This window comes from Vulpes lagopus, chromosome 5, assembly GCF_018345385.1.
Source record: "Vulpes lagopus strain Blue_001 chromosome 5, ASM1834538v1, whole genome shotgun sequence".
NCBI classification, from domain to species: Eukaryota; Metazoa; Chordata; class Mammalia; order Carnivora; family Canidae; genus Vulpes; species Vulpes lagopus.
In genome coordinates, this window is record NC_054828.1 from 16,319,813 (window position 1) to 16,442,745 (window position 122,933).

A 122,933-nucleotide genomic window follows, 5' to 3' on the forward strand; every position below is an offset into this window, starting at 1 on the left:
GAGGGCTGGTGACACTTCTGGTCATTTCAGAGGCACAGGAGGGCTCCCACAGGCCTTTCCTAAGCTCAAGGTGTCAAGGTAGCCTGGTGATAAAGCAGAGCTGGCTCAGAGCTCCATGATGGCCACAGGAGGTCTCAGGGAGGGGTCTTCACAAAGGCAGTGGAGGCCCCCTTCCTGGTGTGGTTTCAGGGGAAACAAGGAGAGCCCTGACCTCCAAATATATTCACAACTGCCTCCCCCACCTTTGGCTCTGCCTTTTCACCTGTGGCTTGGCATTTCTTTGACAACAGGAAGAATACTAAAGATATTTTAAAGTTGTGAATATCATAGAAAATCTAGAAATGCATTAACAAAAGACAAAAACAATCACCTATAATCCTCCTGCCCAGAGAAAGCCAGTGTGAGCATTTTGACTGTGTTCTCCCAGTATTTGAGGGTGTGTGTGTGTACTCATGCGCGTATGTATGTGTGTGTGCACCTGCATATGTGTGTACTTATGTTTATGCACACACGTACATACACACATGTGTACGTGTGTATTGTGTGTGCATGTGTATTGTGTATGCACACACGTGTACATGTGCATATATGCATGTGCATTGCATATGTACACATGTGTGTGCATGTGCACAAGTGTGTATATGTATAGGTGTGTGTGCATGTGTACATGTGTGTGTGTGCACATGTTTGTAGGGGCCAATGATACAGCACCCTTCCCCATCTGCTCTCTGAACCTCTTGAGAGAGTCTGTAGAGCTGGCAGGGATGATCTAAAAGAAGAGAAGAGAACTTCACAAGAGAACTTCACCTCAAGGCAGAGGTGAGGACCAAGTATGCGTGTGTGGCCCTCGAGGTGAGCAACAGCTGGAGGATGAGGGCCCCTAAGGATGCTGGGAAAACAGAAGGATTCGATCTGGAGAAGCTATAGCCATGGAGGGGACCACAGAGCAGGATCCATGGCCATAGAAGGTTGGAGAAACTGCCAGCAATAGGGCACCCCCTGGCCCCCTGTGGTCCTTCCATTGCCTGGGGCCTCTGAAAGCTGGAGGTCAAGGGCACCCTGTGATACAGCCTACAGGGGTCAGCCCAGGGGTTTTCTTTCCCAGAGAAAGAGCACAATGGATCAGATGGTGGGTTGTGCAAACAAACACAACAAGAGCTTCCTTTCCGGGGGAGGGGCTGGTGAGGAGCTGGAGGAGGCTGATTTCCATGGTGGAGCTACTCTTTTAAGTAGAAGTCAGCGATGGAGAAGAAGCCTCTTCCCTGCCTTCCCCAGCTCCTTGTCTGTCTATCTACCCATCTACCTACCCATGTATATCTGTCTCTAAATTCTCTTAGGAGACAACTGCAGGCAGTACGAAGTAGAGACTAAATGCAGGTTTTGGACCAGAGCTCGTGAGCTGGAGAGCTGCCTGCAGCACTTCACCATTCTGGGAGTTGGAGCTGGTTGGTCCACCTCTCTGAGGCTCAGTTTCCCCATCTCTCAATGGGCCCAGTGGTGGTTGGGAGACTTAGATGAGCAAATCTGTGTTAGGTGCTTAGAACAGTGCCAGGTACACTGTAGTTGCTCAGTTCACAGCTATGCCAACAATTCGTTGTATTACGACCTAGGGAGTAGTTGGGTCATATCTTCTTGTGGGAAAAGAAGGGTCAGGTGCTAGTTTATGGGGTCATAAACTAGCAGGAGTCAGCTTATCCCCCCTTCTCTGGTTGGGTCATCCCAGGTTAGATTCCACTTTCCTAGTCAGGTGTCCTCAAGGGTGACTCTCCAGAAGATCTTTCGGGGGCACTTTTCTTCTAATTTATGCCTTTGAAAATGAAAATCCTCCTGGGAGGGGAGCTATTCTCACTGAGGTGCTAAGCATTTCTCAGCTCTTGGCTGGCAGGCAGGAGACATTCAGTGGCTCCGAATCAGGGAGGAGAGGCTAAAGAAAGAAAGGAAGTAAGGGGAGGAGGGAAGTGTGACAAAGGAGTACAGGGAGTGTGTGAAACACAAAGACCAGCTCTCCCAGGGCCAGGTGGGCACTAGGCCCCTGCCCCTGCCTTCCCATAGGTCTCTGCTGCTGCACTGCCAGAAACACAGTATGGCTCAGTGAGGTCAGCCAGGCTTCCTCACATTGCTTTCTGCCACTTTGTAGGTTGTAGGTCTTAAGAGAGCCTGTTTCTTCACCTGGAAAATGGGAATAATATTCCCAAATTTGCTTATAGTGAGGCTAAATGCAATATAATACTATACCTGTGGAGCTTGCTAGAATGCCTGACTCAAAACATATGGTCACAAAAGTTGTAGCATATAGTCACAAAAAATAAAGCCAAGGGCCCTGAATAGACATTTCTCCAAAGAAATACAAATAAAAGGCCAATAAGCATGTGAGAGGATGCTCAACATCACTCATCATTGGAAAGATGCCTGCACATCAAAACCACAATGAGACATCACCTCACACCCAGTAGTAGGACGACTGTCATTTAAAAAAAAAAACCCAAAGCCCCCAAATCAGTATTGGTGAGGATGTGGAGACAAGGGAACCCTTGTGCAATGCTGATGGGCATGGACAGTGATGCACTCACTGTGGCTCCTCAAAAAATTCAACACAGAATTACCATGTGATCCAGCCATTCCATTTCTGAGTGCGTGTCCCAAAGAAATGAAAGTAGAAACACGAGACACAGGGTAGCCTTATTCACAGTAGCCCAAAGTAGAAGCAACCGAGTGTCCACTGATGGATGAATGGTTGAACAAAATGTGTTAGATGTGCATGATGGACTATTACTCAGCCTTAGAAAGGAGTGGAATTCTGACAGGAGCTAGAACACGGATGACCCTTGAAGACATCATGCTAAGTGAAAGAAGCCAGTAGCAAAAGGACATATTGTTTGGTTCCCTGTTTATGAGGTTCCTAGAGGATTCAAATCCATGGAGGCAGAGAGCAGAATGGTGGATGCCAAGGGCCAGTGGAGGGGTGGAGAGTAGGGGCGGGGATGGGAATGGGGAATTCATATTTGATGGGAACAGAATTTCAGGTGAGGAAAATGAAAAAGTTCTGGCGATGATGATTGCACAGCAACATGAATGTACTTCATGCTACTGAACAGTACGCTTAGAAGTGACTAAAAAGGGGGGGGGGTACCTGGGTGGCTAGTTAGTTAAGTGTCCATTTCTTGGTTTCATCTCAAATCATGATTTCAGGATTGCTGGCATGAAGCCCCAAGTCAGCTTTGTGCTCAGTGGGGAGTCTGCTTGGGATTCTCTCCTTCTGCCCTTCCCCTTCTTGTGTGTGCATGCGCTCTCTCTCTCAAATAAATAAATAAATAAATCTTTAAAAAATGATTAAAATGGTAAATTTATCTTATGTATATTTTGTTATAAAAAATTAACAAAACCAAACCAAGGAAGTTATAATAATTATGGACCACACTCACTATTCATTTTATTTTATATCCTCAATACTCTCGTCCTCCTTAACCAGCACAATAATGTTGGGCTCTTAATACATGAAGGCCTCAAACAAACAAACCAAAAACACTGACTGAAGAAACAAAGAACATGGTAGTTATAGGAGCTTCACTCCCTTTCTGCCTTCCTTCTCCATCTCCTTTTTCTGGAAGGCAGGTCCTGTGTCTTTTTACCAGTTGTCTCCCAGGGCCTCCCATGGTGCCAGCATACTAGGATTTTTTTCAATGAATGAGAAACAAAGTCTATTTGTAGGAAAGGTTTGTCTCTGTCCTACTGCTTACACTCCTAGAAATGCATCTTCAAGCGACTGGTGGTTTCCATAAATGCAGCAGAGCAATTGAGGAGCTAATAAACAAGACAGCTCCACTCTCTCAGAGGGGTCTAAGTTTCTTGAGATAGAGCCCAGTAGGTGAAAAATCAAAAGCTTTGGAGCAGAGGAGCCAGGACTTTATGAGAGAACAGCAAAGTTCTCATTCCTTTCTACAAAGTGCTGAGTCCTTCATCACTAACCAGAAAAACAGATAAGTGTCCTCTCCAAGATCCGAGTCACTTCCAGGGGGACTGGCTTCGTTCCCTTTGAATTACATAAGAGGCTTTCCTGGCACTTTGGTTTTATTCATTGAACATTCCTTTGAGATGTTCTAATTCTGGGATACACAATAATCACTTCTTGGTAGAGCAGGGTTCCTCATAGAGTTTGAGAGCTGGTGCATTAAAATCCTGGGAGGCTGGAACGAAAGACCTGTTTTCCTGTGGGGCTTCTTTCTCACAGACCATTGGGAACCCCGGTGGTCCTTTCTCATCTTGCAGACAGACCCTGTGACTGTCTTTGGAGTGAGAGGAAAGTGGGAGAGGCAGAGCTGGGGTCTCTGACCTAACTGACAAGGGCAGCAAGTGGTCTGGTCATTGCCCCACTTTATCCTCAACAGGGTCTGTGTGCAGTGACCACACCTTTCACTATTCATCCTGTGCACACCAGTGGCCAGTTTATTTGTGTAACAATGACTCTGAAACTTAGTGGCTAAAATAATGGCCATTTATTTAGCTAATGAGACTATGCATGACTGACTGGTGGTTTCCACTTCCTTGGCAGGTGGGACTTCAGGCCGTTGGCTTACCTGTCTGTGGTCAGCTCCAAGATGGCCTGAGGGCTGACTGGTCCAAAATGGCATCAGTTGGGTTGGCTCATGTCTGCTCCACATGACCTCCAATCCTCCAAGAGGCTGGCTCAGCCCAGGCTTGCTCTTGTGGCAATTGCCCAAGGCCTCAAGAGAATAAAAGTAGACAGGACCCCTTGCAGTCCAACCTTGGGACAAGTGGCCATTCCCAAGGTCAATTGCATTTTATTGGCCAAAGCAAATTTTAAGGTCAGCCCAGATGTAAGGAGGGGGATGATTGTAGGCATTTTTTTTTTTTTTTGTAAACAATCTACCATTCTAACTATTTGCTACTTAGAGTTTGCTATCATCTGGGCTACCATATGAATGGGAGAAATAGCACTCAGCACAGTGCTTGCCATTAGTCATGCTCAGGAAATGTTGAATAAATACACAGAAGCATCTTATTAGGTGAAGAATATAGAAGTGAGAGTAAGATATCATTCTTGCCCTCGAGAACCTCAGAGCCAAGAGAGAAGTCAGACTCATAACAGGTCATTCTAATACAACATGGTCAGTGTGATGATAGAAGTTCGTGTGGGGTGTTGCAAACACCAATAAGAAAGGCTCCCCTCATCCAGCCTGGGAGTGAGTGGGGGTGTAGTGGGGCTGGAGGCAGTAAAGTGGAGTGGTGAAGGTCATGGTTTCCAGCCATTTGCCCAAGTTGAAATCCAGTGCTGATCTAGCTGTGTGACTTTGGGTAAGTCACTTAACCTCTCTATGCCTCAGTTCCCTCATCTTTAATATGTGGATGTTAAAAGTAGTGCCTATCTCATAGCGTTTGCATGAGTTCTAAATGACTAATGTTTGAAAAGCACTTGTAACAGTGACAAGCACATAATAAGCATTATATGAATATGAGCTATGAATATTAACTATTTTTCATAATTAGTAGGTGTTAGTCACATGGGGGCCTGGGAGAAGTAGGAGCATTCCCGGTGTTGGGGACTTGCTGAGTGCCTGCTCAATTCTCCCCCTTGCATCATGCACCAACCGAGAGTGAACCCAGCAATCAGATGGAGAGGAGATGAATTTCACAGCAGGGAAGCTGTTCAGACTCCCTGCTAAGCAAGGAGTCCAATGCATGGTTCAATCCCAGGACCCTGAGATCATGACCTGAACTGAAACCAGAAGTCAGAACTGGAAACCTCAGCTTGGACTCGAGGCTGGTGTGGTGGTCCTGCTCCTTTGCTCCACTAGTAGACGGGCTTACTCACCTTTTGTAGGCGTTAAGTTCCACCCTGGGGAGTGTATCACAGTGGTATCTTTATCAATCAGATATTCACTGTCCCTCTACTTCTCCATGGGAGGAGCCTACACTCCTGCCTCATGGATGTTTGCTCCCGGTGTGACTTGCCCTGGCCAACAGAATGGAGCAGGGTGGTGTCTATCACAGCTGATCTGAGGCTTGAAACGTGCTCCTGTTTGGCTTAGCCTCCTGAGCATCTGCTTCTGTCCTGAGACCAATGTCCCCCTTGTACGTCTTCAGCCTGGGTCCTCTGATGAGAAGCCACGTGGGACAGACTTGCACCTGGCCTGTGGCCTGGGGTTGAGCTCAGTGGGTCCCAGGAGAGTCACAGAAGACAGGTAAGCCCAGACATGAGAAATAAACGTCTTGTTGTAAGAACCTGAAATTTTGGGGGTTCTTTGTTACTGCGGGAAAAGCTGATTACTAAAAGTACGTAATTGGCCAATGTCCCTCCATCACTAAATAGGAAGAAGAACATGAGCAGGGATAAGAAGCCGAGGAGTCCAGGAATGCTGGAGCAACACAATAGGATTCAAGGCTGGAAGAGCAGGCAAGGGGCAGCCCAAGGAGGATAGGCCTCAGCAGTCAAGGTCTTTGGGGTTAGACTGCAGGAAATGGGAGTTATTGAAGGATTATTTAGGACAGCGATGTGAGTAGAATTTGAGCTTTAATTCATCTGTCTGAATAATTACAAAAGGTCCTAAAATGCATTTGAGCCTCTGAAAACAGGGAGAGGGCTGAGACCTAGCTCCTACTTTAAGTAGTGGGGGAACTTGGGTGGGGGGCATGTCCAGATCAGAACTTACCCTGTCTTACCTGGATGTGTCCATTAGAAAAGAAAAGGGAGAGGTGAAAGCAGATTTCCAAGTCATGCTATGAAATAGATTTGCTGTGGGAAGACCACTGGACACAGAGTTAGAGAAGGTAAGTGTGACTCTCTGGTCTACCATTTGCTTAATGTTACTGGTCTCATGGCATTCTTTCTTTTTTTAGGATTTATTTATTTGTTTATTTATTTATTTATTTATTTATTTATTTGAGAGAGAGAAGGAAAGCACAAACTACCAGAGGGGCAGAGGAAGAGGGAGAGAGAGAAAATCCTCAAGCAGACTCCCTGCTGAGTGCAGTGCCTGACGTGGGACTTGATCCCAGGGCCCTGAGATCATGACTTGAGCCACAATCAATAGTCAGATGCTTAACTGACAGAGCCACCCAGGTGCCCCAGTTCTCATGGCATTTTTTAGAATTCTGTTGGCGAGTGGGACGCCTGAGTGGCTCAGTGGTTGAAGTGTCTGCCTTTGGCTCAGAGCATGATCCTGGAGCCCTGGGATTGAGTCCCATATCGGGCTCCCTGCATGGAACCTGCTTTTCTGCCTATGTCTCTGACTCTCTCTCTCTGTCTCTCATGAATAAATAAAATCTTAAAAAAAAAAGAATTCTGTTGGCAAGTAACAAAAACCCATTTGAACTATGGAAGCAAAAGAAGGGATTATTGTAAGGATCTAGAGATGCTTTATAGAACTTGAGAAAGAAATAGAGCTGGGCCTTAGGAGGAGATTAGGACTAGGAGTGTGGAATTCATCTGGGACCATACAGCTTATTTCTGTCCATCTGCTTCATTCGTTTTCTACAGACTGATTTTTTGTGTTTTGGTCCATTTAACATGTGGAAGAGGGATACCCTATAGCTCTTGAGTTTACCTCTTCTGTATTCAAGTAATCAGTCCAGGCTGATCTAGAATAACTTAGCACTCATTTCAGCTAACTAGAAGAGAGACTTTGATTGGCCTGTCTTGGGTTTATTGTCCACTCCTATGGCCATGAAATCAGGGTCATTGAGCATAAACACAATTAGGGAGATCATACTTTTGGGTGAAGTGGGAGGTCAAGCACATTGCTCTAAGCAAGATAGTTATATCAAAATTCATCTAGGGAATATTTCAGAACACACATTCACTTGTTTCAGAGACCTCAATAGCAGTGCTTAAAAGAAATAGAAAGAAGATAGATATTTCTCATGCAACAGTTCAATGCTAAGCAGTACAGGGCAGAGAGATCACAGCTGCAGTATTAGTTGGCTGGGCTGCTGTGATTTGGTGTCTACCTCCTATAGAGTTTCACCCTCCATGTGGTCATTATGGCTTATCATCAGATTCACCTTCAAGATGGTGGAAGGAGTAAGATTCCATTCTCTCTGAAAGCATGACCTCAAAGCTACCCCTTGCTCTTTTGCTCACAACACATTCTCTGGAACTTACATGGCCTACTGGGCTGCAGAGAAGACTAGAAAATACTGTCTTTATTCTGGAGTGCCATGTACCCAGTTCCACCACTACAAAGAAAGAGGAGTAGAATGGTGTGGAGCAACTAAACATCTTCCCACACTGTAATATTTCTTACTTTGACAAGTTGTTCCGAGGATCAAATGACCTGGTCTGTAGGAAAGGTCTGTAAACTGTAAAGTATAATGTAACAATACGAACCATGACAGGAAAACCTTCTTATGAGTTATTTGTAGTCCACTGTTGAGATGAGGAGGCTTAACTTCTGAGTCAGGAATTCATCATTAATTTTTTGTGTGACTTATACAATCACACAAATTGTGATTAATTTGTGAGTAATTTAAACTTTCTGGGCCTCAGTTTTGTCAAAGATAAAAATGCGGTTAATACTAGTGGCCTCAAGGTCACTCAAGGGTGTTAAGAAGATCAGATAATGTACACCAAGTCCTTAATACTAAGCTGCTCTGTACTACTACACTACTATAGTGTTCAAGTGGTTATTAGAATTTATAGTCCCTCCTTAAAGTTAACCATCTGATTCCTTGGGTTGAACTCCAACTGAATTTTGATGTCTAAAGGAAATCAAGTCTCTGAGAACCTTTGTTGGTTGCCTCCCTCCAACCATCTCCAACCTCCATTCTCCTTCTCTCCTTCCCAATGAGAGCCTGAATATGGCAGGTATTTGCTTCCCTTGCCCGCTTTGCAGCTAAGTATAAATATGGGGCCAAGTGTTGATTGATGGGTTGTGCTGGGAAATATTTTCATCTCATAAAGGGACAGAAGACATGAAGGGAGCTTCCCCTTTGCCCCAGCTGACTCCTCACCCTACCCCTTCTTACTTCTTTTAAAAGCAGTAGTATGAGAATGTGATGTCTGGACCCATGGCAGACATTGTGGTAAGTAATAATTAAGAAAAGCCAATAGGTAAGAATGGTAAAGAAAAAGAATAGAAACAACCTGTGTTCTTTTTTTTATTTTTAAGTTTTTATTTTGATTCCAGTTAGATAACATAAAGTGTTATGTTAGTTTCAGGTGTACAATATAGTGATTCAACACTTCCACACATCACCCTATAAGGGTCTGTTGGAGGAAGGATGGGCTAGATAGGTGATGTACTTGTTGTGATGAGCACTGGGTGTTGTTATGTAAGTGATAAATCACTGAATTCTACTCCTGAAACCAATATTACACTGCATGTTAACTAACTAGAATTTAAATTAAAAATTTGCAAAACGAAAAAAGACAGAAAGAAAGGTCCTGCCTTTGAAGAGCTCACAGCTAGGGAGAAGAACAAATATAGATAAACAGATAATTCCACAACATGAAAAGGGCAGTGGTGGTATGGGAGTACAAAGGAGGGGAACAAGCCACATGGTCGGGGCAGGGAGAGGGGAGCAAATCAAACCAGGGAAGAGAATACTTATTTAACACCTCCGGGGTGGGAGTGTAGAGTGTACGGGTATATATGCTTTTAATTGGAAGTCCCAGTTCTAGATCCAACGTCATAATGTGAGGGCTGCTTCCTCCCAGCAAGAACCAGTATCTTCCCAGCAGCAGCATCTTAGTGTATCCTCAGGGATATATATATATACAGGACAGAGAGGTGGGGTGGGGGTGGGGGAGAAAGCAGGGCCGGGGAGCACAGCTAATCAACATATTCAAGTTTGCTAATTTGCATATAGCTAATCAGAGCATGAGTGTGGACAGCAACGCCTCAGGGCAACCAATCACAGGAGAGGAGCTCCACACTCACTCCCAGGAACCCAGCATTTCCAGTTAGACTGCACTTGTTGGCCCTGCAGGGACAATGCGGCGCCTCCACACCCCTTCCCCACTGTCTTAGGTAACCCTGAAGGTCTGTGGCCAGGGGTCCGGATCATGCTCTCAAGAGAACTCTTACACTGGGTCCAGCCCCCCAGTGATGGCTGAGGCAGCTGCTGAGGTGTGAGAGGACATCCATTCCTACAGGTGAGCCGCTCTGACAGGTACCATGCTGGACATCAAGGTACTAATTAGGCCCTTTATCGCAAAGGAGTGTATGTATGTAACTTAACAGGAATCCAGGAAGACACCCTCAGAGGACCAGGTCTCCCATGTGCTGGCCATCACTGCCATTTTTCAAGGGGCCGTATTTCTATGGATGATGTGGGCTCCTGGGCCCCACATTGTTCATCTGTAAATTGGACACACTAATGCAATAGCACATCTCTCCTGGATGTTGCCGGAAAGACAGAATGAGGCGTACTACTTTCTTCTTGTTAGTTCATTCATTCACATTTACCAAGTGATTCATTGCAGTCCTGACCTGAGGGACACAGGGCTACCAGGATGCCTCAGGAGAAACTAGGCCACAGCAGTCAAACATGACAATACTCTCCTTGATTGGAGCCCTTATTATGTGCCAGAACATAAGGCACACTTTAATATATTCCTCTTTAAATTACATTTGTTAGGTATTATTTCAACTTTGTAGATACAGAGGAGACTGAGGCTCAGAGAAGTTAAGCAGTTTGCCCAGGGTCACACAGCTAGCAATGGAGGGGCCTGGGATGTGACCCATATCTGACCCTGGGGCTTTCATTCTCAATATACATGACCTCTCCTGTATTGGACTTTCTCTCTGCTTTATTCCCTTCTGCCTTGGCTGGGCCTGTTTGAGACAGATGCAGCTGATGGTAAGGAGCCACAGTCAGATGGAAATCAGAGTCAGCAGGTGGGCCTATGACCCAAGTAATTTGGTGAGAGCTGCTGGGATATTTTAGGTGAAGGTCTTGGGGGCCCAAACTCTGGACGGTTGCTGTATTCTTGCTGGGGCCAGGTGTGGATGGAGTGCACTGGGCACCATCTCCTGCCTCAGCAGATCCTGCTTCCCTTCCCCAACTACCCAGGTGGCTGCCATGGTCTAGTCTGTCCATGTTGGGAACTGGTCTTTTGGGCCAGAGTCCCCTCAGCACCTGCTCTGAGCAGCTGGTACAGCAGCTGATGAGAAAGCCTGCTGGTAGCCCAAGAAGGCCAGAAGCGAGGAGCAGAATGTACAGCTGGAGAGGACTGCAGGGTGGAAACACCACAAGGACACATTAATTTTTCTGAATGCCCTCCCACCATAACAAAGGTGCTGAGAATCTAATCAGCTGCCCTTTCAAAAGAACACTGAGGTGGCTGCTCTTTTGAAAAGGGCAGGAGGCCAAGCTGAGGCCAGGCTGGATTTCCTCACCCTGTCCTTTTCCTGGCTCTTCATTTTGGCTCACAGTACTCTAATCTGGATGCTGAAAAGTCATGGCATTCTGTTTCATTATAAACAGGAGATAGAAGAGACCCTGTGAGAAATAAAATACAAAGAATTTTATGAGTGGCTTTCACAAACATGCTTTTTTTTTTTTCCATTTTGACCATGTCCATACGATGAAAGGTATCATTATGCCCATTTAATAGATGGGGGAAACCAAGGCTCAGAGAGACTATGTGATATAACAAAGAGTGTACAGGACAAGGAGTTGGAAGATCGGGACCATAAACTGGCTCTAATTTCATATACAACAATGGACACAAATGTGGAGCATTTTGCTGTGCAGAGAGTTTTTGCATCTAGCTTTTTAGCTCATGCACACAACAAACCCTAAAGGGACTTTTATTATTAACTTCCATTCTGCAGATCACAACACAGTCAGTGACAGACCTGATCCTCTAAATTAATCTTCTATTTTTTTCCCCCCATCATATCAATTCTCCTTGGGTTCCTCAAGTTCTTTGAATCTCTATCCCAGGAGCTGGTAATTTTTTTAAAGTACCGGGCAATAAATATTTTTAGGCTTTGACAGTCATATGGTCTCTGTCAAAACACTCAGTTCTGTTCTTATAGCTTGGAGCAGCCATAGATGTCCATGGGTAAATGGGCGGGGCTGTGTTCCAATAACTATTTATAGCACTGAAATCTGAATTTCATATAATTTTCAGATATCATAAAATATTGTTCTTATTTGATTTTCCAACTGCTAAAAAATATAAAAACCGTTCTTAGCTTGTGTAAGGCACAAAATCAGGCAGTGGACCATAAGTGTGCTGGCCCAGTTCTATGTTTATCTGTGAACCTGGGTGCAGTAATATCTCTCTCTTAGACTCATATGGATGAAATAAGACCATTCAGGTAATTAACTTTGCACAGAGGACATCATCGCCCTTATGTCACCCTGTAAGAGCATGAACTTCTTTGGGCCTTAGTTTTCCCATCTATAAAAAGGGAATGGTTGGCCACTTGCAGCCATACTGGTCTATGCATTTCTGCCAGATTGCTTCTTGATGAAGAGCTTTGACTGCTTGCCTTCTTCCTGTCGTGAGAGCATCCATGCCTCTTGGATCCCCGCTGAATTTCTCAACGCCGCGCTGGTTTTGCCAAGTTCTTTTTCTCCATCCTAGATATGTTGTGTCAAGACTCTGATGGAGTTTTTCATGGACAGAGAGACTCAGCCACTTGGTGGTGCTGTGGGAAGATTTTTCCCCCCTCATAAAGCTACCTGGATGTTTCTGAGAAAACCTCAGGAATAAAGATACAGACACCAGAAATGGTTCTCTTGGGGGGAAAGAGGTGTGGTTCATACTTGTGCAGCATTTGTCCACACCATGTTAATTTGGGCAGTTGGGGTTCTGAGGTCAGAAGTTTCAGGAATACAGAGTGGGGCACTCGCATCAGAGGAGCAAGGGTCAGACAGAGCTGGTGAGGCTCCCCATCCTCCAAATTCCTGGTGTTCCTTTCTGTCATGCTGGGGAAGGGAGCCGGTCTCTCTCCTCCCCGTGTGTAGCAATTTCTTTTGGGGGCCATTAAATATATAATTAAATGACCTTTATATTTTAGTAGCTTTTTGTGACTCTTATAGAACTGTTGTTTGTGATATGTGATGTTGCTTGGATGCTACCTGTGGTGAAAGCAAAAGACCTGAGTTTGAGTCCTGGCTCCTCGTTTATGAACTGTGAGACCTTGAGCAAGGTACTCCATCTCTTAGTACATCCAGTAAAATGTGTGTGTGTGTATGTGTGTGTGTGTGGGGGGGGGGATAAAAATATCTAATCCCAAGTAAAATATCATTATGAGATTTAAAAGAGACCACCCGTGTGCTAATGTTTGTAAACTGTAAAGCACCACATCAGTGGGGAGTATTAGACACGCCCCGAGGACAGAGGACCATCTTATGTTACCCTTTATCCTCAGCCCAGTCACAAGGACTACATTGTCCTGGATGCTCAAATACCGTGAATGGACAGGTGGATGCAGAGCGTCATGAAGGGAAGGGCAGATTGGAAATGTGCCTGTTAAATTAAGGATTTCAAAGGATGAGGCCAGAGAGGGAGCAGGAGAAGCAGGCACTTGAAAGGAATTTAGGGCTTGTGGCTCCTCTGCCAGGAAGGCAGCTAATGCATCTCTCACCAGCTGGCTGCCTGGGCAGCCTGGCTTCACTGGGGCCCAGCTGCCAGGTTCTGGGCCATCTAAGGCCTGGGTGTCTGTTCCAGAGCAGGTGGGGCAAGAGCTTCTGCCGTCAGAGGCAGTCTAGTGACTCGCGTGGAATGCCCTGCCTCTCGTGCCTGCTTTTAGAGCCTAAGTCCCTGGTGACAGTAAACTGTGGCTGCGGGCCTGACATGGAGCAACCCTGGGTCTTGGCAGGGCAGGGCTGAGGGACCTGTATCCCATGGTTAGCAATATAAATACAAACAGGACAGGTAAATATAGGCAATCGAGTAGGCAATCTAGATCCCAGGACTATTTTTTCCTAACCTAGTTTTTTTTTTTTTTTTTGGACAGAATTACTTGGAAAATTGTAATTGCTTTACACAGTTTGTTATAGATCTGATAGAATGAATCTAATATTATTATTTAAACAGAATAATAACAGCTACATTTTGTAAGTGCCAATGTAGCTACTATGCTAAATGCTTCAGAAACATAATCTTAGTCCTGGAAGATGAGCATTAACTCTGTAGGATCAAATCAGACTAACTCTGTAAGGTAAATATTACGACACAGCTGTTTTACAGATGAAGGAACTATGGTTTAATCTTTAATTACTTACAGAGCTAGCAGATGAAATAACTGGAGCTCAAATCATTCATCTAGCCATTTATTCATTCCATGCATGATTATTGAACACCTATTATTTGCCAGGTACTGGGGATTTATGGGAGAATCACATAGATAAAAATCCCCGCTGTATCCAGAAAAACACAACAAAGAAGCAGATCATGTAATATATTACATTCTGGTAAATGCCATGGTGAAGAATAAAACAGGTAAAGGGGGGTAAGGAGCATTAGTGTTGGGATGGAGGAGGAGAGGATGGGCTGCAATTTTAAACAGGATGGCCAGAAAAGACCTCCCTTTGCTCTGACATCTAAGCAAAGAGTTGAATATGCTGAGTCTGAGCTGCATGGATCAGAGAGTAGAACTTCATGCCTTTAAAGTTTGTTCCATGAGGTAAATTGGAAAAACTGGGCCTAAGGAAGATTTTTATGAATTCACTTTTCCCTTAGGTTCATTCTCTTTTTCCTGGGTTCTGCATTTCCAGAGTAAGAAATAAGAAGGTGAACTAGGGATGGTATTAAGTTAGTAAGATTCAGCCGTCCATCCATCCATCCATCCATCCATCATCCATTCTTTTAGGGTTTATATATCATAATCCACATCTATACTTCTATTAGAATAAAGAATAAGATCTATATCTATACTGTTGGGAACAGCATCCCCTAGTCACATATGGCTATGGGCCCTTGAAATGGAGCTGTGTAATGGGGAACTAAAAATTTAATTTTATGCAATTAACTAAAATTTAAGTTAAAAAACAGGAGCTGTAAAAAAAAACAAGATCTGTGTAAACTATTTATCTGTGAAATACAACTTTACTGTTTTGCTAGGCTATATTTCAGCTAAACCATTGAAAATTTAGCTCTGAATTGAGGTTTACTGTAAGTGTAAGATATGAGAATGGATTTCAAAGATTTCATCCAGAAGGGAGAAAGTAAAATATTTCATCAATGGGCTTTTATATTGATTACATATTGAAATGATCATATTTTGGGCATATTGGGTTAAATAAAATACATTAATAAGATTAATTTCCCTCTCCCTTTTTTAAAACTTCTTTTTAGGGGATCCCTGGGTGGTGCAGCGGTTTGGCGCCTGCCTTTGGCCCAGGGCGCGATCCTGGAGACCTGGGATCGAGTCCCACGTCGGGCTCCCGGTGCATGGAGCCTGCTTCTCCCTCTGCCTGTGTCTCTGCCTCTCTCTCTCTCTCTCTCACTGTGTGCCTATCATAAATAAATAAAATTAAAAAAAAAATAAAACTTCTTTTTAATGTGGCTGCAAGAAAAGTTAAAATGCTATCTGTGGCTCACATTCTATTTCTATTGGACAGTGCTGTCCTAGCCCTGACCATCCTGGAGTTCCCAGGCAACTGGGCAGAGATGAACACATAACGGAATAATTATAATACTATGAGGTAGGTGCTCTGAGAGACTCAGGGACTGAGTGCCCTGGGGACAGAGAACTGAGCCTTTAGTTCTGTCTAGCATGGGATCAGAAGGGAGGTGATGTCTTCAGCTAGGTCTCCAAAATGAGTAGAAGTTTGTTATCTGGAGGACAGGAAAGGAGGCACCTCAGGCATTGGGCACAGCATGTGCAAAGGTGGAGCAGCATGAGACAGAGGTGCCCCTGGACCAAACATGGTGCTTGGTGGGAGGAGGTGGTGCGGATCCAAATAAGGAGAGTACCATTCGGGTCAGACCACATGGGGAAAGGGCAATGAGCATTTGTCAGCAAGATAAAGGGACATTTTATGGGCACCTGTGCACCAGCCACTGTGTCAGATACTCTTTCCTACATTAGCTCATTGGCTGACTCCACCCATATTTGTTGAGTGCCTCCCATGTGCTCGGCATTGCTCTGGGGGTTGAGTATATAGCAAGAAATAAGACAGAGTCCCTGTCCTTGTGGGGCTGACACGCAGGTGATACCATCCAGGACAAGGTGGAAAGAGAACACACTGAGGTCAGAGAGCTCCAGCAACTTAGACACATCACACAGCTGGTGAGCGCTAGGCCAGGATCCTAATCCGGGTCTTTTTGATGCCAAGGCCAATGCTCTCATTACCCTGTGATGCTTCTCTGAGCACCAGGCTAAGGAGTTTGGTCTTCGTCCTGAAGGCTGCAGATCAATAGAATCCTAGGAATCAGTAGAATTTCCTTAGCCTTTTTCAGAGCCCGCTGCCCCCATCACTTCCCTCCCTCTCCAAGTCTATTTTTAATACAATGGCTGGAGGGAGACTTTTCAAATCCAAGTCTGATTATGTCATTGTTCTAATCAGAATCGACCAATGGCTTCCTGCCTGACTCAGTATAAAACCCAGAGTTCTTTCAGCATTCCATAGAGCCTCCAGGATCTGGTCCTGGGGACTCTGGCCTCAATGCCTACTACTCTCCCCTATTTCACTCGGCTCACAATGACCTCCTCACTGTTTCATGAACTGGCCAAGGATATTCCTGCCTCAGAGCCTTTGCCCTCATGAAGCTCTATGCCAGGGAGGCTCTTCCCCCAGATATCCGTATTATCCCTCAGATATCCACATCGTACACACGCTCGCTTCCTTAGGGCTTCTGCTCAAATGTCACCTTGTCAGAAATCTTCTCTTTACCACCCTCATCATTTTCTGCCTCTTTTTCTTGACTTATTCTAGTAGACCTTACCACCACCCAATAGGCAATACATTGATTTGTCCATGGCTCATTGTTTATCTGTAAACGTAATGAAGGCAGAGGCTTTGTTTTTGTTCTACTGTATCCCCAGGACCTAGAATTGTCCTGGGCCCATGGTGGGCACTTAGCTATCATGGGTGAGTGCATTTGCCCATCCAGGGAGAGAAATGTAGAAATGAGCTCTTTATATCCCTTCACTCCTTGCCTGGAACCCCTCATTTAACCTCAAAGAAACCCAATGTCTCTTCCATTGTGGCCAATTAGAGTTATTCTCCCCCCACACCACCCCAGCATGTGACATATTTACTCTCAACATTCCGACATTCCGGCAGCCACCCTTTCCAGGGTGGCAAGGTGTTGCTTCCCCCTTCTGGAGTCCTGCCAGTGCTTCTACTGCGGATGGGGAATTTATCACATTTCAGTTTCTTTTCTCCAGAAGGGAACCTTCCAATGAATCCCCACTGTTTTATCCCCTCAGGGAGAAGGGGTTTTATTTTTCAATGCAATGTTCAGGAGAGAGAAAACGAAGCAAATGGAACTCCCAGCAGTTGTCTGCTTGCTCCATCGTCTGCACACATATGCAAAGGAGGGAGAAGAGGGAATATGCAAGGAGTGTGAAACTGCAATCTTCATTTTTTTAAAAGATTTTATTTATTTATTCATAGAGACAAACACACAGAGAGAGGCAGAGACACAGGCAGAGGGAGAAGCAGGCTCCATGCAGAGAGCCTGACCTGGGACTTGATCCTGGGTCTCCAGGATCACGCCCTGGGCTGCAGGCGGCGCTAAACTGCGAGCTAAACCGCTTCGCCATCGGGGCTGCCCAATTGAGAGTTGTCAGCACCGAGGGTCCTCAGAGGTCATCTCGCCTGGTAATCTCATTCCACAAAGAGATGAAGGCACCTGCCTGAGGTGGCACCCCTGGGGGCAACAGCAGAGGCCGGACAGCCTGTCTTGCCCTGTTGGTTGTCTCCTTATTAAGGTGGATGCCCGCACTGATGTTCTTCCTTTCCAGTGGGGTCCTCTGTCCTCTCAATCACCGAACGGATGAGAAATGTTGCCAGTGAACACTCGGTCTGGATTATTTCAGTGGAACCCTTGTAAGAGTAACTGCTTCTATTTATGATTCTGTGCCTGGCCTTCTCTTGTCCTCTTTTGTGCACGAAATAGAATATAATGTATAATAGGGAAGGTGGCAAATCATATGAACAGCTGACACTTATTGGGTGCTACCACCATCTCATGCTGTCCTTAGTGCTTTTTATTGCATTAACTCAATCAATTCTTAACAAAAACCTTTTGAGCTGGGCATTATTAGTGTCCTCCTCTGAAAGGTTGAGACAACGGAGACACCAAGACCAAGTTGCCCCAGATTACACACCTTGGAAAATGGTAGAGCCAGGATTTGAACCGAGTTTTTTTTTTTTTTTTTTAAGATTTATTTATTTATTTTTGATAAATGTAGAGAGAGAGAGAGAGAGAGAGAGAGGCAGAGACACAGGAGGAGGGGGAAGCAGGCTCCATGCAGGGAGCCTGACGTGGGACCCAATCCTGGGACTCCAGAATCGCGCCCTGGGCCAAAGGCAGGTGCTAAACCGCTGAGCCACCCAGGGATTCCCCCGAGTTGGTTTTGATTCTGGAGATGAAGCTCTTAACCACCCTTCTTACAGTTTCTCTAGCTGCTCAGCAGGGGAAGAAATAGAGCTTTCTGTTTTGACTTGTGAGTCACATTCACATTTCACATTCAAATAGCCTGAGTTCTCCCCACAAGTGTGGTGGCCAGTAGTTGGTTGAGTACAGCTGAACCTGTAAATTGTTTTTGTTACCCACAGGTTGGGAGCTCAGAAAGATGAGATCGTACCTGTCACATCCCGGTGTACCCTCAACCACAGATGCCTGGTGTATAGTAGGAAAATAGGAGATACTGTGGAGTGAGGCAATTTGTCTTACTGTTTTATGGCTGTTGGATATTGCCCTTATTTGATCTCTGGTATATGTAATCCAGGAAAAACTAAAAGAAAAATTCAGTCCCAAAATAATCTGCTTTCTCCTGGAGTAGGCAAGTAGACAGAAAACATAAAAGTGGCATTTTGGGTTTCAACTCTTCAGATGGTTGTTATGGTCTTCCGTTTGGCTTTTGCTGTATGAATACAGACTTAGTGTAAGCGTGTGTATTAGTTAGGGCACGACTACCTGTTGTAACAAATAAACCCTCTAATTTCAGGGACTTAATAGAAGGTTATTTCTCACACATGTATCAGTCCAATGTCCTGCTTTGAGGGTGGCTTTATTCCTTATAGTGATTCAAGGACACAGGCTTCTTTTGTCTAGTGACTCTGCCATCCTCTGGTACTTGGAGTCTTCAGCTCCCAACCAGGCATTTTCTTAACACCTCGGCCTAGGAAGAAGTGAAATCACTTGGCTCATATTCCACTGGAGAGAACTATTCACGTGGCCAGGCTCAGATGCAAGGGAGGCTAGGAGGTATATCCCCAGCTGAACAGCTGTCTCTCAGCTCCCCTGTGGGAGGACACACATGACTGTTTGGTGGTCAGCTAGCAGTCTTCTGCCACAGTGAAGAAGACATACCTTCTCAGGTTGTTCGTTAGTGTATGGTGCCTACCAGACAACATCCTCATGCAGGAAATGTCACAATCCTGGGTGGCTCAGTCGGTTAAGCATCTGACTCTTGGTTTTCAGCTCACGTCATGATCTCAGGGTCATGGGATCAAATCCTGCATCAGGCTCTGTGCTCTGCTAAAGATTCTCTCTCTCTCTCCCGTTCCCCAACCACCACTCGCATGTGTACATGCTCTCTCTCGCTAAAAATAAATAAATAAGTAAAAATAAAAAGTCACACTCTTAGGTAACTTTCCAAAACCTCGTCTAAAAATAGAAGATGAATGCCAACCAAAGCATAGGCATTCATCGATATGAACTGGGATGTTGGGCAGTTTAGAATAGGGGTGGGAGCAAAACCTGAGTCGAAGAACTGGGTTCAAATTCTGACCGGGGCAGGTACTGCCTGGTCATAGGCATCTTAACCTCCTGGAGGCTCCCTGTTCTTCACAGCCAATTGGGGATCATAACGTCCACCTCACAGTTTTATGATGATTAGAGGTAATACATATAAAAGTCCTGGCAGACAGTAGATGGTGGATAAATGATACTGGTATTACTACGTTTTCTGAACAAATATTTCTCAAGAAAGCAAGCACACTTTCTTTTAAATTGCTTTGAAAAAAAAAGTGTAATAAAGAACAAGTAATGAGTCTTATGTAAATATAAGTTGTAGGGCAGTGTGGAAGTCATGCTTCCAACTTCATATGTTATTACCTCTGTCATGTAATGAGAGTGAAGCCAGAAATCAGAGTTTAATCAAGTAAGTAATATGATTAAACTGCTTCTAATTGCCTCAATGCCAGGACGAGTCATGCAAGATGAAGAATAAGTATAATAAAAACAAGTATGATATTAATAGCCATGATTTATTGAGTGCATATATTATACTCCTTAATCCTCACATGAGCCCACATGCATATTATTGCTAGCACCCCAATACCACCTATGTGATGGCCACCACCATTGTGAAGATGAAAGAATGGAGGCATAGAGAGGGAAAAGAGCTGGCCAGATGGTCAGTTACTAGTGGCAGAACAGGGGTTTGAACTCAGGCAGTTTGACTCCAGATCTCAAGCTCTTAATCAGGCAGCCTGGGCTCTTGTTGGAGGAAATGCTTTATCTATGTGAAAACACTTGAGCACAATGCATGATGACATTGTGCTGAAGTGTGGCTCAAATTATGACTGCTATAGGAATTCAGTCTGGAGAGGAACTTCCAGTGCTTGGGTATGACTGTATGCCAGGCATTGTACTGGGTGTTTCCATCTTTCCCATTTAAGGAGAGGTAGCATGGCATATGTAGAAGAGGAAGAGCAAGAGCTTTGGAACTGCACAGGTAGGGTTTAAGTCCTGGCCTTGCTATTTATGACCTGTGCAATCTCAGGCAAATTACTTATTCTTTCGGGTAAAGTGTCCTTAATTAAAAATAAGGAATATAAGAGCCATCCTACAGAGGAGGGTTTACTATCATAAAATAGTATCAGATTATGGTAGGGCTATTCATTCACCAAATACCAATTAAGTCCAGGCATTTGGGAGCAACACTGTTAGCCAGAATAAACTACATTATGCTGTTGTAACAAACAACCTCCAAACCTCACTGGTTTAATACAACACAAGTTTAAAATTTGCTCGCACTAGTTTTCTAAAGCAGGCTAGCTGGGCCTGCTCTGCCATCTATAGAGAGCCACAGTGCCTGGGGTAGGCTCTCTCAGTGCACTTCCATAGTTGTCAATATGAGATTGCCAAGATGGAACTTTTGGGATTGAGAAGACACACAGATTTGCCCATTGGCCCTTAAAAGTTTCTGTGTGAAAACAATGCATATCGCTTCTGGTCTCATTCCATTGGCCTAAGTGAGTCCTATAGGGTGGTGGATGCCTAGCACATCCCTCAGGAGGTTAAGAACCAGGAAATATTTGGTGAACGGTTTCAATTAGCACTACAGATACAGTCTGTTTACCTGTGAAACAGATCCCATATTTTAAGAAGGGGAAACAGAAGCTCTGAGAGGTTAAGTCATTTGACCAGGGTCACACAGCCATCCACTGGGGATCACCCTGCACTTTGCTCACTCTGACTCTTTAACTCACATGCACAATGTCTACAGACTTTGTATAAAACAGAACATACTTTCAGGATGGGGGCAGGGAGGCCCTGCAATTGTGGAGGACAGCACAGGAATTAAAGAGACAGGGCCTTTGTCTTGGTATTATGCAATAACCAGTGGCTCTTGGGGAAGGCAGGAAGGGGCAGAGGGGGCTTATGTCAGCATCCCTAGAGGATAAGTTTGGACACCCACAGACGGCGTGGGCACGGGTATGGTGATGTGTTTGGCCATTTCTCTGGCAGCAGGGAGCGGGCTCCGGGGCAGGACCGGCTGTTGCAGGGGTCCAGGGTAAGGTGATCAGGGGAGACAGGAGTGAAGACAGCAGGAATGCAGAAGGCATAGACCCGAGAGCTGCAGAGGAAGGTCGAGAGGGGTGCACTGGTGAAAAAGTAAAGAACAACTAGGCGATGTGTACAACGTACCATACATTCTTCATACCTCACTCTTCCTATCCGGGTCTGCTGTACGGCACCATTACAAAAAAAATTCCCCAAGGCCTCTTTTTCTCTTGCCTTGCAGCTTGGGGGAGGGGGGCAGCTTCCCCTGTCGGACGCCTTCCTGCCCGACCGTCTACTTGTGGGGCGCAGTCGCTGTTACCATCGCCAGGGTCCGGCCCGTTCAGTTCAAGGAAAACTCTCAAGGCCCAAGGGGCCCGAGAGGCCTCCTTTTGCTCAGGAGGCTCCCGGCCCTCCCCCTCTGAGGTCCCCGGTTCGCCCCCCTCCGAAGGCAGCCGCGGCGGGCCCGGGGCCCCGGCTCCGTCCCAGCACCCACGCGCCCAGCTCCGGCCCGGCCCCGGCTGACCTCCCCTCCCAGGCGGCCGGAGTCCCGGCGGGTGGCGCAGCGCTGAGCGTCCCGCGGCGGGCCCCGGGCGCGGCCTCCGGGCCTCCCTTCCTCCCGCCTCCGCCCCTCCGCGGCCGGGGTCGCGGCGCCCCTCTCGGGGTCCTCCACGGCGCGCGGCCGCCCCTGCCGGCGCAGGGGGCCTCGGGGGCGGGGTGCCGGCCCGGCGGGGCGGGGGGGCGCACTGCGGCGGAGGGGCCGTGACTCACCCTGTAACCCGACACCCCGCCCGCTCCCCTCCCCCCGCTCTCCGCCGTCTCCGGCCTGGCGGCCGCGGCGACACCTGAAACAAAATGAAGGGGCGCGCGGGCCCGTGGCGCCCCCGGCCGGGTCGCGAGCAGGCCCCGGCTGCGTCTGGCTCGGAGCGCGCCCGCTTCCCCCGCCCCGGGGCTCGGCGAGCAGCCGCCGCCGCCCGGGCGCCAGCAGGCAGGGAGGCCGAGCGGCGGGAGCGGGCGCGGGCGCGGGCGCGGGCGCGGGAGCGGGAGCGGGCGGCGGGCCCGCGGTAGCCGCGGCGGGCGAGTCCGGGGAGGGGCGCCCGGGCCTGGAAGCGCCCCGGCGCGGGTCCCGGCCGAGCGAGGACAAAGCCCCCCGGCCGCCGCCGCGGCCTACGCCGCGCCGCACAAAGGGCGAGTCGCCACGCGCCACCTCCCCCCCGGCTCGGGTGGCCCCGGGTCCCGGGTGGCGCGGGGAGGTGGGGAAGCCCCGGCTCGGCCGCCCCCCGCTCCGCTCCGCTCCGCTCCCCTCCCCTCCCCTCCCCTCCCTCGGGACCCGCCGCGCGCGCCGCCCCCGCCCCCGCCCCGTCTGCGCGTCCTCCCGGGGAGGGGTCGGGGGTGCGGCGCCCCACATAACACTCCCCCTCCCGCTCTCGGAGCCACCCCTCTCCCCTCCCTCCTGCAAACCCCGCCGCCTCCCCTGCCACCGCCGCCACCTCGCCCGACGCGCCGCAGCTCGCCGCGGCCGGGGGGCGGTGCGCGGACCGTGCGCGCCCGGGGGCGCCAGATGTGCAGTCGCCGCCGCCGCCAGTGACCGCGCCGCAGCCCGAGCGGGGTCGGGCCGCCTCCCCGATGCTGCGGGGGCGACCTTGAGCGCGCCGGCTTCCTCGGCTGGGATCCCGACCCCGCGGACGCTGTGCCCGGTCCTGCCCTCTCCAGCCCGGCTCGCCCTGCCTTCCGACATGGAGGGGGCCGCTGCTCCCGCGGCCCGGGACGGCCCCGACTTGCGGCCGGGGGCTCCGGGCTCTCCCCCGGAGGGGGTGGCGGGGGCGGCGGCGGCGGCGGCGGCGGCGGCCCCGGAGCCCAGGAAGCCGCACGGGGTGAAGCGGCATCACCACAAGCACAACTTGAAGCACCGCTACGAGCTGCAGGAGACCCTGGGCAAAGGCACCTACGGCAAAGTCAAGAGGGCCACCGAGAGGTTTTCGGGCCGAGTGGTGAGTGGGGGAGCCCCCTCCCCGGGGCGAGGGCCCGCGGCGGCTGCGGACCGAGGGCGCGGGGCGCGGGGCGCGGGGCGCGGGGGGCGGGGCGCGGGGCGCGGGGCGCGGGGGCACTGAGACTCGCCTGCCCGCGAGGGGGCTTCTCTGGAACCCCCAGACAGACGCCTCACTCTCTCCCCAGCTCCCCGTGACTCAGGCGTGTCTCTCTCGAAACACTTGTTACATCCTGTCTGCGCATATTTTGGGGGTTTTTCTCCCAGCAGCAAAGTAGTGTTTATGATTTGCAAACACTTTGCAACGTTGGGACGGTGGAGGTCTCCCTCGCGGGCACGCATTCAGACCGAGCCCTGGAATGCCCTGGAATGCCTTGTTGCTCTGACTCTGAGCAGCCCCACGTCCTGGGCGGAGAGCGGCGCCCCCCGCTCCCCCAGCGGTGCCCTCCAGGCGAAGGCGACCCTCCACCCTCCCACTCCTACTCCCCATCACCCTGGTGCTGCTGTAGCTGCAAGGGAGGGTGGACTCCTGCCCCTTAGGGAGCAAAAGTAAAGGCGGCTGCCTGCCTGAGGGCTCTGACAGTTTGCCTCCCGCTTCTGGGAAGACTGAAACGCCCAGGGCAGGCGTAACCACACAGATGCTGAGTCCCCGCAGACCCCACTGCTTTTCAGGTCCTGGTTTCCCGGCTACTGAATTGCTCCAGGGGACTGGCCGGTCGCCCTGCTCTTTGTGACAGCCGAAGCCCTGCGGGGGTCCCGGCCCCATTTGGAGTGGCTAGCGCCTAGCGCAGGGTCTTTGCCTCGTTCCCAACTTGGCTTGGGGAACAGGCCCTTGAAATCCACACTGCTTGTGGCCAGAGGGTTGGGTTCAAAGTGACTGACTCGCAAAGATTTTGTGTGGTGTGTGGTAGAAAATTAACATGGTTCTTTGATTTGAAGCATATCAGATGTATTTTAATCGATTTGGGGCCAAAGTCAGGAACTCATTATGGTACTCCTCGTGTGCGCTTTTGGGGGTGTTTTGGGGCCCCGGGGTTGCTCATAAACTTAAAGAATGACCAGAGGGGAAAGAAAGCAATACGAACTGTTGAATGAAGTGGTTGGTTGATATTGGTGTTTTTCTTTTCAATCTGTGCAGGGACAGTTCTGTGGGAAAAAAATGAGGAGCCGATCAGAGGGTTTAGCTTCTGAAATTCTCAGATATTTGGATACCTGGAATAACTCCCTCAACCTAAGGTTCATTGTTTGGGTTGCTCCAGCTGTCTTCTATGGCTTAAAAAAAAAAGTCTGTTATAGGTTGATTGGAAATTTGAAACATTGTACATTGTATTTTTAAAGCTGTCTCCAGTAAACAAATCCTATAGGCAGCAAGTAGTTAAGAATTCACTCTGGGCAGGTGCCTTTTTTTTTTTTTTTTTTTTTGTAGGTTGAAAGTTTTAAAGAGGAGATGGTTATTACAGATGTCCTTTGAGGAACACACTTTCAGGTTTGTGGAAGAAGAGGCTGAGAAACGTGCACTTCATTCATGCTTTTCTTCTGAGGTGATATTCCCCAGGCTGGGTGTTGAATAAGCAAGAACTAAGCCTCGCTCCTTGCTCGTGTTGTCTTAATAGCTGTTGAAGAATCGCGCTGGGAAGTTGGAAAGAGGAATAATGAAAAACAGACGCGGCTGGAGCTGCAGGTTGAGGATGTGAGCTTTCGAGGGGTTGAGTGGTTAAGGGTGTGTCTGGGATCTGCGGGGGGCACCGCTGCCTGGAAGCCCGGGCGCTGCCGCCCCTGTTGGAGAGAATGAAGTCGTGTCTTAGGGCAGACCCCTTTCTGAGCTTCACCGGGGCTTCCTGTCCGGTGTTGGTCTCGCGTCTGATCTGCAGACGAGGTTGGAGTGAAAGGGATTGCATCAGTGGACGGGAGCCTGCCTTTCTCTTTCAGTGGGTGTCTTTCCTTTATTTGCAGAAACTCTGAACATTCTGTCGGGATTTAGTCAAACGGCCGCTCGGGGGCGCGCTGAGAATGGGAGAGGCTCATTTCTCAGCCCAGAGACTCCAGTCCTGTTCCTGTTCTGTTGTTGTCCAGCCCTGCTCCTTGGTTTCCCGTTGTGCTATGAATTGCAGCAAAATCTCTTGTTTTTACTCAATGATTATGTAAAGGTTCTGAATCCGGTAGATCCAGGCCCAGACGCTAGTTTTCTCCAGACCACTTTCTAGTTGATAGATAAACTTAGAACCTTTGGCGAATCTTCTGGAGAAAAGCTTGCAGTAACCAGATGGGATGACTGAGGTTTGGTGCTGGGACGTCCTCCTTGGCCTTGAGTCCTCCCCCTGCTGAGCACAGTGCCCACAGATGGTGTCAGAACTTAAGTGAGAAACAGGAACTGTCAGGTGGAAAATTCTGTGTGCCTGGCTGAACAGAAAATAAAACAAACACGCCAAAAAATTGGTCAGCAAATTGTCCTTGCCGGCACAGCACTTTGGTGACTCAGAATCTGTCAAGAGCAGCAAGAAATTGTTATGTGAGGTATGAACTTGGGGTTTCCTTCTGGTTCTAAGGATTCTCCGAATATCTACAACTTACTCTGGGGTGTGGTAGAGGTGAGTAGGGAGAGCACCGCCTCAGGTCTGCCTTTTCAGTGTTCCAGTCGAGTTCCGAAGTGACGTGGTGATTTCACTTGTACCCATGTCTTTTATGGCACCGTCCAAGAGGAGCAGGGCCTTTAAGCCACTTTGCCAGCGCTGCTGGTGGTGTCCCGGGTAGGAGAGGCTGTGGGATCAGCACTCCTTGTGGAAAGCAGCTCAGAGACAGCGAAGTGTTTAAAAATGAAAACGTTGTGGCTTTTAATTGCACATCTGGAAGGGCCCTTTGAATCAAACAGAGCACCACGCAACATCATCTTCTGTGTTCTGTGAAAGCCACTTCCGAAGAATGTTGCAGGATCAGGAGCTTGGAGTGGCCCTCGACCTGGCCTCATCCAGGCAGACTCCCCTCTGAATTCCCAGATGTGGTTTGTGGCCACTGCCTGAGGGTGTCCATGACACAAGGACTCCAAGTGGTTTATTCCAGAGCCTCACACACCCAACAATGAAGCCCTCTTGCAGAAGGGCGCAGAGCCCTGGCTGACATTCAGATCCTGACTTTTCACTGGCTTTGTGAGCTTGTGCAAGCTTGTGCAAGCTATGTCACTTTCTGAAACCCCAGCTTCCTCATCTGTCAAATGGGCTACCAGTAGTACCAGTTGCATGCATTTGTGTAATAATTAAATAAAATAATGGGTGGAAAGCCTCCAGAGGTGAAATTAGCCAATTTAGTTCTTCTTTCAACCGAATTTTTTTCTCATCTCACATGGACTTTTCATTTAGGTTTTAAGACCAGGATGCCTGGGACAAATTAACCTCATATCTCTCAGACAGTGGTAGGGGAAACAATCAACTTTTCAGGTTAATTAATGAATGTGAGGTGAACAGAAAAGTGAGCCCATAAGAAGCCAAGACCATTAGCCAGATTCTGATTACATCTGAATGTGTTTCTAAAGCCTTGAATTTGGGCTTTGTTTCTTGCACAACTTTTGTTTTGATATAGCATTGGGCAGGGCTGTTAAGTGGAGCCCCTGTGGCATAATATGCTGTGCATTTTCTTCGAGCCAAGCTGCTTGGACCTTCAGGCTGCACAAACTATTGTCAAAAAACCCAAACCCAAAACAAACAACATTTTGAGGAGAGGGGTCATGTGATCACCTCACTGTCAAGGGCCAAGTTCAACTTTCCCTCTGTACCAGGTTATCTCTTGTGAGCAGTATGTTGTGTGACAGGAACAGGAGGTGAGGGCTCTGGGAGGGGTCTGCGTGGGAGTCACAGGACCAGTGGGTAGAGCGTACCCCCAGTTTGCCATGGTGTCCCTGGGGACCAAAGCTCTAGCCTGGGTGATGGGGCATCCTCACTCAGCAAAGGCATTGATTTGACCAAAAATGGATCTTTTAAGCACTGGCCCGAAGTTACTCCCAGCCTGGTTCTGGGAAACTGCAAATGAGGGGTGCTATCACATAGCAAGCTGGCCTACTGAGCTGGGGTCATGGGGCCGTCATCTGTGGTGCCTCAGATGCCATGTTGCAGCTAAGGCCCAAACCCAGTTGTGGGGAGTAAGGCACGATGGTGAACATGTGATCCAAACTTCCCATCCTGGAGATGGGAAAAATAAAGCACAGAAGTGTTAAGTGAGCTCTCTGGGGCTGCACAGCAGCTGGTAAGTGACCCAGCTGGGTCTAAGCAACCTGATTCTCAGTTTGGTATTTTTGCATCACTCATTTAATAAATCTTGACTACAGCAAGATAGGATGCTCACTCTTAAAGAGCTCACAGTCTCGTAGTCAAGATAAAACATACTTACAAAGAGCAAACTCGTTCTGTGCAGTCCCACCAAGATTTATTACCATCTCCTGTATGCTGCCCTTCACTTTACATGCTGGGACACAGGTGTGGCTGAGGCCCATGGAGGGACCCATCTGGTGGAAGAGGCAGTAAGCAGTTACTGATCTGAGTGCCTCTGCTATACAGGACAGGATTGTACCAGGTGATTTTCAGGTTGGAATGTCGCTCACTGAAGCGGAGTTCCTTCAGTTGCGTTTGATCCTGGACAAGAATACCTCCCTCCCCATACGGTCACTGCTGCCGTGATTACTACCAGCTGACATTTTTGAAGGGTTGCGGTGTTGTCAAGCTGTGCTAACATTTTCTTTCATTTACCACTCTCAACAACCCTGAGAGGTGTGTACTCAAGTTAGACCCATTTAACAGGTGGGCAGAATGATGCATGGGGGACGTTCAGTAACTTGCCCAGGGTCATACAGCTGGAGAGTGTCAAATGGTCTGTTTTGAAACTCACTGCTGCTGGAGAAGTGGAGAACCTTCCTTATGTTGCACAACAGGTGAACTCTGGATTTGGGCGGGGTACTTTGCTCACAGGGTCCGGAAGACTAGCAATGGGGTAATTCTTTTCCCGGGGGCGGGGGGGGGGCGGTTTCTTTGCACTGTTCAGGAAAGGGATCGAGAGAAGTGGCGGTGGCATTCTGGAGGATTAGGGAGGGCAGATGTTGTTGAAGATGATCCTTGATTTGGGTTTCACGAGACTGAGATACGGCGCATTTCAGGCAAAAGGGGATTCTAGGGTGAGGAGGCCATTTGACTTCGAATGCAGGAGTTGTTCTGGGATGCAGTGGGAGGCAAGATTAATGAGATAGAATGGGGGTAGTAATAATATTTAATAATATTCAATAATAGTAAGAACAGCTAATACTTTTTGAGTGCTTATCACGCGACACAGGCCAGCTGCATCTCTAGGTACGTATTAACTGACTTAATCCTCCTCATGAGCCTGTTATCATCCCATTTTCCGGATGAAAAAGGTCACACGCAGCAGCAGAGCTGGGGTTCGGCCCCAGGCATCGTGAACACAGAGACCTTCCTCTAGGTGGCCTGAGCTGGCTTCTGGTCACAGTGGGGCTCTGAGCCCAGCAGTCTGGGGTGCTGGCTGGGAGCAGGGAGGCCAGCCTGCGGGTTTACGCAAGAGTTGAGGTATGAGAAGATAAGGATCGGAACTGCGTTAATAGGTCTGCTTCTGGCAAACTGTCTGCTCGTTGGGCCATGAGTCTGTTTTAATGAAGCAAGTCAGGGAGCTCTCTGCCTGGACACACACTGACTTTTTTGTTCCTTGAGTAGCCTCAGATTCTGGAATCTCTCGCAGGCCTGGAGAGGTCGGCGGTTCACTTCCCTGGCGCACCCACGCCACGCAGGACATCTCACTTCCTCCTGGGAAGTGGCAGGGGATAAGGTGTCTTGTGTGTCCATCAGTCTGGTCTTCCAGCCTCTCATCAGCACCCAGCATGGTGCCAAGCACGTCGTAGGTCCCCAGCAAAGGCTTCCAGGACGGGAACTGATGGGAATAAACTGAGCGACGTTGATTTTTTTTTTTTTTTTTTTTTTGCGATGTTGATATCTTAGGAGATGGAAAGGCTGTCTGTGTAGGTCATGCATGGCCTCCGACCTCAGGGGCCCTCTGACCTTTTGGGATTGAAAGGCCATGGCTGGAAATGAATGGCGGGTTACACTGCGAAGCCGGCAAAGCCAGGCACAGGGTTCCGGGCGCGGGTTCCCTGTTACGGCGCTCACGCTCTCCTGGGGGGCAGAGCCGTCTGTCTGTCCAGGGCCTGTCGGCTTCCTGGCCGTGGCTTCCTGTCCTCAGTGGCTCTGGAGTCAGACAGCCTAAGTCTCATTTGTGTTTCCCACATGAAAGTCCCGGAGCATCTGTGAGTTATGATTTGTGAAGTATCTGTTTTAAAGCAGAATGCATTTATCATCGCGCTGGCCCAGAGGACACCAAGCAGCCCAGGAATGAGCGGATCCCAGGCCCCAGCATAGGAGAGGCTCAGCCAGATGACCCACCCGTGAGTGGAGTCTGGCTGTATTGATAAAATTCTCTGGAAACGGCCCAGGAGCAGCCAGATGTTGACTTCCCGGTGCGGGGGGATGGGGTGGGGTTGGGGCTCTTGGTAAACTCTTAACCGGCTTTTTAGAATGGGGATGGGCAGTCCCACTCCTAGGCCTGCCCAGGAGCAGGGCAAACTCACGTCCACACAGAAACGGGCCCACAGATGTTCCTAGTGCCATTGTTCCTAAGAGCCCCTAAGTAAGAGCAACCCATATGCCCATCAACTGACGAATGGATAAATAAAATGTGGTATGTTCGTTTTATTTACGGAATATTACATATGATCCTTCCCATATTTTATTTATGGAATATTTATGGGTTATTATTCTGCGGTAAAAAGGAACGCAGAACAGACACGTGCTACGACATGGATGAGTCTTGAAAACATTATGCTAAGTGAATGAAGCCAGTCACAACAGATCATATATTGTATGATCCCATTTCTGTGAAATGTCCAAAATAGGCAAAGCCGTGGAGACAGAAACTGGATGAGTGGTTGCCTAGGGCTCGAATGGGTTGGAAGTAAATGGGGAGTAGCTGCTAATGGGTGTGGGGTTTCTTTTTGGAGTGATGAAAATGTTCTAAAATTGATTGTGGTGATGGTTGCACAACTCTGTGAATATACTGGAAGTCCCTGAATTGTACATTTTTAAATGGGTGAATTTTGTGATACAGAAACTGTATCTCAGTAAAGCTATTAGTTAAAAAAACAAACAAACAAACAAACAAACCCAAAGCAACCCAACAAAACAAGCCGGGGCTCGGGGTACTGGGGAGAATGGGGATGGGAATGTTAGGCTGTATCTGTCAGGCCCTGAAGATTCCAGTCTGTGAGTCTGGAGAACTCTCACACTCCTTTTGTGTCAGAAGTGGAAAGCAGTGTCCTGTGTGCCGTGGTCAGGAAAGCACCCAGAGCCACAAGGCCCGAGTGCATATTCCATCCCACTGCTTGACAATCTTGGGACCTTGGGCTACTTCCTAATCCCCTTTAAACCTGTTTTCTCACCTGGGGCTTGTAATAGTTCTTATCTTCTAGACTGTTGAGAAGATTCAATGAGCCGATGTGATTTGGCTGAGCCTCTAGCCCTGTACCTGAGACACAGTAGATGCATATTCAGTGCTTCTGGGGCTATTGTTGTATAAAAGGTACATTTTCCCTCTAGGTGGATGAATTTGAAAAGGCTCCCCTCCTGGCTGGAAGTAGCCCCCAGACTGGTGGCCTTGGGAGAACTGGTCTCCATTCACTTGTCTCTCCACAGGGTGCCTGTGTGTACATGGTCTGCAGGCCCCTACCTGGCAGCCCTGGCCAGGGCCTTCATCATTCTTTTCAGCTAGCACTCATCACTGCTCTGTGGCTGAATAGTGATATTCAGACACAACATACTAAAAACACACGATAAAGACACAACATATGTTGAGGGTTGGCGTACTTTCTTTTCCTTTTAATCTAGCAGTAAACCAGATGTAGTGAATGAGTGCTTCCTAAGTGCTCAGGACTCTTGGCAATTTCAGAGAATATGACAAGTCCTGCACCAAGATACTGAGAGTTTAGTTGGGACATGTGAATCATACATCTGGAATAATCTGGGAACAATGCAAGGTAGTACCTAAACTAGGTGTAGAGGAAGAAGTCATGGCTGTAGGATCAGAAGGACTTGGGTTCAAATTCATCCCTGCTACTCGGCGGCTAGATGATCCTGGGCAAGCCGCATGTTTTCTTTGAGCTTCTGTTTCCTTATCTAGGAAGTGCGGCTACCAGCCTCCTACCAGGTAGGATTGCCAGGAGAAACAGGATTTGGAAGCTTCTGACACAGAGCCTGGTGACTAGCAGGCTCTTGAAAACCAGGGCTGGTATTCTTATTTATTTTGGTGAGAAGCCCCAGCATAGAGTACTTAGTGGTCTTTTTCTCCCAAATCATGGCTTTCCTTGCTTAAAACCCTGCCATGGGTTGCATGGTAACCAAATTCGGAATTTGCTATGTCCTTCAAGGCCTCTACCAGTGCCTAAACTCCCACTTCCTTATTCCCCTGTCTCAGCCCTTTGTCCGTTTCCTTCAGAACATGTCAACTGTGCAGCTTTGATGCTTTCTCTCTATACCCACCCCTTTCTTCCCCTGTTGGAAGGGAATCAGGGGTGCTGTCCTATCCCTCAGTGCTCTCTGGCCTGTGGCCTGGTGCCTGCCTATAATAGGTGCTCAGTAAGTATGAATGAATGAGTGAATGAATGAATGAGAGAGAAGTGCAGCAGCAATCCTGAGAGGGGGAGCTCTGTGACTAGGGGAGGCTGCAGGAAAGGCCCTTGAGTCCCCACCTCCTTCCCTTTCTGAATACCCCCCACTTCACACCACTGTGTAGATGGTGTGGAGAGCCCAACATTGTTTTTTTTTTTTTTAATTTTTAAAAGATTTCATTCATTTACTTGAGAGAGAGTGAGCAGGAGGGAGAGGGAGAAAGAGAATCCGAAGTAGATCCGTGTCCGTGCCAAGCACTCCCAACGCGGGGCTCACTTCCACAATCGTGGGATCATACCTGAGCTGAACCCAAGACAAGAGTCGGACGCTTCACCAACTGAGCCTCCCAGGTGCCCCGACAGTCCACCACTATTAGCTGCAACTCTGCACCCCTGCCAGAGGGTGGGGGAACTGGTTTCCCACCCTGGGCAGCTGCTCCCGGAGGCCTCCGTGGGCTGTTCCCAGACATCTTCCCTAGTAGACCCCAGCCCCCCATGAAGAAGATGGCCCCCTGGCCATCAGCTCTGCAGTGTAGACAAGCTTTAGATGCAAAGTATGTTTGCAAGATTTTCAAAACATTTTCTCCCTGGGTTGTAAATCAAGTACTTCAAGAATTGTAAACCGGCTGGAGTGCAGAGTTAATGTATGTCTGGAAAAAACAGCATCATGACTTGCCTCTTAAACTCAAGAAGAGAATTCTCATCGCTTACTTTCATTAGAGATACTGAGACAGCGAGAGGTTTCGGAGGAAGGTGTCCCCTTCCCTGGGAGGGGGGGAACGGCAGTGTTCAAGTGGCTCTGGACCAAGGGCAATTTCCCAGCGAACAGGAGGGACTTGCCTCTTTGTCCTAGAATGTCCTAGGGCCTCTTCTCCTCCCCATTCCCTCTGCTTGTGTGAAGCTCCTCATTATTCTTGTGGCTCCAAAGCTGCAAAGACAGCTGATGGCTGCAGGTTAGGTGTCTTCGCTGGCTCTTGTCATGTCATCATGCATTGGGCTCCACTCAGGTAGGATTCACAGGGATCCTCTCACGCCTTTGCAGGATGGTGGAAGGGAAGTGATGATCCAACCTGTGGATCTGAAATGGAGCATGAGGGTGGGTTCTGGGCCTGGCCTCTGTGCCAGGCTCCCTGGGTTTGAGAATGCCCTCGAACCTCCTGTATAAGCTTGAGATGACCAGCCTGACTCAGTTTCTTCATCTGTGAAATAGAAGTGGCTGTGAGGATAAATGAGGTGTGTATCAAGGTCTTAGAGAAGTGTGTGGTCCGCAGCGAATGCTCCTTAAGTGTTATTGTTGGAAGGAGCCCCCCTGGGAAAGGCAGGACAGCAGCATCGCTACACTTATACCACAGGCAGCCTGGGTGCTGGGCATCATATGTCGGGGGAACCCAGTGTCAAGCCCCCTCTCTTCACCTGTAAATCTAGGGGCTGACACAGACTGTTCCTCAAGCTCTGAGAAGAGAATCCTGGGATTCACTGAATGAAATTGGTGAAATGTAGGTTTCATTTCCTGCTGCTTGGTCTTTGGCAGAGGGGCTCTTTCTCTTGTTTAGAGAAATTATCTTCATTTCTCTAAACTCACTTAAACCGCCGGGTGGCTCAGCGGTTCAGTGCCTGCCTTAGGCCCAGGGCGCTATCCTGGAGACCCAGGATCGAGTCCCGTGTCGGGCTCCCTGCATGGAGCCTGCTTCTCCCTCTGCCTGTGTCTCTGCCTCTCTCTCTCTCTCTCTCTCTGTGTCTCTCATGAATAAATAAAAATAAAATATTAAAAAAACATAAACTCATTTTAGATTGTGTTGTGCAGGTTTGACAAGTGTAAGGAGAGTCTCCCAGTGTTTGGAGGGTCAGCGCGCACTGGGGAGGCCTTACCTTCCTGGCTCTCCGGTGCCCTCTGGTCCCCACTCTCCTTTAGCGCAGGGTGGGCAGGGCTTTCTTTAAGCATGTCTGTGAGGTGGATTCTGCCCTAGATTCTGCGTGAGATAGAAAATTCTCACTTTCAAAGAACCTATTGGTTTTCTCATGTGTAAAATGGGATGGCGATACTAGAACGTGTGTCCTGGGTGGTCCTGTGGATTCAGGGATGGTGCTGAGAGCAGCTCCTGATGCATAGCCAACCCTCGATAAATGTTAGCTGCTATCATTTGGGGTTTGGAGGAGGGCAAGATCTCATACTGTTGGGTGGCTTGGAGGAATCATTGCTTCTCCCTATTTAGAGTTTAGTAGGGCTTTTGGTTGGTCCTGGTGAGGCTGGAGCCCGTGGCTGCCTCTGCTCCTGGTTATGCCTGTGGGTTTCCCCAGAGACAACATTTTTTTTTTTTTTTCTCCCTGTGGCTTTGGTAGTGGTGGGAACATTCGTTGTCCAGGGAGGGCTGCTTCATCCTGGTGGGACAGGTGGGGTGGAGGCAGGACTCAAGAGTTGAGGAAAAGACTAAGGAGGCCTTCTTCCCAGGGTAAGAGAGGTCTTCGGCAGCTTCACTTAAAAGGAAGACTTGACTCATGTGTTTACGACTATTTTATCCTTAAAAATGAAGTCAGTTGATCAGTCGATCAATCACACTCCTCTTCATGGAGCACTTTATATCTGCCAGGCCTTGGGGGCCTGCATCGCCTCACTGACGTCCTTGTGGTCCTTAGACCTATTCTATGAGGTGATGCTAAGCTCTTCCTGCTTCACTACAGAGGGAACTGAGGCCCAGGGCCACCTTCTTTATCACATGGGGAAGATGGAAGGAATGAACCTTGTGTCTGTCCCAACTCTCCACTGTGAGCCTAGACAGCTTCCCAAGAAGGACTAGAAATACCTGCTGTCATGTTTTCTTGTGGCAGGTGTTCCTTCTGCCTCTTCCAGTAACAATGAAAACCATTCAGATAGTTGATGAGCTCCTCCTGTGTTCCAGGCACCATGCTAGACACTGGGGAGGAGATAAGGAGAAAGATACAACCTCTGTCCTGAGGGAGCTCAACTACCTCTTGGTTCTAGAACTTACAGTTATTTCAGATCCCGATTTTTTTTAAAAAAGATTTTATTTATTTACTTGAGAGAGGGAGAGACTGAGAACGAGTAGGATGAGGGGCAGAGGGTGAAGCAAGCTCTCCACTGGGCAGGGTGTCTGATGCGAGGCTCAATCCCAGGATTCCTGGATCATGACCCGAGCCGAAGGCAGATGCTTAAGTGACTAAGCCACCTAGGCGCCCCTCGGATCCTGATTTTTGTGGTCCACATTTACCCTTCTTAGCTGGGAGACCAGTCCCCTGCCGTGGTGGGGGGGTGGGGGAGGTGTTGCTTTAATCTCTCAGAATTCCATCCCTTGGCCTTAAGTACATCCATCATGCGGCCTTGACTTTCTCAGCATCACTTTACAAAGATGCCGACAAACTTTAAGGAACTCTCAGTGGTCCCAGATGCCACTTAATTACCTTGTAATGGTTCTTGGTAGATTTGAAAGTGAACTTTTCCTTCAACTAGCAGGAGTAGCGGGAGGGAAGAGGCTCGCCCTCCATGGATCCGGTGGGCTCCAAGCCCAGCATGTGAATGTGTCAGATGCAAAGGCAAGGTGGGATGTGCTCACTCTAGGGAGAACCTTACCTTGCGTCTTCCTCATGGTCAGATGATATCTGTTTCCCAGGCAGAATCAAGTGGGATGTTCAGGGAGGGAACCGGTGTGTGGAGGGGCGTGCGAGCAGCTGGTAGCAGAAATCCTGGAGAGCAGAGGAATTAAGTGGAAATCTCCCCTGAGTCCTGTCCACCTGCTTGCGTGTGTAAGAGGCTCCAGAGCAAATGGAAGGTCCCTTCTCTAACAGTCTTCATGGCAGGAAACATGTATTGAGTGACGAGTGTATGCCCGGTGCTGTACTGAGTACTGCACACACCTTCTCTCCCTCTCTCCTGTATAATTTAGGGCCGGGCTGTCTGACTTCAGGGTCACGGTCATAACCACTGGGTTCCCTAGCCTTTCTTGGATCCGGGACCTTGGAAGCTTCCACAGCCACCTGCTTTGGTTTTCTACCTGCACACTGGATGGTAGATACGCCCCGAACCCTGACTTAAAGCTCAGAGAAGTTGTCTCCAAGCTTGTGACAATGATAATTGGAAGAACTTTGCTCCATAATCTCAGTTATTCTGCATCTTACTCATATGTCCTTCCAGTGCCTAGTTCAGGGCCTGGAACACAATAAGAATACAGTCAATACTTGCTGAATGGCCTTGGGACATTATGTGTTACATAATGGTGTCGGGAAACTTGAGGTCAGTCCCATCATTGCCACTACTTGAGCTGCGTGAACCTGGGGCAAGATCCATCCCTTCTAGAGCTTCACCAAACTCATCTGTAAACGAGAGCTCTGGGACAGACTTTTGTGTCAGGGTTCATTATTCACTCAACAAATATTTGTTGAGGGCCAGCTGTGTGTCAAAAACTGCTCTGCTCTGGGTAAAAGGGGCAAGTGACAGTCAGACGGTGGGCTTCCTGCCCTCCCATAGCCCCTACTCCAGCCTCACCAGAACCTGCATGGGCGAGTCTTCATGTCTTGTCTTCACATTGCTCTGAAGTGCCAGTCACTGAATCTTCCCTTGTTTGTGTCCTTTCACCTGAATGTATGCTTCCACCAGGGCAGGGATTTTCATCAGTTCTGCTTACAGATGCATCCCGAATGCCTAGTCCACTGCCTGGTGAATAAATGCTGGCGACACGCATGCCCGCATGCCTGGACAAATGACTCGGATATCCCTCTTGCTCATGAAGTCTCTGGATGTGAAAGTCCTGGGGCTCAAATCCAAGAAGAAAATGAAGGAGCAAAAGGACAAATTTCCAGGAAAAAAACCGACTTTACAAAAGCAAGATGCAGTCAGGATTGGGTAGGAAGGTTCGTTATCCCCACTAGCTGTGGGATTAGGGAGTCAGGCAAGATTCCTCCAATTTGTCATCTGGTGATGCTTTTTGCAAACCACAGAGAAAACAAAACAAAAACAAAAACTCTCTCCTTCCTCTCCTCCCTCACCCCCCTCCCCTGCTCATGCCTTCTTTATTTCAAGCAGAAAAAGCACTTGCTTCTTAAAAAAGCTCATGAAGGAAAAAATTATAACAAATATCTTGCATTTCTCTGGTGGCGGCACAGTCTGAATTCCTTTCAGCCCCACAATGAGTTCTAATTTTATGAAATGTTTGGATTAGCCACCAATTTTCCAGTGGAATTTAGAAGGCTTGTATTCATACTTATGCTTGAAGCAGAGAAATCTCATAAAATCCGTGCAGTGTCTTGGGCCCAGGGGGACGTTCTAGCCAAGGACAGAATGACCAACCATCCACAGAGTGGCGGGGCTGAAAGAGATCTCCTCAGGCAGCTGTGGGCAGGCTCTGCGAGCAGCAGTGTGTTCCTGAACTGCAGGCTCTGAGGCTTGGCCGGGCTGCATACCTCTTCCAACTGATCATGGGCTATAAAAATTCCAGCCCAAGTACAATGCTTGTACCTGACCTTGTTCTTTCAATTCTTGGAGCCAGAGAACATCAGGGCATCTGGTAATTGGGTGAGAGGCATTTGATAACACATGGTCCTCTAAGCACCCCTACCCCCTGCTCCCGTAGTACATATTGCCTGTGTTATCATTTCCCGTTTACATTTCTTAACTCTGCCTCTAGACCTGCACTGTCTAATAAGGACATGTGCAGCTATTAAAATTAATTACAATTAAAATGAAAACTTCAGTTCCTTGGTTACACTAGCCGCATTTTAAGTGCCTGGTAACTCTTTGTGGCTGGTGGCTACCATTGGACAGTGCCGGAAAGGTCTTTTCCAGCATCATAGCCATGCTAAAGAGTAGTGCCTTTGCTTTGCTTTATTAGCTCCGTATTCGGCACTTGTCACTATCTGTAATTAGCAACACCATCCACCATTGTTTCTGTATCTTGTGTCTAGAATGCTGCCTGGCATGTTGTAAGCACCCAATAAAGGTTTTTAGAATGAATGAATGAAGTCTGATCAGCATTGCTTTGCATATGCCTTATGTACTCTCTAGTGGGCCTTCAACAAATTAAATGAACACTTAAGAGAATTATAACCATTGCATGGATTCACCTGATGTTCATTGAGCACCTGCTGTGTGTCAGGCATGGTGCAAGGCTCTGGAGGATACAGACACAGATCCCCTAGCTTAACCAAGCCAACGGTTCTTAGATTTGTGGGGACCTGTGACTCTCCTGGGTGTGCCTGTCAAAATGCATCATCTTTGGCATATATCCCAGAGTCTGATCCAGCAGGGATGGGGTGGGACTTAGGGGACTTGGGAATCTGCAGCATTTTAACCAAGCAACTCATGTAAATGTAATGGGGTTGGTCCATGGTCTGCACTTTGAAAAACACAGCTCTGGGGCCTCTGGGTGGCAGTCACGTAAGCTTCTGATGCTTATGTCATGAGATAGAGACCTTTGTCAGGCTCCGTGCTCAGTGGGGAGTCTGCTTAAGATTTTCTGTCCCTCTCCATTTGCCCCCTACTTCCATGTGTGCTCTCTTTCTCAAATAAGTAAAAAAACTTAAAAAAAAAAAGAAAAAAAAAAAACAGAGCTCTGGACCATGGGAGGCCAGTTGCTGTACTCTTCTGGGGATATAGCATCCTACTTTCTTCATTCCACACTTTCTCATGTGATAACAAGAGGGGCCTCAGATGTTGGGGTTCTTATAATGGGCCTGACACTTGAGGTCTCTTTGCCTGATACCTTCCCAAGGAGTAATAATGATTGCAAACAATTACATAGCAGTGATTATACCTGGTCATAGGCTAAGCATGTTAAATCAGTGGCCTAAATTGATCATGGTGGTAACCCTAAGAAGTACATACCACAACTATTCCCATCTTAGATAGACTGAAGCACAGAAGATTAAGTCACTTGCCCACATCTGCAGTACTCATAGGTGGAATTCAAACCCTGAAATGTGGTGACACTGCTGCTTATGGTTGCTAGGCTTCGAGTAGCTGCCTCTTGAATGTTGGATGGACCTTTAAGTCTTTTTCTGCCAGTTGCATGGAATCAAAGTTCAGGTGTGTTTATGAAATGCCCGGTTAGGGGATCAACACGGGTGGACATTAGGAGTCCTGGCCTTAGGGAGCATAATTAACTCACTCATTTGGCAGACATACCCTTGGGCCCTGTCTGTGCCAGTCCTGTTCAGGGCCGCCAGGTGAAAGAGGTTTGCACTTGGCCTAATGGGGGCGATGAGGGATGGGCAGGGGCTTCCTGAGAGAGTGTCAAACCCACGATAGGTTTTCTTCTGGACAGAAAAAGCAAAGCAAATCTTAGAAACCAGGCATTCCCTCATTTTGCTGCTTGTGACTATTTTTTACAGTTTACTGTAGAACATGCCCGTTTCACCCAGTAGGGGTTCTGTGTGCATGAGCGTGTGCATGTGCATGCGTGTGTGTGTGTGTGTGTGTGTGAGAGAATGTGAATTTGATACGTGAATGTGAATTTGGTGGGCTCCAACATATGGAAAGACGTGCCTTTCTCCCCACCTTTTTTAACCACTTAGCAGTTCAGGAAACCCCTTAGGGTTGGGAGTGGCTGGGGATTCCCGACCCACTTGCAAGCTTTGAAAGAAGGAGAAAGGTGCACACTTACAGGGGACTCCGAGTGTGCCTTCTGCAAGACACACTTAAGGAGGCAGCTGACTCGTGTCCTCTTATTTCACAGCAGCTTTGTAATGGGGTGACCATTAACCACCACTTTGCAGTTAAAGAAGTTGGCGCTCAGAAAGAGCAGCTGATCTGCCTGCGGGGTCAAGGTCACACTTGCGCTGACTCTGGTCCATCCGTCCATCCGACCCCGCCGAGGGCACTTTCTTACACCACAGGTTCTTGGTTCTGGCTGAGCATTAGAATAACCTTTTAAAAACTCTCTGGGGCTGGGCCCCAGGCAGCAGTGTTGTTAACCAGTCCCCTGTGTCACCTTTGTGCCCTGAGTTGAGAGCCCCTGGCTGGTGGAGTATGCCCTCTTGAATATGCCATTGATGCCTGGCCAGGTGGGGACCTTACCCTTGGGAAGGCCAGCCCCCTCTCCCCCGCCTTGCCCCTGGGATGCTTGCATTCTCCAGGGAAGACTGGTGCGTCCAAAGCTATCCCCCTGGACCTGGGCCGGGACCTTTTGCTCCTGTTGCATCAGAGGCTGCCCGTAAATCGGCAGCTGGCTTGTTTTCTTTTGAGGCCCCAGTTGTAGCGACCTTTGTGTGTCTGTTTATTTCAGGGAAATAATTCCATCCTGCAAAATCAATTCCCTGGGGGCTGCAGAAGTACATTTGGAGGGACTTCTTTTAGTCGGGTGACCTGAAATGTCCTCTCGGAAGAGGCCACAGCTGCTCCCCTGCTCCCAACCCCTTCTTGCTCTGCCCTCTGACACTGTCCTCTCGACCTCTCAAGATTTTGAAGGTCTCATTGGAGTCGTTTTCTTACTTACATGTATCCCTGCATAAGGGCACTTTGTTAAGTATAATCGTAAAAACATTTCGGAGCATTCAGCATTGTCGGGCCTTCTACGGAGTGTTCTTTGCATGTTATCTTACTACATTTTGCCTTTGCTTGGCAGTGAGAGAGTAAAGACAAGTCTGAAAGCTGGGGCTTTTCATCCTTGGGGCGGAAGGGCCTATGATTTGTCACAATTCGCTGGCCATGTTGGAGGATGAGGGATTCCATGGACTGTGGAGGCTGCAATATTGGTGCCGTTCGTTGACTGGCTGGGATGACGATGGCTAGATGGGTAGTTGGCTGATTGAACAAGAAGGGTCTAGGGAAAGCAGAGAGTAGCCGTGCAGCCCCGAGTGTTTAACCTGCCACGAGCTTCAGTCAGAGAAATGGAGAATACTGCTTAATGTGATGCCCTGGGTAAGTGGACCTGCTAAGTTATAACAGAAATTCTAAGTATGTTTTTCCAGGTAATTATAGCTTATCCATTTAAGAGCCAACCTTTTTAAAAAAATGATAGTCATTTATTAGGGAAATATTTTCCAAGTGTACGTATACTTTCTTATAACAAAGTACTTGAAAGTTAGACCTTTTTTTTTTTTTTTAAAAGATTTTATTTATTCATGAGAGACACACAGAGAGAGGCAGAGACACAGGCAGCAGGAGAAGCAGGCTCCCAAGAGGAGCCTGATACAGGACTCGATCCCAGGACCCAAGGATCACAACCTGACCCAAAGGTAGACGCTCAATCAGTGAGCCACTCAGGTGCCCGTTAGACCTTTCCTTGATGCCTTTGGGGGAACTTCTCCTAACTGGTCCTTAGAACTTTATTTTGGGATTCTCATGTCTGCTGCTTGTCTGTTTTCTCCCTCATCAACTTTCATTCCTCTCTGTGATCTTTCAAATGATAGATATTTTTCTTTCCCTATAGCAAAAATAATGCCTGCCCAATACTGAAAACTCACAAGACACAGAAGTTCAAGATGAAAGGTGTCAGTCCTGGTTCTGTCAGTGAGGATCCCTCTGATGGCTTTCTACATCCATTTTTCCATTTCCACAAAGATATGCTGTGACCAAGCTTATTATAAATATTAGTAGGAAAATTGTAGGTTGCCATCTGTGGGGGCTCAGCACATGGATTCAATGACATTTCTTGGGTGGCTTTTCTAAGGGTTTATTTCCCATCCTCGTATAATCCTCACAGCTGAAAGAGCCCTGACAGTGAATCTGGTGAACTTCTGTTTTCTCATGTGACAGGATGAGCCATGTGAGGGGAGGAGGGCTGGTCGGGTCACTCAGGGAGTAGGTGGCCCAGCTGGGTCCAGCACATTTTCCATTTCACTGTCTCTTACCTGGGTTTTAGATTGTGGGTTAAGGGCTAAGTGGCATTGGGACAAAGGGAATATTGCTATATTTGAATAACTAAAACCAGGAAAAACCTACCTTTACCTTAAGTTTGCTCAAATGACAGATTTTTAACCTTCTTTCCGGTGGAAGTAAGAAGGAGGACATGGTCTCCTGTTCCGCATGCCGGGCCCACTCTGTGTTTGAACATCAGTCTTAGATTAGTACGGAGATGGACTGAGAAACACACTTGAAAGGAACTTGCATTATTAGCCATACATAGCTTACATTTTATGACCTGCTTAAAGATGCAGGGAGCATAAATCTTGGGGGAAGACTGTCTTATTTACTTGATCGTCTTTTCTGCAGATGGGATGCTTGCATCAGAGCCGGGCTGGCTTCAGATGTCTGATCCAGGACATTTTAGCTGAACTGTATGAGTCCATTAAACAAATGTAAGGGTTTTTGGGAAAGCAGGGCTGTGTCTCAAACCAAATGTTTTACATAGAGAACATCTGGGGACTATTGGTATTTGTGTGTACAGTACATCAGAAAGCAGCTTGGTGGGGCTCAGCTGGGATGTTTCTGGCCTGTGGTTGCTGGATTTGACAGTTTTGTTGTAAGGGAATGGTTCTTATGAAGTGTTGCCATATAGGCAGGGCTTGATTCAGGAAGGGGTGCCTTTGGTTAGCTGCACACTCAAATTGTTCTGATTAACTCCCCAGCCTGATCGTCCACAGAATTTGAACAGTCTGCTATCTGAGCTGGTCTCCCCCCAGGCCTAACCTCCCAAGAAAGGAAGCATCACGATGCCAGGTCTCAGGGTGTTTCATCTTTTTTACCCTGTGGTTCTGTCGATTTGATGAAATTGTGGGAACAGGTGTGGCCTCGCAGAGGCAACATTGGCCAGAAAAATCCAGGTACCTGGTTGAAACTTGAGTGTAGCCCTTATGACCTGTGACTTGGGGAGTCCCTTCTTGGTTTCACATTTCCTCTCTTGCAAAATGAGAAGCCTGTCTCAGGGGGCAGAAGGGAGAGTATGGTAAAGTGGGGTGGTGTTGTATACATGGTGTGTGGGGGTCATTTACACACCCTGGTCTTGCATCCTGGGGTTTGTGGTCTTACCCACAAGGATAGAAGTGGTGTGGACTAGAGTGGAATCGGATATTATCTGGGTAGGTTGTCTGGCTTTGGCAACTTGCAGTTTACTGGGCCAGGTTGGTGGTTATGAGTGGATGGGTGTTCTCATTCTTATAAAAGTTAAGATGATATTTGTCACGTCTGATTATATTCAACTCAACAAATGTTTATTGAATGTCTGCTATGGTGCTGGTTTTTTCTCAGATATCGAGGGCACAGGGATGAACAAAGTAGTTAGGGTTTCTGTCCTGTAGGCTCTGCTTGCTGTGCTTGGTGTTGACCATGAATGACCCTCCCTTTTATTGGGTTTTATGTTGCCTTTGATTTAGGTACCATTGTCAAGGACTAGTGTATCAGTGTGCTCAGGCTGCCGTAACAGAATTCCACCAAACTGAGTGGCATAAATAACAGAAATTAATTTTCTCACAGGTCTGGAGGCTAGAAGTCCAAGGTCAGGGTGCCAGCAGGGTTCATTTGTAGGAAGGCCTCTGTTCCTAGCTGCAGATGGCCACCTTCTCATTGTGTCCCCACATGCTCTTACATGGGTGAGTGCATGCTCCTGGTGTCTCTGCGTTTCTTATAAGGACACTGGCCCTTTCGGATCAGGGCCCCACCTTCATTTACCCTTAATTACCTCCTAAAGGTTCTGCCTTCAATTATAGTCACATTGGCGGTTAGGGCCTCAATATAAGAATTTAGGGGGATACAATTCACCTGTAACAACTGGTAACTATTATAAAATATTATGAATATTATTTGTCAGAGAATATGGCTAGACTTTCTTCACTTTTGAAGATAGGTCAAAATAATCCTGCTGAACCCCCAATTAGCCAGGAAAAAGGGCAAAACTCCAAACAATTTAGTACAGCTTTATCGTGGTCTGAGGGGAAATTATTGTAAAAATTACATCTGGATGCTTCCTGAAGATTGGCATTTTGACTCACACCAGTCAAGTGAGACATGGCCCATTTTGTGGAGGATGTGACTGAGTGTGGGCATGCAGTATGTGTGAGCAAAGGGGACAGTGGTGATGTGTCCTTTTTAGAGACGGGAAATGAATGGCAAAATGAGACTCAGTTTTGGTCTTATTTAGGAGTGTGAGTGAGAGACAGAGGTAGAAATGGTGTATATGGGGGGAGACACATGGAAGGATTTCTCAGAGGCCCCACCTCTGCACATACACATCAGTTGGCCTGTGATCACACAAAAAGACATGTTGCTGGGAAGGGTCTTACAGTCCTAGAAAAAGCATCATCCTGGCCAGACTCTAGGGTCATGAGGAGGGTGAAGTATCTCAATTGCGCTTCTCCTTGTCTGTGCAAAGCCTGTGTATCTTCTGGTCCAGTGCCCCATCCCACCTCCTCTGAGGAGCCCGCCTTGACTTCTTGAAACCCAAACACAGCAGGTGCTTGCCTGCTTAGTAACCTTGTTCTCCTTTCCTACCCTGACTCATTGGTATCTCCCGGTAGAAGTTAGGGGGTCTTGGTTACTACTGACAGAAATGGACTCCATGATTCATTGAGGAGAAAACAAATTTGTAAGGCCTGGTGTATCCCACAGGACCAGGCTGGGGAAAAGATAAAACCCAAGGAAGCCCCAAGGAACTATATCTTCTTGGATATTATTGTTGGGATGAATGTCCCAGCCATTTTCAGACCACTTAAAATTCAATTCTGGGGAAAGAACATCTTCTTAGCCAAATCCTAGAATCATGGGTCCACCCATTGGCATTGGCAATGGGTCTACCCATTGACTGACAGTCTCTTTAAAACTGCATGTAATGATATCCCCAGAGCAAAGTCAGGGTGTTTCTATCAGTTGAAGGGTGAATGGGTGCAGGCAGGGAGGAACCCCTATGTCCACTGTCCTTTCCAGTAGGATTGTAAGCAACTTAAAGGGAATGTCTGGATCATGTTCTGCAAGACCTGGATCTCTGCCTTATCCAGAGCAGATTTGCCAAAATTGAGTGCTGGCGAATTGACTCATGATTGCATCATTTTTAGGGACACACCCCCCAGATTCCCCCCACCCCCTCCAATTCTGCCTTTTGTCCAACTGCATTGGCTGGCCTCACAGAGAAAAGCAAGGAATACCAATGGATTTGCTTTTGAAGATGGAAGCAGTTTAAATACTAACTAAGAACAAGACTTAGGGTGGGGACAGAGCAGTGTCTTCAGAGATTGCTTCAGCTCAGATTTATCAGATACCTGCTATGTGCCAGGTGCCATGGCACTTGCCTTGTGGGTGTGGTACAGAGCTTATGAGTACAGGTACTGGGTTCTGTGAGACCCATCTGTTCTATTTATTAATTGTGTGCCCTAGGGCAAGTTACTTCACCTCCCTGAGACTCAGTTTATATTCACTGAGAAAGTAGAAATAATAATGTTTCTGCAAGAATTTAATGAGTGAAAGGTTGAGCAATAGGATGGTGCCCAGTGCCTGGCTCATTGTCAGGGCTTGATAGCTGGTAATTATTAGGCTTACTGTTAGCTATTGTTGGGAATGATCTCTCAGCCCTTCTGGAGTGGGCACTATAATTATCTCCATTTTCTTTCTTTATTAGCTTATAAATAATGGAAATTTATTTTTTAAAGTTTCGAAGCGTGGAAGTCCAAGATCAGGTGCCTGGAGATTCTGTGTCTGGCTATGGCCCCCTTCCTGGTTCATCGACGACCATGTCCTCACTTGGCAGAAGGTACAAGGGAGCTCTCTGGGGTCTCTTCACTAAGGGCACTGATCCCATTCATGAGGGCTCCAGTCTCAGGACCTAATCAACCCCTTAAGGTCCTGTTTCTAAATACCATCATATTATCTCCAATTTAGGGGTGAGCAAGTTCAGGCTCAGTGGTTTCCCTCAGTGGAATCCCTCAGAACAAGTAGGGATTCAACATTTGAGAGACAAGTAAGTAAAATAAGACTGCATGGCAGGTGGCTGTAGAATGATAACATGTCTTGCTTTGGTTTTGTTTTTTTAAGGGTCCTTCCCCCTAGCTTTATTGCGATATTATTGATATAACATATGTAAGTTTAAGGTGTACAGTGTGATGATTTGATACACGTACATGTTGCAAAATGATTACCACTATGAAGTTAATTAACACTTCTTGTCCTCTCACGTAATCATCGTGTGTGTGTGTGTGTGTGTGTGTGTGTGTGTGTGCATGGTGATAACATTTCAGATCCACTCTTTTAACAACTTGCAAGTACATAAGACAGTATTGTTTACTATAGTCACTGTGCTGCCCATCAGATCCTCAGAACTTATTCAGCTTATAGCTGGAGGTTTGTGCCCTTTGTTTTTTTTTTTTTTTTAAGTTTGTGCCCTTTAACCAACATCTTCTATTTCCCTCCTATCCCTTGGGCCCTGGCACCCACCAGCGTACTCTCTATTCCTATGAGGTTGGGTTTATTAGATTCCATGTATAAGTGAGATTACACAGTATTTGCCTCTCCCTGTCAGATTTATCACTTAGCAAAATGTTAAGGTTCCATTTTAATGCGTGGAGACCATATGAGCCACAGCTTTTTGGCATATACTATATGCCAGGCCCCGGGGAGGCACTGAAGCTACAGTGAATAACATAGGAATGGTCTCTGTGTGAATGGGGACTGAGGTTAGGGAAGTGGACTTCTAGGTGCATTATGGGGGCTCATCTTTGGGGGAGGGCATGGAGGGAGGAGCTGGTCAACTGAAGACAGTAGTTGAGATGATCGGTGTGGAGGGGTCTTGGAGCACGGATGGCCAGGAGCATCACATTCTCCGTCCAGCCTGTTCTTTGGATCCCTGTAAGAGCCACAGACCTCCACCCCATCTCCCTGAGGGTAGGAACTGAGTGTTGGGTGTTGGGTGAAGCTTACAGAGCTCTCCTGCCTGACGGGTGGCAGGAAATGCCCGAGGGGAACTGAGCGTGCTCCTGGGGGGTCAGGCTGGCATCGCCTGGGGCTGTGTGCATGTAGCCGGAGGCGCTGCCGTGATGAACTTCCCTGGCAGGTTTGTGGGGGGTTATTAGGGGGCTGATAAGCATGGGGGGTGCATTTTGCAGCAGGGGCTCTGCAGCAGGGCGCAGCCTGCTGACTCTCTCTGGGTAACGGACAATGAGAGCTTCCTTTGGAAGGACAAGAAACTCTGGTTTGTGAGGAGATGCTAACGGAGGCCTCCAGGAGTCAGATTACAGCCCCGCTGTCCTTCCTTACCTGTCCCGAGTGCTTTGCACACTCTGATTGCCACGAATCAGCTTTCCGAGGAAGAGTTTTGTTGGTATAAAAATAACACCGGAAGAATCTTCCCTTTCACTTATTTATAGAATCACTCAAGCTTGAAATAGGCAATATAATTTTTTTTGCTTGTCCTATATATTTTACCATCTTAAGAAATTAAAAAACTTTTTCTCTTTGTTCTGTTCGCCTGGATCAGTTAAATTCAATTGACTAATTTTTTCCCTCCACTTTGGAAAACTAATTTTGTTTCTTAGGTCTTTTGTGTCCCTTATGCATTGTTCCCAAGGTCAGCGATTCAGTAGTGGCCTCAAGTTAATATTTAAAAGCAATGTTTTCAGTGAATTAAGAAATAATGGGATAAAAGCCTCCCCGCATGCCCCACATGCCCCGCATGCCCCTCATGTGTGCTACCAAATCAGGCTTCAGAAATTGGACCGAGATTTGGACTGACTCGGACAGCAGACTGCATCTCTGGCCTGTCTGTGGGAGGACAGCCCCCTGGCACGAGAGGGAGGTGTCATGCTGAGGAACAGGTCACAATTCACCAGCACGCTTAGGAGTAGCTGTTGCTCACCATCTCAGCTTGTTAGTCCGGGGCCTGGCTGCTGGGGCATGCTTCGTGTATGCACTGTAGATCTTTGGGTGACAGTCTTAGTCCCCCTGCTAGCTGTGGCTCGGAAGTGGGTTAGCACTTGCCCAGAGTATTAATCCCGGACCTGAGGGAGACCTGGGACTCTCGCTGCAGCTCCAGTGCTGATACTAACTCTGCTACTAACTCTGTGAACCCAGGGCCTGTGCTTTGACCTCTCTGGGACTCAGTTTCCTCACCTGTAAAATGAGGGGGTTGGCATAGAGCATCCTGAGGTCTACCATCGGCTGATCGCTACTCCTTGTGCCGTGTGCCGGTTTCCTTCTCTGTCCTCCTTCCTGTACACTGTCTGCTCCAGGCCTCCATCAACCTCGTGGAGCTGGCACCCTTGGCATCCTCATTCGCGGATGAGGGAAATGAGCCTATGGCGTGCTTGCCTCTCTGCAGGGGCGCCTGGCCATGTTGTTGTGACCGAAGACAAGGCCAAGGTGCTGATGTGGTTTTTCAGCCATTCCGGTGGGGGCTCTGCTGCACTCAGAGGTTGATAAATAAAGGTTGCACAACCCTAAGCTTATCCAAGCCCGGTTGTGAAGAGCGTCAGAGTGATCAGATGCTACTGGTCCAGGCTGTCCAGCCACAGCCCTCTGGTCTGGCCCTTCCTCTCCCTCCCCAGGACAGTTGGAACCTGGAAGAAAGCAGCTGTACTTTAGAGTTCTGAGTTGGTGCTGCACTTGGTTTTCGGAAACGTGAAAGTCCAAAAATAAACAGCTGCCTGGCCACTAGAGTTCCAGCTAAACAGCCTTGTGAATTTAGGCTCCCTGTGTGGCTCTGCTGTTGCCTATGTCACATGTCTTGTGCTACCAGAGGCCTTTGCATGTGGCGGGTCTTGGGGTCACTCACTGGGCAGAGAGCCTGGAGAGACTTCTGGAGGATCCTGGTGGGAGAAAGCTCCTCGCAGTCCCAGCCAGACCCTCTGTCACCGAGTGGGCTGAATGTGAGGCTCCAGGGCTCACTTTTTGTCTCTTCCTTTGGAGACATTTATGGTTCCAGGTGTGGGAGCCCCAGGTTGTGTGCAGAGCATGAAGGAGCCCATTACCAGCCAGCCTCTAGGGCCTTATAGCATCCGCAGATATGCAGCCAGAAACTGCCCCCCCCCCCCCCCCGCTGGGAGCAAGCCTCCCATTTGCCAGGGGCACATTAATTCGGGTCACAGAGTCCCCTTAGGGAAGCAGCTTGTGTTTAATTCCCCTCTATATGGGTGGGCAGTTCATTAATTCTCATTCATCACCTAATGTTTAACATGGCTGCATAGTGTCTAAGTTTCAGAGTAGGAAGTGCCATGGTGGCCACATCTACTCCGACGGTTCTCAAATGTCAAAGTGCCGCAGAATCACCTGGGGAGCTTGTAAAAAATGCTGATGCTGGAATTCAGTAGATTTGGAGTGGGGCCTGGAAGCTGCATTTTACAGTTAGGCCCCACCCCTGGCTCTGGTGCAGGTGGTGTGCTCAGCACTCTGAGGGGAACTGCTCACCCAGAGAATCAGATTGTGTGCTCTGAGCTGGCTCATTGCTTGCTTTGGCATTGTCACTGTTGTTAACTTTCCATGGGCCTTTTTTTTATTTTTATTTTTTTTCCGCTCCTTTGATTCCTGCCTGGTCAGCCATGGCCACTATCTGGTGTTTACAAACCCAGGCACAGTGCAGGGAGTGTGAATGTGCCCACAGTTTCTAAGCCATGAATTCCACCTCCCTTGTGGCATTACCCCGTGCGATAATGACATGCTTAGGCCAGTCCTTGAAAAGGGGGTGTGGAGAGCCAGGGAAGCCCACACGTGTAGATAAAGACCTCCCCGCCTCTCTGAGGTCCTTCTGAGCAGGCCCTGGCCCTGTCAGATAAGAATCTGATATGCTATTCAAATTCTGGAAATAGAACACATTTTTGTAAAAAAATTTTATTTATTTTAGAGAGAGAGAGAAAGAGCATGGACTGGTACTCGCACAGTGTACAGAGGCTAGAGGGAGAGGGAGGGAGAGAACCTCAAGCAGACTGCTCACTGAGCACGGAGCCTGATGTGGGGCTGGATCTCATGACCCTGAGATCATGGCCTGAGCCAGAACCAAGAGTAGGACACTAAATTGACAGAGCCAATTTCCAGAGACCCAGGCTCTCCTGGAAATAGAACACATTTTCACGGTGGGAGAAGGGTCAGCATCACCTGAGGCCATGTCATCTCTGATGGGGAGTTTTGGTAAATTGAGGCTGGAGAACCAACTTACAGAGGAGTTTATTTTCAGGACCTTTCATAAGACTAAAAGGTTGCTGGTAGTGCACGGTGGATGCTGTTCTTTGAAGAAAAAGCTCTTTCTTACCCATGCTGTGCTTCCTGGTGTTGGGGGAGTGCATCTCCTCAGTGCCTGTTGATACAGTTCTTGGCTTCTAATCTGCTTCTGCCTGAAGAAACATCCATGTAGTGACATGAATCAACAGGCCGGAGAGGAAGAGGCCCTTGGGCCCCATGGAGGAGTTGGCTTAGGTCCCTGTGGGGCGGTTGCATCATGGCAACTTGCTCAAGTGTTGTCCTGAGTTGGCCATGCTCCTCACCAAGAGCTGGGGGTCATTTAATTAATGAGGGGCTTTGGCTGCAGGGTGGCCTCTTGGGTGGCATCCCCATGGTGATGGCCATGCACTGCCTGTCCGAATAGAAGCCATCAAGTGACCCAAGGGGCTGTTTGGCTTAGGATGCAAACTTACTCCTACTAAGTGATGCTAATGCCATGTTTACAGATGGGCGGACCCTATTTCTTCCCTGCTACTCAGACCCCAAATGCTGCCCCCTGGCACCTCACCTAGGACCCTATAAAACTTTTCCACTTGGAGGGGCCTGAGCTTTATCTCCAGGTTGTGGAGACTGTTTGAGACCCTTGGAGGGATCCTGTCACCTGCCGTGTTTGCTGTCCACCCCAGCATTACCTGTAACCTCTAGAGCCAGAATCCTGGGGCTCAGGCTGTCTCAGTTGTAGCCTTAGCTCTCTATCTTTTACAGACTGGGTGAGTTTGAGAAGTATTTGTCTTTTCTGCACCTCAGTGTCCTCCCCTGTAAAATGGGGCCTTAGTTAGGATTAAAGGAGATAAGGCTCACTGGCACATGGTTAACACTTTAGAAATGTTGGTTATGACCATCTTGAAGAATATTGTCACTGATTTTAAAATGCTGATATGTCAGAGCCAAAGACAACACTAAGATCTCCCTGCAGGCTGACATATGGCAGTGAATGAACATCCATGGGTGGTGCTCTGGAGGGATGAGGGCAGTGACGCTCTCAGTCTGAATCTGGCAGACACACAACCTGCCCAGAACCTCCCCCACTCCCCAGAGCAGGCCAGGAAGACAGCTGGCTGCCCCACTCTGCAGGCAGGCAGGCCGGGTATGAATTTTAACCTGCTCTTGCCTCAGCACAAATGTGGGGAAGGGGAGGATGTGTGTGGGTGATGGGGTGGGGAGAGGCCTATAAGAGGATTTGCTGGGGGCTCGTCACCCCGAAAACATGGCCCCGTATCGGCCAAGCCTCATGTATAGTCACCACCTTTCAGTGGACACCTACTGTGTGCTGGTTACTTTATTCACATTATTCCCGCACCCTACAACTGCCCCAAGAGGGGGGCTATCCTAGGCCCATTATACAGACGAGGAAACAGACTTGCAATGCTGGGGCTCATCTGAGGTTGGCCTGCTGGCAGTAGCCTGAGCTTTATCCTGCGGCCTTCTAGAGCCCTGCGCAGCCACCAAGCTCTTAACATTCACAGCAGCCGTGGCAGCAAGTCCTGCCCAGCAGGCTGCAGAATAGGTGGTTTGTGATGATTACCCCAAAAAGGAGAAACTGTGTGAATGCAAGAGAAGGCTGGCCCTGTTATGGTTAACAAGGAATGGGGACTGGCTGGGCTGATGCCTCTTACACAGGCCGGCACTGTGGGGCGGAATCCCGGGTCCACAGCCAGATGTGCCGCTGCATACGGTTTAGACATTAAACTATAGGGTGGCCTTATTTAAAGGCAGACCATTTTATAAGGCACACAGTGCTGTCTAGACTTGGGAACGTTTATGAAAGTGGCTGTACTGCACAGGAATTCCCGTCACTTTGAAGGTGGAGTGACATCTCTCTGGCTTGTGCAGCAACAAATTGCCTTTTTTTTTTTTTTGGAGGGTGTATGATTTCAGACATTTGGTAATCTCTTCCTGCTGGGCCCTCTCCTTACCTCTCTCTTTCTTTGTCAATGTGGCTGAGGACTAAGGCAAGCCAGAGAGGAGATTTTCTCCAGAATGCCCCCACCCTATTAGGACAAGTATGTAATTATTTGTGTCATTGTGCTAATTGTCTTTGTCCATTCCCTATCCTCCCCCCAACCTTGAGGGCTGGGACAGAATCTTTGTTGGGTCCCTTCTTTGTCATGGCAGCACTGTGTCTGGTACCTGCTAGGTGTTCCAAAAAAATAAGTGAACCAACAGTCCAGATTCAGAGAAGCTGCAGTGGAGATCTTGAGGTAGGCTTTTGATTCGAGTGAGAATATTTTTTCCCCTGTTCACCTGCATAGGTGACCATGAGGAGAAGATGGAGGAATATAGTCCTGAGGTTGCTTTTGGGGTTCCAGGTTGTTCATCCTTCCATCTGGTCTCGGGCTCAGATGCCATGAATGGTCATGGTGGGTGAGCCTCAGCCGCTCGGAGCTTCCTGACATTTCAGATGAAGCTACGGTGCAAAGACCCAGGAGGCAGATTCCGTTGGCCTTTATGTACTTTGGGGAACAAACGTGGTCTCCATTCCCTAGGCCTTGGCTTGCTGGCCCATGAGGAGCCAGGAGGAATCCTAGTGTGCTCCAAGAGTGAAAGGCAGGAAGGCAGGAAGGGCCTCCCTTCAGGTTAAACATGCTGACAGTTTTTGAGCACTTATCATGGGCCAGGCATGTTTTAACCTCCTGACATTAATCCTTACAGGATCCCTACCTGATGGATGAGCACAGAGGGGTTCTGCAACCTGCCTGAGGTCACACAGCTAGTGAATGGTTTCAGGAAGGCCTCAAAGCCCTGTCCCTCACTGTTACGCAACAGTGCTTCCCCGTGTGCTGGTTTAGTTTATCCACCGGCTTCCTGAAGCAGGCACTACCTTATGTTACAGGAGTTGCACTTCCAGATCTCCTTTTATAAAACAGCTCTTTAAAAATATGACAACCATTTTCAGCTTTCTAGGTCCTACAGAAACAGGCCACAAGCTGGATTTGGTCACAGGCTGAATATGCAGCAAACAAAGAAGCACAAGATAATTTCAGAAGGTGCCACTTGTCCCGAAGAAGATAAGGTGGGGGAAGGTGTGGAGAGAGGGAGGTGGTCATGGCTGGAGCGGCCTTGTGGGCTCCAGGGGTTGGGGAGGGCCGCCCCAGAAGATCCTGGAGCTGACACCCGAATAAGAATATAAAGATCCGCGGCCTGAAGAGCACTTCGGCCCAGGTCTGCGTCAGGTCTGCCCCCCGTTAGGTGTTCCCCACTGACTGCTCTTATTACTGTGGTTCTTCTGCGTCCGCGATTTGCCATGTACTGTCTCTGCAGCCTTGGGTGAGTCAGCTCTTGGCTCTTGGGAGTTGAACTGAGATGTCTCCTCCTGGCCTTGACAGTTGCATGGTTCTAAGTGATTTGTAGCCTTTGTCTCAAACTGACTTCCCTCCAGCCCTTTGGAAGATGGGGCAGGATGGAGCCCCCTTTTGCATTTTCAAGAGAAGATTCACTGCAGGAAGAGGGGAACTTTTGTGGAGGGACAGCCACCATGGTTATTAACAGTATGGAACCCTTTTAGTTTCCTTAATGCAGAGTGGGGCTTTATTAGAATGGGAGCATTTTCCTTTTCATATTGGGCTGGAAGCCTCCCCCTGGCAAACATGCCCTGAGACCATCAGCCTCCTGCTCCACTGTTGGGGGGAACCGACAAGTGGCCTTATTTTCTTACCGCCCACTCTACCCCCAACAATGTCACTACCCTCCCCGAACCCTGGACGGGAAAGAATTTGTGCTTATTGTCATTTGACAATAGAGCCTCCTGGAGGCCAAGTTCAGCCTGCTGCATCATCAAAGGGGGTGGTTTCTCCCCCTGGCCCATCTAATTCATGGAGGAATGCAGGAGATGGTCCAACAGCCACCCACATCCTCCACGGCCTGTGTGTGTTCACTGCTTCCCCCAAGAACCAGCTCCCCGGGTGCCAGGCCCCGCTCAGACAAAATAAAGCCTTCCAGTCATATCTTTACATTTGACGTCAGCATGGGGAGGCTTTTCTTGCTGCATACTGAATAGGGCTGTCGGAGGGCCTGGGGTGGCTTTGAGCCCAGCACCCTGGTGAAAGGGGCTTTGAGGTTGGAAGCTCATTCATCTCTGGGCAGCTTCCTTTGATCCGGCCTGGGGTCTGCCCCCAGTCTCAGGGAGGGCGGTGCCTGTCCCTGGGTTTACAGCAGGCACCCGTGTTTCCGGTCTGTTTTGTCCATTCCTCAATTGCTCTCATGGGTAGGATGCCAAAGAAAAACTAAGCATCTTCCCAGGGTGCCTGTCTTGGTGGTGATGTCTGACTGGGGTGGTCCTTCCTTTTTTGCTCTAGTTTCATTAGCACTTCTCCCATCCGTGTTCTCATAACCTAACGCTCTCATCACCCTCGCCTCCCCCCTCCTTTGCCTCCTCCTTCCTCTTTTCCTTTCTGTTCACCTAGCACCTGCCAGCCTTCCCACACTAAGGTTTTTCTCAGGCCTGCCACGTGCCAACCCGGAGTTAAGCACTGCAGATAAAGCAGTTAGATTCCCACTAGTACAGAGGCAAGTAACGACACAAATACTGATTTCATTACAGCTTGGGTTGGGGGGAGTCTGCAGAGCAGAAATATGGGGACCTGCCTGTCCATTTACCTCACTTGTGGGGAGGTCAGTAAGCAGCAACAACAACAACAACAGCAACAACAATAATAATAGCTGCCCGATTCTTACTGAGTTATAGATGGACTGATTGCATTTTAGACATGTTTCCATGTATCGTGGTTGGTGGGGACCTGGTGGAAGCCAGAAGAAGCAATGGTTCGTAGGTGTGAGGACGTTCCTGCTGAGGCTGGCAGGGCTTCACCCCATCTCAATTTAGTTGTGGTGGTGTCCTGCTGGTAACCAGGATGCTGTCTCTGGAGCACTTCGTGCCTTTGTGGTCCCGGGGTTAAGTGCCTTTCATCTAAGAGAGAGTGGTCCAGGTGGGAGCTGACATCACAGAAGGACCACTTCGGAGGGGACGAAGCCGGCTTTGGGAACTGGCCACACATTGGTTGGCAGGCTTCCTTGTTGGCCGTCCCCATCCAAAGTACTTTTTGCCTCCCTTGGAGCCAGGGCCAAGGATTAAATGACGAAGCAACTTGTTCATGAGCAAAGATGAATCCTTTGGCAAATCTGATTTACCTTATTAGATTCCCATTGTCATTTAATGCTTTTTTATTTATGTGTTTCTTTTGAGTAACTGCTCTGTGCGCTGGCCCTGGCAGCGCTCTACAGTTTGCATTTGCAGATGTTGGCATGGGGATCAACTGGGGCTGGGCAGGGAGTCTGGCTGTCATTGCCTTATGGTCTTATCCTGACTTTTCTGTAGCAGAGCCTTTTTTATCTCATCACGTGTGCCAAACGAAGGTGCTTTGAGCAAGAGGAAAGATGAAGGAAGGATTTGGCCACTGAGCAGTTGTACAAACAGCGTAGGCTGCAGTGCTAAGACCCCATGTAGGGGCAGAACTGGCCTCGAGAAGCCCCATGCAGCAGAGCTTTCGCTAGCCTTCGGCAGCTGCCCGGTGGAGCTGAGTGATACTGATTTCAGCCATCCATGTTTAATCATTGATACCCTGTAAACCGAGCTCTCCTTTTTTCAAAAGGATCAGGATTCCTGGAGTAAAGGAATCTGGCCACGTGAAGCAGCCTCCACTTTATAGAAAAAAGAAAAGCCCAAAATAAAAAAAACCAACCCTGCATCCAAACCCCAGGCTGTTGGAACCTGATGTTTTCTGTTGTTGGGAGAAGGGTGTTTTTGCTATAAACGAAAGATGTGACAGGGGGTATTTTGAAGCTTTATTTTGGTTATTGTCGGTTCTGCCAACAAGTAACATCTGTATTTATTTCCCAAGTTCCCCCAATGGCTGATTTGCATCTGTTTAGTTCTCTGGGTAACATTTCATTTCCTGACTTTATAGGTTGCTATAAAATCCATTCGTAAGGACAAAATTAAGGATGAACAAGACATGGTTCACATCAGACGAGAGATTGAGATCATGTCATCCCTCAACCATCCTCATATCATCAGTATTTATGAAGGTCAGTGATTTTTTTTTTTTTTTTTACTCGCGTATCAGTTACCATTTCTCATACCACGGGGCCTGCCAAGATTTTTAGGTAATTGTCCTTCTGGGCAGGAGCCAAGTATTTTTCCTCATGATGCAAAAATAGCTGGGTGTTATCTCTTATTTGGTTACTTTGAATGCAACCAGACACACGAAGCACAGCTCACTTTGGTCATAAAATAGCTCCGGCTAGTGCCTTCTTCTAGCTCCTTGCCAGGTCTTTGGTGGTTGCTAAGCAACTGGCCTTATTAAAAGCCAGCATGCGAGACAGCCATGGTTTCTGAAAAATGGCAGTTTGCTGGGTGACCAGGGTCATGGTGGAGTCACGTGTTATTCCAAGTGGAGGCTGTTTGAGTTGGGAGTATCTTTGAGTGGGTCCGAGAAAGAATAGGGATATCTTGGTGGGGCAGATGCTTCACGAATGGAATTCAAGAGCAGTGTCAGTAAAAAGAAAAATGCTCATGCTTCAACTGGTTGCTCCTTCCTGAGAAGAAATGGAAAGTATGAACTTCCTATAGCCTATTTTTTTTCTTTTAAATCTGTAAAAAATACTACTCAAGCAATATGTATTTGTTGCAGAAGTGACTGAAATGCACAAATTAAAGTTTCAAAATACTTTCATTTCTCACCCTCAGTTTGATAAATTAGCACTCTAGCTATATTTATATTTTTATCTACCTCTCTATATCTGTACCTGACTTTTATTCAAAGTTAGATCATACTATTGATAATGTTTTTTTGACTTAATTTTTTTTTCAAGTATTATATCATATATCTCTTCCTATGCTAGTAAGTATCCCCTGTAAGGACATTTTAAAAAGCTTTAGAGTATTCCATTTATGGATGTACCATAATTTATTGGATCTAATTCCTTTTGTTATCAGCGGGGCTTTAGGGACCTTCCTTATAATCATTTATATATTAATTTCTGACGATTATTTTTTTTCTTATGAAAAATTTTCTAGGCTTGGGTTTACTGAGTCAAAGTGTTTCCCCAGAATATTTTTTAATATGCACAGTTGAGTCGGAAAAATGAACCTGTTTCTAATTTGGTCTCATCATAGTATTTTTAATTGTGGTCTGATCATAATACGTTGCACAGTAATGGCTAAGAGGAAACCAGACAGTAGCCTGAAAGTTTTTCTGATATCTATCTCAAGTTTTCCCTCTGATTCCCTGCTGTTTCTGGCCATTTTTTCCACTGTGCCTTCTATTTTTGCTCCTCATCTAGAAGTAAATGTTGGTAACAGTTTTTATCTTGATTTTTCCTAAAACTCAATTTTGGAGCCCGTGGTGAGAGGGTGCTTGAGGGACATTTTAATTCATTCAATCATTTATTCATTTGCAGAATTTCGCAAACATCTTTTGCAGTGAGTCTCAAAGTGCAATCTCTGAACCCGTAACATCATATGAATTGGAATTGTTAGAAATGCAGATTCTAAGGCCTCACAAGGATGTGCTGAATCAGCAACTCTGGGGGTGAGGCTCGGCTGTCTGTGTTTTCACAAGTGTGGGAACCACTGGTCTACTGAGTGACCGAGTCTGGTTAAGCACTGGATTATATGTGGTTAGACACTGAAAGACACAATAGGCTATGAACTTTATATTCAAGGCATCATACAGGCATGACAGAAAAATATTACATAGGGGCACCTGGGTGGCTCAGCAGTTGGGTATCTGCCTTTAGCTCAGGGCATGATCCCAGGGTCCTGGGATTGAGTCCCACATCGGGCTCCCTGCAGGGAGCCTGCTTCTCCCTCTGCCTGTGTCTCTGTGTCTCTGTGTGTCTCTCATGAATAAATAAATAAAATCTTTAAAAAAGAAAAAAAGAAAGAAAAGAAAAATATGTAGATATGCAAAGCAACATATTCTGGGACAATGGAGTCCTGGAGCTTAGAGGTTTTTGTGGCTGTCAAGCTGGGCTTTGAAAGAGTTATCTTGAGGAAGAATTGGGGAAAGTAGAATTCTGGGTTGATAAAACAAATCTGAATATGCCTGCAAACGAGAGGAACATCTAAAGGTTCAAGTGAGTGGAGATGCAAAATGCAGGATGAGAGTGAGTTTTAAAAATTCAGAGTGTTTTTGCTCCTTGTGGCTTCCATGGTTACCATGGAAATCCAAAGGCACTAGTGAAGGATGTCCTCTCCAGTGTGAACCAGTGTGGGTCACATGTTCTGTGGAGCAGCACTGTGTTTGGGATTGCTTGGCATGGAGAGGGAGCCTTCTTTATTGGGAAGGCGGGACAGATTTTTCAGGCTCCTTAATTGGGAGACGGTCTGTGGTAACTGAAGTCTGGCACAGAGAGGCCTGGCTCCTTGACTAGCATCATGCTCGCTTTGGCCTTGGGAATCCTGCAGGTTGTATGGGGAACAGGAATCTGTACTCATACCAAGAAAAGGACAGAGATGAATTGAATGGAAGAGCACTTTATTATTAAGGTCAACTTGGCCTCAGCTCAGCCCCCACTGGAGGCTTCAAGAAGAAGAGAAGCCCTTGCTTGTAATTTTAAAGATAGGTACCACAAAACTTAAAGTTCTTTGAGTGACTAGAAATAACTTCCATCGAGGCCTCAGGTGGGAGCTTGGGCCTCCATTCATAAAACCCTATCAACAGGTTTTGGGGAATCAGGAAAGAGCTGGAGTTTTCACATTAGGCTCTTGGGTTTTGGTCCCAAATCCTTGACTGTGGCCTTGACATGAGATTTTGGGTGAGTTGGGGGACTCCCAGGCCTCAATAGCTACACATATAAGATGAGGGTAACAATTCTTTTTCTTAGTGTTGTTGATAGGATTCAATTATATGATACATGTTCTGGTAAGCTCAAAAAAGGGAATTATTGTGAAGATAGTATAATCATTACAAATGGTACCTAACTTGATCCATTGGCATGGGTCAATGGGTAAACTGCAGGGTGTTTGTAAGTCCTCTAGAATATTGTATAGTTGCCTATATACAACTATATAGTTGTATACTGTGCCAGTATAGAAGCCACAGCCATAGATGGATATTTAAATCCAAATTAATAAAACAAAATAGTTAAAAATTTATCAGTTCTTTAGTACCACTAGCCACATTTCAAGGGCTCATGCAGCTAGTGACTGCCATATTGGACAATGTAGATACAGAACTTTTTCATCATTGCAGGGTAGGACCATGCTGGTATTTAATGCTTTAGATGTTGAGTGCATGGGTTAATTTTTTCTGAGGAGAGAGAGGGTGCACAGCTTTCATGAGATTGTCCAAGGGATTCCTGACCTCAAATAGGTTAAAAAATACCTCTACTGCCATCAAGTTATTCTGTGACCTGCAGAAGATCATACAAATAAAACATACTGTTTTTATCCAGAAAACGCCCAGAGACTTCAATGTGGCTTTTTGTTTCCTTTTTAATTTCTTAGAAATCTCTGGTTTCTGTTCTGTTCTCTTTCCCTTCTCCCACGCAAGTTCTGTTTCTCCCACGTCCACTGAATAACTGTGGAGGAGGGCAGCTCCCCTCCCTTCCCCCGAGGTTTGGAGTAGGGAATCGCCAAGGCACCCCTCCAGCTCCTTCACCTCAAACTGGGACCCCACAGTCTCCAGGGCCTTCTGACTTTATCTGCCTTGCTGTCCAGGAGCCCAGGACCCAGCCCTGAGTGAAATTAGACCTTTGGATGTCATCCATGGAATCCTGTACAGTTTATAGGCTCCCTGACATCGAGCCTCATTTGATCCCTACAGCAAACCTGTGCAAGGGGCAGGCCAGGTTTTGCAGTGGTGGAGATTGAGGCCCTGGAAGATTGACTCACCCGGTGTATTATTTGCCACGGCTGCCACAACAGAACACCATGGACCGGGTGGCTTGCACAACACAAGTGTGCTATTTCTCAGTTCTGGAGACCAGAAGTCCAAGATCCAGGGTAGCTCTCTTCCAAGCCTCTCTCCTTGGCTTATAGATGGCCGTCTTCTCCCCACATTGTCATATGCTGTCCCCTCCCGTGTCTGTGTCCAAATTTCCCCTTTTCAATGAGGATACCAGTAACACTGGATTAGGGCCCACCCTAATGTCCTCAGTTAACCTTAATTATTTTTTTAAAGGCCCTGCCTCTGAGTAAGGTCACATTCTGAGGTTCTGGGCATTGGGACTTCAACATATGAATTTGGGGGACCCAATGCAGTTCACAAAACTGGGTACTGTGGCTAGCTCGTGGCCCTGGCACACAGGCCTCATGACCTCATTAGTTTTCCCTCTGCCCTGCATTTCCGACTTTGTGTAATGTTCTGGCTCTGCAGCCCACCTGGGTGCTCCCAGCATCTTCCTCAGGCTGGCCTTTTCTCTCCTTGGCCCTGAGGTGTGGTAGGGGCAGGGTGGTGGCAGCAGGGGTGGGGGATGCAGTCTGTGGTCTCTCTGCCAACCCCAGTGTGAAAAGGAACCTTCTTCCCGGCAGCTGATTGGTTGTGTGACTGGCCAATCGGGAGCCGTGGCCGGTGCAGCAATGCACAGATTCTGCTGAATGAAAAATCAGTGCCTAGGCATTGATCGGGCTGTGTGGACATCAGCCAAATGAATGGAACTGTGGAAGAACCTTCTGAGCATTTCTTCAGCCAGGACTTCGGTGGTTTAAAATACACACATGCACACATAACAGCAGCAAAAGCAGCAACATGGCAAAGCAATGTATCTGACCCCCTGTGTTTAGGAACTTTGGGCCTTCCTGAAGGGAACACATGATCGTGGACTATACTATCCAGTGATACTGAAATACAAGTTCCAGAGGAAAAGCAATCCATTCATTAAAAAAAAAGTACAAATATTGAGTGTGTATTACATGCACCGCCCTATTCTAGGCACCAGGGGTACAGAGCAAGCAGGACAAGCCCTGGTCTCATGGGGCTGACATTCCATGAGTAGTCTGGTGACCTAGGTATTGAGCTGGTACCCGAGTGGAGCGGGGAGGGAGCCCCACAGAGACCTGGGCATTCCAGGCAAAGGGAACAGAATGTGTGAACAAAAGATGCCCAGAGGAGAGAAGGAGCTCCTGCTGGCAGATGTGACAGAGGGTCTGTGAGACTGAGGGAGCGAGTGAGTGGTGGAGAGAGGAGGTCAGGGAAGGCCAGGTTTTGACCACAGCAGGGCTGTGGATTTTGTATCAGGAATAGGGCAAAGCCACTGATTTTGAGGAAGAAAGTATCTTTTATTTAGGTAGAAGTTACTGAGTTTTACTCTGTTTTAGGTTGTGTGCTTGTATTATCTCAGTTAATTCTTATGTTCTTGAAATGCAGACTGCTAATATCCCTCATTTATGGCCAAGTGATTTTGTCTGAGAGGCTAATAAGTACATCTTCCAGGGTTACACTAACTAATAAGTGGTGGGTCTGAGAACTGAACCTTGTCACTCTGAAGCTGGTGCCCCTAATATAAGCCAGGTCAGTTTGGTGGTGCAGCGATCCCTAATTGGGGGTGAGCATTATTCGAGACCCTGAGATACAGACAATTCTTGGTGTTCCCAGGGGTTGTTGTCTGAACTACGTGAGAGCATTAAAGGCCAGCTTCATGGGTATTTTAGAAAATATTTCTGCATCCATCTCAGGAAGAAGCTTGGAGCCCAAATCTAGTCAACTCAGAGATCAAGTGTTTTCTAAACTGCAGTCCATGGAAATGTAAGTTTTCTGTACATTATTCACAATACCCACAGGCTCACAAAATCTGTGGCTTTGCTGAATTAATGCTGCTGTTCACCAAATCTCAAAAATAATTCCTTTCAAATGTTTCTTCCTCGGACCAGACCCTGGGGTTATTCTCCTGTTGACCTAAGGGTGAAGGTGATTAACCCTCAAATTTGTCAACTCTGTGTAAACACAAACCATAACTGGTTTCTAATGCTAAGTAAATAAAAGAGGATAGACATGTACCTTCCAGTGTATGATACTAAAGGTAATAATGTAACTGGAGAGAGAAAAGGAAGAAAGAAATCTCTGACTCCATCTCTGAGATGGACCCCTGTTTCCAGTCAAAGGAATTCCATTCTCTCAGTAGGGTGGGAATTGACAATATGGAAAGAACAGCTGAAAAGGAAGTGCCCGCCAGAGCTTTCAACTTGGCTGCCTAGGATGGAAGAGATAAAAACAGTTTTTGCCTGAGGTTCTGATTTCAGGACCCAAGTGCAAACATCAAAGGCACGTTGTCTCGCCTTTGCTTCCCCTTGAAAGCCTAGGAGACCCAATCTGTAAAACCACGAGAATGTACATCTTGCCACACAACACTTTAGGGAAACTTAGCACCCCATCTGGTAACAGTCCTGCTAGGCCAGGCCAGGAATGAAAGGCGAGGGCGGGGGGGTGGTAGTGAGTGAGGGAGATTCTCTTCCTGGCCCTGCAAGATGACATTGTTTCATCAGCCTTTACACTGCAATATGCTAGAACGGGCCAACCCTTTCATCATGTTCTCTGTGCTAGGGAAGGATGGCCTTGGCTTTCAGGAACAAAGGGGGAAGCCTACTGGACCTTGGTCAGCTGGGATCTCTCACCTTTGGAAGAGTGTCTGAAATTTAAAAAAGCCAAATAGAACAAACAAATGTGCCTCCCTTGATAAGCATGTATATCTTGTGAGCTTTAAACCTGCTGCCTAGGAGAAGACGTAAAAGAGCCTATATTCTAAAAAATTCTCTGAATTCCTACTATAAAGGCACTTTGGATGAGGTGGGTTTTTTTTTTTTTTTTTTTTTTTTAGTTAAAAGGTCTTCCATTTTCCTAGAAGTATATGTTACATTGTGCTTTTTAAAGCTACCTAAGCCCCCTGAGAATTTGTTAGGTTTTTCTGGAAGGGCATATGGTTCTTGCCTGGTGGCAAAAATCACTGCTCGAAAAATCCACCCAGAGATGTAGAGGAGAAACCAAGAGACAGGGTCTGTGGGAGAGCCTGTAGGCTGTATTGTGAGCTGCAGGCTTGGATGACTGGTCATTCTCCTTCCTGCCTTCTCCTCTCCCTGGTCAGGGGCAGGGGGGCTGGTACAAGACATGTCCACAGGATAGAGCAGAGGTTCCAGAGTCGCAAAGTCTGGCTGCCCCTGCAAAGTGACCCCTTGAGAATGGCAGGACCCTGATTAACTGCTCAACAATGCATGGGAGCCATGGTTCTCAGAAGGACCCTCAACCTGTGGCATCCGTGTTGCTTGGGGCCACCCTAGATCCAAGTGTGTGTAATACCCAGCCCTCTGGGTGACTCTGATGCACTCTCAAGTTTGAGAACTGTCATGTTAGAGAAACAGCTGCTCACTGGGTCAGAAACTAAGGCAGGGCTCATGTCTAGCATCAGTTATTTGGAGATACCTACAGTTGAAGCAGTTCACATTTTTCTTCTCAGATTCAAGTGCCCTACCCCAGCCTTCTATCCCGCAAGCAGATCCTGATTGAGGAAGGCTTTTTTTTGTTGTTGTTGTTAAATATAATTTTAATTACCTTATGATATTCCATTGAACGGATATACCATAACTAAGCAATTGTCTTTTTTTAAATAATAAATTTATTTTTTTATTGGTGTTCAATTTGCCAACATACAAGATAACACCCAGTGCTCATCCTGTCAAGTGCCCCCCTCAGTGCCCGTCACCCATTCACCCCCACCCCCACCCTCCTCCCCAAAGAAGGCTTTTTGAAGGCAGGGAATGGCTGAACTGATCTGACTGATAAGGCTGATGTTCCTTAATTCTACCCAGTGGTCCCACTGATTCATTTGATCACTCATTGCTTTTATAAAAATGTAGCAAGTACTTAGATCCCTGGTACTGTTCTAGTAGGGTGAGTAGGTGTTTTATTGTCCCAAATAGGCTTCGATTTGAATGAGCCAGTTGCTCTTCCATGACCTTGGGCTGAGTGACTTAACCTGTCTGAGGCTCAGTTCTCTTACCTATAAAGTGAGACCAGCAGCTCACTACTTGCTAGATAAGGTTGTGAGGATTAAATCAGATAATGAATAAAATTGTTAAGCACAGTATCAATAAATAGTATTGATTATTCCTGATGGGATTATTCCTTTAGGGCTCTGAGAGGTCCTTAATGGCTGGATTATCATCTTCTTTTGGGAGGTGTTAAAAGAGAAGGTTGAGGCCAGATTGCCTACATCAGTGAGCCTCAGGGCTGGACACACATTAACATCTCGTGAGACACAGGTAGAAAATGCTGATGCCGAGCCTCACCCCTAGAGACTCAGATTTAATTGGCCGGACTGAGAAATACAGACTTAATCCTGCAACCAAGAGGAAATGAGCCCCACTCTCAAAACTTGTCTTGGTCTGATCATTTGTCATCAGTGAATTCCAGAGAAGAATGTCTGTCTGGCTGTGATCACCCATGAGCAGTGAGTGATACCTTCAGGCTTGGGTTTACTTACTGTGCCATTCGGTTGCTGCCCTCATCAGGGACTCAGAACCCCATGAAACAGTTTGTTGAACTTGGCGAAGTGGTGTGTTATGCTTGTGTTTACTCTTTTGAACCCATGGCGAATCGCTGAGTATTTTAACACACTCCCTGTGCGGCCAAATCCGCAAGTTCCACATGAAGGCTCTGCAGGCTGGGCCCAGGGTAAGGACTCGCCCTGGTTTGTAACTCAGCACCAGCTCTCCCTTCACGTTTCATCACACGAATGGGCTCTTCAGCTGTGAATATGTCCAGCCACGTTTCTAATGAGTTTCCTATTAAGTTAGCTGTTTGACCTTCAAGTGTATTATTTTCATTGTTTTCATTTGATTACACCCAAGTCGTTTTTCTAGAGGCTGGAGATTAGAAATAAAACAACTAAAAACCAGTGCTACTCCCTGGCTGTCCTGCCTCGCCCTCTCAGATTTCCTGGAATTCAATATTGTCTGGTGCCTCAAATAATACTTGTACTTGAAGTTAATTTTTAAAGAAAAAAAATGGAACCATGTAGTCGTATGATGTAGGATCTTTTGAACTGAAGTGTGATGGCTCTGTTAATTTGCCTTAGTGATCAACAGCGTGCATTGGGGAAGACTCGTGAGGCATGGAGGAGGCCCACTCCCCAGATGATTTGTGACAGTGGGTTCATCTGTCAGGGGTGGCTCTGAGGTTGGGATCCATACTTTGGAAAACCACTGGGGTCTGAGGAACAGGCCCTAATTATGAGAGCTAAGCTTGCCTTTACCTTAGGCTTGGCTGCAAGTCCTTTGATGTCCCTGAGTTTTAGTTTACTATTTCTCTGATCTCGCCCCTTCCTCTCATCCCTCGAGGGCACACATGTGATCTCAGGCACAGATTTTGCTAATACATATCCTTAAGTATCCTGGATTTGATTCAGGCTTGACTTCTGCCTACAAACAACAGCCTAACACATATATGTATGCTGTGCCAATCTTCACGGTGAGGGTAGGTGGTCTTCACCTTAACACATGAAGAAACTGAGGCTCAGATTGTTTAGGTAACTTGCCAAGGTCACTCAGCTGGGAAGTGGCAGAGCCTGGATTTGAACCCAGGTAGTCTGGCTCTGGGAGTCAGTCCCTTAACAACGACACTATGTTGCATAATGAGGTGGACCAGAATTTAGAGTGGACAGGATAGTCCTGAGCTGTACATGGTGGGTTGCGCAATGGCTAGAAGCGGAGATGTGATGACCACAGGGCTGACTTCTCCACCCTAGCTGCTGGTAAGGGTGGGATGAGCCCTGGTGGCAAAGCCAGGAAGAGCCAGGCTATCTTCACAGGGGGTGAATTTCTACCACATTCATTGCTTGAGTTGGAGGAGCATGCTTTTTTCTTGGGAGTTCACTGTGTCAAGTATAAGAGCTTTAGCATTAGCCTCTGGTAGTTCTGAGGTGTTCTGACCAATTGTCAGTGCTCTCAGACTCAGAATTATGTGACTGTGTGTGTGAGACAAAAAGGCCCAGATGGACCAATAAAGAAAATGCTCAGGGAGACTGTGAGATGTGACTGATGAGTATGTGGTGATGGTTGATGGAGCACATTGCCTCATAGCCCCACTTGTTTCCATGGAAATACCTCAGGAATGGTTGTGGAAGGAGGATGGAATCCAGTGGCTGCTCCAACATGGTGCCATTGATTCTGTCTCCCATGGAGCTCCTTCCTTTATCCTGGCCACATCCCCTGCCCTCCCAGGATTTATTAGGCCTCCAAATAGCACAGATGGTCTTAGCAGGAATGAATGGTCCTTGGCAAGCCTTCTGCATCCCTTCTTCCATAGGTAGCTTGTATACTTTCTTATCATTTCTTATGCCTTCTGTGGAGTCCACTGCTGGACTGGTTGGCTATGGTTCTCCTGGCACATGCCAGCCAACATCTAGAGAGAGTTTTGGTTTAAGAAAAGACAACTAGTGAACAAAAGAGCCTTTCACTGTCCAAACCAAGAAACCCATTGATTCAACTTTGACCGACTCATTGACAGCGGGAGAGCTGCCAGCCCGCTGTAATTTTCTCACTCTCACTGCCATGAGCTTTCGGACTTAGGGGATCAGAAGACCATTTTGTGAAGCCATGAGCCCATGAAGTGCTTGAAATTTAGTTCTGGGGACGAAACTCTTGAAGAATGGATCTTGTATTGACTAAAGGACCTAATGAGGTTGCAGACAGTTCTTGCAAAAGAAAAGATCACTCATTTCCAAAATGAAAAATAAGCTACTTTTCATGAGGATCCTACAATTTTTGACAAAAGTGCACCCCTGACTTTGAGGAGTAGAATGGTACACCTGTCAGAGGTTTCAGAAAAGCAGTAAAAATGCTGTCACATGGGGAGACAACCTCATGGAAAGAATGAACTAATTTAAGATAATAGAGTTGATTGAAGGCAAAGGCATGAGGACAATACTGATTGGTCCACTTTAGGCCCTTGGCCTTTTTGCTTAAACCAACAAACTTATCTTCCTCTTCTGAGGTTACATGTAAACCAGCCAGACGTCTTCCTTTTTTGGTAACCTGTTCTCCATGGAGCATCCTGTAAAGGGATTCCCATCCCCTTCCTTCCCAAGCCCATTTTCTTCCAAATGGTCTCTTGTATTTGGTTCTAGAATGGCTGGAGGATGGTTAAAATCCCAAGATCTCCTCACTCATCAGTGTTTCTCCCAGGACGGAGTGTTGTTTTGTAATAGCCATTTGCTCAAGTTATGCAAGTTGTGTTATTCACCCTGGGGGCAGCAGGAGGGAGTCTTTAGGAGTTGGGTAATTAGCACGGTTGTGAAAGCCAGACAATCAGAAGGCAGAGCTGGACTGTCAAACTGAACATCTGATGAAATTCAGAATTAATTTGGAGAAGTAGCCGTTGCTATGGTAACCAATCCCCACTCTCCCTTGAAATGGAAAATAAACAGAAAACGAGAGAAATCATTCAAGTTGATGTCTGGGAAGAAGGTGTCTCTGTGGGACAGTAGAAGAAAATGGACAGAGTTTGGATATCAGTCGATGCAGAAACAATGGTAAAACCATCTCATGAGAGCAAAAACCAAGGTATTTTAGGTGGTTCAGTTCCATGCTTGTTTTTCTAGGAACTTTCTCAGGCATGTGATTATCTCACCGATTTTTCTCTCTCATCATCTAGGTACTTAAAGTCTGTATCATACAGGTTAGTACTGATTTATTTTGTAAGCACTACTAGTTGTATCCAGCTATGTTGCAACGCCTTCAGGACAAAGACTGTGCCTTAGGTTGCATTTGTATCCCCTTTAGCACAAAGCAGAGCATGCTCCAGATTGATAGAAAAGCACTTTCAGAAAAAGCAGTGATGGTGGTCACTGAAGAGACTTGAGTATTACCTGAGGAAAGTAACTGGATGATGGAGGAAGGTGGTGGGAAGAACAGAAGCTTTTGAGCCACATACATTTGGGATCAAATCCTTATTAGTTAACTGCCCAACAGATATGCCTACTGATGAGCATTGAAAGACATGTGCAAGAATATTTACAGCTGCATTATTCATAATGACCATCACCTGGAAACAACCCAAATATCCATCAACAGTAGAATGGATACAGCCTTGATACCTTCATTCAATGGAGTACTCTACGGCAATGGAAGTGAACAGTCTTCCATTACATGGAACGACATGGATTATTCTTACAGTGTTGAGCTAATGAAGCCAGACACAAAAGAATACATACTGCAAAATTCCATTTTTAAAAAATGGGCAGATTTTTGGTATTGACTTTATATATTGACTATGATATTGATTTTATAGTTATCATATTCATGGTATTGACTTACAGTCACCATGTTCATGCTATTGGCTTACAGTTGTCATGTTCATGGTATTGGCTCATAGTCGTCATATTCATGACGACTATGAGTCACTATGTTCATGGTATTGGCATATATATATATATATATCCTCAGGGAGATGCTTAGTGACAGAAAGGGGACCCAGGGGAGATAGGCCTTGCTGGGTGCTGTCCATGTTGTTTCTCTGTCTGAGTGCTGGTTCCCTATTTATGAAGGAGGGGTACTGCTAATACCTATCTCACAGGATTGTTAGGATTAAATGTGACAATCCATGGCATGCAGTAATTGTTCAATAAATATTATCTATTATTACCACAAAGAAGCTTTCTGAGGAAGGAGAGCTGGCAGAAGGCTCTCGGGAAGAAGGTGGCTCTGCTATTTCACAGGCCAGGATCCTGGGTGCTGCCTTAGCCTTTGTCCCATCTACTTACTGTTCTTGGCATGTTCGGGAACATCTGACTCCCTCCCTGCAGAGCCCTTGTGGGCAGCTATGGTCCACAAGGCCTCGGTGGCTTGTTCCTAGGCTGCCTCTCCTTTCTTGTCTCTTAATCCCTAATACCTGCCAGCTGCTGGTGGTTCTACTCCTGTTTCTGCCCTTGCTCATGCTGCTCCCTCTGCCTGGCCAGCCTTCCCCATTCTTAATCCAGTAACATCTTCTCTCAGTATCCCCAATGCCAGTCCCAGAGCGAGTACTTTATAAAAGTGTATTGTTGTACTTCAAGCCTGGATCTGCAGCAAATGGACATGGCCCTAGTGCTGTGGGCTGACTCTTGCTGAGCTAAGTTTCTATTCAGGGTTCTGATTTTCCTGGTAGGCCTGGCATGTCAAGGGCCATAGTTTTCCTTACCATTCTGGAGCCACCAGGCTTCTGGGTAAAACTGGCCAAGAGACACAGGCTTTCATTTTTCAGAAAGGAAACCCTTCCCAACTGGTGGAAAATAAGCTTTTGCTTAGTGACTAATAACATAAACACAGACAAGATTTCTGGGCTTATAAATAACCAGTTGTAAAAATGCCCAAGGGAAGTGGCCCTTTTTGCCAGAAGAATGGCCGAGAGTGTTCCTATCACCTTGCTGATAGTGACCTTAACGTGGGCAAGGAGTCTTGGGCCAAGAGTGCAGAAGATGGTCATTCTTCAGGACAAATTCCCAAGGCCTTGCTCTTATACATTAGAAATCCTGGGCTATTCTGGAAAAAGAATGGTTGATCCCTAGGGCCCTTTCTGCTCGAAAATTTTATGATTCTGTGGCAGCCGCTACATGTTTTATTTTTTTTTAATTTATATATATTTTTTAGATGTACCAGTGTTTCTCAAAAGTAGGCATTCTTTTTTTTTTTTTTAAGATTTATTTATGTGTTTGTGAGAGAGAGTGTACATGTGAGGCAGGTGGGGAGGGGTTAGAGGGAGAGGGAGAGAGCGAGAAACCCAAGCAGACTCCATGCTGAGCACAGAGCCTGGCTTGATCCCACGACCCTGAGATCACCACCCAAGCTGAAACACATTAATTGACTGAGCCACCCAGGCGCGCCAGCCACAACATGTTTTAGTGATGGCAGCAGGGAGAGAAAAGGCTTAGGGTTCTGTTTTGCAGGAGCTAGCTAAGAGGCAGGTGCCACCCCAAAGGAGCAAGACCCGTGAGCTCACTGAGTGCCCTGCATTTGACTGATGAGGAGACCTATGTTCAGGGAGTTCATATATATGTAAAATGGGGTTGTGGCTAGGAGTGTGGCATGTGCACTCAGACTACAGGCTTAGGCCTGGCTCTGCCTCAGACTCACTCTGTGGCTATGGCAGTTACTAACCTGGCTGTACTCTGATTTTCTCATGTGTACGATGAGGATTCTCATAGGACCAAAGCCCTATGACATAATTCATGCAAAATACTTATTAGCTCAGTGCTTTGCCTGCACCTAGTAGACCTTTGGTAAGTGCCACCATTATCAGAAAGGACTAGAAGCTTCATATGTAACACCATGGAGCCTCCTTGATGAATTACTGATGTACCAAGTGTAGAACAGCTATTTGCATTTAGTTAATCTAGGGTTACAATCGGGGCCTGTGAGAGGGGTAAGCGTGGTGTCCCAGAGCCCTGCCTGGCCACTTGGACAGTTCTCTCACCTGGCTACACACAATTCCCACCTGTAACAGTAACGGGCCGATTTTATAACTTGGATACCATCTCATTCACCTGTCGTTTACCACACTGGCTCCCGCTTAGTTCCTCTGGATGTCAGTAGAGATGTTGCTATGGCCAAATCAATCTACAAAACTCAGAGTCAAAGAAGCCAGACCCCCCCACCCCTACCCAAGGGCAATCAGGTATTAATTAGTATTTTCCAAAATATGTTGCCTACACTCAATCACAGAGTGCTTTTTTCCTCCAGAATATCTTTCAAGACTAGTGCTCCATGGCACATGCATCTAGAACTGTTCCCCAGCTCCCTCTAAATACAGAAAGTCAGCTGAGGAGTGAGAGAGAAAGGCAGGAAAGCAGCGAGGATGTGCGCAGAGCAAGGGGTGCGCAGGGATGTCAGACAGGAGGACCGAGGTAGGCCTCGCTGTGGAGTGAAATATTTGGTGCAGAGAGCAGTGTTGAAATGAATCATCTTATTCCTTCTTGATATCAGGTGGGCCAGCTGGAAAGGGTGGAATCCTGTCATTGAAACAAGTCCTTTTGTCTGCAGAAAGTGGGCTATACTGTCTGATAGTCACTGATGGGACCAGTGACTTTGGCCTCCTTTGGGGACACAGCAGACTCTCAGGGGATGTTAGGCTCCTTGTTTATTCCCCTGTCAGAGTACTTTTCCTCTTTCTTCCTTCCCCACTTTTTAAAATTAGAAGGCCCACTGCCCTCTCCAGGGCCATTGCTCCATCATTTCTGGAGCACAGGCTACACATTCCGAGGCAGCTTTTCCAGTTTCCAGAGTTGATTGTTAATGAAAAGGGCACAACAGGCTGAAATCCGGCAGGAGCCAATGCTGCAGGGTACACCGAGGCCAGCAGACACGGGAGCAGCCAATTTTATCTGGCTGTTCTCCTTCCTCCTCCACCCTGCCCTCCTCCTTCCCCCTTCATTTTATCAGAGAGGTTTGGCTGGACTTGAAGGAGCCAAGAAGGAACTGGAGGGGTTTGAGGTTCTAACAGCCAGTGACAAGGTGTGGGAGGGCAGAGGACCCAGGCCTGGGGCATGTTCCAGTTCAATTCCATTCTCATTGAGTGTGTCTAGGAGTCTGGCTCAGTGCTAAGGCCCTGGAGTCCAATAATATCAATGGTGACAATAATAGCTAATATCACTGAGTACATGCTGTGAGTATAGGCCTTGTTCTAAGCATTTAACATACCCAATATCAATAAACACTCCCAACAGTTCTAAGAAGTACTTGCTAGTATTATTTACATTTTACAGTTGACTAAACTGAGGCACAGAAAGGGCAAGCAACTCCCCCAGAGTCACACAGCAAGTAAGAGGCTGCTGCGCTGATCCAGGAATCCTGCTTAGGAGTGTCTGATTCTAAAACCAAACTTTTTATATCTAAAAGTCCAGGCAGAGGAAATGGGTATGTAAAGCAAATAAATCCATGCAGTTTGAAAATACTGTGATAAAAGTATCGAAGAGCACAGTGAGGGGCAGAGGGAGGCAAAACAGAAACCATATTTGAGTTCGATCTTGATGGATGGGTTGGAGTTTCCTGGGCAGGTAAGGCAAGAAGAAATAAAGACAGAGGAAAGGTGGGAAACAGCTGTGTGTGTGTGTGTGTGTGTGTGCGTGTGCGTGTGTGTGTGTGTGTGTGTGTGTGTGTGTGTGAGAGAGAGAAAGAGAGAGACACTATATGGTCCAGCATTGGTGGACATCAGAGGCCTGTTGGGGAATGGTAGAAGCGGATGAGATGGAGGGACGTAGGCAGGAGTCCTTCAGGAATGGTCTTGGGTACCCTACATAGGTTTTTATACCATGTCCCTTGGGAGTGATGGATTTCAAGACAATTATTATTTATGCTGTTTTTGCTCAAAGGACATCTATGTGAAAGCCCAAAGTAGGAATCAGATAGCAGTGTAGTGGCGGCTTTGATGGAGGTGGTGCTGAGGACCTGTGCTCTGTGGCCTCCCCTAACCTGCCCCTATGGGCGTGTGCCCAGTGCTTCCTCCCAAGGACACAGTCGAGCAGAGTGTGAACATCACCGCTGGAATATCAGAGTTGGGGAGAGAGACGCATTTATAAGCATTTGGAAAACAATTTCCGTGGAGGTGTGGGGGTTGAGTGGGAAGGGGCTGAGACAGGGGACCCAGCTTGGGGTGTTTGCAGTGGTCCTGGCAAGACCAGGCTGTGGCTTCATGGGTCCCCATCCTCACCGGAAGCCAGAGGTGAGCTCCGTCCATTCCGTCTGGCAGCACAGCCAAACTGTGCAAGTCTCTTAACTTCTCCAGGCCTCTGTGTCCGAATTTTCAAGCGGTAAAATTACCCATATCTCCCCGAACGGTTGTTGTAAGATTTAAATGAGTCAGTACATGTCCGGTACTCAAAACCTTACAGGAGCCTGGCGCATAGTAAGGGTTAATGTAAATCATTCACTGCAATTGCCCACAATGCACTTAGGAAGTTCTGGGTTCACTCATTTGATAATTGTGCATCCAGCCCCTCTGTCAGTGGTCTGAGTGCTGAGCCCTCACTTACATTCTAGTCGGGGAGACTGACTAACTAAATATACAGAATACACAGGGCTAGGAAGGGCACAGGATCACGTGGGACCTGCTGGACCACATTTGGAATGTTGGGTTTTATTTTGGGTGAGATGGAAAGTCTAGAAGGTTTTGACCAAATACAAGTTCAGCCGCCCACTTCGGGTTCAGAGTAGCTTATGAGGTCCTAAGTCCGGGTAGGTAGTCTGTATGGAGAGGTTAATAGAAGGCAGGTTGGGCAGCCCGGGTGGCTCAACGGTTTAGAGACCCAGGATCGAGTCCCATGTCAGGCTCCCTGCATGCAGCCTGCTTCTCCCTCTGTCTCTGCCTCTCTCTCTCTCTTTCTCTCTCTCTCTGTGTGTCTCATGAATAAATAAATAAAATCTTAAAAAAAAAAAATAGAAGGCAGGTGTTCTTACCTATGGTCCTGTCTATAGGGGGCTGCCCCGGTGGGCGGGGCCGGGCTGTTCTGGTGGGCGGGGCTTCTCAGGTGGGCGGGGCCTAGCAGAATGATCCAGGTGATGTGTGGGGCCCTCAGAAAAGAAAGGCACTTTTCCCCTCAGGGTGCAGAGGTGTGTCCAGTGACAATAGCGGTGATGTCATCATCCACCTGGCTGGGATACTTCCCCCCCCCCCTCCCCGCTGCTCCTCGTGACGTGGGATGGCCTAACTTGTGTCCTGACCCGCAGCTCTTGGCCCCTGCTCAGTGACATCTCCGCTGTCCTCTCTCGCACCCTCTGTAGTCCTAAGTGAGCTCTGGATAAACAGGGTGTTTGTGTGTTGCTGTTCCCCCCACAGTGTTTGAGAACAAAGATAAGATTGTGATCATCATGGAGTACGCAAGCAAGGGGGAGCTGTACGATTACATCAGCGAGCGGAGACGCCTCAGCGAGAGGGAGACCAGACACTTCTTCCGGCAGATTGTCTCCGCTGTGCACTATTGTCACAAGGTACGGCGAGCCCTGCCAGAGCTTTGGTCACTAACGGTTTTGATGGTGCCACGTGATTCTTTTCATAGTATACAGGTGCTGTCTGTTCATGTTGTGTGCATGGAGAATTTATGAAATAGAAAATCACCATCACTTATAATTCCAGAACCCAGGCATAACCTGTGATGGACATTTTTGTTCGTTTCTTTGCCATCTTCTTCCTCCCCCTCCTAATTTATTTTTTTAAATTTGGATTTCTTATTTTGAATAATTTTAGATGTACAGCAAAGTTTCTAAGATAGTACAGAGAGTTCCCATATGCCCCTCACTCACTGTATCCTAACAGGAACAGCTTACATTGCTGTAGTATGTTTTTCGAAACTGAGACACCAACATTTGGGCACTGTTATTAACAAAACTCCAGATTTTATTTAGATTTCCCCTGTTTTCTCCACCAGTGACCCTTCTCTATTTCAGGATCCACAGTACCTCAGTGCATGTATTTTTACATTTGTGTCTTGCCTTTTCACTTAGTATTTTAATCAGAACATGCTCCTGTGTTACTAAAAATTCTAAAATTTCTCCGTAAAATTCTCTGTACTAAAAATTCTCTGTAATTATTGTGATTGTTGGACACTAAGGCTGGTTCCCATTTCTGTTTAATATATATGGTGATCCACATCTTTATATATTAACCTTTTCCTCTCATTTGAATGATTGACTGAGGGAAATTCCAGAAGTGGAGTTACTGGTTGTGAACATTCCTATGCTTTTGGTATCTTTCCTTGCATAGGTTATATCCACATAGGTTACATACCTACACATATATTTTATTGCAACACACCTAATACGATGTGCTCATAATAGAGCCTGATAGGCTGCCCTTTGTCTCTGGAAAAGGAAATGAAGTACACTGGTAATTCCAAGACGTATTTCAGCCATCACTGTCATTAATCATGTTAGTCATGATTCCCATTGTACTCGTACTTTCCCTCAGAATGGTCACACCTGGAAGTGTCTTTCACTTTGAGTGACTTGAATCCCACATAGCATCCAAAATAGAGTCAGCTTCTTCATTCAATGGTTGCAGCCTGGAGTCTCCTGGTTTGTTAAGTATTCTGGTTAATTGAGAGTGCTCCGTAAGTTACTGGAAGATATTCAAATCTAAAATCCTTAATCCATGAGAACACTATTGGACTTACCTTTGCGGGCTCAAAAGGCACTGATGACTTAGGTCAATGCAGTATTTTGTACCTTATCATCAGGCATCAGCGTAAAGTACTACAGATCATATTTTCATTATTTGAGGTGTGTGAATACGTGAGATTTTGTATGAAAGAGGCTTTAGCAGATTCATTCCATCTTACTCTGAAAACTAGGAATGTAATAACATAAACCAAAAACTACCCCCAATCTTTAAAACTAGAAGGAATTGGGGATCTTAGATTCTGTATCTTTCTTCTGGGAGCCTTGGTTTATGTCTTTCTGAATTCAAAACACATCCTTGAAGGTTTGCATTAGAAAAAGAGTAGCAGGGGATTCCTGGATGGCTCAGTGGTTTAGCACCTGCCTTCGGCCCAGGGTGTGATCCTGCAGTCCTGGGATCAAGTCCCACATCGAGCTCCCTGTATGGAGCCTGCTTCTCCCTCTGCCTCTCTCTCTCTCTCATATGAATAAATAAATTAAAAAAAAAAAAAGAAAAAGAGTAGCAGAAATAGAGCTTTCATTTCTTTAGCCGGTGCTTTTGGAGATAGTAGGAATTGTCACATGGAAAGGAAAACAAACAATAAAGCACCAACTATAAACATGCAGATTCTGAACTAAAAATCTTGATTGAAAGACAGGGATGTTCTAACCAGTTGGTTTGCTTAAAAGAGCAGCTTCTGTTGCAAATGTTCTTTATGTGGAATGATAAGAAAACTTACTCCCTGCTGTTTGCGCAGCTCAGTGTGGTTGGTTCTTTGGGTTCTACCCCTGTCCATGTCCAACCCCCACCTCCCCCGCTGCAAAGATCACTGGGTTTTATAAAGAATGGTGCACACCAGTTGTTCCTGTGGTATAGACCCCGCAGCCTGTTGATTCATGACTCCTTTTCAGCCTCAGCAGCAGGCTGCTGGCCTGTCAGTGCAGGTCAGCAACCAGATTTGCTGGAGTTTGCTTGAATGGACAGGTCACAGGGGTCGGCAGCCACCGGCTGGGGTCAGCCCAGTGGCTAGGTCTCATTGGCCCCTCCCACCTTCCTCCTTCCCCCCCCCCCCCCAGGAGTCCAGCTGAGCAGAGAAGGACTTGTAGAACCTTCCCTTCCAGCCAGCCGCTCCGGAAATGCCCATGGGGCTTCTTGTTACCTTCTGGACAGATCTGGATTAACTTCATGGGTCTGAATAATAGATTGAGTGAGCCTTGCAGGGGACAGTCAGGCAGACAGACAAGCGAGGCCTATGAGCCCCACATTCTGAATCTCCAGCAGAGAAATCTGCTTCTTCCCTGGGAAGCACAGCTCACAGACAGACATTGTTTGCCGCCGCCTGCGACTCTAGTGCGTTCACACAGTGGAATTACATTCCGACAAAGAATCCCCCTGCTGTTTTACAGGCTCTGGGGGAGAATGGATTCCAGTCATTTTTCCCTTAACCACACAGCAAGTGACTAATGCTCCCCTGTCGCTGGTCGCTGGCTGGCAGGGAGCTTCATGACAGTGACAGAAGCCCTGAAGGATGGAGGCAGAGACCACCGGGCTGGCACATTTCTTTAATCTGTCAGATACTTCCCTTTGCTCACCCTCCCGCTCCTTCTGTCTTCTCATTTCAGAATGGTGTGGTCCACCGGGATCTGAAGCTGGAAAACATCCTGCTGGATGACAACTGCAATATTAAGGTAAAGCTCTGACCTGGTTGATGGATGCGCAGGGCCTGGGGGACTGTAGCTGGGGGGCGGCGGGGAGGGAGGCGTGCTGCAGGAGCCTCGGGCTGCCAGTCGGGTGGCCACATCCTGCCCTGGCAGGCAGTGCAGGGAGTCACCCCAGTTTAGGTCCAACACATAAGTTTTACCAGTGTTGATCGACCTCCAGTTACATGCTGGACATCGATCTTCACGCTGGCATAAAAAGGTAATTAAAATACTGTCCTCAGGAAGCCTGGAGTCTACAATCATCACCAGAAAAATACTTAACAACAATAACATACTGCCTATATAGTTCATGTCACGTCTGCCTGGTATCACTTACATTGACTCCTCACTACCCTGTGAGGTGGGCACTGTTATTTGCATCATTCTGCAGATAGGGAAAGCCAGGCACAGAGAAGTTAAGTAACCAACCCGAGGTAACACAATGGTAAGTAGTGGACTTGGGGTTTGAGCCCATGTGTGTCTGAGTTGCCAGTAGGGTCCCAGGTTGGGTAAGAGTTGGAGCCTTTTCCCTGCCATTCTTCTGTCACTGCCATGCCATGCCTCGTACTTCTCCCTCCCAGCCCTCCTGTCCCCCAAACCAGTCGTGGAACTGGGAGGCTGACTCTGGTGGCCTGAGCTGCTGGGAAGGAGCATGCCATCCAGTGACAGGCTTTACTTCCATACAGTGTTTTTGCTGGCTGCCACTGGAGTTGAAGCAAGCTCTCCTGGCCCTGGGGGTTCAAGTGCCTCCTGCGGAGTGCTCTGAATGTCCTTTTGATCACGTCTGCAAAATAAGCAAATACGGTTTCAAAATAAACGGAGCTCGCCGCATGGGTTTCATTATGAAATGGCCTCAGTCCTCCCGACACCGGGGGATCCCTCTAATTGGCCGCTGGTGACGTGAGCACTTCATCCTTGGTCCCCAGACAAAGCATGGGAATGACCTCTCACTATCCCCTTTTCTGGTTGCTGTGGTCCTCGGCGGTGGGGGTGCAGCATAGGGACTGCCTCCTTGCTTGGCGTTCCCATTCTGTTTGCAGATCGTGGCACAACTGTGAATTACCAGTGTCCTTTGAGAGGATCCTTGAAGTCATGTCAGGATGACCTCACGTTTTTGCCAGTAGTTGACCGTGGCAGTTTATTTCTGTGTTAGGCCGTAGAATGAGGAGGAAACAATTGGTCAAAGTGGTTCTTTCCAGAATCAAGAAGGAGGATCTCAAAGTTTCTCCCTTTCTGGATTATTCTAGCGGAAGCACTGGCTGTGCAGTGCAGAAAATCCCCTCCTGTGTAGCTTTCCAGCTGCTTGCCTTTGGGAAAGCATCTTCATCTTGTTTCTGTGACTATAAATCAGGGGTAACAGTGATGCTCACAGGCTTGTTTTCAGGACTAAGATACCTCGTGTTTAGCTTCATACACTGCTGAGCACTGTGCAATGAATCAAGAGCGGTGGCTTTGGAGCTGGGTAGCCTGCAGTTTGAATTTGAATGACGACCCTGTCCCTGACTAATGGCAGCATTTTGGAAAAATTACTCCCCTGACCTTCAGTTTTCCTGCCTGTCCAGTAGAGATGCTGGTTCTGCCTCTGGGGGTTGTTGTCTCTTTGTTCATTCTTTTCAGTGAGCATTTCCTGAGCAGTTACTGTGTGCCATGCCCCGTGCCTGGGGAGTCAAGGCAAACATGAGGATTTTAGACAATACCGGGAGCACTTAGCACTCAACTCAGCATCCAAGGCGCCTGCGCACATAGTTGGTCATCGGAGAGGACACTGAATTAGGGAGTCAGCTGCTGTGCAGGTGCCTGGGCCCTAGAGAGTGGTGGCCAGGCCCTGGCTAGAGAACTGGGTTCTGGTGTGAGGGGCACATTTCTAAGGGTTTGTGTCATCCACCCTGGTAACTTTCTCTGCAGATTCTTCCTGCCACCTGCCCCCGGAGCTCTCAGAATGAAATGTAGTCTTTACAAGGCCTGGAATGTGAGCCTCTGGCCTGGGGATTGGGTTCTGTGGGACAGTGTGACCCCTTGGTCCCCTGATGTAGTCCCAGAAGTGATAAGGCACATAGCTTCCTATGGAGTCATAGAATTTCCCAATGGAGGAGAAGAATAGTTAGAATTCTGAAAGCAATTGTGCTGGGAACAATGGGGCAGGAGCCTGGGGGAATGGCTCGTTTGCATGAGCAATGGAACAGTGGTGTTGGGCTTGTAGCTCCCAGGACTCACACTTTGATCTGCACTCCCACTCACTGTATAGGTAAATAGCAGACACGCAGAACATTATAAAGATTGAACTTTCCATCACACTTTTTTCTCTCCTTGTCTTCTCCTTAAGAATCTCTCCTCCTGGCATTTCCTGGGGTGAAAAGCAGGCTCACAAGCCCACACACACCCGAACAGAAACCAAACCTTTCCCTTCCCCGACACATTCTTCCTTCTGCTTGTTCAGGGGATGCTGCTAGGATCTAAGAATCCTAGAGCGTGAAAAACATTGAGGGTCATCTTCGAACGCCCTTGTCTGAATGATGAAGGCCCAATAGGTCTAGGTGACATGCCCAAGATCACACGCGGTAAATCAGTGTGGGCTTCCTATGTCTCCATTTCCTTGGAGTGTGGCCCAGCGCTCGCCACACAGTAGGTACCCTTAAATTGTTTGGGTTTGGGGTGAAGGGATGACAGCCAGGATGGGAACTCCCATGACTGACTTCTGGACAAATTCTTTTTCATCATCTCACACGCACTTCCAACAGTTTTTAAAAATGCGTTTCAGCTGATGTTGATTTATCTTTCGACTGTATCTGCCGCGCTCTTCCTGACTCAGCATTTTGCTGGAAACATATTTAGAAAGGGCACTGGTGGCAAAGGCAGCAGACACATGGCCACATGCTGGGCTCCATATTCAGAAAAGCGCATGGCATTAGCATCTGACCCTGGGAGAGAAAGCCGAGGGATTATGAGCATCCAGGTCCCTCTTGGAGCCCCCTCTGGTGCCTCTCTAGGTACGTGTGATTCCATCTTCCGTATCCCAAGGGTGGGGGGCTTTTGCCCAGGAAGGCTATAAAAATGCTACTGGTTTAAACTTGTCACATGTCACTGTGTGAGCCATGGAGCTCGTTCCTCCCCTCTTCTCTGCCTGATGTTGATTTGCAAAGAGCACATCTGGCATTGGAAATTATTTATCTGGGCAGTGCAAGAAGGCGTGGCTTCTAAAAATATTCACATAGTCTGCTGGCAGAAAAAATGAGAGCAATGTGCTTCTTTGGGTTGCATTCCGTACTTCGGAGAAGCCTGCTAAAGCCTCTGTGGAGTAAGCCTATGTCTACTAAAATAGACACCCAGCATAGCATTAATTTGCAATTAATAAAAATGGGCCAGATTCACATCCCACTCTCTGGGAGAATGGAATGCCGGCAATTCCCATAGAAGGGTCCTGCAAAAATGTCTAACAATAAGAAGAGGTCCAAACACTAGGGTCAGCTCGCCTCCTCAAAGAGGGCTGGGAATTTGGTGAGCTCCCAGGGCTCAGAGTAGAGGGGCATAGGGGAAATGGCCTGTCACCCCTGATGACAATGGAAATGCTGCTGCTGCGGACAAGAAAAGAAGCTTTGAATGCCCAGGGCTAAGATGAGCTAGAAATCTCTGAGGCTTAACAAGGCCAAATGGGGCGGCTTGGGGATATGGCCTCTGGGCTTTGATTATATGCATGTGAGAACTCTGCATTCGTGCATTAGTTAATCCATTGGTTTGTTTGTTCATCCATATATGGTTGTGTGTGTGTATACGTGAGTATCCTCTGCACGCCTGCACTCACTCGTCTATTTCTGCACCTATGCAGCCTGGTCTCCTGAGGGCAGTACCTACTGGGCTACGGCGTTTACTAAGTTCCCACTGTGCATCTGGCCCTGTGCTGGATGCTGGGACTTAACAGCGAACCAGACTGCCAGGTGCTTGTCCTCTGGAACTCAGAATCTCACGGTTGTGGTGCTGGCAGTAACAAGGAACCAGGAGAAGGATACAGAGGTGAATGCAGAAGACAAGGTGCCTGCCCTGGTGGACTTTGAATTCCAGTTGGGGACACAAGCAGCAAACAAATAAATACAGAACATAATTGTCTGGTGGTGAAGACAATCCATGCAGAGTGGGGATGGAGGGAGGCTGCAGGTGCCGTTTTAGCCAGGGTGGTCAGAGAAAGACAACTTGTGTAGGACTCAGTCCTCAAACCCATGGAGCTCTCTCTGGCTTTGTGGCTTGGTGCACTGTTCCCACTGCTCTTCGCCTGGCCCTCCTTTCAGTCTCAGCTTGACCGCTTCTTCTTCCAGGAAGCCTTCACTGATCCTCCTTTCTTGGCGGGGCCAGTGGCCCTACTAATGTGCCTCATAGTGCCCTGTGTTATGTGTTCTGGAAGCGGTGGGTCTGTTAGCTACAAATGGACCAACAATGCCTTTGCTGAGGCAGTGGTGATTGAACTAGGTTTTGAAGGATGGGTGGGAGTTTGATAGAAAGATATGTGCTGACAGCCTTCTACAGGGAAGGAGCAGCAAGCACGGGAATAGGACACAGAGGCAAAAAGGAAGTAACCCTCACTGAGCCTCTGCAGACAGCCTGAGCCCCATGCGGACCTTCTCCATGCCTTCTACCATTTGGCTCTCAGAATTTCCCCACTGCGGTGGGTCTGATTATCCCCATTTTATGGATGGGGAGGTTCCCGCAGCTAATATTAGCAACAGGCCTGGCTGCAAACCTAAAGCCATTCGACTAAGAAGGCCAGGTGTCTTATCAATTCTACCCTCTACCCCCACATTTGCCCCAAACCTAAGAGAACATCACACGAGGACACTTTTTTGGTTCTCGCTTCAGTCTAAGCTGTAGGCAGCTTGTAGACAGCTCTTCCTGGAAGGGACTCTCCAAGTGCTGATGGTGGCTGATGGCCAGGTGGCTTGGGCCACAGTGGCCAGAGCACCCACATAGGGATGCCTGTGTTGAATGTGTGGTGAGTTGTGACGGGTTGCTCGTTAGCGTCCCCTGAGAGGCTGCTTCTTGGAGGTGCCCTCAGTTAAGAGCTTCCCCAGATTCTCGGGACGGTCATTTCCCAGCTGGTGCTAAAGCTGCTGGTCTGTCACCACCTAAGTTCAGTGCTGGTAAGAGATAGGGCTAGGATTTGAACCCAATCTCTCAAACCGGCATCCTTTACTTGTCCCGTTGTGCGGGGCAGCCTCTCACTCTGGGCATGCCTGTTCCAGAAGTGGGAGATGATAATTTCCCTGGGCTTTGGTGGGCATTGGCTTTTAGCTGACAATTGTTCAGCAGACCAATTGCTGGCTATGCCATGACTGCTGTACTCTAGAGTTCCCAGGACTTAAGGCTGTTCCAAGGGCTTTTTGTGCCTGTTCTTTGGTCCCCACACAGCTTCCTGAAGTGGGTTCTGTTATTATTTCCACTTGGCAGATGGGGAGACTGAGTCACTTACAGAGCCTGCCCATCACCCAGGAGGGCCGGGTCCAAGGCTAGCCCCCGGTCTTCCAATCTGTTCAGTCCACGGCACTTCCTCTCAGACACTGCAAATGACCATCAGCCCATCGCTTATATTATCGACCTCATCAGTATTTTCAGCGTTTACCCACCAGTAAGCAAGTACTTCCTTTTTCATCGGCGAGCTCACAGTGATTATCCACAGAGATCTGAGGTTAACCCCCCCCCCCCCCCCGCCCCTTGCAGGTACCTCGTCTAAGTGCACCTGTGGAGTATTTACCCTCTCGCACCTGCCTGGCTTCACTCAGCTCAGCGTCTTCATGGTGCATGGAGGTTGCAGTGAAGGCTGTTTATAAATGTAGATAATCACTTCCTACCTCATCTTTCTAACTCTGAATTTTATCCAGCGGGGCACACCTCTAGAACAGCTTGGTGATGACAAAAAACTCCCCAAAATTAAGGACCTGAATGTTGGCTTCTCCCATTCCTTTCCAGAGCCCAAGCTATCTGGGATACCAGCCCAGCATGGGGACATGATTTTGAGCCTGTACGGGGCAGGTAGACAACCCCATCACCAGCAAAAATGCAGAGTAGTTGTCTTTCTGAAGAGGTTACCCATGTGTCAGCAAAGTACAATTTTAATTGTTATTTTTGTTTTGTTATCACTGTTTCTCAAAATTTCAGCTTTTTCAATTTTTTTCTCTTTCACTGTTTTCTTGGCTTTTGCCTTTGGCCTCATATCTTTTACTTAATATTTTTATGTAGTTCAGTTTCCTTCTGTAAAGTCTATTTATTTGAGAAAGAAGCCTGAAGTAATTACCTGAAATGGAAAATCAGTGTTGATTAAAGTATCGTGAAAGTTGATAAAGCTACTATACGGATTTAAGGGTGCGAAGCAAATATATCTTGAGGCCCAACTCTGTGCCAATGACGGTTGTAAGCATTTGACATACTTCTCATCATTTAATTTTTGCAACAACACTGTGGAGGTCAGTGCTGTTCTTACTTCCACTTTACAGATAAGAAACTGAGGTTTTGAGAAGTTTTATAACCAGTGGCCATTTCCGCTCTTATAGTTGATAGAATTTCCATAGGGCCTGAAATCTAAGAGCTGCAGCTCCAGTGTAGGTGGTTCAAGGTTTGAGAACTGTGATGCGTGTGTGCATGTGTGCGAGTGTGTGTGTTGATTAATATTTCTTTTCCGTTGAAGTGCCAAGAACACGAACTAATCTACATTTCTATTAATCTTCTGTCAGCCGCAATGACAGTTTTACTGGGAGAGGCTGATAAACATCAGTCTGTGGGGATGGGAGTGGGCCTTAACATAAACACACTTCTCAGGCCGGCTGCACGGAGAGCGAGGGCGCCCAGACAGGGAGCACTCTGCTGTGTGAGCGTGTGTGCATGCAGGGATCTGCATGCTGTGGTGGTTGATCCGCATGCGCCCATGAGTGTGTGTGTGTGTGTGTGTGTGTGTGTGTATTTGGAAGCCGCAGACATCGAGGGGTGGGAAGGGGATTATTTTCCTTGGGACGCACACTGTGCAGTGTCTGGGCGTCACCTTGGCTGTGGTTGCCGAGGATGAAGCCCTGGGACTTCAGGACATGCTTTGGGGCTGTGGCCGTTCCCTTCCTTTTCTGATGGACAGGGCACACTTCATAAGCTTCTAACCAACTTCCTGCAAGCGAATGAGAGGCCTTGATAAGAAAGTGGAATTCAGGGCAATTAAATGCAATCTGAGCCCAGAGAATGCGTTTTCTGAGGGCGGTTATACACCAGCTGCTTTCAATGGCATTCCATTCATTCATTCAGGGGCGACTTTTTAGAAAATAGGCTTATTCTGGGGCTGCATTCAAAACAGAGCCTCAGCGCCATTGGGGCTGGGCTGCACTCTGGGCATGTGAATCGCTCAGCCGCAAATGGAAATCAGCTTGGGGAATGGCAGAAGCCTGGTGGCTCCTCGGAAGGCTGGAGGGAAGCTTGCAGGTCACCCGGGGCAGTGCTGTGTGCCCGGTGCACGGGAGCTTTGCAGGCCCGGCCTTACATGGTCGCCTCCCAGTCAGCTCTCCTGAGATGCATCACCACATCTCCCTAAACCTCGCTTTCCTGATCGGCTTAAAACATTGTGGCAAAATAGCCGTAACATGAAATTTGCCATCCTAACCATTTTTAGCTGTACAGTTAAGTGGCTTGAGGTACACTCGCTTTGTTGTGTAAATGGGCTTTAGGTGGGGTTAGATTAGAGAGGGTGAAGTGCTCAGAACAGTGCCTAATACTTGGAGGTGGTTCAGTAAAGACGTGGTGACTAAGTTTCTTCTTCTTCTGTATTTTCTTTCTTTCTTTCTTTCTTTCTTTCTTTCTTTCTTTCTTTCTTTCTTTCTTTTTCTTTCTTTCTTTCTCTCTCTCTCCCCTTCCTTCCTTCCTTCCTTCCTTCCTTCCTTCCTTCCTTCCTTCCTTCCTTCCTTCCTGAGAGACACAAGAGAGAGAGAGGCAGAGACACAGGCAGAGGGAGAAGCAGGTTCCATGCAGGGAGCCCAACGTGGGACTAGATCCCAGGTCTCTAGGATCACACCCTGGGGTGAAGGTGGCACTAAACTGCTGAGCCACCAGGGCTGCCCTTCTTCTGCATTTTCTATTAACCATCTTGTGCTTTTCAAAGTATTTGCCTATTTAAGTGAAAAGTATTGGGGGGGCAGGTGCTAAGCAGTGGATGACACAAAGATGAGGGAAAAAATGTGGCACATGCCACTTGCCCCACGGGACTCAGAGTCTAATGGGCAAGGAGAATTTATTATTTATGTATACATGTATGTGTATACATGTGTACATATGTTTATATATTCTATATATGTGTATATGGACATATATAACATATATATGTGATGTGTATATATGTGATTATATATATTTATGCACACACATACACAGGGAAGAGTGCTGCCATGAAGGACAAGAAGTAAAATGCTTCAAGAAACCAGGAGACAGAGGAGTGATTCCAAGGGATATGCAGCATAAGAGAAGCAGAGTTAGGTAGAACATTTGTGTGGAATTTGAAGACTTAAAGGTTTACATTCATGGTCTCATCTTGATTGATTGATTGATTGATTGATTCTCCCATCCTCCCTCACAATAATCCTGCGATCCAGAACAGGAAAAGATCCTGGGTTTCCATTTTCTGGTGGCTATGCTGAGGCTCAGAGTAGCTAAGGGGCCTGCTCCCTGTCACATAGATGGCTAGTAGCAGAGTTTGGGCTGGTATATGGTGACTCAGAATCCAGGACTCTGAGTCCACTTCCTCTAGGGTCATGCGTTGGCAAACTAGAGTTCTGGTTAGAGTGGGGGTGGATGAAAAGATAGGTGGTATCATTGGCACTGCTCAGGGTTTTCCAAAGTCCCTGTGGGTGCTGTGTGGTTTTAGGTGGGCTACAGATGGTACTACTTGTGCACTGTTGTATGCATCAGGAATGCCAAGCCTTGATTGTGTGGATATTTCTCAGGGCAGGTCCAAACTGAAGTGAAAGTCAAGTCCATGCAAGGAGCAGTTTTGAGTAAGCAAGAGAGCGTGTACTGCACAGATATGGCTGACCTTGTGCATGCCCAGGACTGCAGATAGGAGTCACTGGCCCTGTCCTGTGGACTAGTTCTTTTATAAAGACTGAAGACTGGAGGAAAAATGGTGACCCAGCCAGCACATACACCCCGGTGCCCGGGTGCTCACATGATCTACCGTGGGCACACTCTAGAACGCTAATGGGCCTCTCTGAGTCTTGCTTCTCTTTTGTAGATTGCTGACTTTGGGCTTTCCAACCTGTACCAGAAGGACAAGTTCTTGCAAACATTTTGTGGGAGCCCACTCTACGCTTCTCCTGAGATTGTCAATGGGAGACCTTACCGGGGGCCAGAGGTGAGCATATTGCTGTTATGTATGGGGGTGGGGTGCAGGAGGAAAGGAAGAAAGGAGGGCAAGAAGTGGATCTAAGAAATACTTCAAACAAACAAAAAAGCAAGCAAGCAAAGAAAGCTTTTCATTATATGATTGTAAAAGCCACAATATAGACACCTGGAAGAAAATTTGAAAAACCCAGAAATAAAGTAGCCTGTAATCTCCCCTCAAGAGATAACCATGTAATATTTTTGTGACTTTTCTTTTAGACCTTTTTCCAGTGTTGATCTCTGCACTTAAAAAAAAATTGCAATCATTATACATACGTGTATACCTATGTGTATGTGGCCTTTTATTGGCTTAAAATTATATTGTGACATTTTTGGAATTTGTTATTACCTAAAACATGGTTTCTGATGATGACATAATATTTTATTGTATGAATACCATAATTTAATCATGTCCCTAGAATTAGACAGATTGTTTTCAGTTTTTCTCTGTTGGAACAAACCAAAAAACAAACCCCAAACCCCTAACTATGCAATAAATATTTTTTTGCATACATTTTTGATAGTATATACCTTTGATTAAAGGAATACAGAGTGTTTTTTTTTTTTAAGACTTATACATCTATTTGAGAGAGAGAGAGAGAGAGAGAGAGTGAGCATGAGCAGGAGGGGCAGAGGGAGAGGGAGAGAGAGAATCCCAAGCAGACTTCAAGCCGAATGCAGAGCCCAACACGGGCTTGTCATGACCCCATGACATCATGACTGAGCAGAAACCAAGAGGCAGACACTCAAACCAGGCTCTTCTAAGGAAATACAGTTTTCATTACACCTTCTAGTGCACAAGAAATACATTTCTTTATATGCCTAAATCTCTCAGGGCCACTGTAAGAGATGTGTATGTGAAAATGTTATTTTGAAAATGGGTGAGTTGTGAGTGATTATTCTCTTTAAAAGGATGGTTCTCTTTACAGAGAAATTCATCCATTCCTTATCCTTTAAATAGCAGCCGCTCAGTGAGTTGAAATGTTTCCCTCCAAATATTTATCTGTCTAAGAGTGTTTGAAGGCAGGGCTGGAGGGTGAAGAGAAGGGTGCCAAGTGCCTCTACCAATTGCAGTGAAGAGAAAGTCTTTCTAAAATAAGAATGTAAGGGAGGAGCATTGGATTCAATTTACAAGACTCTAGAAACGTGACATTGTACATTTATCGTAGGTAATGAATGTTTCTTTGATCTTTGATGATCTCCCTGAGGTTCTAAGCTGGTGGCTTGTGATCTGGCCAGCAGGCCTGCTTTATCTGGACACATTAGTCTTTCTAAAGGCAAATGAACTAAACGTTTAATAATTAGGAGATACCACATAACAGTCTGGTTTCTGACTTCTCAAAAGGATCTGGCAGTGCTGGGCCTGGCCTACGTTGCTGTGTGGCAGCAGTTAGCCAAGGCGAGGCTGCCTGTTTGAGGTGGGTCCACGCATCCTACAGTTTGTCTCTGTCTCCAGCACTCCTGGGTGTATCCCACATTCTCTCCTGCTTTGTTCATGGCTGTTGCACGGCTGGCTCTTGTTAGCATTTGGGTTTGCAGCCCCGGATCTATTTGAATAAGGTGCAAGAAGGAACTGATGCCTGGAATCGCAGAGTGAAGAGCCCCGTGTCCCAGTCTTGCACCCATCATGGAGGCAAGGAGGGGGTCTGGAGAAATCATTTAGCTTTTTTATGCCTCAGTATTCCCACCTGTCAAATGGGGTTGAAAATAATTTAGGCCCTACCTGTTTCACAACATCATACTGAGGATCCAAGAAGATAATCTTTTTAAGAAAGTTCTTCTATAGATTGAGACTCTTGGTTTCTGAAATGGGAAGGTCAGGCACTGAAGCAGTGCACAGCTGCACCACATATTAGTTGTCAGGCTGTGCTGGGATCCTGTCTACCAGGTGCTAAATTCAGTTCCTGGCGTCGTTGGGGGTGGCTGCCCACAGGCTGTGATGCTAATGGACCAGAAGGCCTCCCGGAACCTGCTTCTGAGCTCCTGTGTGTCCTGTCTCTCTGCTCCAGGTGGACAGCTGGGCCCTGGGTGTGTTGCTTTACACTCTCGTTTATGGAACAATGCCCTTCGATGGTTTTGATCACAAAAACCTCATTCGGCAGATCAGCAGTGGAGAGTACCGGGAGCCCACGCAGCCGTCAGGTGCGTGCCCTTAGAGGGTCAGAGGTTGAGTGGGAGTGGTTGGTTTACCTGCTGTAGCTCACAGGTTCGTTCTGCTTCCTTTTAAGGTCTGTAAGGAGTCTCCTGCTTTTCCTCTTCTTTTTCTCTCCAGATTTTTGCCTACTGGCAAAGCTAGCTTGCTAGGGTGCTTTGCCAAAACCTTCCCGAATAGAATTTCAAAGACAAATGTTCTCTACAACAGGCAGGCTAGGAGTCCTGTTTGCTTGCCATGTGAACCCGGGCAAGTCCCTTACCATTTGGATTCAGTTTCTCCACTGGAAGAGATACCACATGAAATCCTTCCTAGTCCATGTGGTCGTATAAACCACCTTCACTAGACTCAGTGCCATGAGAGTGGCAACTGCTCTTTTTCACTACTAAGCTCCCAGCCAGGGGCATGGCACGTGGGCACTGTTGCATTGTTTATTGCTATAACAACTCTATCGCCCACCGCCCTGAATAAATCTTGTGGTTTAAACAGCTAGGTACCACATTTCTCCATTCCCTGGGTTGGCTAGAGCTCCTCTGGCCTTACTTGTGTTTCTCCTACGGTTGCATTCAGATGGCATCTGGGCTGGGTCTGGCTGTGGGACAGCTGTTCCGTGCTCCTCCATGTGGGCTCCTTCTCCATGAGGTGCCTCTCTAGGCCTCTCTCTCCAGGAGGAGTCCTGGACATCTTCTATGGCAGCTCAGGGCTCTATGGTGGAGGAAGAAGAGGCTTCCAGGCCTTCTTAATGTATGTGCTGGGCAGCCAGATAATGCCATTCCTGCCATGTTCTATGGGTCAAAGCAACCAAGATCATAAGCTCCATCTCTTGATAGGAAACTGAATGGAGAGCATGTATGTCCAGGTGGCCCTCTTTGGAAAACAGTTAACACAGATGTTTGTATATAGACATGCTACACATGCGGATGCACACACAGGTGATTCTCATCCTTTGTGGTGGTTATGTCCTGCAAAGTTGCTATGCACACTGAGTTAGTGAATACGAAGCAGCACTGCTCCCAGGGCAAATACAGGGCTCTGTCTCTGGTCACAATATTTGTGTCAGCTGATCAATATATGACCTCATTTCATGTATATTTCTGTTGAAAGACAGAAATAAGACCTCATTTAAAATGTCTTGTTGACTCATTCACATCAAACTCACAGCCCACAGCGCTATAACTCCTACCTGAACGAAGCCTATCTAACACAGGCATTTTCTCCGAAAGGCACATCACAGCCTTCTTTAACTCAGGAACCAGAGATAGCACTTTAGCACTATGCTGGGGGGCCATTTTACACAGCAAAATCACCAACAGAAAGGACAGAAATGTGGAAAACATGGACCAGACAGGCTGTGAAAAGTACATTTGTTTACAGTAGGAGAGTGGAACCAAGAAGACAGGGCCCTATCACCTCCTTTCACCTCAGCTGGGAACATGCATACATGCTGCGGGTAACTCCAATTATTTGCCACTTTGTGAATGTAAGCAAATGATAGGGAGAGTGGCCGGGTATTGGTTTTGGGGCTACGAATACATTTTAGTGAGCAGGAGAATTTATAACACAGATTCTGTGCATAAGAATACATATGTATATGCCTATATATTTTTTCATATGCATATGAAATATCATATCACTCCTGCAGTGTCAGCCCCCATCAAGGCCAAAGGCTTCCATGTGATGCATCATTCTTTTTCTCTCGTGCCACAGACGCTCGAGGACTCATTCGGTGGATGCTGATGGTGAACCCCGACCGCCGGGCCACCATTGAGGACATTGCCAACCACTGGTGGGTGAACTGGGGTTATAAGAGCAGCGTCTGTGACTGCGACGCCCTCCACAACTCTGAGTCCCCGCTCTTGGCTCGCATCATTGACTGGCACCACCGGTCCACGGGGCTGCAGGCTGAGGCTGATGCCAAAATCAAGGGCCTGGCCAAACCCGGCGCCTCTGAGGTCATGCTGGAGCGCCAGCGGTCACTGAAGAAGTCCAAGAAAGAGAATGATTTTGCGCAGTCTGGCCAGGACCCGGTGCCGGAGAGCCCGAATAAGCTGACTTCCAAGAGGCCCAAAGGGATCCTGAAGAAGCGAAGCAACAGCGAGCATCGCTCCCACAGCACGGGCTTCATCGAAGGTGTGGTGAGCCCCGCCTTACCGTCTGCTTTCAAGATAGAGCCTGACGTGTGCCGGACCGGGGTGGCTGTCCCCAGCTCCCCCGAGGCCGACGTGCCCGGCAAGCTCAGCCCCAAGCAGTCGGCCACCATGCCCAAGAAGGGCATCCTCAAGAAGACGCAGCAGCGAGAGTCGGGTTACTACTCGTCGCCGGAGCGCAGCGAGTCCTCGGAGCTGCTGGACAGTCACGACGGGCCGGGCAGCGGCCTCCCTTCCCCCAGCCCCCCAGACCCCGCCCGGGGGCCCGTCCTCGGCCTCTCCTGCCGCAGGAAGGGCATCTTGAAACACAGCAGCAAGTACTCGGCAGGGAGCACGGACCCGGCCCTGGCCAGCCCCGATGTGCCCACACTGGAATCCTTGCTGGAGCCCGGCGCGCCCCCCGAGGGCCTCTCCCGGAGCTACAGCCGGCCCTCCAGCGTCATCAGCGATGACAGCGTCCTGTCCAGCGACTCCTTGGACTTGCTGGATTTGCAGGAGAACCGGCCGGCCCGCCAGCGCCTGCGCAGCTGCGTCTCCGCGGAGAACTTCCTGCAGATCCAGGACTTCGAGGGGCTCCAGAACCGGCCGCGACCCCAGTACCTGAAGCGGTACCGGAACCGGCTGGGAGACAGCAGCTTCTCCCTCCTCATGGACATGGACGATGTGACTCAGGTCTACAAGAAAGCGCTGGAGATCTGCAACAAGCTTAACTAGCTGCCCGGGGCGGGGCTGGGTTGTGGGTGGGCTCGGGGAGGAGCGGGACCCATGACCCTGTGCGAGCAGGCTGGGTACCTCTTTGCTGGCAGCAACCGTGGACTGAAGAAACGGCTCGGTGCCGTCATGCTCGGCCAAGTTTGCCTGCTTGAGCCGGCACCTAAAAGGGAGAAGTGGGCGCTCCGCCAGCCCTGCCAACTGCCATTCTGAATTGGGGTCCTAATTGGCATTTACTTTGTGGCACCTCCGAGAGGACCAGCTGTCCAGGGGAGGTGGTGTTGGCCAGCACGAAGAGGATGGGGAGGAAGCATATGGGAAAGGGAACGGATCCCTAAAAGTCGTCCAAATGCTTCTGGAGGAGGGACAGAGAGGCTGGGGCCATCTGCCTTGGGTGAGCTCAGACTTCACTGCTTCCCTCCTTGCACTAGCAGGCTTGGTCTGACTGCATGGGGTTGGCAAGTAGAGTTCAGCCACGTGAACTTGAATGGGTGATTGACTGATAGTGGCTGCTGGGTGTGCTGGGAGAGAGGCCCGAGCACTGGGGGAAGGAGTGCTGTGACTGAATAGCAGTGGCTGCCTTGGGCACAGGAAGGGCGCAGTAGCACTCATGCCATGCGGTTGCCATCCTTGATAGGGCTAAGCCCTTGGAAGTGTTGGGTTGAGGCATCCTGTGGGATCTATGCTTGTCTTTCACGCCCCTAGTGCAGCCTTTGTTAATTTTCCACTCTACCTTGAATGGAAGACAAGGCCTCGGGTCAGAGAGAGAGTGCTCTGAACACCACTAAGGACTTAAGAGTTGGCCCATAGTGATTTTTGGGCTTCTTGCTGTCTGCCTCTTCTTTCCTGATGTCTGCCTTGCTCCTCAGCACAACCTCCCGAGGATGGACAGGGAAAAACCTGGTGGTATCAGAGGTCAAAACTCTGGTGTGTAACAGAGCTAGGGACCCTCTGTGGTCTCTGCACAGATGAATGGAAATCGATCCACACCAGCAAAGGGGCAACTTGTTGATTTCCTTAACATCTCATCATTAACTGGAATGCTGCCTCTTGGGTTCTTACCTGCATGATTCAGATGTGATGCTGTCCACAGTCTCCAAAAGAGTAACTGGCTCAACCATTTACCCTGTTTACTAACAGCAGACGGTTTCCCATCCACCAAGTGTAGAATCTGCAGGGGCAGGTGAGTTTGCTTCTAGGGAGTTAGTGGGTAGCTGGGATATTTGGATGAGGAAAAGAAAGGTAGGCAGAAGGTGCTCCCCCTGTATCTAGGTTTTCTGTCATGGGTTTGAAGTCCTAGGCTTTGGGGGAAAAGAAAGTTCCACCCATTTAAATGAATAAGGTGTTGAAAGAGGAGAGTGGGTTGGGAGGAAATGTACAGAAAAGGGAACATTTCCTCAGAAGCTATCCAGATGGTTCTGGAGGTAGGCAGGAAAGAGGTATAGCAGGACTTCTTATCATAAAAAGTAACATAACTAGGGATTTAACTTCTAGACACCCAGATTATAGGTGATAAGATGTCAGTCCCACAATGGGACATCTTCAGATACTGGGTTTAGAATTCATGATCTCATTGGGGAATTTGGGATGACTTCAGAGCCTACTGGCCTGGGCAAATTGAAAGCCTTGTTTCAAGATGGTCAACCTCTGGTAGCCACAAAGATAGATAAGGAAGACTAGTTTTGGGGGGTATTTTGGGGTAAACCAACAGACAGTAGCTTATAGGGAGATGCGAAAGAATTCACCTGAAGGCAATCCTCGGAGTGAAACTGCCGTTTCCTTAAGGAGGTGGATCCATTTCTCCCCCTTGCCACCAGCTCTGGGGATGTGGCTTGTGCATTTTTTCAGGTTGAGCTGCGCGGTGTGTTATGGGAAGCTTCTCTGTTTTCTTTCAATTCCACCTTCTTCCTGAGCTCCAGTATAGGTTCAAAGGGAAAATATATCTAGATAGCAAATTATGTGTGGGGAATATGTGGGTGCATGGGGGGGGGCATCTCACAACCTCTGGGCTCCCCATGCCTTGTCTCATTTTTATGTAATTTGTTCTGGACAGACTGTCCTGCCACACTGCTGGTCCCTCATGTGTGGTAGCTGGCCTAGTTGGTAGCTGTGCATATGCCTAAGGTATAACACCAACCTACTGGTTGATGTGTTTTTTTTTCCTTTTGCCAAGTGATCCTATCTGTTTAATACTTGCCATCCTTCTAAAATGACACTTAAGGAAAATCACTCTACTTCTCATCTTCCCCTCCACAGAAAACCCCACACATGCATGTTCTCTTTTGTCAATAAACCCAGACAGTGGACTGTGGCAAAGACCGTCTTTCACTTCGAGGCAGAAGTTCTGAGTTGAATCCTGGTGCGCTGCTAACCAGCTGCTGGTCTGAGGCACCTGCAGTGTCTTGGAGCCTTAGGTTTCCCTTTATTGAGGGCTGGAGGGGTGGACTAGCTCGTCTCTCAGGCCCTGCCTGGTTCTGACATTCTGCTAACATCCTCCAATTCTAGATGCCATGTTGACTCTGTCCTTTTAAGGAAAAACCTGGAATAGAGAGAAAAGCCCTGACATGCAGCTTCCCTGCTTCGTGATTAAGTCCTATCATCCCTACCAGCCAATCCCCAACCAAGAAAGTCATGCTTAATTCATTTCCATGGAATTACAAGTGAGAGACACTTTTATGACCCGGTGGACCAAGCAGGAGATTCCACTTTAGCTCTCCTGGTCCTTTCCTGGCCTCCATGGGCCTCTCTGTGTCTTAGTTTACAGATCTGCCAAAGGAGTAGAACTATACTTCTTTTGTACTGGTAAATTTTAAGGCATGATCAGTTTTCAGGACGTGCTTCAAGACCCTGGGTGAAATGAAAAATCTAAGTTCTCCCTGACTTTCCATCCCTGTTAAAAGGTGCTGCTTCTTCAGATGATGGGGAGTGCTTTTCAGGGGGGGAAATTTAGGGGAATGTCGCCATGGCCTGGTCTTGAGTACAAATGTGAATGATCGACTGCTTATTGCCAAACTGGAAATGTTCTGTAGGGATTTACTGGCATGGTATCATTCCTAGAAGAAAAAAAAAAAAGAGAGAGAGAGAGAGGGAGAGAAACTTGACTGCACATTTTTTTTTTTTTTAAATCCGTGTTGTGACTTTTATTTAATTTCTATTTTTTTTTGGTAATAAAAAGTTGACTTTTTTATTTGAATTTGTCTTTTTTTATTTATTGGTCTGAAAGGCATTTCAAAGGTATTATAATAATATATTGGTGTAATTTAATTGGTGCAACATGCTTTATGGCTCTGGTCAAAATTGGTTTTCGGTCATTTGATTGGTTTGAGCCCAGAACAGCCGACGGGGGGGAAAAAGCTGGATAACCACCCAAAGTGTTTGTATTTTCATTGGAAACTGATTTTTGTTTTGTTTTTCTTTTTTTGTTGTTGTTTTGTTTCCATTTTTATTTTTAAATTAAATAAATTGCAATGAACTGAAGCGGGACCTTGTGTCTTTATTTGGTTGTTTTCCTCTTCGTTAATTAAGTTAAGTGACAGAATGGCCATAAGTAACAGAAACCCACCCAAGCTAGCTTCAGCACAAAATGGGAATTTATTTGAAGTTTCTGAAAAGGGAAATGTAGCTGGCCATGCAGCTGGAACCCAAACTGGAGGAGGAGGAGCCAACAGAACTACAGACCCTTTTTTTCTGCTCCTCTTTGCACAACAGCTTTATCCTTCTCCTCCTTTGGCAGCCTCAATTTATCCCTGATTTTATGACCCACCTTGGTTTACCTCATAGCTCCCAGATTGACATGTTCTTAGTTCTGGGTTTCAGAAGACACTATTGACTGGGTTCCTTCAATCTGGACTAGAGACAGCATCGGAGGTTAACACCAGTCATGCTTTCCCTTCATGGTTCAGCTTCCTCTACCTTTTCCTTCTTGGGCAGCCCCCTCTGTTCCCAGGGCAGCCAGACTGCTAGTCTGATGGCTCAGAGTTCAAGATCAATGGGCCATATTTCTCCGTGGGGAAGGCCACTGCTCTGCCTCTGATAAAATGGCATCTTGAGTCCCATTTTAGCATTATTCCTATCTCAAACAGACCCTCCAGGAAGCTCTTAGAAAGAGGAATAAATAATAGTGTAAGACTGGATCCCCTGTCTCAATAGCAAATGACATCAAACCGTACCCTAGTATCAAACATTAGAGTCATGCTTCTGCTGAATAGCTGTGTTTCAGGATCCATGCAAGAAAAGTCTGACTTTCCAAAGAAATTGTGATTTGAATCTCTGGTCTACTGGGAGATCATCTGATAGAGCTTGTCACATTTAGGAAATAAGGCCACAGGACCTCCAGTTAAGCGATGGATAGTTTTTTAGTATAAGTATGTCCCATGCAATTTGGGGTTATGCTTATACTAAAAAAAATTTTTATCTGAAATTCAAATTTAACTGGGCCTCCTGTATTTTATCTGGCAAGCCAATTTGAGGGAGCTTAATTGATTGAAATGACCAGGTATCTGGTATGGTAGAAGTTTGGGGAATGGATGTTTGTGACGCGGGCTGCCAAATTAGGACATGTCTGTGCTGGTCTCCAGCTGGGTTGCGGTGGGAAGAATCCCCATTCTGATTTGGACTTGCTGATTGCTATGAAACAAACTGCTTCGAGTCTCTGTGCCTCTGTTTTCTCATTTATCTGGTGGGTATATGAATTTACCCAACTTTAATGGGTCCGCGAAGAAGGAATGAAAATTTCTGAGAAGTTGCCTTGAGTGTAAAACTCACTATGCACAGAAAACCATAGTCCTTTCGTCACAGGGCAACATTCACTGCTTCTTAAAATAGGACGTTTCAAGGCAATCATCCTGGTTGTTAATTCTTGTGGTGGTTCCTGCCACTATTAAAGGAACAAAGGGGAAAATTAAGACAGGATTCAGTGACCACATAGAGGGAATAGCATGTGCATGGCCTAGAGACTGCACTAAATGTGACCTATAGGGTAAGGGAGGAAGCAGGAGTGGCTGGCATGGCATGGCAACTGATAGGTTGGTGAGGTTAATGCGAAGTGGTCACTTTAAGGAGGAACATTGAGAAAGCTAACGTTTATGGAGCTTCTATAGGGTGCTCACTTTATTCTTATCATGGAGAGTGGCAGAAACTCAGCTCAGACCATGTTAAGGAATAGGACAAATTTATTGCTTTGTGTAGCTGAGAAGTCTAAGGAGTAAGTCTCAGGCACAGCTAGATCCAGGGGTTCAAGAGATGCCATCGGCCTCTTTTTCACTCACTCTCCCTGGATGTGGGTTTCATTCCTGGGCAGGCTCTCTCCACATGGCAGCAAATTACCTCCTGGTAGTGGCAGTGTTATGAGGTACTCTTAGTGTGTGATCCCAGAGTCAGGAGAGATGCTTACTATTCTAGCATTTATGAGCCAAGGAAGGAGTGTAATTGTCTTTGCTGGGGTCAGGTGTCTCACTCTTGCCCCCTTCTAGGGTCTAGATGGAGAGATGCTCTGATTGGCCCGCCTGGATCATGTGCCTACCCTTGTGGTATTCTTGAATGACAGCTCCTTCAGAACCACATGAGCTCAGGGGAGGGCAGCTCCCTCAAAAGAAGGGACACAGAGTTAATGAAACAAAGTTATACCTTTGGGTCTCAATATCTCATCTATAAAATGGCATTAAATAATACATCACTTTCAGAGTTATTGTGAAAATTAAATAAAATAAGATACCTAGTACGGGGCTTGACACATAGAAGATATAGATAGATGATAGATAGATAGATAGATAGATAGATAGATAGATAGATAGATAGATAGTTTTTTTTTTAAGATAGTCTCCCTGCCCAGCATAGAACCCAACACAGGGCTTGGATTCATGACCCTGAGATCAAGACCTGAGCCGAGATCAAGAGTCCGATGCTTAACTTACTGAGCCACTCAGGTACCCTGACATCAGAAAATTTCTAATTTATACAGATAGTGTCAGGAAAGACAACAATATAACACTATAGAGAGGTGATATATTTGTTAGGAAGATATTTGCTGTCAAATCAGTTATGAGAAAATCCAGCAGAAACTGGTTTAAACACTGAAAAAGTTTTAATTAATTCATATACCTTGAATTTTAGAAATTAGATGGATTTCATGGTTACTTAGATCTAGTGGAAAAATGGATAATAAATAAAACCAGTCAAAATCACATATTATAATAAGAGCTATGAAGGAAATGGGTGCAGACATAGAAAATTAAAGGAGGAGGTACCTCTTATAGAAAGAGTAGTCAGGGAAACCATCTCTGAAGAGATGATATTTGAACAGAGATTTGAAGAACTAGCTATTGGAAGAGTGAGCATTCTGGGCAAAGGGAACAGTCCATGCAAAGGCCCTAGGGTCTTCAAAACAGAGCTTTATAGGGTTAATTTCTGGTCCATTGGCATAGGGCAATCATGGTCCAGGGAGTGTGGTGTTTTGCTAAACATATGTGGCTGAGTTCTAACGTGGACTGGCTATGATCATTTATGACTTTGTGTCCCCTTAATTACATATAGCCGCTTCCTTTGACAGGTGGTCCCCAGATGAGATACATGCCATGGCAAGCAATTTTAAATAAGAATATGTTTCCACAGCAAAAATTCACTGCCAATTTATTGAAATTTATGGAGAAGATGTTTTTAATCCACAGAATCATGCAAAGCTTGGGGCATGGAAGTGGAGCAGCAGTGGTGCTCTATGGAGACCAGATAGTGCAGACTAAGGTTTTCGTGTCATAAAACCTGCCCCATGCTATCACAACTGTCTAGCTCCAGCAGGGAATTGTGGGGGAAATTAGCAATCAATTTTTAAACATTGCGCCAATTATCGTCCTAGTGATCAAAAATTAATGGTGCTCATCTCTACCTGACTGGGGACTATGTGTTGTGTCTTGACTTACTAGTTTCCCCATCCACTCCCTATGCCAGTTTTCATTTGTGAATTAATCTGGAGAGGCTATATTATTCTAAAGTAACAAGCCCTGGAATGTCAGTGACTCAAATGATAAATGATTATTTCTTACTATTACCAGGTCCAGTATGTGTTGGGCAACTCTCTGTCATGTCTTTGCACAGCCACACAGAGCTCTGAGTTTCTCCATCCTGTGGAGCTGCCATCTTTGGGGTCCTCCTTTCTTGCTGTGCAAATGAGGGATAGAAAGAGTACAAGTGAAGACCATTTAAGGGTCAAGCCCAAATGTGGGTACATCATGTGTACCCTCCTCCCATGGCCATTACTCAGTCACCTGACCCCAACCTAACTTCCTGGGTAGCTTTCAAGTCTGTAGTAATTAAAAAGTGGAAAATATAATGGAGTCAGATGGACACATAACGATGGCTCTGTCAGCCTGTGTCTGCTTCCCACAGGGAAGACCAGCATAATATCAATAAATATTAACTGAGTATTTACTGAGCTGCATGCAGACAGTGTGCTTACCCTTTGTAGGCATCATGTCTCTCTTTTTAAAGATTTTATTTCTTGAGAGAGAGAGAGAGAGAGTGCAGGATCAGGGAGAGGGGTAGGGGAAGAGGGAGAAGCCTGCTCCCCGCTGAGCAGGGACCCTGACTTCGGTCTCAATTCTGGGACTCCAGGATCATGACCTGAGCTCAAGGCAGACACTTAACTGGCCGAGCCATCCGGGTGACCCTGCATCATCTCTGTTAATGCTCCTTTAATGTTTTGATATACCCTTATCTCCATTTGTACAGGTGAGGAAACAATGTTGGAAATGTGCAGTGTCTTGCCGAAGTCACCCAACTACATTAAATGTGGAGCTGGATTCAAACACAAGCCTGGCTGACCAGCTTCTGAGCCCAAGCTCTTATCTGTTCCATTGTACCCCCAGGATGATCCTTCCTCAAGTTAGACATCTTGATCATAAGCCCCATCTTGTCACCATCCTTGTCCACGTAAATGGCATTTTCCTGCAGAAACTAAATGGACACCATCAGGAATGATGACATTGGCCCCAGTCAGTGCACTGTCCAAGAAATATGGTGTCAGGTTCTAGGAGATTCAGTCTCAGAAGATAAAATTAATAGAATTGGTTTGGGTTTCTTAACTCCCTTAGAGTGAAATGAGATGGAGGAGTAGCCTTTCTCCATCCTGAGCACATGATGTGGCTCCGAACTCAGTAGAGGGTGCAGTAGGCCTTCAGTGGCTGGGTTTCTTCTGTCCAAAGCTGTGTACTCATACACACCCAACTGTGCTCTACATGCTCTTTCTTGTGCTGATATACCTCAGGGGAGCCCCACTTCTGGGGACTGAGAGCTCAAAGCAACTGCTTTGGAGCCATATGGAAAAACAGGATGCCAGGCTAGTGGCACAGACCTGTCTGGCATCCGGCATTGCAACAACTTCCATCACATAAAATAGAGCATCACCACATCTTCAAAGCCCAGAGCAGGGTGATGATACAGGCATGGCCTCAAATCAGACATCTCACCATCAGATGAAACTGAGGGTGGAGAAGAGCTTATTTTGGAGGCAGCTGGAGAAAAGGGGCTCCAAAAATATAGCTGTCCTGGGAAGGTCCTTCAAATAGGAATTTGTGAATCACCGAAGCTGAGAAACATCTGATGTGGCAGTGCCTGGGGCATTCCAGAAGCTTCAGCCATGAGGCTTTGGAACCCAGACAGAAGGATATGTGTAGAGAGCAGAAAGGCAGATGTAGACCTCTGAACCAGGCCTGCTGGTCAGCTCCTAAGAGGCCATGCTTGTGGGTTCAGTCCCTATGAAGTACAGATGGTTCCTGGCAGTGGAAGCGGCTTCGACTGGCTTCTCATAAACATGTAAAGCTGAGCACCATGGTGACAAAGTAAAGAGTCATGGATGCTTGGGAAACATCGACTCCCCTTTTCAGAGAAAACAACTCATAATCACATGCTCAGATCCTTTTGGGATCTCGAATTGTGGGATGATGCTGCCCCTGAGGCTGAGTTGGAGCTAATGAGAGCGCATCTGGACATGTGCTTCTATGTCTAGTGCGCCAGTGGAAAGGGAGTGTGGGGAAATGCATCCTGGCTCTTCATGTTTCCACTGGAAGTGATACGTGGTGTGGGGTTCACCCATCAGTGGATAGCTCACGTCACGTAGATGTATCCTATCTTTGAAGAGGGGACAGACAAATGCAATCCTATTCTGGGAAAGTGGAAATGCCAGGTGAACAGCACGATAGGCAATCATCTCTTTTCTGAGCAAACTTTTGTAGGGAAAAAAACTCACTTTCTATCCTGGCATTTACTGTATTTTGCATGCCTTTCCCCTCTCTCTTCATCACCACAACCTAGAGGGCTAGAGGCTATTATTATCCCATTATCCATATAAGTATGAAAAAGGCGTCTTTTTAAAAATAAACTTTATTGAGATATAATTTACATACAATAAAACATACAGAGTTTAGTTTTGAGGAGTTTTGAAAAATACACATGTGCCTGTGACCACCACCACAGTGAACATATAGAACATTTTCACCATCCCAAAGTCTTTCTAGTGCTTTTTTCCAGTCTGTCCTCCCTCCTTACCTTTAGTCTCCACTAAACTACCAACCTGCCTTCTGACACCATTTCATATAAATGAAAGCATATGGCACGTACTCTTTTGTGTCCAGCTTCTTTAATTCAGCACAGTACTTTTCAGATCTATCCGTCTGGTTGCAAGTAGTTGTAGTTCACTCCTTTTTATTGCTAGGCAGTGTTCCATTGTATGAACATACTACAACTTGTTATTATAATAAAGCTTCTTTCAACATTTGTGTAAAAATCCTTATGTGGACATATGTTAGCATCTTTTTCAGTAAACACCTAGGAGCAGAATTATTGGATTATATGGTACATGCATCCTTAACTTTAAAAGAACCAGAGTTTTCCATAGTGGTTGTACCATTTGACATTATTACCAAAAACATACATAAGAGAGTTCCAATTGGGTGGCTCAGCGGTTTAGCGCCGCCTTCAGCCCAGGGCATGATCCTGGAGACTCGGAATCGAGTCCCGCGTCGGGCTCCCCGCATGGAGCCTGCTTCTCCCTCTGCCTGTGTCCCTGCCTCTCTCTCTGTGTGTCTTTCATGAATAAATAATTTTTTTAAAAAAAGAGAGCTCCAATTGCTTCACATCCATTCTAACACTTGACATTTTTGGTCTTTTAAATTTTAGTCATTTTAGTGGGTATGGAGAATTTAATTATAGTTTTAATGTGAATTTCCCTGATGGCTAATGATATTAAGCATCTCTATCTTTACATGTGCTTCTGAGCTGAATATCTTCTTTTGCAAAGTGTCTCCCCAATATTTTCCCTCATTTTATTTTATTTTTTTAAAAATATTTTATTTATTTATTTATTTGAGAGAGAGAGAGAGAACACAAGCAGGTGGAGGGGCAGAGAAAAAGGGAGACCCTCAGGGTCCTGGGGCTCAATCCCAGAACCCTGAAATCATGACCTGAGCCAAAGGCAGAAGCTTAAACGACTGAGCTACCCTATTTTGCCCATTTTAGAAATTGGGCTGATCATCTTCATATTGAGTTGTGAGAGTTCTTTATATATACTAGACACAAGCTTTTGTGAGATATATATTTGCAAATATTGTTTCTCATTCTGTGGGTTTGCCTTTTTTATTTCTTAACAGAGTAGGTTGAAAAGCAGATGTTTTGAACCCTGACAAAATCTGTTTCATAAAATATTAATAGTTTGTGCTTTTCATGTCCTAAGAAACTTGCTTATGCCAATGTTGTACTGATTTTCTCTGTTTTCTTTTAGTAGATTTACATTTAATTTTTTACACTTAGGTGTATGATGCATTTTGAGGTAATTTTTTTTATCATGTGGAAATGGTATTGAGTTTCTTTTTCTTTTTTTTTTTTTGCATATAGATCTTCAGTTGTTGGAGTGCAATATGTTGAGAAGACTATACATTATTACTGTTTTTGTTTTAAAAGACCTTAAGATGATCTTTTAAAAGTTAAAAACCAGACAATATCTTTCATTCACAGAGAAGTGTTCCAAGCTGCCTTTTGGTATCAATCTTCTACTTCATGGAGAACTTTCATTGACATTTCTTGTAGTAAAGGTCAGCTGGCGACAACTTCTTTTCAGCTTTTGTTTGTTTGAAATAAAAAGCTTTGTTTCAACTTTATTTTGGAAAGATATTTTCTCTGGTTGTAACATTTTAGGTGATAGCTTTTATCTCTTATTCCTTGAAGTTACCACTCTACTATCTTCTGGTTGCATAATTTCTGATTAGAAGTCCATGATAATTTTTCTCTTTGTTCTCATTCTTTTTCTCTGTGCAACATCTAATATTTTCTGCTTATCATTTTACCCTTTGGCAATCTGATTATGATTTCTCTTGATACTTTTTTTATGTGTTTATCCTTTTTGGGTTCATTGGCCTTCTTACATCTATAATTTTATAGATTCCATCAAAACTTGGATTTTTAGTCTTTTCCTCCCCAGCTGCTTGAAACTGGGCCACCATCATGAATGACACAGTAACTATCTGGACCAGGAAGTTCATGACCAACCAACTGCTTCAGTGGAAACAGATGGTCATTGATGTTCTTCACCCTGGGAAGGCAACAGTACCTAAGACAGAAATTTGGGAAAAACTAGCCAAAATGTACAAGACCACACCAGATGTCATATTTGTATTTGGATTCAGAACCCATTTTGGTGGTGGCAAGACAACTGGCTTTGGCATGATTCATGATTCCTTGGATTATGCAAAGAAAAATGAACCCAAACATAGACTTGCAAGACATGGCCTATATGAGAAGAAAAAGACTTCAAGAAAACAGCACAAAGAACACAAAAACAGAATGAAGAAAGTCAGGGGGACTGCAAAAGCCAACGTTGGTGCTGGCAAAAAGTGAGCTGGAGATTGGACAACAGAAGGAATAAAGCTTCTGCAGTGGCTTTATCTGTGGTGATTGTGCAGATTTTTCATGAGAGGATTAATAAACTAAGAATGTTAAAACAAACAAAAAACTTGGATTTTTAAAATTGCCATTGTGTATTTTAATATTTTCTCTCCTTTTCCTTCTGGAACTCCAGTTACATATGTGTTATGCCCCTTGAGATTGTGGACATTTTTGACAATAAGACTGTTGACACTTTTCAATCTTTTTTTCTCTTTGTGCTTTGTTTTGGATTTTTTCTTTGGTATGTCTTCAAATTCATTAATCTTTTCTTTGGTAGTGTTTAATATGCTCTTAATTCCGTCCAGTAAAATTGTATTCAGATTTTGTGTTTTTCGCCCCTAAAAATTCCATTTGGTATACATATGCATTCAGCAATGTTTCTGTACTTTGGCTAGTGGGAACTTGAATATTTCCAGCCATAGGTGAACTCTGAGAATTGTTCAGCTTGCAGCTCCCCAGTCATTGTCTTTGTTTTTTCCTGTTCTTTTTCTTTGCCCAGCTTCATGGGCTTTCTCCCTATACATGAGCAGATTAGTATTTAGCTAGAGGCTCAGAGTGACCCTATGCAGATTTCTGGAGCTCTTTGATTATGTAGTACCTTCCTTTCCAGTGTTCTATGCCCCCAAATCTAGCTGCCGTTGGTCTCTGTTTGGGTTCCTCCTTCTGGTGAAAAGATTTTCACCAGAAACTCCCCCCAGGTTAAGCTGATGCAATTAGAAGGTTTACCTTATTTTTCCTTTCTACTAATGATCATAGTTCTATATTGCTTTTCACCTAAAACAGCAATTGTTGAATATAATCTGCTATGTCTTGTATTTTGTTCTAACAATGGGGCAAGGAGTTTTTCATGGGAGTCTCTCCTTCATGGATAGAAGTAAAAGTTGGAATTAAGCCATTTTTGTCCAATCACAGAGATGGGTATCAAAGCCTATGCTTTTCATTCTTAAGAGCCTGTTTTCTTCCCACCCCACTCCCCAGCTTCTTTTAAATCTCACATTCCAGAAAGATGTCAGGTAAAAATCCTATCAGTGAAAAGCCAAATTGCTATTCTGCTTGCTGGCAATTTCAGTAAAAAGGATTAGCTGAGAGGAGTTCACTGTGATAGTTGGGCTACTTTGCAGAGGTGCTCTGCCAAAGTGAACTTTCATTTATTTTTTTCCTTGTGAGTGAGTGGAGAAAGTATTGGACAGATCTTCATTTATTTGCTGACTCATTCAGTAATTCTGTCATTTATCCATCCATTCAAACTTATTTATGGAACACCTAATGTGTTCCAGGCATTAGGCATCTGTTCACATTGGGAGGACAGAAGGAACTCCTGAAGACTTTCTTTTGCTATCCTTTCCCTCTCCTTGCTCGCTCTCCCAAACCGTCAATGTGATGATCATGTGAGAAGGGCCCAGATGGTGACATTTTAGGGATGTCTCCCTGGACTCCGGGGGAGCTTCTGAGTGGTTAAGAGAGAAGTTAGGCCTTTTGTCCTATCAGAATAAATGCCAGCAAACCTGGGAGGAATCACACATGAAGTCATTGTCAGCTAAACCTTAGGCAGCCATTAACGTTTCAGGAGAGATTTATTTATTAAGTGCTCACTGGGAGCAGGAATGGAGAACAACACAGGCCCTTCAGGAAACAGGACAGGATGTGAAGGCACCGGCATTCTCACAAGAAAGGTGGCAAGGCTAGATGGAAATTTTGCCTCAAGCTGAGTCGCTTCAGTATCTGACTCTCACCCTTTTCTGTCTGGATGTCATAATAGCGACAAAGGAGAGAGATCTTTTGTAGGTTACAGGTCCCCCACACTCTCTGTGTTCTTGCGGTTACCTCTCAATAGTCCCTGGAAGTAAACCTTAATACCACTGAGGAAATGGCAGCTTGGAGGAGGGAATCATGAGCTCAAGTCATGCAGCTGCTAAGTGCATGGCCCGAATCTGAACTCAATCCATCTGACTCCAGGGCTTCCCATCCGAACGTCACGCTGTCATCCCAGCATGCACAGTTGCTCCCTTTGACTAGACCTGTCTCTGCCTTTCTTACCCCTGCCATCCATGAAGCATTTTGCTTGTGCAGCCCCTCTACAGAGCACAATGATTTGTGCCAAAGGTTGTCTGGGTTCTTGTATGTCCTCCAGATGTTGGTGGCTCATCTTGGGAACGAGTTCTTCCCCTTTGTGGCTGGTCTATTGGAATAGAAGTGAAAAGCAGGTCTGGCCAATGACTGCCTGGGAGACCAAGAGATGACAAACAAAAGGACACAAAGATATTCTCATCTTAAGGCTCTGTACTCCATCTGAGCAACTCAATTGGTCAGAAAGCACTTTAGAGGAGAGGCAGGAACAAAGTGATAGCCTAGCCCCAGGCTTGCTGCTGCTGGAGAACAAGACACGAAGAATGTGCAGGGCGAGGTTGCAAGGCTGTTTCTAGAAGAGGCACGGGCAGGCCTCAGATGGAGGCTACATGGGCTAATGAAATAAATGCGCTTCCTGCTTCCCTGTGATTTATATTTCTAAGCCTGCACTCCATAGTAATTCAATAAAGCTGCAATGGCAGGAATGTCTGGCAGATTTTCCAAGAATCTGATACTTGGCTCATTGTGGGGCCTCGAGTTCAGTGTCTGGATCAGAGGAGGATATGAAGGGACCCCAGAAACGAGCTTTGTTTTTCTCTCTGTCAGCCTTTCCTGGGACAGGACAGCCCACCTCTTCTCGCTTTGTTCATGTCAAAGTGGCAGTTTTTTTTTTTTTTTTACTGAAGGCTTCCTGAAGATGATTGCCTATTGGAGAATGAGGAGGTTTTCTCTGCCCTCTGATCATGGTCCTTCTAATTTGGTCCTTCTAATACTTTACTTCAGTATTTTTCTTTTCCTTTTGACGTAACCAGAGACTTCAGCTGTATCCCCTGAGTAACACTGGGACTGCTCCTCATGGCATTTCCCTGTGGGTGCCACAGGGACTACTTGAAACCTCTTCTTTGGGACCCCTGGGTGGCTCAGTGGTTGAGCGTCTGCCTTTGGCTCAGGGCATGATCCCGGGTCTGGGGATCGAGTTCCACATCAGGGTCCCTGCGAGGAGCTTGCTTCTCTCTCTGCCTATGTCTCTGCCTCTCTCTCTCTCTCTCTCATGAATAAATAAATAAATCTTTTTTAAAAATTGCTTACATTTCTTTAAAAAAGAAAAAGAAAGAAACCTCTTCCTTGTCTGCATGTGTAAGATGGGGCAAATGAGACAGAGACAGAGACAGAGAGAGGGAGAGACAGAGAGAAACAGAGAGAGAGGAGAAAGAGAAAGGTATTAATCTTAGAAGGAGAACCCTTACAGTTTCCATTCTAGCAGCTTTTCTAGAATCACGCTGGCACTTTGAGTTTGGTAGTTGAAATCTGCTTTGTTGGTTCTACACCACTTCTTTTGGGGGCCTACACCTCCCCATGCAGGGTGGCACTAGCAGGCCATCACCTGCTGTAACAACCTTTTACCCCGTAGGAATGAGCTCTTCACCCACCCTAACTAGTTGGATTTCTTTTTCTCCTGGCCTCAACAACTGGTCCTTGGCTCACTCCAAAACCTGAACATGGCCAATTGGTGTCATTTGGGTGATTAGGTGTGGATGTCGGGGGAGAGGGGATTAGGTTTTTTCCTTCTGTCTTTTCTTTCTGGAATTGCCATGAGAATGAAGTAAACCCAGAGATACTAATGGTGGGCGGTTTTATCAGCAGGCCTGAGACTGAAGCCCAAGAGAGAACAAAACAGAATTATAAGAAAGTAAATTAAATGTGTGTTATAGCTTCCTTTGAACTTCTGGGTCCAACTGTCCTTAAAGCAAATACTAACCCAAAACTTTACAACTTTGAGATTTAGTCCTTGGTTTTTGTTATTGTTTTTTTTTTTTTTTTTGATTAATTAGTTTGATTTGGGTTTCTGTCACTTGAAACCAAAGGATTCTTGACTGATACAGTTTCTTTCTTTCTTTTTTTTTTTTTTTTCTGATACAGTTTCTGAGCATAATATGAAATAAAAAGCCAAAAGGAACTTGTAGTAGTACGGTGGTGATGAAGATAAGTTGCCCTTTGCCCTGGTTGTTCACAGTCCAAGGGGGGCTGTCATTACAGTGGCTATATCAGTCAGAGTTTTCAGCTTCAGACACTTCAGGTGCAAGTTCTGGTTCTCTTATTATGGAAATTATTGATGGTGATCCAGTAAGCACAGACATTTTAGGAGGGCCTGACTTTGAGACTACAGGTGCAGCAACAAAACTCTGCTGTAGAACTTATCAGGTGAAGACCCTCCCCCGCCCATCCCCAGCCAGCCCCAAGGGTCACAGACATGGCTCCCTGCACCGCCAACATCTTATAGGGTGATGCTGGGGACAGGTCACTAATAATATTTGTCACGGTGGCTGCCTCTGAAAATTAGAGGGAGCCACCACCACCCTTCCTAGAATAGAACCCCTGCAGGGTTGGCCTCTGGGTCAAAGGTAAGCATGGATTTGTCTGATTGGTGGGGTCTGGGTTGCATGCCTTGCTCTGGTGGCAAGAGAGGTGACCGTCTGGTTTCTATAGTAACCTCTACCTTACATTACACTTCATAGCATGGGGACTTCTTTGGACATAGGACATGTCTTAAAAATGTTAGGTAGCCAGCTAGGATGACAAATACCCACAGTATTGGCCATATTAGGGAAGGTTAAGTTTGAGCACACACCATCTTTGGCCCCAACTACAAAAACTGCAAAGTATGCGCCATGGAAGACTCAGGTTGGACAAACTTTGCAAAGTAGGCCCATGTGGCCAATTTCCCCATGAAGCCACATGACCAATGCCCATTCTTTCTTGCTTGCAAATTATCTTTTAGTAGGATCATAATAATAAACACGAGGCAAAAATCAACTTCCATTTAAGACTGATAAAGTAATGAATAATCTCAGTTTTTCCACTTGAGGCTCTGAGTCTGTTGAGAAACCAACCCATGTTTTGGCTTTATTATTAGCTTTATTCCTGAAGAAGCAAACTTAGACCCTGGCTTGGACCCCAGGCCATATAGGGCTTGTTGCTCTTTTTCTCTTTAAGTGAAGCAGTGAGAGGCAGAAAATCTGGATAAACACAGCCTCCATCATGCAGAGTGTCTCATTTGGGACCAAGGGAAGAAACTGGAATTCCTGTGGGTAGATGGTGAGCCAAAGAGTCACCCCAAATGGCTCCAGGCAAGCTTGCCCTACACCCCTTTTCTGGTCTTACCAGCCAGATAATCACTGTGCACCAGAGGAGAGAGGAGAAAAGAGAAGGACAAGATGTGCCCCTCTTGCCAATATTCTCTTCTGTTGAGTAGGAAGGGCATTCTCTCCCCTTTGTCAAAACAGGAGCAGTAAGTGCTCTCCTGGTACTATCATTAATTGGGGTCTTCCTCTGTGTAAGACACACTACTAAGCACTTTATAAAAGTGATCTCATTGAATTTTCATGAAAACCTGATGAAATAACATAATAAGAGCTAACTCTTATTTAGTATTTGTGCCAGCAAATGTTCTAAGCCCTTGGCATCTATTCATTCATTCCTCACTGGCAGAGTTATGGCATGAAATGGGATAAGTTGGGGAGATTTTAATAAAAGGACAGTTTCCAAAAGTATGGGCAGGAGTAGGGCAGATGCTGGGGAGCTGCAGGGATAGTGAAGAAGGTGTGAGGATGAGGCAGGTCCCGGGCTCCAGAAGGAGTCACAGCTGTGTCAGGAAGGCCTCCTTGACAGGACCTGTCATCAGGCAAAGTGGCTGGCCAGAGGTGACTGTGGGAAAAGGCGGTGTGTCCTATGTAGTGTTTCAAGTCCTGCTATGCCATGTACAAATGGGACTTCTTGGGCCTGTAATGCTTCCTTCCTGAGAGATAAGGAGCCTCTGTAGCCTGAGCCAGATTATCACCTTGTGTGGGAATATCTTCCCGTTTCAGGCACGATGGATGTACTCTTTTGTCCAAGGCATGTGTATCCTGTGGCACTTGGTCAACCCCACCATTATTATTTGTCCTTCACAGGAAGGGGACAATTTTATGCTGTGGCACAGAGGTGTACATGGAGGCCAGTTTCCCTCTATCAGTCACTGGGAGAGACCTACTAGCCTTGAGGGATCCACACCCACCATTGAAGCTGACCTTGTTCTGGCTCTTCTCTGTAAACTTATAGCCTTGTTCCATCCGACACTTGGCCAGTTGTGTTCTTGCAACTTCCATACCAAGATGCAGAGGGTAGGAATGTTTCAAGTCCCTGCTGGGATTGGGGCTGGTGCACAGACTCCTGCTCCACAGCGACCCTGCAGGGAGGATACTTGAAAATGACCACCTTGGTCCACTAGTCTCCCTTCCTCTGATCAGCCAGTGTGCCTCTCACTTCAACTTCAGCTGGAGCCAGAAGGCAGCTATATCTGTTGCTGTCATGGCCGTGGGTCACCTTAGAACAGGTGAGCCCAGTGCAGGTAGAGCAAGGTGGAGAGTATATCTTGGCAGGGGTGGGGGTGGGGTGTAAAGGGGAGATAACCCAGCAGAGGCACATGTTATTGCTTCTGTTTTCTAGGCCAGGAAACCAAGGCTCATGGAGTTTGGATAGATGACAAGCCCAAGATTACATCCATAAGAAGTGGCAAAGACAGATGGCATCCCCTTGCTATAAAGCTTGCACTCAGCAGTCATTCTGGCCCTGGGACTTCTGGCTGCACCTTCTTGTCTCTGCCAAGAGACCTGCAGGCCTGTGTGCCAGGCTGGAGGATGGGGCCTAACATCGATGCGTTTCTGCTCTGTGTCCAGAGTCCTAGGCAATTACTGGCATTGCAACAGACCAGTTGAGGCAGGTATTACTGATTCCATTCTATGTTTGAGGAATCTCAGCCTCAGAGAGGTGAAGTCACTTGCTCAAAGCCACACAGCAGTTAAATCAGGTACTAACCTTGGTCCATGGGATCTCACAGCCCAAGACCTTTCCTTTTTTTTTAATGTATATTTTTTTATTGGAGTTCAATTTGCCAACATATAGTATAACACCCAGTGCTCATCCAGTCAAGTTCCCCCCTCAGTGCCCATCACCCAGTCACCCCATCCCCCCACCCACCTCCTTTCCACCACCCCTTGTTCGTTTCCCAGAGTTAGGAGTCTCTCATGTTTTGTCACCCTCTCTGATATTTCCCACTCATTTTCTCTCCTTTCCCCTATAATCCCTTTTGCTATTTTTTATATTCCCCATATGAGTGAAACCATATAATCATTTTCCTTCTCCGGTTGACTTACTTCACTCAGCATAATACCCTCCAGTTCTATCCACATTGAAGCAAATGGTGGGTATTTGCTGTTTCTTTTCTTTTTTTTTTTTAAATTTTATTTATTTATTTATTTATTTATTTATTTATTTATTTATTTATGATAGTCACACAGAGAGAGAGAGACAGGCAGAGACACAGGCAGAGGGAGAAGCAGGCTCCATGCACCGGGAGCCCAACGTGGGATTCGATCCCGGGTCTCCAGGATCACGCCCTGGGCCAAAGGCAGGCGCCAAACCGCTGCGCCACCCAGGGATCCCGTATTTGCTGTTTCTAATGGCTGAGTAATATCCCATTGTATATATAGACCACATCTTCTTTATCCATTCATCTTTCAATGGACATCGAAGCTCCTTCCACAGTTTGGCTATTCTGGACATTGCTACTATAAACATCGGGGTGCAGGTGTCTCAGTCTTTCACTGCATCTGTATCTTTGGGTTAAATCCCCAGCAGTGCAATTGCTGGGTCATAAGGTAGCTCAATTTTTAGCTCTTTGAGGATCCTCCACACAGTTTTCCAGAGTGGCTGTACCAGTTCACATTCCCACCAACAGTGCAGAGGGTTCCCCTTTCTCCACATCCTCTCCAGCATTTGTTGTTTCCTGTTTTGTTATTTTCACCATTCTCACTGGTGTGAGGTGGTATCTCATTGTGTTTTTTTTTTTTTCATTGTGGTTTTGATTTGTATTTCCCTGATGGCCAGTGATGCGGAGCATTTTCTCATGTGCTTGTTGGCCATGTCTAGGTCTTCCTCTGTGAGATTTCTGTTCATGTCTTTTGCCCATTTCATGATTGGATTGTTTGTTTCTTTGCTGTTGAGTTGAATAAGTTCTTTATAGATCTTGGAAACTAGCCCTTTATCTGATACGTCATTTGCAAATATCTTCTCCCATTCTGCAAGTTGTCTTTCAGTTTTGTTGACTGTTTCTTTTGCTGTGGTCAACTAATATTTGACAAAGCAGGAAAGAATATCCCCTGAATAAAGGACAGTCTCTTCAATAAATGATGCTGGGAAAATTGGACAGCCACGTGCAGAAGAATGAAACTGGACCACTCTCTTACACCAGACACAAAGATAAACTCAAAATGGATGTAAGATCTAAATGTGAGACAAGATTCCATCAAAATCCTGGAGGAGAACACAGGCAACACCCTTTTTGAACTTGGCCATGGCAACTTCTTGCAAGATACATCTATAAAAGTAAAAATGAACTATTGGGACTTAATCAAGATAGGCCCAGGACCTTTCCTCCAGGGCAGGGGTGTGAAGAGGGAGAGGAAGGGGGAAGGGGAGCGAGATGAAGTGGCAGGATGCAGGATGTTTGGAGAAGGTAGTCAGGAACGGACAGGAGTCATAGGAATCCGGGCAGTGATGACCCTCCTGGGCCCGGGAAGCAACAGGCAGGTGGGTGGGAGTCCCGGAGCGCCATCTGGAGTTCCACCAAGTCCTGGAGCAGCAGTTATTCCTGCAGAATCCGGAGAGCAGGCTGAGGCAGGGGCAGCTTCCCGGGGAGCATGTGAGCCCAATGCTCCAGTGCTGGGGAAGAGGCCTGCGTGCACCCATAGGAAGCAGATGGAGCAGCATCTGCCTCCCCAGCTGCCCCATCATATGTTTGAGACGCTTGTCTTCTTTTTTGCCTCGACTGCGGTTTCTCTTGCTTCCTCCCCACTCCCTCCTTTGCTTCCACTCTCTTTTTTCTTTTGCATTCACTTTGGTGTTGGCAAGTTTCACCTGCAGCATCCCAGGGTGAGGGGAGGTGTGTTCACGTTGATATACTTCAGGCCTCTCCAATTCCGGGCATTCAAATCAAAATCACTTCTTCCCACTCAGGAAAACTGCTCCTCGTCCTCATTGCTTAAATGGCACCAGATGTGCAGGAAAGAAACCTGGGAAGCCAGCCTTGCTCCTGCCACCCCTCTTGTCCCCTCCCCTCCCCTCTCTGTCTCTAGCTGCCTCTGCTTCCCCCCTGCCCCACCCCACCTTCATTTTCACCCTCATCTTCTTCCAAGGGAGCTGATTTCCCCAGCGGCTGTGCCCCTTCTCCACTCTCTCCTGCACACTGCCTCAGGAGCTGTCTTTCAAAAACACAGATCAGATCTCACTTTAAAACATGAGCACTGGGTGTTATTCTGTATGTTGGCAAATTGAACACCAATAAAAAATGAATTTATCATTAAAAAAATAAATAAAACATTTTCTAGGTGACATCAACAGTCTTAGGGAGAGAAAATTGACACTTGCGGAGTGGCTTTGGGGAAGAGGGTATATGGTGGGCACACTAGGGGCCCCCATGAGATTCCAGCTCTGATGGCAGAAAGCACCTGGCACACGTACTTTAGATGAGAATCAGTTGACCCTAGGATACGCAGATGATCCCGGACCACCCAGGTGGGTCCAGTGCAGTCACATGAACCCTTCATAGCAGCCGAGGAAGGTGAAGGGCAAGCCTCAGACATGGGAAGTTTGAGCTGGATCCAGTGGTCCCTATGGCTGGCTTGAGGAGGAAGGGAGTCACAGGTCAAGGACATGGGAATCCCAAGCCTATGGCTGCAAGGAACTGCATTCTGTCAACACTGTGAATGAGCTCGGAAGTGGGGTTTTCCCTAGAGCTTCCAGAAATCAATGTAGCTCTGTCAGCACCTTGCTTATTGCCGTATGAGCCCCTGAGCACAGAGGTCAGCCCCGTCAAGCCAGACCTCCGACCTGCAGAGCTGGGAGAGAGCGGATGGGTGTTGTGTTAAGCCTCGAACCTTGCGGCCCTGTGCTTTGGCAACCCTAGCAAAGCATGCAGACCGGACACCGGCTCCAAGCACGCCCAGTGCACCTGCTGCCTCCGGGGCGCTGTGGCCAGTCCTTCCCACTGTTCTCCAGGCTGGACCCCGAAAGCAAAGGAAAGGAGCTCCGGCTGATCGCAGCTGGCAAGGAATTTAGGAAGGCATATGAAACAACCCCCCAGAACGTCCAGAAAGCCTGAGAAGCAAAGCTTGGCAAGCTGAAGACTTGGGAATATGAAGGAAGCAAGTGGCCAGCCCTCAGCCCAAATCAGACCCTGGAACCAGCTTGCTGGGGAGACAGCACTGCCACGTTCAGGGCTGCTCTGCTCCCGCAGCCGGGGCTGACCTCGGCCACGCAGCGCTGCCGCTGCCCGGGACAGGAGTTGGTCGGGTCAGAGGTGCCAGAGCAACCTCTTCCTCTTCCCTGCTTCTGTGGCCCTTTACTCGGGGACCTGAAATCCTGGGCAGATGTGGCTGCTTGCTCTGGCTCGGGTCATAGGCTTCGAAGGTTCAGATGCTGGGAAGCCAAAAGATGACGCACAATGAGTGATAAATCATCCCGTGTCATCTTGTTAGATCCATCTAATGACCTAGCAGGGGGCTTTTCTTTTCTTCATTTAACAGGTGAGGAAACTGAGTCCTCCCAGAGAGGTAAAGCTACTCGAACCCAGCCCACCTGAGCCTTGAGCACATCACCCGGGATGTCCCTCCTGTGACTTCAGCTGGGTGAGCATCACGGTTCAGATCCCTTCTGAGGAAAGACGGATCAGGTGGACACCGTTTAGTCCTCGGCTCAGGGGACTGTGGGGAGATGGAGGGAATGGGGTCCTGGGCATGACAGAACTTGATTTGGTGAGGTATGCTTTCTAACGTCTGCTCTGGGTCACTGCCTTTAGGTTGCTATTTCCTGTGGTGCGGCCTGTCCTCTGTTGACCTCATATGCCTACAAGGGATGTCTGAGGCTCTCCTCGTGAGACCATCATGGAGAGAGCTCACCCTCCTCTGTCCTGCCCACCTCACAGGATATCAGCCTTCCACCCCTGCTCGCTGTCCTTCTCCACCTGGCCTTGCAAGGGAAGTGAGATGGAGTCCTGAGAATCCCACTCAGCCAGATTGTGCCTGGCCCGACAGCACAATATCCCAGCGTTCGAGGGGTGTGGGATTCCCCCTGGTGTGTCCCGAGCTCTGGGCACCATCTAGCAACCTTAGTACAGTTCTCTCCTTCTGCCCTATATCCCTGTAGCTCTGAGCATGCCAACATCAGAAAGAACCAAAAACCTAACAACCACACCCTAAGAGATAGAGACTATTATTACCCTGATTTTACAAGAGGAATGACTGTGAAATGTAGAGGGTCAATGATAACAGGTGTTACCCAGACCACAGCCTGTAGGGTGTCTGAGCAGTGGGACTACAAGATGGTGGATGGGACCTGTGGTCCCAATGGGGTCTGTTGACCCACTTCCTATCCATCTCTCCTGGGTCTTTCGCTCACATTGTTCATCCAATCCTAACAACCACATCCTAAGAGTTAGAGACTATCATTATCTTCGTTTTACATTGAAAGAAGCTGAAGCATAGGAAGAGGCTAAGAAATTGCTTAAGTTCATATAATTAATGCAGATTTGAACCCCGGCAGTCAGACTCTGGGGTTTGCTTGCTTTAATGGCTAAGTCATACGCCTCCCAATCGACTGCTAACCTTTACTGCATCCTAAGGATATAGGATTGCCAGATTTTGCTAACCAAATATAGCATGTCCAATTCAATCTGAATTTCAGATAAACAACAATTTTTTATTATAAGTGTTCCTGCAATATGGCCATGTGATAGGTGTGTGAATTCTATTAAACACCTAGCCCATAGCGCCCAAAAGGTCTTGGTTCCTTCTCCAGAGGCAGAGACTATTGGCTACCTACCCAACTTCTGTTACTATCACTGTCCTTCCTCAGTAACAAACTCCAATCTCCAGTGGGGCACATCATCCAGAACAACTTCCCTTACTGGGCCCGTATATCTTAGGGATGGCCAAGTGATTAAGTTATAGCAGATGAAATGTAATGGCAAATATTGTTTACTGCTTCTGCACAGCTTCCTTAAAACAGAGGGGACAAACCTCCTTCTTTCTGGTCTTTCACATTTCCTCCTTCATCTCGTCCGTAAGGTCGATGAAATGACTGGCACTCTGACATTCGTATTAGACCATGAAGTAACCTTGAGGACAAAAGCCATAGGATGGGGTCAGTGGAGCAGAAAGACAAATGTCTGTGTTTCTCATGACCAGGGATCCACCATACTTGTCCTGGACTGCCTACCTCCAGACATCTTCTGTGTGCCAGTCCCTGTACTTCATTGCTGGTGTGCATCTGCTCTGTCCTATAAGCCAGACATTGTGCTGGGTTCTGGAAGTACAAGAATGACATCATGAAGCTCACGACTTCTCAGTTTTTCTTTATTTAAAATTTAGATAAGAGTGAGGAAAAATAACCCTACCCAGTTACTCAAGTCAGCCTTCATTTCACTTGATTTCATGTCCATCCTACCTTCCATTCAAGCTCAGAGACTCTTGTAAGTTATTCCTCTAGGCTCACAGCATATTGTCCCAGGTAGTGCCTGCAAAGACTGTCTTGCTTTGTTGCCCCTGCTTTTCCTAACACCCACGACCTCCTCTCTTCCTACCACTGCACTCCCTCTAACTCCATCCTCAAATAGGGGTGTGTCCTTGTACAAGTACCGGCGTATGTGTTTCTAATTTTCACAAATGGCATTATGCTACAAATCTTATTCTTTCCTTATTTTCTCACCCAATGCTATGGCTTTTAAAAACACAAATGTTATTACTAATAATAAAGCTGCTGAGTGAAGTTGAAGATTTCTTTGCAAAATTGTTTTGGATTGTTGTTGTGGTTCTTAGAATAAAGCCCACTCAGGATAAACAGTTAGGACATTGTGTTTAGAAACTTGCTTTCAATTTCGAGGTATGTGTCCTCCACCTTTTTGGTTCATTCCTTGACTATGTAAAACACATCATTGAAGAGACAAAAGTAAATTACAAAGTCCACCCAGAGATATCTTCCTTCCATCCCTCCCCCTCAATCCTATTTTCTGGCTCCCATAGCCATTAAGAGTAACTGTTATTAATATTGATTTCTGGTTTTTCTTTGTGGTGACCATTTTTGGCAAAAAGCGACACATCTACATATATATGTATGCATATTCTTATTTCATTTATTATATGAGATGTAGTGCATGTGTAAACAGCATTCTAGGCTTGTTTTTCTTTCACTTAACGATATATCCTGGAGTTACTTCAAATTGGTATATAGAGATCTTCTTCATTCTTTTTACAGTTGCCTGGTGCTCCACTGGGACAAAGCACGAAAGTTTCTTCCACTGGTTTCCTGTTGTTGGAAAATTAATTTGCTTCCGTTCTATTTATTTGTATAGGGTCTTCCCATGCATTTCTGGCTGCTTGCCTGTTTTGCATGTTAATACTGTGGTGAAATCTCTTCACATTGCTCTGGGGATGTCTAGTTTCTTGCTTCTTTTTGCACCATTGCTTCCCACAGATTGTATTCATTACATTTAATTTTGCTTTTTCCCCCTGGTGTCACCCATTACCGTAAACCAGAATCTCTCTGGGATATATGTTTGCAGCGGGACTTGCACACATTCCATTTCACTGAGGACTGGTGGGTTGCTGTCTGAAGTGTTCGTAATCCTTTACCTTTCCACCAACACGCCATAGAGTTTTCCTTTACGGATTTACTCATTTTACAGATAAGGCAACAAGTCCTAGATAGGGTCACAAAGTTTTCCAGTAAGAGTCAGGATTTGAACCCTGGGCCTTTACGTCCATGTTAATCATTGTTGACTAATGTGATATACTTTTCTATGCAAATGAATTAATTCAGCCAATGTTTATGGAATGCTTACTGCATGGCAAGAAATGTGCTGGGCACTGGAGATAAAAAGGAGGTTACAGTCTTCCCATAGAAGGGAGATCAGTAAATAGGCAAAACAGTCAGGATTTAAAAAAAAATATTTTATTTATATATTCATGAGAGAGAGAGAGAGAGAGAGAGGCAGAGACACAGGCAGAGGGAGAAGCAGGCTCCACGCAGGGAGCCCGACGTGGGACTCGATCCCGGGACTCCAGTATCACGCCCTGGGCCAAAGGCAGGCACTAAACCACTGAGTCACCCAGGGATCCCCAACAGTCAGGATTTATAGTTCCTGTCTACAGATGTGCACATCATGTCCTGTGGATGGTCTGGGTGAAATGGACATCCAGCCTTTCTTCCTACCCTTGCCGGAGTCTGGTCAGGATGTAGGAGGCTGTGTTTCTGCTCTTTTGCCTTTTCCAGAGCCACCTGCTGGTCACGTGATCATCTAATGAGGCTCTACGGGAACGTTTCCATTGCTAGAGAGGTTGGCCAACTGGTTGGCCATAGTAAGAAGTTCATTGGAAAGTTCAATCCACATGTGATTAGAAAGAAGAAGTACATTTGTATGCGCACATCTTCCTCTGACTGTGTTCTCAGGACTATGCATTTAGGACAACTGAATTTTTCATTTTATGGTTTTGTCCAAGTTGACTCACATAATTTCCCACCTTCATGAGAAGCAACAAGATCAGACTGGAGCAGGCAGGGTCTCACACTTTTTAGGGCCTGAGCTCTTTTTTTCCTGATTCCTTTCCCTCTCATGTTTTGAAAGATACTGTCTTCTGGGCTCTTTGTTATGTAGTTATCAATTTTCTTTCCAGCTATCTATGATTCATATTTAGAAATACTTATATTTATATAAATATTATATAATTAAATCACATTTTTAGAAATTCTTGTGATGACCCTGATAGCCAAACAGGGCTTCTATTCAGCATCTGGTAAGCTATTGGCATACCAGGACTCCAGGATGGGGCACCCAGACCTTAATGACATCTAACACTTTTCTGGCTCCATATTTCTCATTCTATCTATCTATCATCTATCTATCTATCTATCTATCTATCTATCTATCTATCTATCATCTATCTATCTATCCTTATGTCTCAGGAATTCCTTAGATGTCACCTATGACTATTATCAAATAAATTCAGCACTTAGTTGATGAAATCTCAAACAAAATCTAAGCATGGCATCATGGTTAAAAGTTTGGGCTGTGAGGTCAGACTACCTATGTTTGAATCCCAGACATATCCTTTGCCCCTTGCTGGCTGTGTGACCTCTGCCAGGTTACTTGACTTCTCTATACCTCTGTTTAACCATCTGTGATTTGTGTCTAATATTTTTTCCCTCTTACAAGGCTGTTGTGAGGATTATAAAAGATAATAAGTGAAAAGTTCCTGGGAACATCCAATACACACTGGTTTGTGATGATGATGATAGTGATGGTGACAATGACAATCTGTTTTTTAAAAAATTTTTTCGTGTTTTTGTCAATAGAAGCATAGTATACTCATTCATTGATTGTGGAAGTTACATAAGTTATTGATCAGTAACATTGGCCCACAGTACTCATTAATTTAATAGATATTAATTAATGAAAGATAATTCCATTGGGAGAAAATATCACTTATTTCATTTTTATCTTCCACACAGTTCTCTTTCTGTGTTTGTTTCCTATAGAGTATAGCATATTAGAAGAGTAGCTGTTAGCATAATTTAATTTATATGCAAATGTGTGTGTCTATATATATGTATATGTATGGGGTGGAGGCATGCATAAAAGTTTGTTACTGATGGTGTGTGCAGGCAAAATAGTTTGGGAACCACTGGCTCTCTGGATCAAGTCAGGCCCCTGAGCACATTCCCAATTGACATTTTTAGTCTTGAACACTAAATAGTGTTCAATCTAACACATTGCATCAAGCATTCCATTTTTCAATAAAGATTAACTCATTAATTAATTTTTAAAAAGATTTTATTTCTTTGAGAGAGAGAGCAATGGCAGGGGGACAGAGGAAGAAGCAGACAGAGCCCCCCACTGAGCAGGGGGCCCAATGCAGGCCTCCATCCCAGGACTTGAGATCATAACCTGAGCAGAAGGCAGATGCTTAGCTGACTGAGCCCCCAGGGGCCCTGTGTCAAGTATTCCTATTATTTGCTTCCACATCTCTGTGCTGATACTTAAGATGTGTCTTCTTTCCTGTGATAGTCATTTCTCGCTATGTGTTTGGTTGGTTCCTACTTAGTTGGACAATGACGATGCTTTAGAAGCTTTGTTGTATTTTTTTACCCGTGTTGCTGTTCTCATCACTATCATGTAATTTGCATTTCTAAGCTGTCCATTAAACTTTCCAAACCTCACACCATTTGTGTCTTTGAAAATTGCGGGGTGTTTGGGTTACACATTTCACTGCCAAGGTTACTCTAAGTGGAATGAACATTCATGGCTTTGGTCTAGATCAGTGATTTTCAACAGGGATCGTTTCTGCCCCAGGGGACATTTTTCAAGGTCTGGAGACATTTTGGTTGTCACCGTTCTAGGGGAGCTTCTGATATCCAGGAGGTGGAGGCCAGGGATATGCTAAACATCCAATGCACAGGAAACCTCTATAATAAAGAATTATCTGGCCCCAAATGTTAATTGTGCCAAAGTTAAGAAATCCTGACTTAGATGTGACTAAGGAAAGAAGTCATTGGATCTACTCTGGGGCCTGGGAAGGGGTGAGACCTTTCCTTCAATGCCCCGAGGATGGCAGACCTTAGTGTGGCAGATAGTGTTTGGTCGGCAGCCAGAGGCTCCAGGATCAGAGATACTTCACAGGCTCTATGCATGCGGCAAGGAGCTGTAGAGAGGGACCTGTGCTCCCTTTGCTTTCTATGACACAGACTTAACTTAAGCCTCCTTAGGACCTTCAGTTCAGGCCTTGTCACCAAGGTGGGATTCCTATGAGCTTTCAGATACTGAGTAGCTACTGTGTGCCAGGCATGGTTTCAAGCACTTAGAATCCATTATTAAATTAAATGATTTATTAATTGAAACCTTCAGTAAGAGGTGACATCTTAAACTGGCATCATCAAAATAAAGATAACATTTATTTGCATTGGAAAATCTTGTGCTTCAATTATGGCTAGATCCAGGAGTTCAGAAAATGTTATATGAAGTCCTGGTCTTATTTTCTCCATCCCTTGGATCTGCTTCTCAATCAGGCTGCCTGTTGTGACAAATTGTCTTCCAGCAGCTCTGGTTTTATAATCCACCCACTTCAAAATCAGAAGATGTTCCCACTTCTTAAGAGTTTTAATGAACGTCTCAGAATGAGAATACATTCATGTGCCTGCTTCTGAGCAACCCACCTTGGCTATGAGCACCATTTCATGCTCAGACTGTTCAGGTCTCTGTCAAAGGCCCACCTTGGGCCTGAGGGTGAGATCAGCTCTAGCACACAACCTGAGAGTGGGGGCGAGTGGTTTTGCAAGGAAAATCAGGAGCTTCTTTCTAGAAGAGGGGCACAAATGCTGGGAGGCAGAACAGATGCCTCACTCATTTCACAGAGGAGGAAACTGAGGCTTAGACCAACAGGTTAAATCACTTGCTTAAGTCACAGCTGGTAAGCAATGCCACCAGCCTCTGACCCAGATCTTGAACCCCAAAGCGCCTGCCCCTCTGCTACGTGTAACTGAGGCATGCCATCTTGTGTTCTCTGCTCATCACACTCTTTGACTATGCCTGACTTAGAGGTCCTTTTATTTCTAGGATGTCTGTATCTTTGTACAAATCATATTCTTCTCCCCCTACCCTTATTAATAGGGCTTCTTGGCCTATGGATCACCTTACCCTTCACTACTGTATTTCCCCCGGTTCTCACAGTAGCTTAGGGAGGGAAGCAGAGCTAAGATTACTGACTGTTACTGTTGTGGCAGCCACTGCACTGGGGACCTGAGTAGAGGCCCACGGATGACGGCGGCAACAGTGGCTGCCTCGTGATGGCATCACACTCTGCAAGATTAATTGTGCCCCTTTGCTATTTGTTCCTCAGAAAGCAGCACGAGGTGAGCTAGTTGTGGGTCCGATGGTGGACTCATAGGTGTCCTGACACCAGCCCTGCAATAGGTAATTTACCCACTAGCCCTAGGTAGCTCAGGACCACGCACACTGTGAGGTCAGAGCCTGCCACGAGGTAGGAGAATGGAACAGAGGTTGCATCTGAGCAATGTGACCCTAAGAGGTAGGAGGGAAGGCAAGGGAAAGGGGCTGCCTTTCAACCTCTCCAAGCATGTTGTCACCCCTTCTGCCCTGAAGGGAGGAGTGACAGGGGTCCAGGGAGGCTGAGAGTGTTCCTAGGGGAATCCTGCAGAAATGGAAGGATACATCAGGGCTGCTTGTTGGTGCAGGGTCCCGGGTTCTGGGAGTAGTGGGCCCTAGGGAGGCTGCCTTGCTCTGGCCCTCTGATTGTTCATGTACCACGGATGTGTGAGGGAAGAACAGGGAAATGAGGAGAGACAGACCCTTGGGGGGGTGAGGAGGGGGGACAAGGGGGAACCCACAGGTCACTGGCACCGCTAAGATCCTGTCCTTGGACCAAGCACAATGTCGTGGTGAGCTGCACAGGCTTTGGAGTCCAACACATGCATTTAAATTCTAACTCTACCATTTACTGTGGGAGAGAAAACACACCCTGTGATGTCTTAGGTCATATTGTTGTCCTCTCGAGTGTGGTGGCAGTCAGTGCATCAACTTTGGGTGGTTAGCATGAGGATTTAAAGAGATGCTGTCTGTAAAAGGCCTGGAACACAATAGGTGGTCAATGAAGCTATGAGCAAAATCCAATATCCAGTCATGGTCTACAAGCCATGCTCAGACTCTTCAGGTCTTTGTCAAAGAGAATCCGTTAGAATCCATTATTAAATTTAATGATTTAATTGTGTTCCTACACAATTAAATTGTGTTCCTACACAATCTGGCCCTTAGTATGTCCACCATCCCATCTTTTCCCCTTTCCTAACAGTTTATTGCACATTCTGCAAGCACACCAATCTTCTTTTGGCTCCTCAAACATGCCAAGCCCCTTCCTACCTCAGGGCCTTTGCATGTGCTGTTCCCTCTGCATTGGGAGCTCTCCTCATGGATTTTTGGCCCCATGGCCCCTTCTTACCTCCAAGGGTACATCCTCTCTTCTCCTCATTGAG

The 122,933-nt window shown here is 46.8% G+C and overlaps 2 protein-coding genes across 2 annotated transcripts; both read left to right on the top strand.

Moving 5' to 3' along the window:
• The first annotated feature begins 23,619 nt into the window (after positions 1 to 23,619).
• Positions 23,620 to 95,282, top strand: NUAK1 (NUAK family kinase 1). Its single transcript, XM_041754795.1, has 7 exons — positions 23,620 to 23,874; positions 56,554 to 56,674; positions 74,389 to 74,540; positions 77,328 to 77,393; positions 86,647 to 86,766; positions 88,805 to 88,937; positions 90,655 to 95,282. The coding sequence occupies exons 1-7, from the start codon at positions 23,620 to 23,622 to the stop codon at positions 91,806 to 91,808; spliced, it is 2,001 nt and encodes a 666-aa protein (XP_041610729.1). The 3' UTR covers positions 91,809 to 95,282.
• An 8,010-nt stretch (positions 95,283 to 103,292) lies between these two features.
• On the top strand, positions 103,293 to 103,700 carry LOC121491589 (40S ribosomal protein S24-like). The gene has a single exon (XM_041756652.1). It carries the CDS (start codon positions 103,293 to 103,295, stop codon positions 103,683 to 103,685), a length of 393 nt encoding a protein of 130 aa, XP_041612586.1. The 3' UTR covers positions 103,686 to 103,700.
• The last annotated feature ends 19,233 nt before the right edge of the window (positions 103,701 to 122,933 follow it).

Excerpts from the sequence above, each read along its gene's own strand:
- NUAK1 (XM_041754795.1), top strand. The coding sequence starts at position 23,620 with ATGGAGGGGGCCGCTGCTCCCGCGGCCCGGGACGGCCCCGACTTGCGG. Across the intron at positions 56,675-74,388 it reads TATCATCAGTATTTATGAAG|TGTTTGAGAACAAAGATAAG; the intron begins GTCAGTGATTTT and ends TTCCCCCCACAG. Across the intron at positions 74,541-77,327 it reads CTGTGCACTATTGTCACAAG|AATGGTGTGGTCCACCGGGA; the intron begins GTACGGCGAGCC and ends TTCTCATTTCAG.
- LOC121491589 (XM_041756652.1), top strand. The coding sequence starts at position 103,293 with ATGAATGACACAGTAACTATCTGGACCAGGAAGTTCATGACCAACCAA.